Here is a 123,469-nt window from a genome sequence, read left to right on the forward strand (position 1 = left end):
CCATAAACTTATCCATAGCGCATATCGAAAACTCATAATAATATGTGTAATTTCCAACTTACATCACGAACTTACTTTAACGGCGCTTGAACACGAAGACTCCATTATATCACACATTGTGGTATTTCACATTAAAGCCGATATTAAATTATTTTTTACATATCAATATTCAAAGGCACGCATTCATGTATATATACATAAACAGGATGTCCATCTTAACTGTGCCAATACTGGTGTCTGAAAATCTCAAAAATGACTATATTGACAAAAAGGTTTTAATCGGAACTTCGCTTAAATATTTGTAAGAATTAAAATATATGGGTTTTGAGTTTTGGTCAGTCACCATTCTCAAATGACGATATCTTATTTTGCTTCATATCAGAGGAATTCGTATATCTTGTTTATTACTTTATACCACAAGGAGTCCGAATACAATTTTATATTAGAGTATAGGTATACTATATACAAAATGTGGCTTATACTTTTTCTCATTGTATCCAGTGTTGTTTTATGGGTTTTATTATGTTAACTAATTAAAATAATAGCAACAAAGCTGTTTTATTCGTAACAAGCTCACGTTTGAAGATTTAAACCGTTTTGATTTCTTTAATGCTGCTTTGGAAAACTGGTATAACAGCCAGCAGAATGCACTATCAAAATATTTCATGAATCAAACTAAGACTCCTTTTATCTAACTTTAAGTTTTAGTGAATATCATTGTGCTTGTAGTAATTTGGTAACGTGCACATTAAAAACTAAATAGATTAATAATAACAGCCGTTTTTAACTTACATAAAATATGGCTACCATATAAACGGTTTTTAAGGCCCTTTGGAAATTAAAAGCATGAAGGTTTATCATATCTTAATCATAACATACAGTATATTCCAAAAGTTGCCCTTATGTCGCTACATTCATTGTAGAATCTTTTTACTTTATACTGTTTTTCATACAGTCTATTTTCAATGTAGTGTCCAGCTCTAATTCTTCCAAATTGGTCGATTTATGCAAAGAACAATGTACTGTTATGATTTTGCAATTGAAAATCTGATTATTCATGAACAGTCTGTGCAGCCACCACGTCTAAGTATAAGAAAATGTTGCCAAAAGATTATTACAATTTCTACGGCAGCGTCACGCATACTCTAGCATTAATCATGTTGTTTTGTTCGTGTTTTATTCAATTATATCCCCCCACAGACTGCAAGAGAACTGATGGTAAAACAATGCAGTTTGTTAGCACGATTGGGCTACAAACAAAGGCAAACAAGTTTATCGCAAACACTCCGATATAATGACAAAGCACACGGCGCAACGCGCTCGCTCACAAAGCCAAGGCAACGCGTTTGTTTTAACAGAACAACCAATTACGATTTCCAACGTGTTTGCTTATTCGAGTTATTTTATAGAGAAACATCAACATATTTTATTACTGACTCTTTAGGGTTTCAATTTCCTGTTTTATTTTGTCGCTATTTCAGTGTGACTCCTGCCGTGAATATTTTATTTTCCAATTGCAAGTGAATAGTTAGGTTCCGTTTTGTAAATGTAACCCTCTCAATATTTAAAATAAAATAAGTCTACATCAAATATTTTCACACTACTAATATTCAATTTCCTTTATTTTTCCCCATTTTTTGGAAGTATATGGAGCATTTCATCTTTTTTTAAATGGCAATTCTTGGTAAAATTAGAAACCACATAAACTGAAACCAAAGCGTCCCATAATAAACATATTCCATGTTATTTATTTATAATACCCCATGCAGAAAAATTAATTTCTAAATGGCTTGCTAAGCACTAATCTCGAGGACGACTGTTAAGAATTCGGTAAAATAACTCAATAAAATTTACATTAAATTGAGATTAGTCAACTGTTGATACTTTAATATTATTTTTTCCAAAGAAGCTGTAACAGTTCATTATATTTAAATTTTAGAGAAGATGAAAAAATACACAGTGATTTATCACTTAGTGATTATCAGATAACAAATACAAATGTCCGATATAATTTTTAGTATAAATATGATATTTACGAGTTTAAACAATTTAACTAATTGGAAATACTTACGAAACACTGCTAAAAAATCCACTTTTATAAACAAAACAAAAATGTTTACACATTAGGTACTTCCTTGACATTGTGATATGAAATATATACACATTCTTAAGGAAAACATATCTCAACAAACCATAATACCATAATATATACCTCGATTTTCTGTCTTGCAACACACGTTTCTAATTCACTGCAGTTGTTGATTACTTAAGTGTTGGTGATTACAGTTGGTAATTACTTATACATCATCAAAATTCGCCTTAATACTTGTAATATTCACTAAGTAAAATGTAAACTTCCATCAGAAATAGGGAAAGGAATCGTGCTTATACCCAGTTCTCGTGGGAGAGAGGTATTGATAGTGAATCTCCAGGGACAAACTTCCTGAGCTCGCTTCAATTATTCCGGCCGCTTTCAATCCTCTGTTGGTTATCAACGCTTCAATCTCGTTCTTAATAATGTGTCAAAAAGTCTTGCTACATCTCCGTCCCAACTTTATCCAGCAGAAAAATATTTGCACTTACAATTCTGTGTTAAATATTGCTGTTTAAGGATACCGAGCTTCGTCCTTTCTCCTGCCAATAACAATTACTCCTCTTGAATGATTGTAAATTTCATATCGTTCTACTCAGAATATAAGGTTCTATTGTAGATAGCTTGATTACATAACATTAAATTAACAAAACCGCGGCTTTTTAGCGAATCGGTAAACATTTTATTTTAAATATTTATAGACTTTGTGTTGACGCCATTTCAGTTGATTCAGAAGAAGTTTTACTAAGGATTAAATATCCAAAGGTGTATCTTATCGGACGGCATCTTTTGTGTTCAAATAATTGTTAAACAATGTTGTTACATTTAAGATTAGTACAATATGAATATTTTTTACTGGCTTATACTAGGCCACAACGGAATTCCATCAAACGTGCCTAACAGTATAATAATTGACAAACAAATATGGGGAGGAGGAAGGCATTCTAAAATCTATGGTATATTCACAATAAATTAGATTACAGCATTTTGTAATTTTGGAGCCGAGAGCTCATTTGCAGTGTATGAGCACACAATGTGGTTTTTTTGTCAAATCTATAAACATTTCCACTAAAATAAAATAACTAAATTGGTTTTCAGCAGCGCAGTTATGGTGGATCGAAATAAGTTTGTCGAGAGATTATTATTATCAAACAATTATATATTTTCCAAAATCAAATATTTTAGCATGAAATTTGTTTACGTGAAATTACAGGCAGCCAAATATCAAGACTTTTTAGTTTGACACTTAAAACCATCCGTTAGGCACATAAATAACAGTACAGTAATATGATCGTTAGTCAACTATCGAGGTGTAATAAAACGTTCAGTCTCATTCTTTAATGACTGAAATTCCAACTAAACAATCTATCAACTCCCACAGATTTAACTTATATATTTATTAATCTTGCAATTCAAGCATTTTCATGAAAACTATTAACACCAGTTGTTGGAATACGTTTAAAATCTATTTTTAGTATCGACAAAAGTTTTAGTTTAGTACCGTAAAATTGTTTAACACCTGATAGCTTTTTGGATTAGAACAAATTCGAATAGACAAAAATAATTCGTGAATCACTATGAGTTACCATAACCTCAAAATCCGTTTTCACTAATCAGGTTTTGTCAGTTATCGAATTCAATAAATTTCATTCAAAAGAAAGGTCCTATACCAATTTAGAGAAAAGGATTACAAATGTATCGTGTAAAGTTCATACACCAATCATATCTACAGTTCATATACACACAGCCTCCAATAGAGAGCGTTGGAAAATAATCAACATGTATTCCAGAAACCAGCTTTGGTCCATATTTAATCCTGTTAGATTGGTGGGTTGCTACAGGAGTGACTCTCCAAACTCTGTAGGTAACATATGCACTACATATTGATCTAATCGTAAGTCCTTCATATCATGTTTTCTCATATCATTCATCAGCTCAGTCATATCAGCTCTCCCAACCTGAGGGGATATTTTATTTAGATTAAAGTGATACAATATTATTGTGCTCTACGTGGAGATTTTATCTGCAGGACATTTGATCCCATAAAATTATAAATATGTACTTATTGAAATACGACACCCAGTGATCAAACTAACCCTTACTCTCGGGATTATGTTTAAAGCTGCTGGTATAACACTGTATTGCATGTGTAAGCTACCTCACCCTCCAACCCTCCCCTACCCCAAAGCACCATCAATGTTGGTAGTTCAGGTCACGGGTCTTGCGTGACCCACGACCAAACTTTAATTTATTCTTGAGCTCGTTACAGCGAGGAAATTTGCAACGAATCGAGTATTCGGCTTTCTCCTTCTCTACATTACCATTTTGTTTCTTTCATTCAGATTGTTGCATCTGACTAATGTAATATTCTTTTAATTTGGGGTATTCTAAAATTCAATATTTTTAACAGCATCAATTCAATCTTAAAATTCTGCTCTACAAATGGCATCTTGTTAAATAAAATTAATACTCATATTGTATACCAAAATGTTGGATTCAATTCAAAGGGTAGGATACGATAAGCGGACGCGGTTTTTTATATCGAAAAATGTAACCATCGATACCTAATATTCGAATCTCAAATCCTAGACCATCAATCGATATAAAAGTATCCATAGTCCTCAATAAAAATCATATGTTTTAAATTAAAATATGAATTTAATATTTGCAGTGGTCAAACAAATTATTATAACCAAAATTAGGAAAACTGAAGACGACCATATTTGCTCCTCTCACAGTTACAGTTGTTTCTTTCCCACAAATTTCACATAATGGGTTTTTCGGTACGAATCCAACATGTTGAAGCCACGAAAAACATGTCTTACTTCAAAGCAATGTCGTGTAATTTTCTAAAATTGTCAACATTTTTAATAATCAAATGTTACTTATGTAAAATTGAAATATTACCTTACGTGTATTATTTGAAAGTGTTTACAGCTGTTGATATAGATTATTTAAGTTAATTATTCAAAATAATTAATCAGTATCGATTGATTATATCGATGTTTATGATTAAGTAATATCGTTTGCCAATTTCAATATAAAAAACCGGGTCCGCTAATTGTACCCTACATACTTCAAAAACACATGTATTGTGTTTTACACTTTATACTTCAATTATAGTCTCAGAAAAATTATGTAGGTAATTTGGACTTTCCTTTAAAAACAACAATCGAACTTAATAATTAGTGATGATACTGTACATTGTACTCCTTAACTCTAAAGTACTAGGAAGTCCCTCTGATTACCTTCATCGATGTATAACAAATCTCTCTTAGCCTGCCTGACACGTCGCAGTTGCTGCATGTCACCTCAGCGTATTTGCTATTACTTACATACGAGTGCAATACAACTACAATTACACGTGTTCACGGTTATTAAGTTTACCAGTTTTCAAAGCTGCATATACTAATCTTAAATTAATCTTTGTCCAGGACATATACAAGTTTTTCTCTGAAAGCAGGTTAGTTCTTATGATACTGAGATCCACGGCCAACATTCCTCAGGCTATACAAAAACCATAATTAGTTTTGCACCGCGTGCAAGTATTATAAAATCTATAACGGACAGAAGGAACACATTTTGTTGCAGAAAACATAAAGAGTGAGCTTTTAAGACGGAGGGTTTAAACGCTAAATCGATTTACAATTCTTAGAATATTAACACTTTTTTACTAATTATAACTAATGAAACTTTTGGAAGGTCAACCATTCACAGTTGTCTTTAAAAGTATTAGAAGGATAGTTTTTATTCATAATCTCCTCAATAAGAAGTAGTGGACAGAAATGTAAAACATCTGCTGCAATTTACCTACTTTCAATTTATGTTTATAATCGTTTGCTCATCCCTTATCTTTCAAGTTAACTTTGAAACATTGAACAACTTTATTTTATCTTGAAGAGAAGTATGTTAATAGTAGAGCAGGTAGAATTTTCAGCATATAATACACTTACCAGTATATGAACCCAGACGAGTAATTAGTAATTTCCAAAATCCATTACATAACAAATGAATATAATTGGTCACAGACATAACACTTAAGAAGCTCCTGTTAAAACAAATAACTTCTATCCGGAAGCTTAAATAAAAAACCAAGTCATTTACAACAATTTCATCAAGATACACAATTCAATTTTCCTACAAACAAATTTATATTAGGAAGAATTAAAATCTAAATCATTTTCACACTATTTCATCTACGACTCGCTGCACGTTATGAAATGAATTGAAGGTTAAAAATAAATATAAATATGAATTATAGCAAAATATCAATTACAGCTTATAAGTGTCACAGAATTACCAATCTCCAAAAAGTGATCATTACGAGTAAGATAAATACATTAATTGCTGTGGTGTATTGAAATTGAAGTTCTTTTTTCATGTTAGCAAAACATTTGAGACGAATAAAAGGGAGTCCTGCAATTTGGCAGTAAACTGATCTGTTTTTGCACCGACCTCCCGAGTATAATGTAGAGTGATTAGGCCTTAATCAGTTGCCTCTGTTAATCCCTTTCCTATACCTCCTCTCGATTGAGTTTCCGATTGAACTAAAAAAACATAATACATTTAAATGAGATGGTTTGTCGGTTGTGTTTGTGAAATGTAATTCTCTCTCCAAATGAATTGATATAACACTGTGCATCCTACTGTTTTAAATAAATGTTACAATTGTTTTATTGTAAATCTCTCACTTCTTTTAATAAAACAAAAAGTTAATCAGGTCTTTGAATTACTATTTTTACGCTCAAACTATTTCAGAAGGCAAATCTGGTGGATATGTGGGGTAATGCAGTGCAGTATGCTATAAGACTGATTTTTTACAATAAAATATATGATAGTTGGGAAGATATGCTCCTAATATTAATCCTAATACTAGTATTATTAACCATACAAAAAAAGGATTCATCGTCTTTTATATTTTAACCATTTTAATTTAATAAATTTGTACTAAACGCTAACCAATTTATATAATATTGTGATTATTTATTTGGCTAGTTTCACCAGTAAGTCCAAAAATATTGCATCGCTGGATTTAGGAGAGCCGGTGGACTGTATACCGCCAAATCATACTAAATTAACATTCTTACACTATCAAATATGAAGTGTTATAAAGCTAATTACTTGTTAGCTGTGAAATGCAAGTTTTAAAAAGAGATACAACTATTATACTACAAACATTTTGATAAGGAATTTTTTTTAATCATTATTATTAGGATTCATATTTTGTATCCTGAAATATTATGCCTGAGAGGATGCTAGAAACCCCACGTAAACTATATTACTTTGACTGAAGGCTCAGCATCAAATCCTTCTGTTTCCACTATTTTTTTCACAGCTAAAACTAGGAATGTTATTAGTTTATGCTTACTATTTGGAACACAGAATAGCAATGTCATAAACACAGTTATGCACCCAGGGTTTGGGACTTGATAAGATAAAAATAAATATTGAGAGATGAAAATGAAAGGGCTGACATTCCACTACAGTAGTTTCGTCTCGTACACTACCATCTCCAGCCAGAGATAAAGGTGTAACAAATCTTGTGTAATATCCAGAGAAAAGGTGCAATCAGGTAAATCTTATGTAATTCAGACTAGAACTGAAGGGTTTTAAATGTAACTACGAAATCTGCAGGTGTCTTGAGGTTAGGAACCGCCAAAACATGTGTATTGGAACATCTGTTTAATTTTTGTGTCACGAGAAATCCGCACTGGCCACTTCAATGACGTGAAGATTTGTATATTTGCCTTTATTACCCAAAGGATGATGAAGGGATATAATTTAGCATTGTAAACTCAGCCTGCGAATTATTTCAAGGCAGAATCCTCTTGTTTGGACCACGCCTATATACACGGAAGTATCACTGCATCATTGCAACACTTCAAAGTACGGTAAAATGGCTAGACCTAAGAACCATTACTCATTATAAGACTATTAATTAAAGACACTAGCAAAAACCAGTCACTCTTAGCCAGTAAAAGATCACAAGCCATCCACCAATCATTCTCCATTCATAAGTACGTACTTAGATCAACGTCTCCATTTAATAGATGTCTTATTCACATCTCACTTGGATGGCGGAAGAGTGATGAACATGTTACAGTCTCGTCATCACTATTAGTACGGTGTAATTAGACCTAAACCTCAACATCCAAAGTAAAAGTTTTCCTCCAACACCAAATTGCTCTACATAGTCCCCTTATTCTATGGTAAAAAAGTTACACCATTTTGAGCGTCGGGTTTGGGGGTGAGGGGGGGGGGGAATTTGAAAAAATCACTAGTTTTTTTAGTTTTTCGTAATTATTTCAAAACCTAAGCGGTTTATCCTAAAAATTGTTATATACAAAAATGTTCTACGTTAAATTTTAAATAAGAATGGTCCTTTTCATAATCACTCTAAATTGTACGGTTCAAGAGTTACAGACGGTGTAAATGTTAACTTTTTCGTAATTTTGATAATTTTAAAAAAAAAATAAGCTTTGTAAAAGAATGTTGCAATAACAGTGGCCGGTGGTATGTTAGTGATAAGCCCTTGAAGGAACGAAAACCCTCACAACCTTATCAAGGGGCACTCTTTTTTAAGGGAAAAGAGGCTTCCACAGGCCTAGGCCATATAAACCTGTGGTACGGAGAAACTCACCCTGAACTTTCCTACGAACATTGCAACATAAATTCACTCCTTAAGCATAAATATCTTTCAAATTTGGAATGTTCAATGTCTTTTATTAACGTCACTCATCCTCCAGCACATTATCCTCCTCCTCTAGCTCGTCGTCTAAGATGTTATTATTGTCCATGTTATCACATGCTTGGCCTGAGCAATTGCTGCATATGCTAGTGCATTTTTAGACCACTCCTTCTGCATTCACAATTACGAAACGCATTCATCTTTGCAAGTAGACATTATAAGGGACAGTAATTCCTGGGGGGCTGCAGGACGTGCTGTTGTAATTGGTGTCAGGTGGTCGCCAATCTTCTTCAACCCCACTCGATGTGGATCCTTATCTTCATTCAGCCACTGTTGTACCTGGTGGTAGGTCCTAAATGAATGCTGTCGTCTGGACGCGTCCTGAAGTGGGGGGTAGTGCATCCAACTTCAGTAATGCATGTATAGGCTGCTTTGCAATCGCTTACAAGTAGGACTGGTAGCGGAGACAATCTAGATCTTCAGTGTTCTTGGCTCCAAACATTGCAAGTAGGAAGTAATTTCCTGCATCACAGCCACTGCACTGGGGTCGGATTTGGGGTTTGTTGAAGACCAGGAAGATTTTCACGAAGAACGTTGTTGGCTTGAACTTTCCTATAAGGTGCAATTTTTTCCCTTCTTATAGACAGCAGGACACAGTGTCACATCCTGTGAAGGCGTATGTAACCAGAAGTACATCTTCATATCCCCAATGCCTTGCTGAATGTCTCAGAAATAATGTACACTTTTTCCTGGTGATTTTCCTTTTTTAGGTACGACCATTTTCAGTTTATTCCCTGAAGGTGCGTGGACAGTCAACAGTACTAATAAGTCCGTGTCATCACCAATAACACACGTTTGAACATCTTTCTTCGCTTCATCAATAGCTGTTAAGACCACTAATAGGTCAGCATCACCCGATGCTTGAAGAACTGTGCAACCACATTGTTGCAAGTGCGATGAAAGAAGGGTTATTAGACCCATCTTGTTTTTAGCACTAGCTAAAAATTCATTTTGATTTATGTTGACATGGATTGTGTCTTCTACTTTGACCACAATGTTGGAACGTGATCTTCGTAGGTGTTCTTGATCCTTTGTGTTACTTCGTTCGTAACCATCAAAAACAACAGTCGCTTTTCCATAATGAGTACATACGTAATCACTATATTGCTAGCAAATCTGTTCAAATGTAGCAGGCTGTTTGCCAGACAACACGATGTAGGAGGTGGCCTCCGTCAATTATATAGGACACTTTCACTGGGTCATCGATGTTTGATGATTCTTTGAATCTGAAACCAAAACCGTCACCATTGATGATTTTTTTCCCCTTCCTCATCAAGCCAGATTCGGCAAACAGTGATGGAGGATATGCACAGAGTTCAAACTGAAAAATTTCCTCTAATCTCTCATCACTCCTTACTGTACACACCATCCGATGTAAGAGAGTGTTAGGATTTACACATACCATGTCGTTGTTAATTTTCACCGAACTTCGTTATAGAGGCTAGAGACTTGACAGCAAACTTTCTTTTTCATGTGTATTTCTTTAAATGTTTTGTTTTCAATAGCTTTGATGGATATGGCTCCTATTTCAAATGCTTTAATCGGTGCAGAAGACAGAACCGCCATTGGTTGCGGCCCGCGGTCCAAGGTCACTATGATGGCGGCCTCGCCTGCTTGTACTACCACACGTTTCTCCTAACAATTATTTTTTACTTTTTCAACCTTCTATGGTGCTCTTAGCCTCTTTTTGACTATAATACTGTAGTATAATTATTACTCTTTAATTAAATCATTTACTTATTTCCTATACAGCTTTATTTGGAAAATAAACCTTAAAAATATATCATTTTTATTTTTACACACCGTCTCTGCAACTCATGAACCGTAAATTTTACAGGGAATATGCATAGGACATTTTTTGTTTAAAATTTCATGTGGAATATTTTTGTATATAACACTCTTTGTGCTAAACAGCTTAGTTTTTCAACCAATTTCCAAAAAACTAAAAAAAACTACTAAATTTCCTACTTTTTCTCCCCCCTCCCCCCCAAACCCGACGCTCAAAATGATGTAACTTTTTACCAAACAATAAGAGGGTTATATAGAACAATTTGGAGTTGGAAATAAAACTTTTACTTTGGATGTCAAGGTTAGGCCTTTTTTAGGTTAATAACACCGTACTATATATGTAAGACCTTTACCGCAGTATTTTACATGACTAGGTCCTTATAGAAAAAATATATTGTCTGAGGGTGTTATTTGGGCCCCATTGTTTGTTTCTATGGTATTAATGAACAAAATCTAAATACAACATATCTGAAACCGTAATTTCTAAACTTAAGGATGGTTTGAACGAAATTAAGGCAAAATTAGGAAAACTTGGCGTAAGCGAGGAGGAGATAGTTAATTTCGAAAGTAGCCTTTTAAATACAAGCCTGGAGGAGGAGGAAGTTGAAGAGATGAGTAAGCCCGTGGTTCAGACAAGAAATGAGGATATTTTAGGTTTGAGTCTTCCCCAGGGGAAATGTTGTGTAGAAGGGAGTTTTGCAAAATTGCCAAATCCCCTAGAGCGATTTTTAAAAATGTTTAAACCTACAGACGGACTAAATGTTTCAGAATTATTGAGTTACATTGAAATAATGTTAAAAATTAAGGGTGAAACCAGCTTAAGTGATAGTGAGATCATAAATATGAGTCTTGGATATGCCACTTGTCCACTCTACAATAAAATGCTTCAATTTAAGGTAAATGCTAGTAATTTTAGTGAAGTACACATAGGACTATTAGATTATTTTGTTCCATTTGGTCATAGAGAAGCCTTGAAGAGGGATTTAGTCACTAGATCACAAAAACCTGACGAAAAACTGAGCAGTTATATTTTAAATGTAAAACAAAATGCGAAATTGTTATTATGTGATTATTCTGAGGCCAAACTAACTGAATTGATAAAATTAGGTATCTCGCCTTTAGTAAGGGCCAGACTAGTATTTTGTACAAATCCCAAAAATTTTGCCGACCTTGACAATTTATGTATTTATGAGCAGAACGTAGCCTATGAAGAAGTGAAGGTATGCGAGGAACGTAAAATTTGCAAATCGGACTTTGTTCAGAACAGTAATATAAACTTAACCGCAAACTCGAATTTAAACAATCCAATGATGGTAAAAAAGCCAATAGTAAAATGTTTCATTTGTAATAAACCGGGACATATTGCTAGAGATTGTTTTAAATATATTCAGAGAGCACAGATACCTAGATTCGAAAAATCTGCGGTCTCAAAAAACTTGTAAATAGGGGAGAATTTCGTGAAGGTAGTCTGAGAGTGGAATTTCCCCGGACACGTCCTACTGAAATTAAAAATAATTATAGTTATAGTAGAGGTCAAGAACAAATGAGGGCAAGAGATAAGAATAATGTGAGAACCTCCTGTATGAATGTAAAAAGGGCCGGTCGTACCCAAGCCGCAACAACCCTGCCTGTTGTAAAAGTGTTTGTCGGTAAGGGTACATATCATAATGTATTATTAGACACGGGAAGCTGAGTGAACCTGATAAGTGAAACTGTTTATGAGTCATTAGTAAAGAAAGGACTGGCCAGTTTCCTTGACCATACTGATATTAAATGTTTATAGCATGTTTATGTTTATGGCAGATAATAACGAAATATCGATCCTGGGTAAATGTGTTTTAAAAATAAACATAACATATTTTTCTTGGAAGGTTCAATTTCTTTTACGAAAAATTTGTCTTGGCCAATAATTCTGGGTTCGAATTTTATAAAAAGAACTGGTATGGTTGTGGATTTAAATCAGGATTTGTGTTGGTTTAAGTTTAAACCTGAAGTTACAATTGAGTTATTTCAAAATAATACAAACCTTACAAATAATGTGAACCAGAGTATTGTTGTAGGGGGCAATAAGGCAAAGGAGGGTATTTTAAAAATTATTAATGAACTCCCAAAAGTTTTTACCAATAAAATAGGGCAAGCTATTGACTTCGAAATTGACCTAGAAGTCAACGATCCCGAGCCAGTAAGATTGAAGCCGTATCCGCTATCCCCCCCCCCCCAAGCTGCAAGAATTAAGAAAAATTTTGGATGAACTGTTGGCACAGAATATAATTAGACCAAGTGTGTCAAAATATGCTAGTCCCGCATTTTTAGTAACCAAACCCGGAAGTGATAAATCAAGGATGGTAATTAATTATTCAAAATTAAACAGTACGTTGAAGAGAGTGGAACTTCCAATTGGAGATGTATATGAATCATACCACTACCTACAGGGATGTACTTATTTTTCAAACTTGGATTTGAGTAATTCGTTTTATCAATTAAAACTTACGGAAAAAAGCAAGTATTTAACTGGTTTTGTTACACCTTTCGAATCATAAGAATTCAACCGTGTACCGTATGGGTTACACTTGGGAAGTGGAACAATGAGCCGATTATTAAATAAAGTGTTGCAAGATGTAAAATTTCAGTATGCTTTAAATTATGTAGATGATATAATAATATTTAGTAAAAGTTTACCAGAACATATAGAACATGTTAGAGATGTTGTGGAGAGGCTGGCCAAACATGGACTTACTGTTAACCCGAATAAGGTGAGCTTTGCATGTAAAGAGATCAAGTTTTTAGGTCACCTAATCTCTAAGGACCAGATAAGAGTTAACCTGGATAGAACTTCGGCCTTTAGAGATGCGAGAGAGCCAAAGGACCCAAAAGGCGTAAGTAGATTTATTGGAGCGGTGAGTTATTTCGCAAAGTTCATACCAAATTATGCAGACAAGGCAGCATGCTTGAACGAATTAAGAAAAAAGAATAGGAAATTTGAGTGGACTCAGGAGTGCCAGGAGAGCTTCAACAACTTAAAGGAAAGTGTAAGTACACCACCGGTATTAATAATACCAGATTATAATAAGCCATTTATCCTATGTACGGATGCCAGTGACAAGGCGGCAGGAAGTTGTTTAATGCCTGAAATAGAAGGTGAGAATAAACCAGTGGCTTATTATTAAAAAAAATTTAATGACTCAGAACAAAGAAACTTGACTGTGTACCAAAAGGAAGCACTGGCAGTGGTATGCGCAATAAACAAATTCCGCAGTTACCTAGAAGTAAGACCTTTTACGCTAATAACGGACAATAGTGCACTAGCGTGGGTACTAGGTAATTTCAGGAAACTGGGAAAGACCTACGAGAAGGGGATCCACGTTACTCTCAATTCATGTTCATCGATCGAACTTCTTCAGTAGGTCGTTCACTGTTCAGGCATGTCGCCTCTGGAACTCTCTTCCTGATGATATCCGTATTATAGAAGGTCGGGCTCGTTTTGGGGCGGGGGTCAGGGACTTGTTGCTGGGCGGTCTGTAGGGGTGACGGATGGCGGTGCTCGTGGCGTGCTTGTGGTCAGGCTGTGTGTTTGAGAGAATGAATGTAGCAATAACAAGAAATTATTTAAAAAGTAAATTGTTAATTTAAGTTTTCATTTCTCTTTGTTTGAAAATTTTCTACATATTCAGCTGATAAATTTGATTTTTAATTATTACATAATAGTATATATTTTGGTTAAATTTAAATTTAAAATGGAATTTGTTATAGTTTTAAGGTCATTAAATGTAAATATGTATATATATCTCTGTATATTATGTGAGGTTGAGTGGTAGAGAGGGCTAAATAGCCCTAACTCCGCCTCTTGAATAAAGGCATATTTCATTTCATTTCATTCATTTCAAAGTTAGGTAGGTGGGCAGCTACAATTTTGAGCCTACCGTTTAAAATTAAGCATGTTAAATCGAAAGACAATGCGGTGGCAGACTATTTATCTAGATTATTCGAATGTAGAGATAAAATGGAAAGTGTGGAGGAAATTGAAGAATATCAGTACGGTATACAAAATGATAGTGTAATAGACAACAGCATAAGAGTAGCAATTAAGGAAGAAAATGTAAATAATGTATTAGTAAATAGCATAGGTAATTTTCCACTAGCTTATACGGACTTTAAGGTTCATCAAACCCAGGACAATGTAATACTAAATATTTATAATAGTATAAAAGGTGGTACTAACTCGGAAAAATATTGCTTGTGTAAGGGAGTTGTAATGTATAAAAGTAAGCCTACTAGTAAGCCAAAGATATGTCTACCAGAACATTTAGTAGATATGGTGTTTAAATATTATCATGAATCGGAAATCGGGGGCCACTATGAAATATTAAAAACAACCAGAAAGATATGCGATTTATTTTATCATGCGGATCTAGCAAGGCTGATAAAAGACAAAGTAAAAATGTGTCAAGCTTGTGCGTTAGCGAAAACCGGTAAGGTTTATCGTGGCAAACTAATTTCTGGAGTATCAGCTAGGCCTATGTATAAATTGTATATAGACATTTTTGGCCCATTAACCAGGTCTGTTAATGGAAATAATAACATCCTGATTGTACTTGACGACCATTCAAAAATGGTATTTTTAAGCGCAATAAAGGACGCAAAAAGTAAATCCATTATAAAAGTGTTGGAAAGTGAAATTTTAAAAATTTTGCATATTGCAAAAATCTAGTGTCGGACAATGCACAGTGTTTTAGGAGTGTCGAACTAAAAAACTATTTATTCGCCCGAGGAATCAATCATCAATTTGCAACGCCATTTTTACCACAGGGAAACAAAAGTGAACGTCAGTTGAGGACTGTAAAACAAATGTTAAAAATTTACTTTAATTCGGATCAAACTAAGTGGGACACCAAATTAACTGAATTACAATTAGCAATAAATTGTGCGACATCGGAAGCTACTAAAAATTCACCATATCAAATTATGTTCGGAAATAGGCCTAACTTGGAACTGACCAATAGATGGAACACTAATGATTTATTGGACTGTGATGTGTCAAAGCCGGATAATTTGGATAGATTCCAAAGAACAGTGTTAAACTTAAAAAAGTCTATTTCAGCTAACAGGAAGAGGGCAGTCTATAGTGAAAAGGAATGTCAACACCCATTCAAAGTTGGAAGCTTAGTATATGTTAAGACACACTGGCTGAGTAATAAAGCGGAGAAATTTCAGGCAAAAATGGCAAACCGGTTTTGTGGACCCTATAGAATTATATACAAGTTAACAGAAGTGACCTTCATAGTTCAGGATGTAAAGGACGAAAGGTCAGTGAAAAAGGTGCATGTTTCTCAATTAAAATTGAAATACGAAATGTGAAATATGAGAACTTTATAAACATTAGCCCACCGCACAGGTCTGTATGTTTTATTTTCAGCAAAAGTTATATTGTCGAATAGGAATAGAAGATGGGTCTATAACAATAAAATTGACAATATAATTTATTTCTAAATTAACTTCAAGAGTACTGATTATATATATATGTGTGTGTGTGTGTGTGTGTGTGTGTGTGTGTGTGTGTGTGTGTGTGTGTGTGTGTGTGTGTGTGTGTGTGTGTGTGTGTGTGTGTGTGTGTGTGTGTGTGTGTGTGTGTGTGTGTGTGTGTGTGTGTGTGTGTGTGTGTGTGTGTGTGTGTGTGTGTGTGTGTGTGTGTGTGTGTGTGTGTGTGTGTGTGTGTGTGTGTGTGTGTGTGTGTGTGTGTATTAATTTGGCCCAAAACGTAAAACAAGTTAAGTATGAGCGTCAAGTACTTTATTATAATAGTAAAAACAAATAATGGAAAATAAAGAGTGATGCGACGACGTTTTTTTTATTACAGCAAAATTGTATGGCTAATCAATGAGAAGTCATGAAATAAAATGCCAGTGTAAGTGTGTTATAGGAGCGTTATAAACCATGTACTTTTCAGGGACAATGTATGGCATATATGGTGTAGGAACTTAATACGCTGATATATTATGATATTTTTTCCCTGTTCCTTCAAATAGAGAAGGACAGGGTAATTAATATTGTGGTATAAAATTAGATGTATTTATCAGTGATATTTCTTCCCTGTTCCTTCAAATATCGAAGGACAGGGTAATATTTATTCTGATCACTATTAGAGGATTTTTGTGTGTAAATAATTAATTGTGCCATTGTAATCCCTGTAAATTTATTGTGTTGTAAATAACAAAATCCTGTAATGGTTTGCAATTCGTGACACTGGCGCAGGCGTATAATTAAGAACACCGTGAAAGACTGACAGCCATACAATTATACGGCGAGAATAATATGTAAAATGAATGTCCTCCAAGAGCTAAATGCCTCGCGGGCTGAAATTGTTATTAGATCGTCTGAAGGGAGGAGCAGGTAGCAGATGTACTATTGAAACAGAGCCGGTCAACCACAAGGTCACCAAGGCCGCCGGACTTCACCGGCCACCTGGTCATTGGGGAAGCTGCACCTCAACCCCTCGCCCATCACATCCCTCCGCGATGGCTACCCAACTGAGAACGCGTACATCTGGACCCCTATTGGACATCGGGCAACCCTACCACATCACCCTTGGACTACGGACCACGACCTCCACGTAGTGCTAAGTACCAAACATTGTTATTTAAAAGTGTGAATGTGGAGGGAACCTATTGTATTTAGACTGGGATGAAAGTTTTAATGGTTTAGGTTCCTACCTTGATTTCAGCTTCGGGGTAGGGAAAGATATGTACCATAGTTATAATCATTCTGCTGAATCGCGGTAGGAAGTAGGCTCTATGCTAACTAGACGCGGTACGTGGACATTATTTTGTTGGTTTTACCTCTCCAGCTGTTAGAGATGTCAACGGTGATAGGTTCCCGAGCCGGTCGCGGTTGGTTTGAAGAGAGAGGGGTAGTCTTCAAGTCGAGTGCAGAGCGTCTACACGTGGAGTTCAGAAGCCATAGTACTTCCTCTATTCCTATACATTTGGGATATAGAGAGTTAATTTTTACCCGGTGTGTTTTAAGTCAAGTTTTAAATTTCTTTTTTTCCTTTAGTGCGTAATAGTTTTTTCAGCCTCCATAGTCTTCAAAGTAGTAAGTCCCGTACCAGCGTTTAGTTTAACATCTTTTATTTTATACTGTTGTGTTAAATTTTCTAAATTTTGCCATATAACAGAGTCTGATAATTAATTCAACTTTTGAAGTATTGTAAATTAGATTTTGATCCTAAAGTTTACATCAAGCATTGTGTAATTTTGATTTTGAATGTTTTGAGAAGAGAACTTTTTATTTTATTTTGTTAATTTAAACCTTTTTGGTGAAGTATACCTTTTTAGTTTCATTTTTAATTTTGATCAGACTCTAAATTAGATTTAACCGATTGAGAGAAATTTTGAAGAAAAGCAAATCAAGATTTTGTAAAACTTTGTTAAATTTTGAGTGAAATTTAAAATTCGGAATAAATTAAGTATTTCCAAAAATTTGTTCTGATTTATAGAAAATTAGCTCCAGACTTTATAAATAATATGTACTATAATAACGGTATACAGTATTAACTAAATTTTACCCATACTTATTTGTTAAATTTATTTCTCACGTAAAACAAGCATTGATATAACAAAATATATGGAATAAAATTAGAATTTAACGTTGCCAAAAGTTAGATTCAACAATTATTTGGCGAACACCACAAACAGATTTCGCTACCATTTCAGTGGTGATTTAACAGTACGCTGACGTTATAGCTGTGCTAAACTACTGTATTGCAATACTTACCCTACCACTGGTAAACCACTTTATTACCGCTACTATCGGTGATAAGCCATCATCCTTCCGTCATTGCCGTCATTGTTGTTAAACATATACCGGATTGAAGCTATCCATTAAAAGCAGTTTACTCGTCTATAAGTACTGAAAAAGAATATTTCCCAACTAAATCCGATTCCTTACCACTGCGTTTCTCGTCCTGCGAGGAAAGATTGGGACAGAGATGCAGTCAGACTTGGCGAACATTATTAAGGACGGGATTGAAACCGTTGATAACCAAGACGGGATTGAAAGGGCGGCCGGAATAATTGAAGCGAGCTGAGGAAGTTTGTCTCTCGAGATTCACTTTCACCATCTCTCCCTCCAGGACTGGATAGAACAGTATTCCTCAACTGGTGTTTTCTCTTACATGTATTTACAATATAAAATGTTACAAGTTTAAATCTTTGTCTATTCAGCAATATTTCTTCTTACGATTATGCATTAACAATAACCGGTTCTAATTTCTATGATATAACAAAGGCATTTAAGTGTAACCTCTTCACCACGGCTATCAGCTAATGCAACATTTGTATGTAATATACTCTTCACCACGGCTATCAGCTAATACATCATTTGTGTGAAATAATCTCTTCACCACGGCTATCAGATAATACATCATTTTTGTGCTATAATCTCTTCACCACGGCTATCAGCTAATGCAACATTTGTTTGTAATAATCTCTTCACCACGGCTATCAGCTAATGCAACATTTGTTTGTAATAATCTCTTCACCACGGCTATAAGCTAATGCAACATTTGTTTGTAATAATCTCTTCACCACGGCAATTAGCTAATAAATCATTTGTTTATTGTTTGGGCTTAGTATGTTACATGTTAGAATCGAATAATCCAAAAGTATCCATTTTTTATTCATGTCCATTTCCTGTTGAAAAAATATATATTTTTTTAGATATTGTTCTGGAAATAAATACAAATCTATTTAATAATAAACAGTTACAATAATTACGCCGAAGAACATTAAACTTTGTGTTACGTTATATTTAGAAACTTTATACTTATATATGCTGTTACATTTTTATTTTCGATATATTATACGGGATATATCAAAAGACTAACATTTTTCAATTATAACTTACTGCAATATATATATATATATATATATATATATATATATATATATATATATATATATATATATATATAATTGCACCAGTATATATATGATCACCAGTTATAAAACTGCAAGGTTATAGCCGATTGCATTTTTCAGTAAACTTATGGTTCTTAACGTTCTTAATTATACACCAATTATGTAAGCTGACACTTTTTTACGTTACGTTGTAAAACTGATAGACTATTACTTTAACATTTTACATCTTTACTACTAAGAAATAATGTATAAACAATGTTAATAAAGGGTTATTTTTTTTATTGGTGTGGTTTTTAAGTTGGCACCACTATTAAACACAACAATTAAATTTGAATAAAACAGCTGATCTTTGTTTATTATCTTATGTCATTTCGATATTTGTATTGTCTAGTGCGTATTATTGTATAGTAACCATGAACAGACTTACAAAAGAAGAGCGTTTGCGAATAGTGCAAATTTATTTTGAAAACCGCAGTTCAGTTCGGGCAACTTACCGAGCTCTTCGTCCGATTTACGGATCTCATAATCGTCCATCAGAGTCAGGTATTCGAGCTTTGGTTAATCGTTTTCGTAATACCCACACTCTTGTTGACAAGCATCGGCAGAGACGCCGCACAGTAAGGACCGAAGAGGCTGTTGATGCTGTTGCTCATAGTGTTGAAGAGGATCCAAGTGTGTCGATTCGTCATCGTGCGCAGCAATTAGCGATCTGCTACTCAACTCTATGGAATATTTTACGGAAGGATCTACGCCTATATCCATACAAGATTCAATTGGTGCAAGAACTGAAACGATTAGACTATCGCAAGCATCTTGATTTCGTTGAATGGGCTCAACATAAGATAACACGTGACCCAGCTTTCGCAGGCAAGATTGTTTTCAGTGATGAGGCTCATTTCTGGTTATGCGGCTTTGTCAACAAACAGAATTGTCGGATTTGGAGTGATGAAAACCCAAAAGAATTTGTTGGTATGCCCCTTCATCCACAAAAACTTACCGTTTGGTGCGCCATTTGGGCAGGTGGTGTTATTGGCCCTTATTTTTTTAAAGACAATGCTGGCCAGACTGTTACGGTCCTGGCTATCGGGCAATGTTACGGGACTTTTTCTTTCCTCAGCTAAACGAACTTGAAGTGGATTTAGAAAATGTCTGGTTCCAACAAGACGGCGCGACGTGCCACACGGCAAACGACACAATTGGCCTCTTGGCAGAAACATTTGGTGAAAGTATCATCTCATTTAGAGGTAGTGTCAACTGGCCCCCACGGTCGTGTGATATCACGCCAACAGACTACTTTCTGCGGGGATATGTTAAGTCTCAAGTATACTCTGACAAGCCACAAACTTTAAATGACTTGGAAGCTAACATTCGTCGAGTTATTGGCGGAATTCAACCACAGCTCCTGGAAAGAGTATTCGAAAATTGGACTTCTCGATTGGGCTTTCTACGCGAACGAAATGGAGCCCATATGCCAGAAATCATTTTTTAAAACGTTAATGTCATGACACTGTAGTTCAAATAAATGCATTTTTATGTCAATGAAGGTTGTTTTTCATTTTTTTAGTTAGTTTTAAAAACCACACCAATAAAAAAAAATCACCTTTTACATACAACACTATAGATTTATGTTTACTGTAACGAAACTCGCATCTTTCATTGAAAGATGAAATTTGACCACAATATTGCCATTAATAAATCTTTCAAAATAATGTTGAATTTCCCAAAGTTTTTATAAAGCAGACTTTGTTACAGTTATTACGGGTGATTAAGCAAGTTGCTGTTGTTATTGCCTGTGGTAAACCGCCGCGCCATGCTGCTGTTCTACCAGTAGTAAACTCCGTGCTGCCATTATTTATGGTGGTTAACTTCCTTTGCTGCCGTTATTACCGATGATAAACCACCACGGTGCCGTCATTGTCAGTGACACACCGTCATTTCGTTATTATTTTTGGGTACTAAAAACGACCGTATTGCCATTATTATGTTGGAAAAAATCAGCGTATTGATGTCATTACCGGATATAACATATCTTGCTATAGTCTTATATATGTTTACACATCGTGATACCAACGTATCAGTGATTAAACATCACAGTATAGTAAATACCGGTTGTAAAATGATACACTAGTGCTGTTATCAATGTTCAATCAACGTAACACCGTTTTAGACTATTGGTAAAGCATTTTGTTACATTAATTATATCGTTTACAACCTTCATTGATAGCGATGGTAAAGCACCATCGTAGCATTATTGCCAGCGGTAAACCACCATGATAACATCATTAGTAATGGTGCTACCATTCATTCAGAAATTTAATCATCACATTTTTGCATTATATTTGCTGTTTCTGACCCCAAATTTACCTCCCTTCGCATTGAAATTTAAGTTTAATCACGTAGTATAATTATTCATGTTTAATATCTAAAAAATTACATACTGATGTTACCTACTCCATTCTATTACAATACAATTATGCAAGTATTTTGTTTTCCATCCTAGAAACCATACTAAATAATGATTTTAAATTATATAAAAATCTGAATTTTTATAATGTTAAAATTTTTTATATTAATGAGATAGATTTGTCGTATTAGTTTCTATACAAAAGGTGAAGATATTCGTATTTGGTGTCTCTAAAATAATCACCATCACCAACGAATTTTATAATTTGCCGGTAATGAATAATATATTTAATTTCTTTGCTTTACTGAAGAATAGTTAGGAGAAGAAATCTCAAGCTTACAAGTCCTTTCTTTACATTAAAAAAGAGATAAATATCGTGTATTGAGATTCAAAGTAAGCATATCTAAAGACTTTCGTAAACTTATAGAAACAAATTAAAATTTTAGTTTTTACTCTCTTTTGTAAGAAAAAAGGCCTTACTTTTCCTAAGCAACATACGTAAATTAATGTTTTACTTGATGTGTGGGTAAAGTTGGCTGGAGCTCAAACTATTAAAAGTATAATATACGCTTTTATATATGTATTATGTAAATCTATTTACATGCCAAATTCATTTGGAAATAAATAGCATTTGGCATTTAGATTTGTATTGAGAAAAGTCGATTTGGTACAATATTGGTAAATAATAAATTTAATTTTCTACTTTTTTAAGGAGGGAAGATCAGAGATGTTACAAAAATGAATTTTTATTTTTACATAAGAGACAATAAAATGAGTTAATAGATACTTATACATTACCATTGAGAACTCTGTCCAACCCATTATTTTGATCAGATAATCCCGGTCAACGTAACACAGTAAAAACCCTTTACTCAGTAAAAATCCATTTTAATTTTTATAATTTTTTAATACTTCATAACATATGTGTTTTAAGCATTTGATATTTTAATTCCGTTAACAGATTAGACCTCCGGCATCGGCAGTGCTGTTTAACAGGTAAATAATATTAAGATTATAATCCGATCCTTTTCTCATTCCACGGAAATAAGTGAGTTAAAGAATAATATTTGTTGCTAAATAAAAGCGAGATTATTATTAAACACAATATTACAAACCATGAAAACTGCGAGATTTAATTACAATAGTATAGTACATTATTTGATGCGGAAATGACTGTATTAAACTACAACGACTCGGTCCATGTGTGGTAAACGCCCCACAATAATGAAATTTTCCGCGATATAAAACGCGAGGATGAATCTTTAAAGCAACAAATTGGCAGCGCTCCTGCAGCAAACGCTCCCAACCTAATTGTATTGTCTGTGAGTGTGTGCTTTGGTATTATTTCAAAGCGTTCGCACGTAAATTGCGTTTAACTTTGTTTGCGACTCAATCTAGCTACGTTTGTTAACAACATGACCGGGGCTTGTTTGTTTCGATTTTACAAACAAAATTTGTGAAATAACAAATGCAAATAGGATAGTTTTCTGTAACAAAGCCGATCATAAAATAGTGTTACCGAATTGAAGTTGTTATCCATGTAGGACCAGTAAGACCAGATTATTTATACACAGCTAATCTCTAGATACAAGCACATTTTCGACATGATGGTTACTACAAATTACACGAATGCAATATGTAGATGCTAAAAAACTCCAAAACTGTAAAAAAAACTTATTTTTTTGTGTTCTACTGTTACAGAATCCGAAATAAAATAAATCTGCTACACCGCGTTCACATCCAGGATGGGAGAAATGCCCATAATGCAGAAGATAATGGTTATACAATACACTTTAACCCATTATGTTGAACCGAACGTAAAAACCCGTTTTATCGTTAATCCATCAATAGAACCGTAAACTGTTCACAAATGACTGACAACTTTGTTTTGTGGGCTTAAAAATGTTCTGAGACAACATCTGTATTAGTATTAGTATTTAGACAACTTAGTTTTTTGTTCTCTTATGACAAGAAGCTAAGAAACCGCACTTAGGAAGGATCTTTGCGCTGCTTCCGGAGTGACAAGATATTCTGGGTGGGTAAGGTTGGGGGTAGGAGCCGCCTCCTGTCAAGATTCATCAGAAAGGATTTTCGGCATTAATCTCAGTCATATCTCTTCAGAAGAAGCGGGTGGGTTACCCTCATTTCTAGGCTAGCAACTTCCTTAGGGGGCCACACCAACTCTACCAGTCATCCCCCGCAGTAGACTAGACTTATCGATCGACCCTTGCTCCACAATATCTGGGCATTTGTGATTAGTGATTTGCCGCTTAGGTTTGCCCAGATTAAATCGACACATCGGCTTTTGCTGTACCCAGAGTAGGTTATAAACTACGGTAAGATATAAACTAGCCAGGAGTGAACCCTCTTGGTCAAGCAAACTAGTTATTTAGGCCCTAATCCGAGAAAGTAAAGGAAATTTTATTTCTTTTCTAAATCAAACTTGGATAAAAGTGTCTGCAATCACATTTTTATTCTTTGATGCCCTAAAAGTTGTAATTCTTCTGCGAAAATAAGATATGATTTGTTTGCATCGAAACTAACCTAAACGTGCTAAAATTGCAATTTGAGTTCCTAAATTTTTATAGATGAGAAAGGACCGTCGCGTCGGACTGTTATCTCAACTGAAGAAACACGCAGATCCCTGGCTAGTCTGTATTTCCTGGACAACTTTCCCCATATATTCAACCGATTGTACTGAATGTGTATGGATATTCTTAAGGTCACTGGTATTATTATAGGCCTATTCTTATTTCGAAAATCCCAGTTCTAAATGTTTTAAAATATAACTAATATTTTTCAGTTTATATAGAAAAAAAAAACAGAAAATATTCAATTTTTAATGTACAAATATGGAATAAAAACACTAAGATCGGAGTAAAATAAAATGGCCATAAATGATCACATTTTCACATACGAGTTTTTTTTATCGTGTTAATAAGCAAACTCAACATCAGCATCGAAAATATAATTCACTGGAACCAGACGTGCTCATACAAGTGCAAAGAGTAGGAAATCGCGTACGAAACCGTGGGTAACTGCTAGCGAATAAATAAAATACATTTAAGTCTATGAGTTGTATTATCATTCAATACATACCGTGAAATGCTAGTTTTTAGTAAACATTATATTATTTAACAGTCGACCATTTATTTCGTATTTGAACAAGTGTGGTAAGGGGTCAACAACTTTTTTCCGTGTTGCCTTTACATGCAGAACTATAGATTGTTGTTAAGGAAAAATCATTCCTCTGTCCTTCCTTTTCATTAGGAAAATGTAACACTAATCCGTGTTTAGATTGAACGATAAGTTGTGGCAGATGGGATGTTATTAACGACTTGAGCTATAATAATTGTTCTTAATTCCAATACTTTTTAACGGCAATAATAAAGACCTCCGAACAGTGTCTGAGCATGCGAGGATCTAGCTCTTTCATGGTGATTTGGAATACATTTAACATCTAAAGGAGCAAACATACATTGAACGTCAAATACGGTCGTTTCTTAATCTCCATCTTCCTTTACAGATAAAATGGTATAAATAACACACATTACATGATCTTAAAATATTCTTTATTATCATAATGATCTGCGTTTAGCTTTGCCTCGTATATAAGCTACACCGTATGGTACGATGTCTTGTGTAACTTATACATTCACACTGGTAATATACTGTGCAGTACACATATCAATCCACCATAGCATCTCACCTTAGTTCGCCATTTTACTTTTATTGCCTGAAGTCGCGCCACAGTAATTACAGGTCCATGATACTTTGACTAGTTCTATGTATACAAGATACGTTTATTTATGTAAGGTAATTCTATTTGTACGCCAGATCAACTGTCGATTAACAGAATCGCTGGTATAGATTAGTGTTCATTCGCATATCGTTCTCAGATATCGTCCAGAGTTATAGACGTTGCTAACATTTCCAATGAGGTACACTCGCCATCGTCAAGCTCTATTTTGTCTACATACGAATATATTTATACAACGGTCTACTGAAAAACCCCACAACACGTAACGAAAGTTTTTGTTTTTTTTTTTAAAAAAAAAAAAAAGATCAAAGGAATCCCATGTCTTTTATGTCACATAAATGTCAAATGAATTTACTCAAGTATTTTTACAAATTTGTTTATTCTAGAATTTTCCGTTGCCGTCTATTAATACTTCAGTTTCAAAACACGCACAAATCTTCTTTTGGCCTTACTTAATTTGAGCCCAAACTCCTGCTTAGGGATATCAGACACTAGCCAGTAGGATACACGGAGGACTAACTCTTGTCCTGTTAATCCTACCTATGAATGATCACGTATGCAACAAACCCATAGCAGTTTCTGTTATCCCCATGTAATCTATGAGGGATTAAGGCCAGTGACGCAGCAACTGTATGCTATCTGTATGGCAGGACACCTACGGTTGCATTTTATTGTATCGGGTTCGATGAGTAATGATATTGGTCGCTGAATTAAACTATAGGCGCTTATCTAGTATCGTGAAATACTAACCTGCCAATTTCAAGATTTTTTTAAAGATACTATTTTTGTTGTTAAAGGCATTTTACTCCGTTGATGAGTTTACGATAGGCCGCTGGGATGAAAATTTTCATTTTATTATTATTATTGTTTTTCTCCTTTTCTTCTGATATCCAAAATGCAATAAATTGTTAGGTTCGCACATTAATATGTGGAAGTGACTGTGCCTACAACTTAAAATAGGTTTATTTTATAGATTTTTTAATCGGTATTATGTAATGACGCTTGCTATAAAATTTTGATAACTATTATTTTACTGCAATAAAGAATTATTATTATTAGTCTTTTATTTTTTTTTATTATTATTATTATTATCATTATTATTATTATTATTATTACAATGTACCTGCTATCAGTCAGCGTAGCCCGGATGAACCAGTGCTCCACTGTGCTGAACCATTCAACCATGCAGAAATATATAAAGACTGAAAGTGGCTACCAGCAGTCAGTAGATGAGTTTATTGTGGAGGGTCTTACTACTCCATGTTTTGAATATCCTATTAAAATCGTCTCTTGCAGCCACTTCCTTAGCACAGGGATCTAAATAAGAGGAATGCTGAACCTTTTCCCTTACAAATTTCATCCAATTTCTACGTCAACCTTCTCACGAAATCTTCACCGTCAGAACGGCTAAAAATTAATTCTAATCTTTTCAATTTAGACAAATTTAGAGAACTGCGTTGGTTGCATGAAAATTGGATTAAAAACACGGTTTAATTAGCACACGAACTCATGGAGGAGATTGGTGTTATCTTAAACTATTATAACTGGAATCGGTCATCTCTTTTTATCATGAATATTTTAAAAAGGTTGTTTGTGTGGCCAGTTTTGAGGAAACCCCCTACAGTTTTGTTAAAATAAGATTTAACTTAGAATGGGTCTTCGCAGTTAAAGTAGCTAATTTTTCTGTGAAACGTTCTGAAAATCATAATCATTGATAGTGTACAGGTATCCAATAAAACGTATTCAAACATTATTGGAAATATTCTGTGTGGTTTCTGAATCACTTCAATCATATATTTTTGAGTAATAAATTTAAATGTTGATGTTATATCATACCGGCCAGTCGACGAGTGAGCGGCTCCGCAACGTTCATTCTCCATTCAATGTTAGAGTTGTCTGTCTGTAGACTCTCCTGATGTACCTATAGGGTAAAAGTTATATCTTTAACGACTGCTGACAACGAAATAGGGCTGCAGACCATCAAGTTTGTCGTGCCTCTGAGTTTGGTGGTCTACATCATAATGCGTGAAGCATGAAGTTTTATCCTAAAGGTGCACCTCGGATTATGAAAACGTACAAGTTATTACAGAATTAATTATTTTTCCCCTCATAAATACTAAATGGATTTAATAATTTTTACATCCGTTATTCCTGCTCGAGCCTTCAGAAGTCAGAGGCCTTGTGAATCATTGTACTTTTCATTTTTCCTTTTCCTCCGGCTTCACACTCATGAATTGAAAAGAGCAGTGAAGAGATGTTGCCATTATGTCTCTCCGCCGTGATACAACAACTGTTGTCAGGGGTATCCATGGGAATGACAAAAGTAGCAGACACAACTTGAGAATGCACCAACACTGAGCAAAATCTCTGAAGAATTATCTTATAAACTTGGTATTAGTCTCATCTAAGAATTTCTGAAAAATCTTTCAAAGCTCGGCTAAAACGGAACTAACCAGAAGATCTCTAGATAAAACATTTATTTTAGTTCATGGAAAAGTGCATGGTTAGCCGCTGAGAGTAATTATTAATTTACTGACTCTGATGTTTGGTGAACTTACTTTTTTGACTGATGTATGAATGGAAGAGGAGAAATTATTAGTTTTTTATAATATCTTACACTTGATTGTATTACGTTTGTTATTAAAATAGTGATGTGAGCTAGAAACTAGTATCTAACTTTTCCCATAAAATCAAAGCTTTTTCAATAAAGCATGATATATATGTTTTTCAAAATCTCATTTTTTTATGTCAAGACTTTCTCTGCGACTTTGTTAACGATGCCGTAAACTCATATTTTCTTGTTTTGAATCCGTATCATCGAATTTTTAAAATGTACTCATCATTCGAAACCTCTAAATGGCTGTCCTTTTTGCTGTAGTTGTTCAAATTATACTTTTATCAAAGGTACCGATGTTCTTACCATGTAGTAAACATTATGTGTGTGTGTGTGTGTGTGTGTGTGTGTGTGTGTGTGTGTGTGTGTGTGTGTGTGTGTGTGTGTGTGTGTGTGTGTGTGTGTGTGTGTGTGTGTGTGTGTGTGTGTGTGTTTTAACAAACAATTTTAACAAACATTGTATCACAAAAAGTACTTGCTCTGCCGGGACTTTCGGCTATTTCAATTTATACAAATTTTATCAATGTAAATAAAAGTCATTTGAGGTATTTGGTCATCTGATGTTAGTTTGCTTATTTATACGCATGTGTGACAGAAACGGACAAGTACAATACAACTGAATTGTAAAAAGTAAGAGCTCTGTGATGTAGTGGTAGCGCACTCACCCGGCAAGTGAGAGATCCGGGTTCTAGTCCCGGTGGTCAAGTACTTTTTGTAATTAAACGTTTATTATATATATATATATATATATATATATATATATATATATATATATATAATAATTTATATATAGTAATATAAAATTAATATATTTTATAATTTTGACGTTATCTGGAGAACCGCTTAAGCCAGTAAGTATGCGGCCAATGACTTGCAGCACTTATGTGCCTCAAGGATATAAATGCAATTAAATCTTAACTATATTTGTAGAAAGTGTTGAAAGTCAAAGTCATTGGCCGCATGTCCACTTACTGGCTTAAGCGATTCTCCAGATAACGTCAAAATTGGTAAACGTAGAAACAGATAGACATATTTATATTAACGGAGTGAGATTCTTTAGAGTGAGATCAGCCAACCTGTGGATGAAATTTCTAAACCATATTAGGAGTGTACAGTGAGTTACACCCATTCTTGTACTAGTTTAGATTTTAAATATAGGTACCTAATATTTTATGAAACAAAATATGTATACGAAACTGTAAAATAGTAAAAATACTTAAAAAGTGATAGTACAAGGATGGATCTGAATTTGCTATATGTCCAGGAAATTGAACCAAAATACAGACAAAGTAAAATCTGTAAATTCTGGACATTCTGTGTAAAAGGTAGAAAGATCTCAAGTCCTTCCGTATATTGAAGATAACAAATGATGACGTTTCTGGATAACTAATAATAATCGTATTCTATTAAATTATTTTGAGCTTTACTCAAAACATTCGTTTACAATCGACTGAAATGTAACCTTCGATGGACTAAATGTTGTATATTTCAGTCGTATATAGGTCTGAAAGAGATCTTGATCCATAGCACTTTGTAAATCTCATTTACACTGTTTAGATCAATATTATACTAACATATATGGCGAGGATAGCCAATTTTTTTCAATTTTCTTATAACATTTTAAGAAATCAATATGTTTTTAATAAGCGACATATGTACAATTTCCGGGATTATTTTGCAGTACTCCACCCCCACCACAACGAAAACTGACCCCATCAATCACACTGTTTAAATGTGTCTAATTATCTCCACTTCAATTTTAATTGTATTTAAAACTTGTTTTTTAAAAATTGTTGAATTAATCATTATTTGATCATTATTTTAAGTCGTTATTCATAACTGGAAATGACTATTTCACCAGTTCATTGTTTGAATACTTATAGCACCAATTTGTGTGATCAAAATTTAAATTGTCTTATTCTCCCTAACCTTACTGAAATCACAACCTCTCATTGTTTTCCTCGGATATCTTATGAAACGAATCATATATGCCCAGAGTTGCATGCGACCCTTTCTAATCAGCTAGTAACGTCAAAAAATACGCACTATAAGAGAAAGGTGGCTTGTACATCCATTGTCGCGTCGACTGCCATGTATTGGAGTCTGCTGCACATATAAAATAAAGTTGGCTCAGAGAAGATGGTGGCGACATGAAGCATCGTCTGGCTATATGTGTCAACGCGCAGGCGGCGGCGGCAGCTTTATCCGACGTTTCCACACACGAAATCTGATTGAATTTCAATTGGCCATGTTTGAGCTCGGTAAGAACCAACATTCTGTAATGATATATTGAGCACCGACTTAAGTTTACAGTGCTGTAAATAAATGGAAAATAAGAGGTCAAAGATTTTATTAAATGGAAGTGTAAACGATCCTTATTCAAGTTTAATATCTCACTGTTGGTCTGGATGTAATGCAATTTTCATAAGGAGAGAATTTCCTAATAGTGGCACATCAGTTAATAATTGTAAACGCATTTTTTAAACTCATGGTTGCTTAAACATCTCGAATTAAAAATATTATCAGCTTCAATGAACGTAAGCTGGACTAGATTTTAAAGTGTTGCTGAAAGACTCAAGGGTTTAAGAAGTTCAAAGGCGTTACAAAATTGAATATAAAACACAAATTCAAACAAGAGGAACAAATGCAAGAATTGTGAAAACGTTGTGTGAAAAGCGCACGATCGAACGAAAATGTAAACTAGACGTTGTGTCGGCGAAGAAATATTCAACATACATTATCACTGGAGAAAAATATAGACTTTAACCCGATCCACAAAAATATATTTCAAACAGTTCTTGTGTCAAAGCAATATTCAAAAAGTATAATGTTGGCATTTTAAAAACTAGTAACTGGAAATAATGTAAGTGTATTAAATTACATTACGTTTTGTAAATGGGTCAGAACAAATACGTACCAAATAAAATGTTAAATATTCATTTGAAACCACATAAGATAAAATTTATATGTGTATTTACTAGGCTAACACTAAGCCACACATAATATTGTACAGCATATACAATTAACTCTAGGCTTAACAGTTTGATGAGGTCCATCTACAAAAGTTAAGTTTTACAGAGGAATAGTTTTGAAAACAAATTTACAAACAATATTATTGTATACATAATAAGGTTGTCTCATGTGTATAATGTTTTCTTTGATCAAATATAACAGTTGTTCACTATACTAATTCTTATGTTCTATGTGTAAATATGATATGTGTGTGAATTATGAGTGCATAAAGCCGTGTGTAGACTACCCGTACTAATTTAAGTTTTGGTACAAAGATACAGGTTGAAACATTTTTTTCATTTAACAAAACAATATTAGTCTCTACAGAGATTTCATGATTCATTATTTAATTTTCGATTCCAGTCAAAAATTGTAAGTTAGTCTCTTTTCAAAATGCATTCTTAAAGGATAGCCTCCGGTATAAAAATCATTCTGAACTACTGACCAAAGCTGTTTCTGACCAACAAAACGTTGCATTTTTATAATAACCTTCCCTAGCGTGAGTTAGGGTTGGTGAGTAGATGGCATATACCCCATTGGCTTCACCAAGCATAAACTGATATATTTCGAGGCAAAGATAACTCACGAGCTCAGAAACTGCACATTAAAGCTGACAAAGATATTCTTTGCGTATTCTAATTTCGCAGCAATATTTTAAGTATAGTAATATATAAATATCCTTAAAATTAAATAATTTATCCATTTTGAACAATCAGTCTGCGATCAAAATTGATGTATCACACTATTTTACTTAACATGCAATATTCCAGACATTTAAACTATGAATTGTGTTTTAAATTTAAAAATCTTTCTGGTGTTTTACCAGTATTCAAAAATTCACGAATAAATAATTGAGCTAGGGTATGCAATTTGTCTGTAATTTCTTTCAATCAAATTGGTAATCGCTGGTGAACACTCGTTGTACTCAAGTACGCTAATTGTTTGTTAATGAGGTATATTTACTACAATATATGTGACTTTAACCCCAAAACATTTTTATTGTTGTCGATAACCTCTAACATAGTCCTAACTATAGCAATGAACACTCTCAAATACAGTAGTTAACTTTTCACCACGTTTTATTAGGTCGTATATTACGGTTTTACTTATATTTATAACTCACCACTGAAATATAGCACGAATATAATTTGTATCCAAGGCAGCATCGTCAGCACGGAGTCACATTGCCACCGAGCGGCCCCGAGACGCGCACCTCACTGACAACATACTGGAAAGTGCAGAGAGCGCTTCTGTGTGTTGCCACAACTTCGCCCTAGGGGCGCCACCGACCGGGCAGAGCTGCCGTTCTCGCGCGCGCTCGTCCTTCCCGCGTCGCGTCGCGTCATGATTACCGCGTTTTTCAAATCCTCATTAACCCTATGACATAATTAAAACAAACAACCGACCATATCGACCTGGTCAAAAATCCACTGCGGAGCCATTGTTTTGTTTTTCCACTAAGCGGATATGTGTTAATACTTACATTGTCATATGTTTGTTCATCGCTTACGCGTCTACTGGGTCCGTTCCCCGCGGCAATTGTTCTGGAAAGATTGGGTTTTCATTAATTACGACGCGCAAACTTTCAATGTTTGTTCATATAATTGAAGTATATAACAATGCATAATTGGATTTGTCTACATAACACAATATTCGATTTAATCGATTATTACGATACACGTTTGGTACTGTTAAAGCCTAGCATGTAAACGATAACATACTAATAAGGCAATCAATGCTTGTTAGTTATGTTAGCTAACACGTAAATATTATATGTATTTATTGAATGTCACTCCAGACTCGTCAGTAGACGGCGCCGGCGTATGGTTTATTTACTTCAGACACTTTTTGTTATGGTTGTAAGGTCATTGAGTCATTTAAATAATATGGTTTGCAATCTTTAACCCCACGATTTCTTCTGTTCAACAAACAATCATGGAGAAGACGAACTACAGGGACATGGCCACCACTCTAGCTTATCCACCCTTGTGGCGACTGAAGTCATTAGGCTATACGTCATTAAGTTGGTATATTAATATGTACAAAAACGTGTTTTTTTATTAATGAGCATTGAAATAGATATTGTGTACAGAATTGAGTCATATAATTAAAGGAAGGAGTAAAAAGACAGAGTTTTTAAATCAAACTGTGAATAAGTTTCAGAATTATATGTTGATTTTTACTATTGTTGTATGAGTAAGACTGTAAATATTATTTAATACATAACGTAAATATTAACATTTATATTATTCCATTTCTCATCCTCATCCAAAATTACTAATTACTTAATTTTTAATTGCCCTTACGAATAAGCTTTATTGGGGGAATAAAGATTTTGAAACTGTTTTGGAGAAGCTTGATTACTTTCACATTTTGCTCAATAATCCGTTTTTGCTCAAGTTAAAATACTTTTACTCAAATTGTAGAATTACTATCGTTATCAAGATATTTTATATAACACCTTTTTAACACTGTCACTATGAGTACTTGTGTGTTATACCATATTACTTTAACTTACAACGTGAAATAAAGATTTTTCATTTCATCTCAAAAAAAAGGTAGTACTAAGTACACAACTTTCTTAAGGTCCTAGCCTGAAAGTAATAGTGTAATGTTTCGTACGAGAATTTTTTAATTTACATTCTATTATTTAAATGTTAACCCTGTCAACAAGTGATTCTAGAAGGAAAATCAATAAGCAGAAAGACCAACAATGAATCGTTTTTAGGGTACCTGGTAGTATAATATACCATAAAAAGTCTTCAAGTCTATGACGAACGTCTGAAGCCCTATACCCCGTCCCTTCCACTCTCCGTGGGCTGAGCCAAACATAGTCATCGACGCTACTTTCAGGTATAACAATGGCTATGCAATACCAGCCTACACCCAGAGGAATGTGGGTGGGAGCGCCATGCAATGGACTGACTCATTTCTATTACATTTCAAGACACAGTAGCTCTGGATGAGATTTTAAATCTAATGTTTTGCAATTGCAGTGGCCGGAATGGTTGTTTTCTATCTGCAGCAACTGCAGTGGTTCCTACGCCAACGGCAGACCTCTTAAGGAAAAATGGATAACGTAAACTAGGAATAAGAACCTCTCTACTATCCTCTCTGAACACTGAAAATAAAAAAGGAATACCAACCAAACTAATGCCCAGGAGATTCGGAACCAAACTTCTTTTGCTCAAAATATGTACGACGATGAACATACGCAGTGATTACTCCCGACGTAAGAACTTCCAAACTTCGTTATCATGTTTTTACTTGATTTTATCTACACACACGTGTGGCTAATTATTAATTTAGAACAATGTATTTACTATTTCGAAATATACAGCAGTTTGGAGTAAATAGTTTGTATTAAATAAATACACTTCATTTCAATTTGTCTTTATTTCCACCCTTCCCCACCAATTGTAATCAACTCCCAACCTCTTCTGATCATAACTGAAGATTAAGTACTTTCATGTAAATTTTTTTGAAAATAGTTTTCTTTTTACCAAGTATGCTCTGATTTTTAACAAAATCAAATGCATATACATGATAAAGCAAAAGCTCATCTTGATATAAATGTTATTGTTTACACCTTCCTTTTTGACAATTTTTTGATATGAAGACGTAGTGTCTCAAGTAGGTGACAGGAGTTTGGCGAAAATGTGTGTTTTAAGGTTTTTAATACCAATTTACGAGAGCATATTTATCATTAAGGGTAACATATAACAAAATAGTTATAAAAACAAAAGTTTTAGAAAATTTAATCAGCTTTAGTTTTGTGTATGTGTAAATTTTCTATGGGACCAACCCCTACTTATATATAGGCGAAAACAGAAAATGGACCCCTCACCCCTCTTCCACTAACCATAGGGTTGAGAACTTTTAGTTTTATACAATAGTTTTATACCTGATTAACGTTGGTTTTCCACTGATTGACATTCCTTCTAGACTCCTCATTTGGCCATTCGTTGACTAGATTGTATAGAATGTTGACATTAGTCTGTATCAGGATGTATTTACGAGGTTTGTAATATATGGAAAGACAAAACAATACGTAAAAAGTCGTGTTTCTCATTATAAATTCAATTCTGTATCAAAATGTTTTCTTCATAACACTGACAGAAAGTTGTCTAAGACTGGATGGACTTATTATAACTTTTATCGTTCAGACACTGTTATTAAGCATACATGCAGCAGAATAATTCATTAAGAATTATTGTACTTCATTTAAAATAAATAACATAACGTAAGAAAATAAAACCTCGCGAATTAAAATGTATTGTGTTATGGCGTACTTTAAATATATTAAGATTCAATAGAAGCGAAAAAAATTCAAAGTGTACACGAGTATCTGCAATATTCTATGTAATGACCTTTGTGCTTTTGAGTACTTTTAGAAAATTATTCTACTTTTCTTCCATCTTTTGCAATCTTTATTAAAACCACTTAAATTCAAAAGTAGAATTCTTCGGTTTTACTCGTCGTTCCAGTTCTTTCACATAGACATAGTTTTATAAACTAACGGCAAGTAAAGTTTTAAGGGTCGATAAGAGAAATAGGGCAGTTCTTTGTGTAAAGTTTGAAAAGAAACCTCTCGTGGATCACCAACGTTGGCTCTTCTTTGTAAACTTGGACATGTGAGATCTGTGTTAAACCTTTTTCAGAACAATTCTCTCCATATAACACAAGTTAGGGATACTAAATAGATTTGAAAATGTGTCTATAACTATTTGCCTAATTTTACACTCTATTTCAAGCCACCGCGTCATGAAACAAATAAATAAAATTTGAAAATCCAGTAACATTTTACAATAATTAAAAAGTGTTCAGTTGTGAAGGATCTGCGAAGCTATTCCAATTATAACAAAGTAGGTTGCATTAAGAATATGAGTTTAAAACCCGTTGTATAAACGACTTATAAGTTCTATTTCGCTTCTTTCACAAATCAACTTTCGCTTATACCTTCAATTAATTGTGCAAATGTAATTGCTTCTCACGTAATATTATTGTATGTTTTCAAACAGCTTATTTGGGAATTGTGTTATCACACTGCATTAAAACCGCTGTTTTTTTATGAGTACAGCTTCGTATAAAACTCATTTTGTAAGTAATTCAATATTTAGCAATGCACCGCTTGATCTAAAGTCGACTAACGCCGAGATTCAAAATAATTAATGATCAGGGAGTATGGTACATGCATCCAATAGCGCTCAATTTATTAGACTATAAATATCATTCATAAAATTGTTCTATAAATGTCATTATAAGAAGCTCCAACAAAAGTATATAAAAATTACATTTGAGAATGTAAGTAAATGAATGTAAGAGAGTATACATCGTACAATAGACACGCACGAAACTTAAAATCTTTTAAAAAAAATCCCACTGACCCGTGTGTGTATATACCAAAAAAACAAATATAAATGAATTTAATTGATTAATTTAAATTATTTATTTAATTTATTTACCTATGTAACTCAAATAATTATTCATTTAATTTATTTACCTATGTAACACAAATAATTAATTTAATTTATTTTATTTTATTCATTTACTCATTCTATTCTTTTAATTATATGTAATTTTTTATGCAGATTGTGTATTTAAACAATTGTTTGACGGTCTTATTAATTTAATTGCAGTGTATTGCAAGAGTGGCAAATTTTAAACATACGATATACAAATATTTGACCTTCACTGTAGCGTATTAATATCGTTCGGCTCTCTAATCGAGAGGTCACGGATTCGATTCACTAAGAAGATCTGCCGCTTCTTATTAGCGCTTTTTAATGGTGTAGTATATCTTAATATTTTATCCATACCCAATCATTATTGATATTATAGTCAAATTGTTATCCAAATACAATTGCAAATTACTGCTTTTTATGATTCTATTACTGATTTAAATTCCAAGACTCAACAATCTTGGAATTATCTTGCCCATCAAGTGAGAGACCCGGCGGAACAAGTACTTTTTGTGACTTAATCTTTCTTAAAAATTATATATAATATAACAAAATATTAACGTACACGGATTATCATAACTTGGTGCAAGCGTAAAATTGTATCATTCCTAAATTTTAACAAGTTTAAAAAAATATTTCTTCGGTACATAAAAATTGAAGGTTTTAACCACACAGTACCACTTACTACAGTGGTTGTAAGTAATTGCAGTTCATACGTTGAAAATAATTAATTAAGTAAAAAAGAACAGATTCTCTGAAATAAATAATTATATAGCACAAAATGTATTATAGTTATATTTTAAGGCGTGTTTCACTCAATCACGCTTACCCAATAACTATAAATCGTATAATGAAGATAAATTAATTCAATTATAAAAACAGATACTATTGTACTATTGAAGGAGAACTAGGTTCATATATTTCTCCCTTACCTCTAACAAGATACCTACATCAGATGCGATAAGACAGTAATATTTCGCATAAACAATATTCCCCAGTATTTGATATTATACGGCGATAAGAACTAAGCTGAACTAGAAATTCATATATAAACTCTCATCTATGACATAAGTCCCCGGGTAACAATGGCGAATGTAATTACCTCAGTATTGACCTGTACAGATTAATTTTGGAGAGTAATTATGAAAACAAATACAACAAACCTATTCCACCAGAATGATTACCAAACAAGATTCAAACTAATGAAATAAATCTTTAATTCGACATTGTTTTAATTATGGTTTCCAGGATTGGTTTCATAACGCGAATGCTGTTTCAATCGCTCTTTGATGTGATATCGCTGGAGCAGACCCAATTACTGTACTTTGAACATTGAATTGTGCTTTCTCTGCTGGATCGACAATATACCAACGTTATTGAGTTAAAATCGTGATGGCTTGTATAAGGACTGTCTTTTGCATCCGCATTCACAGTAAATAGTGAATTAATTATTTGTTAAATAAAACTTTATTATAACCATTCTTAACTCTTAACCGTAATCTTTATTATCAAGGATTCAATATACATTTTATAAGCACACAACCTGGTTGTTTTTGAACTCGATAGAACATTTTCTCCCGAGAAAGAAATCGATCATGTTAGCTGTGTCAGTTTCGGTGAAAGTCTAAATGGGGAAAAAATCAAAAGGGTTAATAATATTACCCAATACTTTTTTCTTAAATTAAATTTTTAATTTGTTTACACTTTAAACCAACTATAAGACACGTCAATAAAATTTGAATCGGTTTCATATAACAATTTACAGACCCTGAAAGTTGCGGCTTTCAGTCTTTATGTAGTTGTCTGACGGTGATGTGTTTGCTTTTTATTGACGGTAAGTTTTCAGTGCATCAAACTAGGACAAATATGACCACAAAGGAAGTTATCTGTCATATCTTTAACTCTTTTGATACCCTCTCATTTAAACATCCCCAAAAGAAGTGCGGCTGACGTTAAATTTCTTTCTTGAGGAAAATCTCTCTATCGATTTGAAGAAAAACCAGTTGTGTGCTTATACAGTGCATATTGGCTCCTCGGCTCATAGACTATTTTAGTGATAGGACAACTTTTATTAAGGCTTTATGCGTGCTCTACGGGACAGGGACTCATTGAAATTACATCAGTAATTGTGTAACAATTGTAAAATACTTTGTATAAAGTTTATTTATGGCGATAGAGGGATTGAAAAGGAAATACATTTTTTCTGAGATTTGCCATTATTTAGAGATACAAGAAATCAGTAACACAACGAGCTTTTCTAAATGTGCAATCTGATCTCTTTCTCAGATGGATAACTAACCTACAGGTACTACAATATAGGATTAAATAAATAAATCATGACAGTGCGTTGTGATACGCATAAGTAAAAAATCACAACACTCTTTGCACACTATCTCTAATAGTTACACTTAATAAAAAACACTAATTACTAAAACTAAACATTCCAATAGTACATTGCTATTGTCACACCAGCAACAATTACAGTAAAAAAGAAGCGGGATTGGGCCTTATTGGTTCATTCTAGATTAACTTCACAAAAGCACACTGTGACTCCACATTGGTTTGTTACAAATCTCTAATATTTTTTATACTTCCGGTTTTTTGTCAGTTAATTTTCCAGAATTGGCTACCAAAGTGGCCTAATTTCGATTGATGGTTGACTAATCGGTTGATCTGATATTTTAATGTATGCAGCATTGATTAGCCTAATTTCTATTTAAAGAAATGTGGTTCCTAATGTATTATGTTGGCTTCATTCGAATTCATACGATTGTCTTCAGACCAACAATGGCGTGCAATTTTTGACCTTCTTTAAGCCCATTTCTCGTTTTCACTTTATGTTCTTTTATCGTTTAATGGTATTTTTGTTCCGCCTATGTATACTTTATTACAACTATATACTATACTGTAAACACATGTTTAGGAATTCTGGCTGCCATTTGTTTTTGTTTTGTTTCTGTGAGATTTTATAGTATTTTGTCAGGCCAAGCCAAGACTAATACTGGCTGGAGCCCTGGTACTGTGACGTCACAGGACCCGTCCTGCCTTTCCACTTCATTTAACTGGAATAACCGCGCGCTTGGCCGCATAATTGTTAATATTTTAAGTTTTCATAGTTAAAGATAATTAAATGCCATAATTGGTAGAGAACATTATGCCTTTTTTTAAGTTTCTTGTTTATTAAAAAAAAAAAGGTTATATTTTCTTTTAACATTACATTTTGAAGTGCCATACATACTAAGGTACGTAAATATTTATACAACAAAAGAGTTCGTAGCAAAAAATACTTCAAATAAACTTATATTTTCCTAATATGCTATGGTAATCTAGCTTTTTTCTTCAGCCAAAAGGTTTGTAGTATATAAAATCTGCTTAATTACACTTAATTTTTAAAATAAATTTCATAACTACTTTCCTCAGTGTTTTACATAAAGCTAATAAAATGTAATCGCGTGTTTTCTTTTATTTAAAATACAACAATTGCATTTATAATGTAAGTTGGCTATAGCTAAATCATTTCGCCTCTACTTTGTTGATGGTAATGTCGTTGCTCTTTATTAAGACATTTTTTTATATCTGACAATAATTAATAGTAGGTAATTGAGAGTATACGCCTATAACATTAAAAATCCAAATAGGTACTTTAATCCTTATTTTGATTTTTGTAACACGTTTTATTGCAGCCTAAATATTTTGGTATTTGAAACGTTTTTTTTTTTAATTACACCTTATCGCACATTTATTACCATATTATGTTGTGGTTAATTAAACTTTTCTGTTTACAATATACAAAGGTTCAATTTCTTATCACTTACCAAATGATTGTTTAGCTTAATATCAATTTGATTTAATATCGTAAAATTCAAACAGCTGTACCTCATCCATCACACAATGTCGGCCGTAGATATAGGTATTTTTTTTATTTTCAGGAATCACCTCTGTACTCTGTACAAAATATAATAGATAGCCTAAAATTCCATTTACAACTACAACCTTCAATTAACTCCCATCTCATTTACCTTCAATTAGTATTCAAACCAATTGGTTGTCGAGTAGGCTATTTAATTACTACACATTACATGTTATTATTTAAGCAATATGATACTTACATCGGCAGTTTAGCAATGTGCATAATACATACATTATTATTTGCAGTATTTCAGAATATATTGCAAATAATAATGCATTATTGGTTACGCTAATGTTCCTTTTATAGAGATAAATTCGTCAAGCAAGTTCAAATATTAAATTATTTTTGTAATTTCAGTCAAAATAGTATACAATATTTTGTGTCTTTTGGGGACTATTGCTATAATAATTGTAATTTACTTACACTTATAATACTTCTCATAAACTTTTATATTAGTTTTAATTATGCCGGTATTTAGAATCTTGTAAAATTATTTTTATTAACTTAGGTCTCGTTAAGACTAACATTACAACGTTACAGCTCATAGTTCATTAACTAAATCATCTTCTTTCGAAAAGATTATAAAAGAAACTAAACCGGAGATTCCAGGTTATGGACGATGGAACGTTTGTAATTTTAACAATAGTTAAAAACTCCAGAAAAGTTTGTTATGTTCATGATATACAATACACTTTTCTTTCAAGTTTTCAATTACGTTTTCAGACATCACTGCAAGTATTTAAATATTTTTTAAATACTTTGAAAAAGTTGGTGTATTTAGTCAGTACCTACTGTAAATGCACTACAGATGTTTATAAATAATTTATAACAATCGAGAATATTGTGTAAGTGCAATGTTGAGTTTAAATCAATCAGATATACAAATTTATTAAGGAATAATTGTGCGAAGATTTAAATTTATTCTAGTACGGTCTGTATTTTTGAGTAGGGTATAGTATATTATTGAGTAATTCTATAAAAATAAACATTATAAAAATATACAGTCTTTGTATGCTTAAACAAAGAACCATATGTATCAAAGAGTACAATATTACTTAAATATTGTTTTATAATAATAAATATGAGCCTAGCATATTAAAGAACATTGGGATCCACTTAGTTTGTTGTAATAACATGAACAATAAATTACAAGTTTTTAACACAACCATAATATATAATATTGGTACAAACCAACAGTACATCAAAGTAATTAGTCGTTGTTAGGATCAATACCGTGTTAGATCATTTGAAGTTGGGACATCGCTCCATTAGAGCACATAAAAAATGTTTATACTTTTCCTAACACAGGTTAGTATCATATAGTGAATCAATATAGCGAATCAATAAAAAAATTAAACATTTCTTTGAAAACTGTTTGATACATATATATATATATATATATATATATATATATATATATATATATATATATATATATATATATATGTATGTATTTGACACACACATTTACTATGTGTAAGTTTTATATATTTTATAAATATCTAGCAAAATGCACATGCCAAAACTTCAATCGGTTCTTTGGTATTAATTAAAAGACAACTTGAAATGGACATTTATCAAATTTTCAAGTGATTAAAACTTGATTCATTCCTGAGATATTGGTATCTAAAGATTAAAAACACGACTGTCAGAAATGGTTAAAAAAACAAACAAAAAGAGAATACAAAGCCATCACTAAAACTATATCTAGACCCCTCCAGGACAGTATTTACCACTCCGATTGTCATTTTCAGGTAGTCTCTCCCTTCTTCTTTCAATTCTGGCTTCTTTTGTTACTGCTTTGACTGCACGTTTAGCTTTCCATAGCAACGAAAGCGTTTTTCAGAGCTGCAATGGTGAATTCTCCTAAATCTTCCAAATACCATCATTAGAAGTTAAAACTGCATCCTTTACACTATCTTCTATCTTTGTAGGAAGTGTTCCTTCCTACAAAGGTGGTCTTTGGAATCCTTGACCAAAAAACGTTATAGAAGGATTCGTTTAAATTTTGGCTTTTCCCTTGCAAAAATGTTTTTAATAAGTCTGGATGGCCTAGAGCCCGAAAGACTAATTTAACTGCCACCAAAACTGCTCTTAGAATGTTAGAATAGTTTGCCTGTGAGTATAAGGGGAATTCTCAGCTTGAGCAACTTTGTACCGACACCATGTGTTAGATGGAGGGAGCCTAAACCGAATGTTGGCGAGAAATAGGCCACTCTGTCCCTTTCTACTTTTTGCTATTACACGATATATAAGTAGGTTTTGATTAAGTTAACGTAAATATATTACAAATATCATCAAACGTGAAGATATCCTTTACCGAGCGCTCACGTAATCTGAGCTTGAATTTGGGTACTATTTCGAGGCCTGTTCTTCTTTTTTCGCCCCAACTGCAGGGTGCCCACACTGGTGGTCAGGGGCATTTCTGATCTTTGCTTTCCCGACCTCAGATAACGTCCCATATCGTCCAACATTTCCGACGTCAGATCAAGTTGGGTGATCTGGCACGTGATATAAGTTCGAGAAAGTACCGATCTGAAAGCCCCTGTCCATCAATGCGGGTTTCGGCGCCACCCCGCACTTCTAGCGAATAAACCATCCTTCGAGTTAGTAAGTAAATTCAAACTCAGATCATGTGATCGCTCGGTATTTTGTCTTTAACTTTTCATATTTATAATAAGTAAATTTCTTTTCTTTTCAGGAGGCAGAAAATAAGAACCAATCTAACAGTATCGTGTCGCTACTGAAAATGACGAGCAGCGAGAGCGACGTCTGCAAGATTTGCGGCAGTGTGCGGCACAACGTGTAGCTACTGAAAATAACGAACAACGACGGCAATGTCTGCAAGATATGCGGCAGCGTGCGGTATAACGTGTAGCTACTGAAAATAACAAACAACGAGAGTGACGTCTGCAATATTTGCGGCAGCGTGTGGCACAACATGTGGGAAAGAACTTCCCAACCGAGTTAAGCCCTGCACTGACCAAGAACTATTTCAGATTACTTTAAATCTTACTTCCATGGGTTTCTTTCCTATATTTCGGGCTAAACTAGAGAAGAACCTCGCTCTAACATTGTGCGGTAAATGTCCACCTAAAGCTGAACTATGAGGGGTCTGACGTAAATTAATACCAGATCTAGTGCTGTGCTCATGGATTGCATTACCTGTTAATTTTTCTTTTTTATTTGGGAAAAGCAATGGATAAATGTACAAAGAAGGAAATGTCATTATATGTAAATCTGCAAATACGTCTGTATATGCTGATATCAGACCGTATCTCATCCGGAACTCGATCGGTGCGTGGTATATAGGTTTTATCAGATATTGATTCCTATATATTGCATACTGCAAGAGCAAACTATTGAAGAAGCCAACGAGTTACAGACAACATATACATAAGCCTCCCATCTTAAACACTCATCAGTTTGAATTCCAGGATACTTTACAATAGGAGCCTAACCTACCATTTCCTTATGAATATGTATGCATTGGATAATCTTAACATGGGAGAACTCAATAAAACAAGTTTTGTTTAAGTTAAGATGTAAATTTATGTTATTTAAACACCGAAATATGTCTACCTAAATTACTGTTCACTTCGATATTTTCGAATGTTTCTCCTGAAAAGACTATAGCAATGTCATCTGGGTTCATTTTAATTTTTTCGTAATTGAGTAATTTCGACACATTGTTAATGTAAAAGTTATAGAGAATAGGTCCAATCACTGAGCTTTGTGGTATTCCATGTAAGATTTGTTGCCGGTCTGATCGTTGGGTCATGGCCTCCACGCACTGTTCTCGCCGAGACAGATATGATCCAGCTATCTTACAGCTCCGTCCCTTAGCTCTAGACTCCCCATAACTTTCAGCAACTTTCCATGACTGACGCAGTCGAAGGTCAGAACCTTCTAGGGTCCTCCAGGGGGATGTCCATTATCACACCAACCACTCTCTCACGCCTGTACAGACTGCTAAGTCTGTTGCTAACTTAGTAACTGCTTTAGTTTTAGATTTTCCTTTTAAACTCCTGAACTGCTTATTAGGCATTATATCGTTTTCATTTAGAAATGGTATCAAGCTATATAAAAAAAAATTCAAATAATTTACTGGAAGATGATATATTGGACATTTCACAATAATTATCAAAAGAATCCCCTCAAAGTCATAGGAGGTAATAAGATTCCACATTTAGTCTCCACGTCTCCATTTCATTGACACCAATCCATATTCATTTCCCCGACAATCAAAATATTTGTATTATTAAGCGTGTACTTATGCAATATACGAGTATTTGCAACTGAATAAAAAAACCACTTCTTTATTGCAATTCGGTGAACGATAAATTCTAAATAGAGAAATTTAAAATAATGTTTCTATTTTAACTATTATACCAATTACTTTTAAATTCAATTTCTCTGAAACCTGAGATATTTTTTATCTTACAGCACATGGCTACCCTCCATATTTGTGATGTAATCGGTTAAAGTTGCATGTTAAACGATAGCCCTTAATGTAGATGATCCATATTATATTTGCCAATACCGTGCTCTGAGATAATTAAAACATTTGTATTCTCTATCTAAAGTAGCATGCGTCGTGTAAATTGTCTCCTTATGTATAGAATATTTAAGTGCCTAACCTAAATGGAACTGCGGATTCTCTCTTTGGCCAAAGACATTCCGATGATCCTTTGTGCTACCAAGTACATAAGTCAAAAATTACTTTCTACCTTGGAACTTACATTTTTAAAACATTCCGTCATAAGTATAGCAATGGGCTGGCCACCCTCAACTCTCTCACTTATACCATTCACTAGTGATCTATTTAATTGAGGGCCATCTCTTAATTCAGGCAATGATGCAGTTGACTGTACCTTCACCTCAGTTGATACTTCCACAAGGATGGTTGACTGCTTCTCCAGGCCCATTGACACATCCTCAATAACGGTTGATTCCTCCCCAGGGACACTTAACTGCTCCTTCAGGCTCAGGTCCGTTTAGCCCTTTTCAGGAACGGTTGACTGCTCCTCAGTAATGGTTGACTGATACTTCAGGTCCACTGACTACTTCTCCCCAGGGACGGTTGGCCGCTCTTCAATTCTAGCAACTTGTTGTTTTGGACAAGTATGCTGCCGTACACTTTGGATAGTTGTTCAGGAATCGGTGTTGACAATACCGGTGGAATTTGGCAGTGAAGGGAGGATAGCAAAGGAATGCAGATTCGAGACTGCAAAACAGGATTAAGTACTGGACTCCAGCTGCTAGTGTTGCTGGCACATCTTTATACAGTGGTTTGCAGAAGGCGTAGTTGGATCTCCCTTTCTTTCAACAATGACTGTCTTTCCCAGTTGTTCATTTATTTCCCAATCAAGTTACACAGCATCTCCTTACCGTTTAGATTGAGGTAGAGTCCATGCAATTAAACCATTGCCTGTGTAGATAGATCTCAAAGTGGTCCCAGGGGATGTCTGTGTGGTAATGTTTGATACCAACCAGTTGGTATGGTCGTTCTCTCCAACGGATCTCTTCTGCATGCCCACCAGGCCGATCGCAGGCCTTTTTTGCGTGGATTACATCTTGACAGGTCTTTAATACCTACTCATAACACAGTAGTGTCTTTTTGGTTATAAGTGACGTCATGCTTTTAGTACATTTTAACACCACATTACTATCACCGTTAGGGCAGAAATAAATGAAAATGTCCATTTCTGCTGCTGATTTTTTTTTAGTAATGAGAAGGAACAGGTTTTTGGTATGACTGTCACCAAATATGAATAGTCTTGATTCTGAGTCAGACAGTTCATTTACTGTTCTATCCGGTTGACTCACTTTAGGTTTCTTATTTATTCCCCCCTTTATTTATCAGGGGAATAGATATATTCCCTTATCCGGTGTAAAATTTTAATAGGTTGAAATTATAAATGTCGAACATGCCCATTGGTTACTTCTAAAATCTAAATACCCAAATGGTTTAATCTATATATATAAAAATGAATGTTTGTATGTTTGTCCTTTATGGAATCGTGAACTATTGGACCGATCATGATGAAAATTTGTACGTATATGTATTTTTCCACGGAGAAGGTTTATAAGCTATGCCCATCCCTTTCCCGATTCAGGATTCCGCCCCACTGGTTACAGAAATACCCATAAGAAATGCATTGCAGCAAACATATGTTAACGTCTTTTCAAATTTTTAATCAGCTGTTCTTTGTAAACATATATTACACTTATAGTTTTAAAGCATAGAGTAAGCTTAAGAGAAACGACAAATTTTGTTTAAACTGTTTTTGCAATCACTGTTAAACATAGACTTTACTATCCAGATAATACAATTCAAATTTGACGTAAAAATTCACCTTTAACTGCAATATTTATTTAATATAAACCATGCTCATGCTTGATCAGAAGAGTAATGCAGATATCATAATTACTATCTTACGTTGGCTACAAATATAAAGAATGTTATAAAATCAACCTTAGTTGTTTTTTTGACAGAAGTATGGTTCTCAAAACTCCGTGTACATATTCTCTCGATCGAGACAACAAAGCAAGCTCAATCGTGGCATCGGAGATATAACTAATTTAATCTAAAATTTATTATAGTAAAAAAAAATTTACTAAGTAATATAAGGACTTCGGTTCTTAAGATTTGCGTGCGAAGCCGTGGGTAACAGCTAGATAGAGGCAGGAATATGGTACATACCTTCATAATACGCCCAAGAGGCTCACGATGGAACGACTATCAATTATCTCAGCAATGTTTAGAATGTGATAGAAAAAGAATAAGTGAATATAGTGTACTGTTTTCAACGGGAAATTGCGTGCGAAGCCGCGGGCAACTTTTGCGAAAAATTATTGAAATGCGCAGCAAAGCGCGCCGGGCCCGCTAGTTTAAGATAAAATTAACTTTTCCAAATTTCATTCTGTGCCATTAATGATATAACAGCTGGGTCTTTGAATGTTTTAGTTGTGTATTTACATTATTTTTTCTTCTTATTTGTTGTATTTCTTGTTCTTTTGATATTTTTATTTTGCTTCCTGAAGATGTGGGTATAAAATCCTACGAAATATAGAAGCGTTATATCTTTTATACATATACATACAATACATACAAATACAATTACAATCTATGATATCCAAGAATACAAATTTAAAGAACCTGTTTATTTCAATGTCAATTTTTCTTAGATTAAAAGTTTATGAAAGTCGGTGTACTAAGCACGCAAAAGCATTAACATTTCTACATTTTGGCAAGAGATAAGGTAAAGGTATTTATTGTTTGAATCTTGTTCAAACTACGTTAATTTCCATCTGGACATTACGTATTATGTCTGAATCAGCATAGAATTTACAATTTGAAATTACTTATGTTTAAAAGGATGGTTTTATATTTGTTTTTAACAGAGCCAAAGTTTTGAAGCAAAAACCTCTTAAAGGCGACACTCATTTATTTCTGATGTCTCTGCAAACGAAACAACTCTGGTACTGAGTGACTTTTTGCCGTTATTTCACATTTATTTAGGAAGCGATGTATTCATAATTATAACTGTACAATTTTTAAAGAATAACAACTTTAATCGTTGTTATTTTGTTACTTACTGTATACTTTATTCTGTTTCAAGTTAATTATACTCTCAGTTATGGTTCACTAAAAGCTTTAATGTACAGATCTCCCGTCCTGTACATTTTACATAGTAATACATGACTATCGTAAAACGTATCTTCGTTATAAGGTTAGCACTGGCCACTTCTAACTGGACGATTAATCAGCAAATCATGGAAATGATATTCTTTGGTTAGGAAAGAGACTGTATATTTCTGGAAACTTTTGTGTTCTATATTGAAAGTCGTTTGAAATTTAAAAGGTGCATGAGATGTGTTTCTAAAATTGGTGAAATAATTGTGTCATAGTGAGAAAGTTTGATTTCGCTGATATGTCAGAAAATAGAGAAGAAATTTTAGCAGATTTTCAGGTAAATTAAGTACAAAAGAAAATAACTTGCATGTCTGCAAAAGTACATAATTTTTATTGTCTTTGCAAATAGGAATGTTACTTCTGTAGTATATCTTTGGTTTTATTAATAATATTTTATAATTATTTGGTTATGTAATCAATATGTAGATCTTACGAACAAATTGTCCTTGTAGGATTCTAACTGTACATTTTTTAGTAGGCCATAATTTGAATTATTCTTTTACACATAGACAAAGACCAACAGGGACATTTTTCATAGTACTAAATAAGGAGATGAAACGGAAACACTGATTATGAGATAGAATTATCCTAGATGATATTTTCATAGTTTACACTTGGGCCTTGCAATGTTAGATAACATATTTTCTAACTGCTCAAGGTTTGATAGTGTCAAGCAATAATAATAGGATTACTTTCAAATTGCATTTTCAATCAAATTATTACCATATTTTAAAATTGTGTGTATTGAATGTCTAGAGTTAATATATAAGCAAGGATCTTACTGCTATGGTTAAGTGTTCTACTATAAACATATTGACAAATGGGAATGAAAAATTGTTGGCTGCAGTATAATAAGAGGCCACCACCACAATAGAATATAGTATATTCTTAAAAACAGTTAAAAGTAACTAAATGTTGAACTGTTTTGTTTGTTAAATTCTATGGATACACAACATAGATAGTTTTTATATAACGTAAATCGTGTGAACATTTTTGTTTCTATAGTTAGATAATCATAAACATGATTATATTGTGGTGGTTGGTCTCTTATTATACTGTAGCCAAATTGTTAAATCAGTATTGCTCATAGTGTTCCCACAATGAAATTTGTATATAGTTTACAAGGAATTTCTGTTGCATTCAAATCTTTTACCACAGAAAACTAATGATGTGTACATCACATATTGAGTGAGGCCTATTAAAGTGATATTGGTAATTGAAACACTAGGTCCGGGAATACAATGGATAAACAACCTTGGTGAAATACAGCCAGGCACTGAATATCCTATATACAAGGTGTGTCCAAAAAGTATCCGACCTTGACGTCTGGCATGAACTGACGTTACTCGGTGGCAACGGCAATCTGGTCCCCTTTAAAGTACTCCCCTCCACAAGCCACTACCTTATTCCAACGCTCCTCCCACTTCCGGAAACACTCCTTAAATTCATTTTGCGGAATGGCTAACAGGTCCTTCATCGCATTTTGTTTTATTTGTTCAATATTGTAAAATCTTTTTCCTTTCAAAGGGATTTTTAATTTCGGAAATAGCCAGAAGTCACAAGGAGCTATGTCAGGACTGTAGGGAGGCTGTCGTAGTTGGTTGATGTCGTGTTTGACCAAAAAACGCTGAATAAGATTTGAGGAATGAGCTGGCGCGTTGTCGTGGTGCAGGATCCAGTCATGGCTTGTCCACAGTTCGGGTCATTTCCTTTGCATTGCATCTCGTGACCTCAAGATAATACTCCTTATTCACTGTCTGGCCTCTTGGAGCATATTCGTGATGAACAACGCCGTCCTGGTCAAAAAAAAAAACTGTCAGCATTGTCTTGACATTGCTTCGACTTTGTCTTGCTTTTTTCGGCCGTTGGTCTTCGCGAGTTTTCCACTGTGAAGATTGAGCCTTTGTTTCAGGGTCGTAGCCATAAACCCATGACTAATCACCACTAATAACTTTTTTAAATAGCCCTGGGTCACTTTTTATCAAATCCAGATTGTCCTGTGCGATTTCAAGTCGACAGTTCTTTTGGTCTTCTGTCTGCAGCCAAGGAACAAATTTTGCTGGTTCATTTTTAAATCTTCCTGTAAAATGTTACAAACTGAGGATTTTGGTATTCCTAAATCTTCTTCCAGCTCTCGGACAGTCAATCGACGGTTTTCATTAATTGCTGCACGAACACGTTCAACATTTCCAGCGTTTCTGGCCGTTGAAGGCCTGCCAGATCTGTCATCACTATCCACTGATATGCGGCCATTTTTAAACCGCCTAAACCACTCTTTTATTTGTGTATCGCCCATAGACACGTCACCATAAACTTTCTGTATCATAGTAATCGTCTCTGATGCTGAATGGCCAAGTTTTTGGCAAAATTTAATGCAAATGAGCTGCTTAACACGTTCAGTCATATTGAAATGCGACGCACACACACGGCAGTACTGAACGGGACAGAGCGCTGTGACTCACTGAGTGACCGGACCGTATTCAATGCCTAATATGGGAAGGAGTAGGCTTCTCTATTTGAAATACTAATGAAACAGGGGGCTATGTCTAATTGCAAATGTTGTTTTTCATATTTTGATTATGACCTACTATTTAACCCATTGCGGATCACTGACGAGCTGTTCTCATCACGCAGCGGCCGGGCCTAACTGATGACGAGCTCAGGTGGCAAAAGCAATCTGCTTTTTAAATTCCCCTCCTAATAGTTCTATTAATGTCTGATGGATTGAGCTATCGTCTTCACTTGTCAACTAAGAGTGTTCAACGGTCTACGTTCAGAGTTTTCAAAAGTTTCATAAATATCCTACAGATTGCAGAGTTGTATGTCAAAGTTGAAAAATCATTCATATGAGTTTACTCTCTGCTTTTTAGCACTTCTGATTGGTTGTTTCCTTCAGCTGTTATTATAATAGTAACTAGTATCGCATTATATGGTATAATTTGTGTGTCATAATATGAGCAGGATCTAAATGAAAAACTTATGCTCGTCTGAACTTGATCGGTATTTATTAGAGATATTTATTACAATAGTTCATAAACTATATATTGAATTTAATTATTTTGTTTTTAAGAATATAGATGGAGATATTTTTATGAACTGGAATCCAGTTCAACGTAGATATGAAGTGAGTATACAATAGCTATCGATACGATGTGGTGCACCATTGCTGTTCTTTCGGCCGCTGACCGTAAATTAATTTGTGCCCGCGCGCCAAAACAATACGATCTGCAGTGGGTTAAGCCTAACTTAGTTAATTTTTTTTTCAAACTTATGCTTTGTTACATTTTTTTAATAGACTAATGGTAGGTTATCATAAATTTAACACTACAGCATTAGTACTCGCAACATTGACATAAGCATCTAGGATGTTAGTAGTCACAATAGCAACAAGACAGCTGTCATAGTCATTGTAGTTCAAGTAGCATTTTCTATTTCGAAATATGACATAATTATTATATATCATTTAAACAAACAAAACCGTGTAACATTTAGTTACTTTTTACCATTTTGAAGGATTTAAATGTCTGAAAACTTATGACACCTAACACATGTACATAGTCATTGTTCTTGTGGCCTTTACTCAAATACCATACAAATGATTTTACTCTGTTTGAAATAATTTGGAACATTATTGTTATTTAATCAATTAAAAAGGGCTTGCTATAATTAATTATAAATAACTATAATTCAAATTTGTTCGTATTCAATAGTTTAGGTATTTAAATTATAATCAACAATTTTGTGCCCTGATTCGATTGCAGTGGTGGCAGCTTACTACACTGCAGCCTAATAAATTGTAATAAATATAACTTTAATTTATTATGCAGCAAGTTACTTTTCTACTAAATTTTCTCACTGTTGTAGTACGATTAGATTTCATGCTTATTTAACAATAGAAAAAATTAAAAACTATTGTTAAAGATGTTACAAGAAATAGACCTCTGGGTTCTGAGAGAGTATGAAATGGCCAAAATTCTGAGAACTGACCTATGTTTAAACCTTGTTAATTTTACTATTTGTAATTAAGATATTATACTAAAATATAATATATTAATTATGTTACATTATTAAACACTTTTCTTATATAAAAAAGAATTGTACTGTTACGGATGTTACAGGAGATGTTACACGAGTTTCATAATTCAGCTGAATTTCGTATACTGAGGCATATAATAATAGCAATTTCTTTTGTTTTAAATTCCCTTCATTCACTAACACCATTTAGATCACTTAAAAATGATTTGGATCTAAAAAATATATACAATATGACCACACTTTGTTGTATGAACGTTTATTTCTTATGAGTACATATACTTATATGTGCAAATAATTTTACATTTTTACAACAATGCAGCGTCGTAAAATAAAGAATTATAATGTCAATTTTTAAACTTTGTCTAGAAATTTAATTTATATCAAAACTTGCTTATAAAAAAAAAATTTTATTTGAACAACATTTTATAATAATTTAATAAAACTTGACTCATTACAGGTGTTACTAATTTGTAACACCCATAACAGCATCTCTAATACTAAATTAAGACAAAAATAATTACAAAGCTCTAAAATAATATAATGATGCTAAATAGCATGTTCAAATCCTTATTATTGCCAAAGGGTTGGGTTATACAAAATTTGGCATTGCCATAACATCTTTCTTGTTACAGGTGTTATAAGTTGCAAGTTTTTTTAATGCAAACTTGCTATCATGTGAATTATGCAGAATCTGTTAGAGCCACCATTTTTTTTATCTTCCAAACTATACAATACTTAATTGTTTATAAACTAGAGAAAATATTACGCTGGAAATTTTAAAAAACCTCATACTTCATCATCACATATCATTGTCTTAAGGTTTTAAAACACATGAAAACATTTTTCTGAGAAAGAAATCTTTCTAATCAACAAAGAAATGTACTTTAACTTAAATTTATGAGATTATTGTTGTAAAATAAATATTTAAAATAATATGCTAATGCTCATTCTGGATAGAGTGGTTCTAATGAGTAGTATAGTTATTAAGTGACAATATGATTTAGTAACATATTACACAACTTTATGCCAAATTCACCAAAACTTAAGGATAGACTTCATTATGAGTTTTCCCAATAAAATCAATTATTTAGAAGCACCTCATACTGAAAATTTGAAATTATATTGATTTAATTTAAGGAAACTATTGTGTAAATTTTAAAATTTCTATGGACAGAATTATTTGCAGGAAAAGCATCTAAATTACGAGGGGTGTTCAATAAAGACTGACAGTGGCGTACATGTAAACAAACAAAGTACAATAATTATTTTTTTCAAGTTGGTATGAAACATTGAAGTATTAGCAACAACCAAATCAGCTGTTAACATTATTGCATATTGTCATGGCAACCGATTAATAAACAGTTGCAAATTTTTGCCTCTAAAGTTTACTATGGCTGATTTTCATGAGCAAAGATATGCAATAAAGTTTTGTGTAAAACTGGGTAAAAGTGCTATGGATTCTTACAGCGACTTGAAAAAAGCTTTTGGTATTGAAAAAGCTTTTGGTATTGATGCAATGAGTGAAAGAACCTGTTTTAGGTGGCATAAAGACTTTAAAAATGGATGGAAATCGTGTGAGTTGGAGGGTGGGCCTGGCACCTGTTCCTACTCTTACCGAAGAAACACACACACTGGGGGTGTTATGATTCACACTGACCCACATTTGACTATTAGACAGCTTACTATAATGCTTGATATATCAATTGGCAGTGTCCATACACTCATGCATGATCATTTGAATATGTCACGTGTCTGTGCTCTTTGGATACCACGTCTGTTAACACCAGTTCAGAAACAAAATCGCGTTGAAATTTGCCAACTTTGGTTACATTGTGTGCATCGAGAAGATGATGCATGGTGGAAAAATATTGTTACTACTGATGAAAGTTGGATTTACTGTTATGAGTCTGCAACAAAACAATAAGTACAGAGTGGGTGGGAAAAGGTGGACCGACGCCAAGCAACTAATCAAAGATCACATCCCAAAAAAGCGACCAGACCTCATCGGATGCTTGAAACTACATTATGACAATGCTCACCCCTATGTCGCCAATACTGTGTTTCAGTTTCTAGCCAAAATAGGAATAGAAACCGTACAACATCCACCCTACAGCCCTGACTTGGCTCCAAATAACTTTTCTGTATCGTCAGGCCAAAAAGGAGCTCAAAGGCTGGTGTTTTCCAACTGCTACTGCCGCTATTAAGAATTTGAGGTGATTTTGAAGGTTCTATATACGGAGGGCTTTGAACACGTCTTCAAGGAGTGGTAGAGGCGGTGGAACAAGTGTGTGGCTTTAAATGGCGACTACTCAGAAGGAGATACAAGTGTTAAAGTCTAAATTTTTATATTAAAGGTTATTGAAAGAGTACTGTCAGTCTTTATTGAACACCCCTCGTAGTTTTAATTTATTGTCATAAGTGAAAGATGTCATAAATAAAATCTACAATACCATTGAATTATTTGATTTAACATTATTAAATACTAACCAAATTGTAACTTGTTGACTGCAGCAGACATCCAAGTGTGCTTGCTGTCTTATTAAAACACTTATCATCACTCAAAATAAAGCCACAGTAAAGGTGTTAACTTTTGTTAACATAATAATGCAATGATAAAATGAACATAAAATTAAATTCTATATATTGAAATAATTACAAGGAAAACGTAATGATGCAAAATAAGAATAAATTCAACAACCATAACACACATTGGAAGGTGAACATACTGGAAGTGGTTACATTTGTTTATTATTGAACAATTTGCCTGCTAAGTTCTCTAAAATCTAGACTAATGAGAATCCTGACTATAGACATAGGGATTTCAATGGGAATGCTCTAAAAGACCCCAATCTGCCCCAGTATTAAATTTTGTTTTATTTTTAATTGCGGGTATATGATTGTGTTTTGTAATTGAGGATTTTAATATTACCAACAAGTTCAGGCATTTTAAGTTAAATAAAACTAACAATTAAAATTATGCTTCTCAAAGCATGAATTGAAAACATGTTTAGCTTTTAGTGAAAAGGTTCTATTAAACCAGTATCACAATTACTAATTTAGCATTGGGCTAAGAACCCATCTGCTATTTTTACACATAGCTGACTGACTACACAGCCAAAAACATTGACCTTTGGCAATTTTAACATATGCCATAAAGTTATGAATATTGTGTTGTACATTAAATTTATATTGTATATTTTAATTAGAGTAGTCTACATCAAATCTTTATATTCATTATGACTTTTTAATTTTGTTCTTTAATAGATTAAAATCACTACAGTCTGCCCTAAATAAAATTTGTCCATTCTCTTTTCTTGGATTATAAGTTCTTGAATAGTGTTAAGCCCACCATAAACACAACTGTTTAAATATCAGCCATTGTTTCATAATAGTTATTGAGCTCAAACTGTTTTAATTAAGTAACTCAATTCATCTGGTTATCGTTACATAAATCATGGTATTTTCTCAGAACTTGTATAAATAGGTATTTAAATATTTTTGTCTGTTGACTATTTTAATTCCAAGAATTTGGAAATTATTCTTGGATATAAATAATAATCCAATAAAATCACTAGAAATTTAACAATTAACTGGAAAAATCATATATATGTATTCATGAGATACCTTAATTCTTACTTTTACTGCTCCTATTTGTGTTCTATTTCATGTTCAGTGTGTTACTGAATGCGTATGTTGTATGTTATACGAGGTGTATTCAAAAAGTAACGGAAATTTTTAAGTTTCGTGTGTTTGGAGTGTCTAATTTATGTTGGTACTCATGCTCCTGAAGTATAATAAAATTTCAAGCTCTATTCATTGTTTACTTTTTTAGTGGAAGCTGCTAAGGTTAGACGTATTTTATAAACTCATTTGTAAAAATAATAATCATAGAATTTGCATCATATATTCTGTGAAAAATAAATGATATAAGTGCAACAATGTGTGGAAAATGATGATTAAGGCCTATGTTAAATGAGTTGTTTAAAAGTTTCAAAGATGACTGTGAAGAACTCAGAAATGACATTAGAGATAACGAACGTTCAGGACACCCCAGCACATCAACAACGGATAAAAACATGGAAGATGCTCTGGGTATGAAACATATGTTACTGAATTACTGAAACTTGTTATAACAGGTAACAAAACATGGGTGTACAGATATGATGACAGAACTAAGACTCAATCATACTAGTGGAGGCATTCTTGATCGCCAAGACAAAAATAGGCTCGACAAGTACAGTCGAATGCGAGGTTATACTCTCTGTTTTCTTTGATTGTAATAGCATAATGCATCATGAATTCGTACCACAAGGTCAGACGATCAATAAAGAGTATTACCTGCAATGCTGTTTGTGTGAAGCAATCCAAAAAACATCTGAAATCGTGGGTTTTGCACCATAATAATGCACCTGCTTACACTTCATTGCTTTTTTGTATTATTAGAAAAAAAACAGACTTTATTTTACTTAATGTGAAAATAATATGTCATTATGATGATTGGTCCTTGTTTCTGCCTCCCAAAAGGAAACGATGCTACGAGGAGGCCACTCTTTTTCTATCTACTATTTGTTATTAGGCTATATTAGTAGGTAAATACAAAGCTTTAATGAGCACTCACGTGATCTGAGCTTGAATTTGGATAATATAACAAGGAGTGTTTTTCTTTTTCCGCCAAAAGTGTGTGGTTCACCAAAGCCTTTACTGATGACAAGGGCTATTTTCAATCAGTACTTTCCTGACCTTATACCACATGCCAGATTGTCCAACGTGATCTGACGTCAGAAAAGTTAGACATCTGCAACGTAATCTGAGATCAGGAAAGTACTGATCGGAATGGAAAGGCCCTTGGCAATCAGTGTGGCACCCGCACTTTTGGTGGAAAAAGAAAGACATCCCTTGAGATAGTACCCAAATTCAAGCTCGGATCACGTGTGCACTCATTTTTAACTTTGGTAGTGTTCTAGTAACATATTTATGATAACTTATCTAAACCTATTTATATTGCACAATAACAAGAAGTAGATAAGGACATAGTGGACTACTTCTTGCCGATGTCGCTTCCTGTTGAGAGGCAGAAAACAAAAACAGACCATCTTAATGTAATTTTCACAGTAAGCCATATAAAGTCTGTTCTTTTTAATAATGTTGTTTTAGGTCCCCAGTAAGAAAAACTCTTTCAAAAGTAGTGGCCTCCGAATAATACCAAAGTACTTAAAGTCCCGTCATTTTACATAGGTTACGTTAGAAGTGTATCACTGAAAGAGTTAAAGGCTATCCCAAAGATCAAGTTTGGATGAATCGCTGGCACAAGTGCATAATGTCTAATGGGGACTAGTTTGAAAGTGACAACATTGATGTAGACAAAATAATTTTTTTTTTTTTTTTTTTTTTTTTTTTTCAAAAAATTAAAATTCCTGTTACTTTTTACACATACTTTGTTTAACTAAAATAATTTTTTATAGATCACATTAAAAAAACTTCCTGTTATAGTTTAAATAAGAAATTAAATCCTCCTCAATTTCATTATTTGTTTTAACCTTTAAAGTGCTGAAGAAATTTTAGCCTCGGTTCACATGCATTTAGAGTTTATAAAGATGTTCTGTTTATGCCAAAGTAACTTTATTTTCTATTTTTTTAAAAGAAGAAGTAAGAGACAAATGTTTTTAAATAATACAAATATAAGTAAGTGTTTTATACTGTATACAAGGGCGCGCCATACAGTTATATCGGCATTTTACGACAACGTAATACGAAATGTCAATGAAAGAATAGCACTAGTTTTTATTGATTTTTCACCTGACACGCAAACCAATTCGATTCCTGATGGTCATATAAATCAATACATTTACGGATTCCTACACGTGCAGCATTTTTGTGAGTAATGTACACAATAAACTAAAAAAAGACAGTACTAATATTCCTGTATGCTGCAATGTATGTAAATTCCAACTGTACGGACATATCTATATTCAGCACTTTAAGGGTTAATTCTCTTGAAAAAGTATATCAATAATATATGTATTGATGGCTAGTATTTTATGTTTCAGGCCTGCACTGGTATCGAAGACATTGGCGCGGCCTTCACACTTTTAGATGAGGCCAAGTGGGATTTACTGGTAAATCATATTAATACAAGAATATTAAATTAATTATACACTAAAAATAAATAGTAAATATATTTTTAATTTCCTTTAGAAATAAAGTCAGTATTGTAATGGTAAATTACCTTAAACTGTTAATACATTGTTGTTACATCACTGGTAATTAATGTAATAATATTTCATTATAAGTAGTTTTAGCAAATATTAAATATGCATTGCTTGGTCAGTACTGTAATGGAGATTTCCAAGACAAAGTTACTATCTAACTTTTACTATAAATTTAAAGGTTGTTATATTTAATGTTATAAAACCCATCTAAGTTAGCTTTAGACAGAAGTAGGTTTCTCAGACCTTTGTATGTTTATATAGGTGTGTGCGTGCGTGTGTGTGTGTACACTCTTGATTGGAAAACAAGATAAAATCAACTATGTCACAAAAAATACTAAGACTGGAGTAAATTAAATATATGTTTTTTTGTGTATTTTTTCGATTGTCGCAACAAGGCAGATCAACAGTAGCATATGAAATATAATTCACTTGAACCAGAAGACCTCCTACACTTGCAAAGCCTAAGAAATTGTATGCGAAACTGTGGGTAACAGCTAGTCTAAAATAGTCTAAAAATATAAATATTTGTTAATATACGTATGTTATTATTTCCAAATACGATTTGCTTATTGGCTTTTAATCTCAAGAATACTCTTCAATAACATAATCCACATATAGAACATAAACTCTCCTCAGGGAATTTTGACAAACATATGGTAATTTTGCAGTTCAGAAATCGCAAGAAAAATCGTGATCAGAAATGTAAACATCCAAGTTTATAATTTGATAATTAAAAGTATAACATATCTATAGAATGTTTATGATATAATATGACACTTTGGATCTTTATCTTTCAATTAACATAAGTTTAATCCAAACAAAACAAATTAGAGTTACTGTGAGATTTAATATTGTAGCATAGTTAATGCGTAAAAAATAACTAAAAGTCAGTTGCAGGATTAATTTGATTGATATACATTTTGTATTTAGTATTGTAGGATTAATATAATGTCCGATGTCATCCCTTGCAGTCATTTCTCATAAAACATAACTTGTTTTTACTCTTTGCCAGCTATACGGAACAAGTGGATCACTTGTTTCTGTAACTGTTCACCTGTTTCTTGGTTGACATACACTGTTATTCTTGTAGTGAGATACGATGCTGTAGAGTTTGTATAATGTTATGTATCTGGAGAATGCTCAATTTTTCTGTAATAGTACTTTTAACTGTGAATGGAAATTAGAGTTTTATTCTACCGAATTTGATGGTAATTTGATTATATGGAAATTCAAATAATATGGTATGCTCGCATATCAATGACACTATATTGGAGGTACATTATACTTTAGCTTTTACATTTATGGTAAGGCAGTTATTTATGTAGGAAAACAAAAAATTATTTTCTTTTTGTTTAGAATTAATTTGTTTGACAGGGAAATTCAGGTAATAAGGTTTCAGTTTAGTGATTCTAGTATATGTAGAATAAAGTACCATGCTTTATGAGTATTTAAGGAATAAAGTAATATCAACTGTTTGATATTGTAGTATGTACTACTACTAATTTATTAATTATTTTGTCAAACACAAGCGATATAACCTTTAAATACATGTATGAACTCATTGACAAAATCCAGTTATGGAAAAAATAAAGAGATTAAAATAAGTAAAATACAAGTAAATAGTGTATAGCGCAAACTAATATATTTTCCTTACAAAATCTATTAACTCATAATATAGACCAACATAGCTGTTCGATTCATTTCACTACCACATGTTTAGGTTTATTCGGCCAAGTAAAATTATGTTAGTTGCTGCAATCCGCACTAATGTCCAGTGATATTCACGATCAAACCCTGGAAATTTTGATCTGTTACCTGTTAGGTATCTCAAGGAATGTTTTTCACTTGCCAACAGTGCAGAACAGCAAATATAGGTGCTGTCACAGACTGACTGATAGTTAAAGTCTGAAGGCATTCCTGATCAGACCGTCTGGAATTTTAATTAGTTACCTGATAGGTACTGTCGGGAGGGATATTGTTTGTTCACCACCAGCAGATTTGTTAAAGTCAAACATAATCGAATGGTTAATATCTTGGAATTGCATGACAATAATTTTTCCTATATTTAAACAACAACAAAAAAGTCAAAAATATATTTTTGCTGAGAACAGAATCTTGCCTCTTAAAACTATCCATTACAAAAAATGTATTTTTGAAATAGACAGTAATCGGTTAAGTCAATATTTACGTGAAGCATCAGTGGGCAATCAAAAGGATGAGGAATATACAAAATTAATTTGATGTCTTTGTATAATGTAATATAGTTTATGGTATTTGATATGTGTGAATAATGCAACGATTATAAATTTAATAAAAATATTATATACGTTGATAGAACCATTCCTCCCATATTTCAACAATTATTCTTCCCATATCTATACAGTGAAAAAATATGTTTATGCTGAAATCAAAACCATTTACATCTTAAAGTTATCAATAAAATGTGTTAAAAAAGAATTTTTGAAATTGGGAAGTAATCAGTATGGTCAGTATTTACTAAGAAAACAAATTAGTAACTGTTCACATCCACCCACCTTCTGATGAAATCAGTGTGGGTATATTAAAATTAAAGGGGGATATTTTACTAATAAATTTAAATTATCAAAAGTTATCCTAATTTTCAAAAATGATCAGTCAGTTATTTTTATTGTACAATCAATATCTTTAATTCCCACTTTTGCAAAAAATTATTAAATATGTCAATTTGGTTTCCAATGTAGTAATTCTACTATAAAACCCATGTCGACTCAATTGTAAACCAGATTTTATCAGATAGCAATTATTGTGTTTGGAGCACATTTTGCAACCTGATCAAGGTGTTTGACTATATTTTTTTTTAATTAATTGAATGTGAATACTGTAGAATCTGTATAGCCAGTTATATTTATTCAGTTACTAAGAGTTACTTCATTACTAAACAATCTATGTATATTAGAGATAAATAGTCTAAAGTTACTGATGTTACTTTTTAGGTCAAAGGTCAATCCTTGGCTCTCTTCTGTCAATTATTTTCATTATTGACCTGGGCTAATTTCATGTCTGTTTTAATCACTTATTAGCTGAAAGTACCCATGCTTCACTACAGAAAAAATAGTCCACAATTATGTTTATGACAATAATACTTGTTCGGTTTGAGGAGATAAAATAGTTTTACTTACCCAAACAGGAACGTAAGATTTCTAATAATAAACTACTAGACAAAAACACAAGACTTTATAAAACATTACATTTATGTTCCTCCTCAGGCTGCAATATTAACATATAGTCAGGTGAGATTACATGTAAACTGGAAAAAACAATTGGCCATGGGAGAAACAATCATTACTTAACTACACTTTTACTATTTTTAAATATGGATCTTGTTATTTGTTTATTGTCATGGAGAAACATAACTTCACAGGAAACTGCAGCCAACTTAGTCCACAGATTTATCAATCAATCCAGAATCTTTATTCATTTTTTGTGCATCACATACAAAACAATTGCATCACTAGCCTAATTTAAAATTAAAGAATTTAAAAGTCAGTATATGTTATTTAGCTTATTTAGGTTACAACACATTAAAACCAATAATAGGTAGTAACCATATAAGAAATCAGAAAAATTATAAAGAGCCATTTCAATCAAAACATTTGATCTAAAGCGTATTAATAAAGGTTTATATTTAATTTCTGATTGTAGGTGATTAAAAACATTTTAGCCCTGATATTAAGTGTTTTACAAAAGAACTGAAGACTATGCGGAGCTGCTGCAAGATCATCGCAATGTCTGTCTGTTGTTATAGTTATGATTATGACCATTTAATTGCTTGGTATTGTAATTTAGTTTAATTAATAATATTGTTTCATAAATGTACACACCAGACTGTTAAAATTTTCTGAGAACTGAAATGAGTCTTAACGAAGTCCAAGTTGTCATCACCTAAAATTATTCTGATACATTTTTTGAATCTTTAAAATAGTTTACAAATTTTTCATGTGTGGTTGAACCATACAGAACAATGTCGAAATATATAACAAAATAAACATAGGCAAAACATACCATACAGAAAGCTTTTGAATCACGTAAGATTTTTAATCTAGTTAGTGCATACATCCCAGACGCAATTTTTGAGAGAATTTTATGAATGTGAGAGTTCCAGTTAAAATATTATCACTTGTAAACCAAGAAAATTTGTTTAATTTACCTGGTTTATAGTTTTTTTGGTATGTTTATACAGTGTCTTTGTGTAACTTTGTTTGATGTGTCTGTAAAGTTATGAAATTGGTTTTATCTGGATTTATTAGCAATTGGTTTTGAATGGGATAGTTTGAAAAAGACAGTAAATTAGTTAGACTAGTGATTTTATTATCTCAGTAGTAAGTTGCCTAATAAAGATGGACCTTGCTATTTGTTGTTTGTCATGACGAATCATAACTTGACAGGAAAATGCAGCTAACTTCCACAGATGTCACTATCTCAGTAGAAAGTTGTCATGTTAATTTTTTATGTAAGAATGGGTCTTTCCTTCAGCCGTTCAAGATTATTTGCATCTAATGTGCTTAAATTGGGATTTTTTCATCTAAACTGTTTAAATATACTTGGTATTCAGGTTTATAACCACTCGTTGATCCTTTTAGGCGGCGATAAATCGTGTAATGCCGCAAGACACTCAGACATTGCCATCGGAGGTCGGTCCAGACATCGAAATGATAGAGGAGATTCGAAGGCCCACCTTAGTGAATGGACAGGCATCTGTTGTCATCAGTCCAGACTTCATAGAGGTACCATCAACATCCCACGGTTCTGTATCCCGGCGGCTTACCTTTCACGTGAACTATAATGATGGGGTGGTTGAGCTTACACTGCCCGAGACCTCCACAGTCAGTAAGTCACAGCATACACTATTAGTAGTTTTAGGCCTAAGATAACAAAAAATGTATGATTATAAAAATATATCATTATACAATGTGAGATAAGTCAGAACTATAATGTGGAGCCGGGATGATGTCATTATGTGTCAACTTAAAACTAAATTTTAAGACCAATTCAAATTATTAAAAGTTGTTTTTTTCATTAGAGTCAGAGTATTTCTAAAAGCCTTTTTTGATTTAGTTTAATCCTTTGAGTATCAGATTAAGATTTGTCTTTGTATCTTAGAAATACCAGTAACTTTTACCCAGGGAAGAATACAGAGCTCCCTTTTATATAAAAATTAGTTGTGTACATAAATAAATTTAGTGACAGTAAACGGACTATATTTTTATAAAATAAATGTAAAATTACAAGTAATAATAAAAAACGTTCTTATAAAAAAATATATTTTCCTTCTTTGAGTAGGATTCTTCACAAAAAATCCAGATACAAAACGTTTTATGTCACTAACCACCACAGTTAAAACTAGACAACCACAAATTTGTATTGATTGTACAATCAAAATACGATTTTTATGACATTGTAAAAATTATTTGATTTTTTATATATATTTTAAGTTGATAATTTTTTAACAATCACAAATGTCAGTTGAAACTCATATTTCAAAGATATGTTGTGTGTGTGTGTGTGTGTGTGTGCGCGCGCGCACGTGTGCGTGCATGCGCATTTGTAGTAAATACAATTTATTTAAATGAAAAGAGAAAAAATAATTGAGTAGTCCTGACATTTGAACTTCAGTATTTTTCAACAGTTATAGGTAACATATAACTTTAGTATGCAAAGGGTTAAAGATGCCTAAAAATTAAATTTAAAATTACTCGTATATTCTAAAATTTTAGTTTTTTTTTTAATTAATAAAGGTAGCGTTGGCAATAATTGTGGTTGGTTAAGTTATAGTATTGTTTATAATAATATCTAAACTTGTATACCCATTTTGTTATTGCTAATGATTTTTCTCCTTTAATAGTGTAAAATTATGATTTCCTGGAATACTGAAAGAATGTTCAGTGATGGGGAACTTCAATACATTATAAAACATTTTTATTTTCATCACTTTTACTTTATTCAAACATCATTAGACTTAAACCATCCCTTCATTATTACCAATATTTGTATTATTGAATAAAAGTTATAAACGTTTTATTTATAGAGTCACATTTTTTATGTTAAATTTCTTGTCGTAAGTAATCTTTGATATCCTGGGCTCCAATTTTAACTGTTTCCACAACACTTCTTGTTTTTTGTAGAGCACAATTGCATTGCAAGATGCATGTGATAAGTTAACTGACGTGATATTTAATTTCTTGTTTACTCTTTACTGTATAAATATTTAAAGTATTTTTAGAGTCACAGAATCAGATGACAATTTTGTAACAATTAATTGATGACGTGTTTGATGGCAGGAGACCTAAAGACAATGGTGTTCAGCAAATTTGGAGTGCCTGGGTGTAGTCAGACACTGACTGGATGGTATAAGACTCCAAATAGTGATCAAACCAAACTGAGCTCACTCAAGTTGCCCCGAGAGAACCTCCTGTTTCTTACTGTCCTGGACACAGAAAACAATGGGATGGACAGTGTCAGGTAACTTGATTATTCACTAGATTTGACAGGTCAATATCCTAACTTGACCTTAGAAAACCTTTCAAGATCATTTGAATTTCAGATTGGTCTGTATGTTATGAAATGTAAATATCAGTAACATCTTCAGAGATCTCAGGCTAGACTATTGTGAAATGATTCTTCCAGTATTTGAATCATTGTCAGTTGTAATTATAGTTCTATGTCCACTTCTATGTGTTTATATTTATGTCATACCATTGACTTTGGAGTATGTATTACTTTATAATTAAAATACAACAGTAATATCTTTCTTCCGAAGGAATCTCTTTGTTATTGACTAACGACATTTTTCAGTACATTGTTTTTATGACATTTTTCTTGTTATACAATAACATTTTACCATGGAGAAAACATTATGTAAATAATAGCTCAAAATTACATTAGTTTCTTATAGAAATAAACATGACTAATTAATTTTAAAGGGGGGTTATGAATTGTTTTTTTTTTTTTTTGTTTATCAGACATTGCTAGTACTTTTGAAGTACATTTAAAGTATTAAAAACACAAAAGAGGATACAAAATGTTAGAGATGTAATTAACTATATGTTTTCAGAATCAGTTAAACATAAAAATAGCAGTGTCATTTAATTTAGCTGTAAAAGTTAATAGAATATGAATCTTGCTGCACAGGGCAGAGGACCTGCTGACTCGCACATACACATTGAATGTGTTCGATGAGACCAAGTGCAAGGATTACAGCCTCAAGTATCCCGGATCTAAAACAGTAGAGGAGGTGAAGGCAGACGTATACAACCTGACCGACATCGCAGTCCGCCACCAGGTGTGGTCAGGCTGGCCCACCACACTGCGAGACGACACCACCACTCTGGCTGCAGCTAGGCTCAACCACCCCCACCACAGTCTTAGTGTCAAACGAAACCCGACCAAGGAGTATAAGAGAGTAAGTGACTTCCTGAGGGTCTCTTGGTCAGCTATTTGGGAAGTCTGAGTGATTATATTCTCAAATTGGCAAAATGCTTGTATGTGTAATCAATATGAACATAATCCATCAAAGTTAGGTTGATACTTCTTTAAAGACTTTGATTTATTTTTCTGTTTGACTGTGTAGTTAGTTTCTGTTTATTACTGTAAGTTCATAGGAAAATTTTGCTCTAGTTAAATATATCTACAATAAAACCGTGACATATCCAGCCTAATAATGTGACATGGTAGGCTAAATATTACAAAAGCTGGATGTGGAATTTCAATATGATAAAATTTATTAGAACATGCACTACCAATCTTGCTGTTTACTTTTTCAAGGACCTACATAATTATAAAATCATTGTATGTTGCGTTGGAACTGTTTCACGTGAAATGTTATAGATTTATGATATAAAAATGTTTACTCTATTTAAACATTTATTTGAGGCCGTCATAGAGGGAACTAAACCCCCTCTCTCTCCCAGTTCCCCCACATCGGCCATGTATGGGAGACAGTAATCGAGCTTGTCTGTGTGACATTGCTTGCTTGCAAAGCTTACAATTACAAAATGTTTTATTACTTGTCACCAGGCCTGAAATGATGTGTTTTAATGTGTTTAAAAATGTTTCAAGAATGCATTAATGGAATTTAATTTTTGTGGAATCTTTAAAGAACTGTTATAATTTCTTAAGACTAAAATATCACTATCTTTACTGTTATATTTATTTGATTTGTTGAAGTATTCTTACAAATTTAGGTCAAGTTCTCTTTGGGGTAGAAGATTTTTGCTTTAATTTTCTACGTAGAGGTTGTCCCTGAAACTACTAAAGTAGAAATACATCATGACTGAGAGCTGTTAGTAGTTACTGGAAGAATAGCTAATTGTTTTAAAAGTATTTTGCAAACATAGCTGAAGAAACGCTTAAAATAAATAACATAAACAATATTTCAGCCCCAGGTACTCAACATGTCCAAGCAGATTGCAGATCTCGAAACGTAGTGTTACTGATTTTATGTTTCACTGAACAATGTCCAGAAAAATCCTGTTTCCTTCACAATCCTTCCATCGTCAAAAATAAACTTCAAACAAAGGATGTCCAAGCAGTTCTAAGAGAAACTCTAAAAGCTTTAGAACCAACTACAGCTGATGAAATCTACAAAATTGTAAGGTCTCTAATTAGCTCTTCTTCTTCTGGAGTAGATTAAATATCAACAAAGATCTTTAAATGTTGTGGACATTAACTCATATTGACTAAACTTCAAAACGTTGGTATCCGACAAACAGCACTCAGTTGGTTCGAAAGCTGTAGTGGAATTAAAGGAAACAGCCAATCAATCAATCAATCAATCTTTATTTACATATACATAGAGTATAGTATTGCGTCAAAAACATTACATTGTAAGAAAAAACACAGGTTTACATTTACATACATACAAAAATTTTACTGTACATAGGTAAAAAAGTGTTAAATCCAAGGGACACAATCAGTACAATCATACCCCCTACTAGCAAGAAGAGGAGTTCCTCAATGCTTTATCTTTGGATCAGTTTTGTTTATTTTATTTATAAATGACTGCAGAATACGAGACAATATTGTCAAATGATCAAATACGCAGGCGACACAGTTCTGCTTGCAGCAAATAGAAATACCAACAGATACATAGCTTTTAACATGGCTCAAGAATACACAAGGAAAAACGACCTCGTTCTCAACAAGAAAAAAACGAAACAAATGACTCTAGACTGTAAAAAGGTGCTTTTAACCAAATATTTTGTAACCGCATTATTTGAAAGCCACCTCCGTTAGGGAATAGATTTGAGGTTATGGTTATTTCTCGCAGAGGTGATGTGAATTGGCCACCAAGATAGTGCAATTTGATGCCCCTAGACTTTTGTATGGGGTTTTCTGAAGTCGTAGGTCTATGCCAATAGGCCTCAATCAATAAATGAACTTAAGATCAACATAACCCAGATCATCGCTCAATTCTTTGTTTGAAGGTTATTTTTGATGATGGAAGGATTGTGAAGGAAACAGGATTTTTCCAGACATTTGCCATCGTTCAGTGAAACAAGAAATCAGTAACACTATGTTTCAAGATCTGCAATCTGATCTCTTCTTCAGGTATAACTAATAGTTGACCAGGTAGCGATGCATCTACAAAAAGTTACTGTTTGGTGCGGATTTTGGGCTGGCGGTGTGATTGGTCCGTATTTTTTTTAAAACAACATTGGTGAGGCCATAACTTGTTATACCTGAAGAAGAGATCAGATTGCAGATCTCGAAACGTAGTGTTACTGATTTCTTGTTTCACTGAACGATGGCAAATGTCCGGAAAAATCCTGTTTCTATAAAAAAAATAGTGTTTTCTCCTCTTTCTAAAAGTAACCAAAATATACGTTTTGTAGGAAATTCGTTTAATTAATCAAATTAATTAATTATTTTATAACATAAATTTAATAAATTAAAAGCTAACAGTACATTTCTTTGTTACGTTAAAACAAATTTTTTATCAGTAGTTTTCTTGTGAGTTTTCATATCTTCTAAGAATCATTAAGAATCCTGTGACAATGTCTTATGAGGACTTTTATCATTACTGACAATAAATTCTGATGATTTTAAAGCTCAACTGAAAAGACTCCTAGTCTTGGTTGACGAGTTCATGCTCACTCACTGGGACAATTAAAGAGGTTTGGGTACTTTTGTTTGCTAAGTTATTTTAAACAATTTCTGTTACATATATATTGAAACAACTTGCTATTCATAGAAGACCACTGATCAGCATTATGCAAACTACAGATTGATAAAACATCTTTCTGTTGTACTTTGTGTATTAAAACCCTTAGATAGGTATCTGAATTAATACATTATTCCAGTTTAGTAAATGTTTGTGCATCACCGTGAGTATGCTGCGTCTCTATTCGTTGGATGTCAAAAGGAAGCAGATAGATTGTTAAAAACTTGTATGTTAATTCTCGGTATCAATAAAATTTAGACATTAAAAGTATATTATTATCTGCTGATAACAGCATGGCAGATGTTAAAAATGGAATGATACTGAAATTGATGTCAATTATCAAAATATGTGATGCTTTTCAGATAGTTGTTGACTTGGCTGACAGTGACAGTTCGGTGGAAGAGTTTGAAGATGCATCTGAATCTTTTACCGGAGAAGATGAAATGTTTGTTGAAGACATGGGCTCAAAAAAACTACAACCATTAAGTAAGTATTGTTTAACACATTGAATACGAAGCCTAAGTATAGGTCGGACTAGCACGCACGCCGTTGTATACGGACTCCGGTACTTAATTCAATACGTTTAGGTTTTTGGTAAAAAAAAAATCGGGTTTAGTTGTTTCAGACTATTTCCTGTGTTATATTGTTTATATTTATTATTTCTTTTTATAACAAGTAACGGTTGTGCAGCTGTAAAAATTGTATTTTTAGCTATTGCGGTTACGTAACCAACTGACGACGCAGTGATGCGAGCATTGTTATTTATAAACAAAGTTCCACTGTTACTGAATAAAGTGATAAATGTTAGTTTAGTGATGGTTTAGTTTATTTTGATTGGTTTCTTAGTAATACAAGTTTTATTTTTCTTGATCATTGTGTAAAATGAGTAATCATTTAGACAAAATAACGGTGTGCATGATACATGATACGTCAGATTCTGAGCATGATTTGGAGGAGGATGATCGTATTTTTAATGAAAATAAAAGTTCATCTGCGATTCAGTTTAAAAGAATCTTGGGTCAAATTTATGATTCTGGATCGTAGGGTGAGTTTCTCAACGACAATGATCCTGATCCAGATTTTGAGGTTAGGCCTAACAATCAAGACGTGAATGACGCTGAGTATGATTATGATAGGCCTTCCATTAGTACTAACATGAATACTTTCATTCTTATATGTTAATTTTATATCACAAAAACACATTTATAGAACATTAGGTGGTTAAAAAATAGTTTATACAACATTAGGTGGTTGAAAAATAAAACGTATACAAAGTTACAATTCTTCAAATTTTATTTTTCTCCATAATTTTGTTTACTTTATAATTTTGCTAAAATAATTATTTTATCATAAAAAGGCACTCTTTCTAAAACTGTGTGTTCTCCTCTTTAATTTGATATATAATAATATTAGGTTAAAACAATGTCTTCATAATTTAAAAAATTTAAATCACAAAAAACTGCCAGTATACTAAGTAAATGTGATGTTATAGACTTAGGGTTCAATGTGTTAAGCCACATTAGCTATTAGAAGATTGTTGCTATTTTGCAACTAAGATGGTATCTTGGAAACAATTACTACCTAATTTTTATAGCAAGTCTTCATCAAGTTTTTTAATTCTATAAAATATGTTGTTTTTAAAGTATAGTAAGAGAGGAAATGGATTCACAAGAGTTTTTATTTTAACTACTCAGCTTTCCTTAACACCTAAGTGTTGCCCAATCTGTAACTTTCATTAATTTTTGGCATGGACAGATTTATTGCAGTTCTCTGAAACCACTTATGTTTAGTTCATTAATTATGAGGTAAGTTTGAAAATAATTTCACCAGACACAATATACAGGAAGTTTCTTTATGCTAATGATACTGCTATAGCTTTCCAACACAGGAACTTAAAACAATTGAAATCACACTCACAAACTATCTTGCCATCCTCAACAATTACTTTAAAACTGGAAGCTAAAGCCCAACCTTTAAAGGCGGAGATTGCCTGTTTCAGTATCAGAAACTAATTAGCTATAATTCAATGTAGTCAAATTTAACAAAGTTACCACCCACAGTACCTGGAAGCCGTGTAAAGGCACACACATAAAATCCCCTTGAAAAACAGCAGCAAAAGTAAGAACCAGACCAGTTCTCAAGAGTCAAGAAGCTTTATTGTCATTAAATACAAAATTGTATAATAGACATAGTCATAAACATAATAAGCATGTACTATAATACTAATATAAACTAGATTACACTAAAATGTTTTCCTTTAAATAATTATTAACAAATTTGTGGTTTGAAGAAAAACATTAATCTAGTGGTAGAAATTAAAATTTTATCAAATAAAATACATAATTTATTAAATAAAATGCACAAAAGAGGAAGATAAAACAATTTAGTGTTATCAGTATGGCTAGAAAGCTTCAATGTTAAGACTTAAAATTTAAACAATTAAAATGATCACTTAAACAATACTAATAAATAATAAAACAAAGTTACAGACAGATAATAAAAGAAATTTAAAAACAACAAAGTTTACAGTTAAAATATACAGGCAAAGAATTCATCAACCGTGTATAAGGGAGTTATCTTAAACCAATTCTTAAGAACAATTTTAAATTTATTGATAGTTGTTGTCCATGCACTATCAGGTAACTTATTGAAAATCTGAACTTCCATAAAGCAATGACTTTTTTTAAATTTCTCAAGTCTTACAGTATGTTTGGCCCTTGTGTTGTAGTTATGAATGTCATGACGCATCTCGTACTCATTCAGATTTTCTTTAACTTTAACTAAACAATAATATATATATATATATATACAGGGTGATTCGGTTAGTGTTACCGGCACTTTCTGAGCTGATTGTACTATAAAAAATAAAGAAAAAAGTTCATATAAACATGGGTCCGGAAATGCTTCCTTACTGGGTTATGGCCAATTGAAGATTTCACCAAAAATTGTGTGCAGGAGGTCAAATGATGATTTGCCGCGTGTTTATGAAGAGATATTTATAGGCGAATGCAACTTTTTCTAACGGATTTTTAGATGAGAAATTGAATAAAGTTCATCTCATAGCTGTATCTCATTTAGTTTTTTTGTTATACTACAAAAAACAGAAATAAAATAATTTTGAAAACACTTTTTTAAGGTTTAACGGACAATTATTTTGTTAAATAGGCATTGAAGACCCACATTTTTACAAAGAAACTTGCAGAAAATTTAATTCTGAATAAAATTATGTGCCACACGGCTATTAACAGCGAAGTATTAGTTTCTGGAATTTAATTTTACAACAAACATTCTACCAAGCAAGAAATTCCAAAGCAAAGGAAAACCGCATTTTAATGACATAGAGTAGCCTACACATAAGATTTATTAGGATGCAATTTAAATTAAGTTTTAAATAAATTATTGTTTTTCATCTAAAGCTTATAATACTACGTACCACTTTCATAACAGGTGTTCAAAAATCAGTCCTTGTACTTCAATACACTTAGCAGCTCGCTTTCTGATTGATCGAGTTATCCTCCGCAACGCTGCACGATTGTTTTTGATTTGTGCGGCGGCATCTTCAATTCGATTTATTAACTCTTCACGTGTATTTACTTTTTCCTGGTACACCAGGTTCTTCATCCAACCCCATATACAGAAATCTAATGGAGTTAGATCTGGTGATCTTGGTGGCCAAGTGTGTGGTCCACCGCGACCAATTCATCGCCCGGGAAACTGCTCGTTTAAGTGCATTGTTACATTATGGGAAAAGTGGGCAGGGGCACCATCATGTTGATAAATAATATTGCACCTTGCTGCTAATGGAACATCTTCTAATAATAGTGGTAGTTGTTCTGTAAGGAATTCTAGGTACATGCGGGAATTTAGATGTCCTCGGAGAATGAATGGTCCTATTAATCGATCATGAATGAGTCCACACCATACATTTACACTAAATCTGTGTTGAAAGTTGCGCACGATTGTACTATGTGGATTTCCCTCTGCCCAAGTGTGTTCATTGTGAAGGTTGTTGACGCCATCTCGGGTAAATTGAGCTTCATCAGTGAATAAAATGGTTCTATGATGTTGACGGTTTCTAATTAACCAGTTGCAAAATTCCAATCGAAGAGGAGGATCTGTTGGTTGAATACTTTGAACTTGTTGTTTATGGTAAGGGAACATGCTATTTTTGCGCAAAGTTCTCCATACTTCAGACTGAGACACTGCGAATCGCCTAGAAAGACGCCGTGTACTGACACCAGGACTGCGTTCAGTAGCCATGATTATAGCCTCTTCCATATCTACATTATTCTGGGCAGGGCGATCCCGATAATTATTAATACTAGGAGGTTTACCTGTTACTCTTAGGGTACGAAATGATCCACTGATCGTTTTTGGGTTTGGAACTCTGCGATTAGGAAATCGTCTTCGGTATTCTGCAGTAGCAGCGGTTGCATTTCCGTCACAAACGCCTAAGACAAATACCATGTCGGCATATTCTTCCGTTGTAAATAACAAAGGCATTGCAATTGTGATAGTAAGTTACTTTAAAATACACTTCACTAACAAACGAGTAGTAAATTAATTGTATTAAATTGCACTCATTAAACTAGTACAGAATTGGTAACAAATAATTTGGATTCCTCAATAAATTGCAGTGTATTGTTGAACAGCTGATTTGTGATACCAACTTATAAAGACATAATTTACCTTCTGTAAAGCTAACGTGACAAAGATATGTAGGTACATGATGTAACCATTTGGATAGTCCTAAAAAGTAATAGTATTATTGTTTTTTAGTTGAGCATTAATCTATTAAAATCGTATTTACAATTGTATGCTAATCAATTATTTGTGTACCTTATATCATTACATTACGGTGTTTATTTACTAAATACGTATTTCTTGCTTGGTAGAATGTTTGTTGTAAAATTAAATTCCAGAAACTAATACTTCGCTGTTAATAGCCGTGTGGCACATAATTTTATTCAGAATTAACTTTCTGCAAGTTTCTTTGTAAAAATGTGGGTCTTCAATGCCTATTTAACAAAATAATTGTCCGTTAAACCTTAAAAAAGTGTTTTCAAAATTATTTTATTTCTATTTTTTGTAGTATAACAAAAAAACTAAATGAGATACAGCTATGAGATGAACTTTATTCAATTTCTCATCTAAAAATCCGTTAGAAAAAGTTGCATTCGCCTATAAATATCTCTTCATAAACACGCGGCAAATCATCATTTGACCTCCTGCACACAATTTTTGGTGAAATCTTCAATTGGCCATAACCCAGTAAGGAAGCATTTCCGGACCCATGTTTATATGAACTTTTTTCTTTATTTTTTATAGTACAATCAGCTCAGAAAGTGCCGGTAACACTAACCGAATCACCCTGTATATAGATGGTACAGTCATTATTAAAAACTCTTTAAACATTGGTCTAGAAGATTCTCTACCCTTCACATTCTTGATCAACCGTAAATCTTGCTTCTGCCACAGGAAAACTCTTTGGGCTCCACTACTGTTGCTCCACAGAATTATTCCATATGACAGAAGTGAGTGGAAAAAGGCAAAATATGATGTTAATAACATATATCTATTTACACATAAACTTAACCTACGCAATAAATAAGAAGAATTGAATTTATTTCCAACAGCAAATATGTACAGTCATTAACAAAATACAATCTTTGGAAAGACTGACCACTTTTACAAGTAGTGTGGCCAGTGCGAGTACTTAAATTACAAGTATCTTATCTGCGTCCAGATATAAGTTCAATTGTATCAGCCGGGCTGCTCTCTGTGGCGTCCACATAAGTCTTATCACTACTATTTATCTAAAACACTACGAACTTAAACTCAGAACCAAATCTAAAACCGAACTAAAATCTTTCTGAAGTACAACTTGTACCTTTTACTCTAAAATAGTTTTATTTATTTACACACAACTACTTTTCCTTTATATATCATAAAAATAAGTTTCTATGTTGAGAATGAACTACATTAAATAAAAATAAAACTTGGTTAGCAATTTAAATGAAATTAAAATAAACTTTGTACACAAAAATAATTAAAATTCAATAATAAAATAATAATGATATAATAGATTACATAACATTTCAAACAAACTTAAAATTAATCCTCGTTTATTTACATGGTTTTTATTATTTTTATTTATTCAGTCTTTATTTGTACAAGTAATTTTATTTGAAAAATAACAAACAATCCTCTATTGTCAGTAAAAACTCTTTTAATTTCCTATAAAAAAACTTATCGTTAACGGCAATTTTCAACTCATATGGTAATTTATTGAATAGTTTCGGCCCATTGTACATAAAAGACTGCTTTACGATTGATTTATTGACTTTTGGTAGTCGAAACATTCTCTGGTCTATGCTTCTAGTACCGTAATTTAAGTCCGTAGTTCCCAAATTACCACTTTTAATGTAAAATAGCCTAAGTACCTTAAATACAAATAGATGTTGCAAAGGTAGTATTTTAAGTTTAGCAAAAATTGGGAAAGAACTATCACGTCTTTTCTTATGAGAAATAATTCTTATAAAATGGTTTTGCACAACTCTTAATTTCTCTATTAGATATTTAAAAGTACTTCCAAAGCAAACTAACCCATATTGTAGTCTTGATTCGACCAAAGCAAAATACAGAGTTTGTAACAAATGTTCGTCACAAAAATTTCGTAGAAAGTAAAATTTTCTAATTGAAGATTTTAATTTTCTTTGCAAAACTGTTACGTGCTTATCCCATGTTAGCTTCCGATCAAAAATGACTCCTAAATATTCAAAATTATCCTGTTTTTCAATTCGCTTACAATTACATAGATTTACATCGCCTCTGCAAGTAAATTCGTGAAATACAAATTCAGAATGAAAGTTGAAATCATTAAAACCAAAATTTACATATTTTGTTTTCTCAACGTTTACAAGCATTTTGTTTGTAAGACACCAATTTTTTAAAATAAACAAATCATCATTAATTTGGTTATATAATAATTCCGTATTCTTCTGGGAATAAAAGAAGGCAATATCGTCGGCGAAGGCACTAGCCTTGCCATTAAAACCGAGTTCTAATAAATCATTTATAAATATCAGAAATAGAGTGGCAGATATGACACTTCCCTGCGGCACCCCTGTAGTGACCGGCAGTGGCGCGCTGACAGCGTGACCAACCCGCACACGCTGCTCCCGCCCCGTGAGGAAGCTGCGGAACCAGCTCAAGGCCACACCCCGCCATCTCCATTTTTAACAACAATATGTCATGATCAACCAAGTCAAATGCTTTTTGGAAATCAATGAATAATCCCGTCGATTTACTGCCCTCGTTTAAACTAGAATAAATCATATCCGTTACATTAACAAGTGCATCCTCGGTAGACGACCCCTTTCTAAAACCATATTGATTGCCACTAAAAAAATGTATTTTATTCAAATAACTAACTAATCTCATTTTCATTAATTTCTCGAAGATCTTTGAAAAAATAGAAAGCAAACTAATAGGACGTAGGTTGTCTAATTTAATGGAAGTGTTCTTCTTATAAATAGGGACAATAATACTAGACTTTAATTTCTGAGGAAATAAACCTGTAGAAAAACTTAAATTAATTATTTTAGCGAGAACAGGAGACAATACGCGAGCAACATGTTTCACCAATGCAACACTTATATTGTCGAAACCAGAAGATTTTTTACTTTTTAAGCTTTTAATAACTTCAAACACTTCATTTTCGTTTGTTGGAAGAATAAAAAAAGAAGACATCCTAGGTAATAAGTTTAGCTCTATAGCATCGTTATTGTAGTATTGTATATTATTTTGTACAGCGATAAAATAGTTGTTTATTGTATCAGCTACAATGATTGGATCAGATAAAATTTCTCCGCTATCTAATGCTACCTTTTCAACAGACTTTTTATTAACTGCCCCACTCAAATTATTAACTATTTTCCATTGAAGGGCTGTATCTCCCTTCGCTTCATTAATTTTCTTAGAATAATATTGATTTTTTGTAAGATTTATTTCAAGTTTTAATTTATTACAAAACCCACTATAATAGCATGAAAAATTTCTATCATATGGCCTGGATTTATAAAGATGACATAACTTATTTTTTCTTTTCAGTTTTTCTAATAGCTTATTATTTATCCAAGGACTGATTAATTTAGCTTTGTTTAATTTATCATTTTTCAAACGTTGACTTTTCTTACATTTGTCTATAGTATTTAGTAAAGTTTTTAAAAAACAATTAAAACTATCATCAATATTATTATTTATAAAACATTCATTCCACTGTATCAAATCCAAATCTAATAATAGCTTATCGTAATCTATTTGGCCTTGAAAGTTATTATGATTATTTACAACCTGATTTTTACAACTAGGAAGCGTCATTTTTAAGCCTAGCATACAATGATCAGTTAAGTCAACATCAAATATTGCACTCTTAAACATGGAAACATCACGGTGTCTGACAAAAATGTGATCAATACACGACTGTGAGTTGGCAGTGATTCTAGTTGGACGATCAATTAACTGAACAAAACCATTACTACTTAATAAACTTAGATAACTATTTGCATTTCGTGTGTTCTCTGTTATGTTTAAATTTATGTCCCCAATTAATACTGTGTTATTATAAATTGATGTTAATTCATTGCCTAGCTCCACAATAAAATCATTTTCACTAAAACTGTGTAGCCTATAAATGCAAAAAAGATTAAAAAAGAAGTCTTTAAAGATAATTTTTAAAAGTAAGGTATCAGCTGTTGTTAAGCTCAAATTTAGGTTCGACACACAAATTTCGTTCGATATGTAGCATAAAATTCCCCCCGATCTTAAATCATTGTTACAGCAATGGAATGTGTTGTAACCAGGAATATTATAGACTTCAACTTCGTCACCACCAATCCAAATTTCGCTAAGAACAATAACACTTATTTTATGTACAATTTGATTTAAAACTAATAAAAAACTGTCAAAGTTTTTTCTGATGCTTCTTATATTTGCATAAATAATTATGTTCTGATTTAGGCCTAATTGATCTTGAGAAATATAAAAATTATTAAAACAGTTAGTATTTACGTTTGTATTTTGATGCATATTTTAAAATATGTTTACTTAGTAAGGTTTCCATGTTTGGGTACTTTGAAGTGCAACTTACATGCTTATTTGAGTGAGTCCATATCTGCATAAGAGTTTATTTTCTTCACCGGTTCTCCCTCACTTTTCCGAATAAAAAACTTGCCGTCGCGGCACCATACGAACTTGTAGCTGAGCTCCCGTCCCTTCTGTTTGAGTTTCGCGAGGAACTGTTTGTTCTCCGGCGAGAGATGGTCGTTGATGAAGATTCGCTGAACAGGGAAGTGCTGATTGACATCTCTAGCCGTCAAATTCTTCTTTTGCCTTGACTTTTCGATCCACTGCTCCTTAGTGCCTCTCGTCTTGAACTGTACGATAAGTAACCCTAGATAACTTTGTACATAAACTACTTGTGTGAGTATCCCAACTAAGCCTGTCATCCAAATGAACCCCCAACAACTTAACTGAGCTATTTATATTTGTTACAGCAGAGCTTAAACTAAAATAAATATTTTCAGTTTTATTAGTGTTTATATTTAGATAATTTGCCCTAAACCACTCAAAAGCAACCCTCATAGCATTACTCTGTACAATGTCTAGGTTAGTTAAATCTTTTCCAAAATTGAGTAAGGTTGTTTCATCTGCATATAAGACAGACATACAGGGTACATTAAATGCAAAATCATTTACGGCTACAATAAACAAAAAAGGCCCAAGGACAGAGCCTTGAGGGACACCTATTTTAACAGTTTTAAACTCAGATACATGAGAGTCTTGAGCTACCGTTTGCCTTCTATTATTTAGATAGGACGTCATTAATTTTAATTCTCTACCTTGTATACCATAACATTGGAGTTTTCTTAAAAGCAAATCATGAGATATACTGTCAAATGCTTTAGACAGGTCAATTAAAGTGGCAGATAATGTTTCCTTATTTTTGAAGCTTCTCAAGATTTTTTTAACAACCAATTCAACTGCTTTTATAGTGTTTTTACCAGGCAAAAACCAAACTGCTCTTTACAAAGAAGTTTGCTCTCCAAAAAAGTAATTATATAATTGATCTTTCATACAATATTCAAGAATCTTACTAAATATAGGTATTAGTGAAATCGGGCGGTAACTAGAGGGACATGATTTATCTCCTTTTTGTAGACCGGTATAATTTTGACCACTTTAAGAATATCTGGAAAAATACTCTTCTCAAGTATCAAATTAAAAAGTAAAGTTAAGGGCTCAAGTATAATATTTATTATTTCTTTAACTATTTTGTTGGAGAAACCATAAACATCTTCACTTTGTGATGAGCTCAATCTAGAGACACACTCAAGCACATCATTTGAATATATCTGTCTCCAGTGGAAAATATTATTTCTAATATTTAAATTAGAAGTGTATGTACTCAAAAATGTTATAGCAGAGTTATTACAATTACTCACATTAGTTACTCCTTGAGTGATTGCGGAATTAATAAAAAAGTCATTAAAAATGTTAGAATGAACTATTATTTCTTTATTTACTGAATTTAAATTACCTTCTACCTTAATTACATTCCAAGCAGCTTTACACTTGTTTTTTGAACTAAGAATGTAATTTTCATGAGATTTTATCTTTGCCTGTTTTATTTTTGCCCTATAATGTCTTTTAGCTTTTAAATATACATCCTTGTGTACATTTTTTTCTACAAGACCTTTATCATTCTTGTAACGGTCATATGAATACATAACAAAATCTCTATATGACCTCAACTCTGATGTAAACCACTTATTCTTAAACCTATTTTTTCCTAAATCTATTTTTATTCTCTTTAAAACACAGCATTCTTCAAAAGAAGTTGTCAAGAAATTGATAAACTCGTTAAAAATAAAATCAACACTATTATATGTTTTTAAGTATGTCCAGTCAACCTCACTTAACACATCTCTGAAACGTCTAATTGCTTTGGGAGTTAAGTCCCTGACTAACTTCAAATTTGTTTGTTTATTAACGTTACTGTTAAAAATATCATGAAAGACTGCCCAAACACCAGAGTGGTCAGAGATATATGGCTCGATGACTTTACATTCTATATTATTTTTTAACATATTAGTAACAATATAAGCTTCATTTCTTGTGAATTCACTATTCAAACAATATAAATTAAAAGAGCGTAATAGATTTAAGAAGCTTTTAGTATTTAAATCATCTTTTAAAATATCAATATTGAAATCCCCTGAAATAATAAAATGGCTGGAAGGATACTTTTTATGCAAGAAAATAACAAAAGTGTCTAGTGATAATAGAAAACAATCAATGTTAGAAGCTGGTGTACGATATGTAGTAGCTATAATTATATTAGTCTTAGTCATTAAAACAGCAGTTACTTCAAATACAGTGTCAATACAAAATTTGTTGACATCAATGGGTTGGTAATCAATTCCATATTTTACAAAAATGCTACATCCTCCTCTGGTTAAAGGTGGTTTTCTACAGTAAATATTTGCTAGACTATATCCTTGAAGAACGTAGAGCTGACCTTCCTCAAAAACTAACCAATGTTCATTTATTGTTAAAATACTACAACTAATTGAATCTAAAAAAAAAGCTCTAACACGTCAATGTTTTTCCTAATTGATTGAACATTTAAATGAAAAACATTGAAAGACTTAAATTGATCATCATTATATGCTACTTTAGCGGATCTAGAAATATTAGTGACGAGTTTCTTGACGCCGTGGCTGCTTCTCCTTTACTTGATGCTGTCTCCTTCTCCTGTTGCTCATTCCCCGGGTTCTGTGTACCATCCAGGTTTAGCATGAAATCTAGTGTTGGACTATAATTTTGGGAATAGTCAATGGTGTTGGAGAAGGTCTTCACTGCCTCACTAAGTTTATCTGCAAGCCACAGTTTCCCCTTATAATTGAGATGCCAGGTATGGAGCTTTCTTTCAGCATCATATACATTCACTAACTTGACATTAGCATATTGCTCACTAAAGTCATTCAAAACACCATTAGTCTTTTTGATTTCCTCATTGACACATGACCACTGTGCTAGATCATATCGATGTGGAATATTTACTAAAATTATATTTTGGTTTGAATGTTCTTCAAGCGTACTTCTGATCGTACTTATTGCTTCTTCTGATTCATTTCTTGAGACATCATTAGTACCACAGATGAACAGCAAAATGTCATTACCCTCCAATTTCTCACCATGTATATTTACTGGGTTCAGAATTTGTTTAGCTCTACCTCCAGAGGTCACAAAACCCACTGTCTGATGAGTCCTAATCAAATTATTTAGATTCCAAGTCAAACCATGTCCATGACTCTCAGCACACAACAAAATCTTATTGTGAGTTTTATCAGGGTTATTTACTGTTGCATTGGAGGACTGTTTAAGAATTGAGCACTCAGGAAATTTTGATTCAGTCTCTGAAGTTTTTCTTGCGTTCTTAGGTCTATTTTTATTACTATTTTCATTGAGGCTAGATTTAGTAGTATTTTCTTCATTATTTAAATTATCATCAGAGGATAAAATTCCAAATTGATTACCGCACTGTATTTGAAAAACTGTATTTCCTAATTGGGTAGGAGTTTTTAGACAATCCTCTTTTGTTATGTTGGATACCTTGAAAGATGGGAAAACAGTGCATACATCTTGAATTTTGGGTTTTAAATTCAGAAAAATTATTTTCTAATGTTTTTTGTCTTGTTCTAAAACTGTGATAATAGTATTTAAATTTTGTATTTCTTGCTTACAATAAATCAGTTCCTGCAGAATAATTTGTGTTTGGAAGTCTTTACATGAAGATTTCATTACAGTAGTATCTTGGGGATTAAGAATTAGGTGATTAGTATCTTTACTGTTCAAGGTAAAAGTTGTTCCTTCCTGTTGCACCTGTGTTATCATTTCCTCCCTCAGCTGTTTTTCGAGTTTTAGTTTTCTTTCTAAAGATTCTATTTTTATATTAAATTCATGTTCCTTTTCACTATGGGTTTTTAACATTAGTTTCATTTCTTCTTCCCTTTGTTGCATTTTATCTTCCAATTCTATTTCATAAGTAGATTTTTTATTTTTCACTTCATGCAACTCCTGCTTTAAATTTTCATTTTCTTGGAGAATGGCACTCCCTAATTGTGTAGCCAGTGAAAGGGAAAGATTAAAGTCACTGTTTTCATTTTCATTGCTGATATTTAATTTACTTAATTCACTGCATGATGAGTATAGCCAAAGTTCAATCTCTTGATCTGTCATATTTTTAACTGTTGAGTATTTCAAACCAATACATTTAAAATGGATCCATTTTTACAAGAACTTGTGCAAAATATGGCTGCACTCTTGGCATACTTACCACACACTCTACAATCATTCACTCCAGTTTGGTTCATTATAAGCACATCTTCTGCGTACTTCTGCCTTGGCTCTGGTATATCTCATTGATGAATATTGTGCTCCTGTGTAGCTGAATAGTGCTCATGTATGAGAGATCGGCGTACAGTTGAATAAAGCATGAGGACAAGTAGTGGCATCCTCATGGCAGGCAATTCCTCTTCCATGATAATCAACTGTGTAATTTACATTAATAAGGTGGCACTACGCAGTGAGTACATTAAAATTGTATCTGTAGTTTCAGACCCAACAAACACTGTAGATGGGATGAACCTTCCTTGGAAAGAGTGGATGTTAAGGAATCGATTTCATACAGTAATGGGCATATGTACAGGGCTATCCAGAAAGTAGATTACCTTTCATATAAACAAAATACATTTCATTATATTCATTTGAAAGTGACACTTCAAAGTGGCTTCAGATAGTCGCACCCTTCCGCAGTTCCACATCGTCATCATAGCGCTGCATCACAAGCTATGTCTTCAATGCGGGAAACAGATGGTAGTCGCTGAGTGTAGGATCCGATTGCTGGGTGCAAGTCCAAACTGTAAGGCGGATGTAGAAACACCTCCCACTTAACACTTAAACATCCAGGACTTCTAGAATCCGGTTTTCCGTGTGGGTTTGGGCATTGTCTTGCAAAAACAAAACTTTTCAACTTAACTTTCCTCTGCACTAGATTTTTATTGTTCTTCTTAACTTTTGCAAGGTTTCACAATACCTCGCAGAATTGATGGTTGTGTTAATTCTAAGAAATCAACTAGAATTCTTGTCCCAAAAATCAGTTCCCATAATCTTCCGTGCCGACAATGTTTGCATGCATTTCCCTTGGTGTTTTGGAGGAGTGTGTGCACCCCGATTCCATAGACTGTAATTTGGTTTCATAATTCACATATTGTACTCAAGTCTCGTCGCGCAGCGAGTCTCCACCATCTCTTTCGTAAGTGTCCAAAAATGTCAATGAAGCAACGATACGCTGATTTTTATAGGTTTCTGTTAATATTCTCGGTACCCATCTTGCACAAAATTTATGGTAACCTTACTTATCAGTAACAACTTTATGTAATAAACTTCTTGAAATTTGAGGGAAACTAAGTGAGAGTTCTGTTATTTTGAATTGGCGGTCTTCTTTAATCTTCTCATCGAGTTTATAGACAATTTCATCGGTCACAATGCTTGACCGTCCACTTCGTTCATCATCATGCACATTAGTTTAGTTATTTTTAAATCTAATGCACCACTGAAGCATTCTACCTCCAGTAATCACATCATAACCATTAATTTCACAGAGTTGGCGATAAATCTCATCATGTTGCTTAGCCAACAAAAACTGTATTACCGACCACACTCCACAACTCATGGGATTTTCAATTGAGTCACACATTTTAAACTGCTATTGTAAAACAACAAGGAGCAACAGTAACCTCTCTCTAGAAACGCCCTGACATCAAAATGGCCGTGGTCCCGCCCCTAGCGGCTACAGATCAAAATGTAATCTACTTTCTGTATTACCCTTATAACTTGTGGAAATATAAATGGGTAATGTCAGAAGATATGACATGTGATTGTGGTAGCACAACTCAAACTATGGAACACATAGTTAATCTACTCAGCCCCAAGGACACTAGAGAACAGGAGCCCTCAAATCTGATCGGCTTCTGCAAAAGCCACGGACTTTAAGGACATAAATTTAAGTAAGGGAGGCACAAAGGTCCTTTTAGGACTAAACACAGGGACAAACCGTCCTTTTCCTTTAGGACGAAAAAAAATGTGTGTGTAATGTCAGAGACATTGAGCATTTTCATTCTTAAAAACAAGGTGGTGTCGTCTGCATACAAAACCCAACCAATCTTGTAATGGCACTAACAATTGACGTCCCCTTGAAAAATCCATGCTTGTTCTTAGGGGATTTTTAACTTTAAGGTATGGTAGCATTTTCTCAAATGTATTGCTTCTAGGACTTCTTTCTCACCAGTAGGGGTAAAATTGAATGTTATATAATGATATGCTGAAATATTGTTTAGATGAGCCAGAATTACGTTTTGCAGCTGGTTTCTGTTTTCCTGATAAGTTGTCTCTGCTATTTGTGAAAAATAAATGTTGAGATGATCAGCAATGAGCTCTGGGTCAACCTTTTTCTTGCCATTCATTTCCAAGCAAAAAGAAGTATCTTGTGTTTGCTCACTGTTCCTTTCTAAATTTATAATTTTCCAGAGAGCTCTTGATTTGTTACTCGAGTTGATAACATAGCAGTTCTTCAAAACATGCACGGTCAGAATTCTGAGCTATGCTACTGATGTTAACATCGCCTATTATCACCAACGATTTTGATTCAGCTTGCACAAAGTTGAGTATATTTAACATTATTTCAATGGCTTGTTTTAATGATCCACCAGGTGGTCGATAGGTACGAATGCACATAGAAAGAATTATTCTTCGTACTAAATCTTTCCAATGCAGCTTTACACACAAATTCTACACAGTGGTCAGACACATTAACTGTTCTGTTTTTAAATCTAATGAGGATTCTATATACATTGCAAATCCTCCCAGTCAATGGTCAGCTACCAGTGTGTAGCCATCAATTTTTATCAGTGCTAAGTTATTAGGGTTTAAGCCATTTTCTGTTTAACCCATTAGCCTACTTCGACGAGACCATCTCGCCGCTAGCGCTATGCACGGTAAAATACTTTGACGAAACCATCTCGCCACCAAGTAGTTCGCCTATTTCTTACAAGATGTCAGCACCATTCAGTCCTAACTTCGTTTCTGTGTTCTATGCAATAATGGGAATTGAATAATTTAACTTTACAGTTTGGCAACACTGCAGTTGAGGAAGGGGAACATAAATAGACGATCGGAACAAGTAAACAGCTGACTCGAGTAAAAAAACTAAGCGTGTGTACAATGGCACGACATGGAGCTTTACGTAGTAGTGAAATTGATCGTTATATTGACGATGACGGATTTATTTTAAGTGAATCTGATGGTGAAATCGGTTCTAATCATGTGGAAGAAGAGTGGAGGATTGATGGTGATGAAGAATTTAGCGACGGTGAGTCTGACAATGCCCTCTCAGATATTGATTTTGAAGAGATGGACGTAGGCCTAAACAATGCCGATGATCCTATGAATGATTTACATTTACGGAATGTTGAAGACGTTATTAGCAGTGTGGCTTCTGGTGTAACTGGATTATGGAATTTTCCAATATGGAATGACGAGCCAAACGAACCTAAAAATATTGTGTTTTTAGGCAGTCAGGTAGGAGTAAATATTCGAAATCTTGACCAAATAAAAACTGAACTAGATTGTTTTGAAAAATTTTTTACTATTGAGATTTTGGAGCATATTGTTCAGCAAACAAATGTGTATGCTACCCAATGCTTAGCTGATGAAACAAAGAAAAAAAAAGGTTGATAATAAATGGGTTGAATGCACAGTAAACGAGATGAAAGCATTTTTTGCTCTGATCATACTTATGGCTGTAGTGCAAAAACCAACACTCCAAAGTTATTGGACGAAAAGGAAAGTAATTGAAACATGTATCTTTACAGAAGTTATGTCATTCAAAAGGTTTCAGCTTCTAATGAGGTTCCTTCACTTAGCAAATAATAATGATGAGACTGAAACTATTGAAGACGATCAGTTGAAAAAAATTAGACCTATAATAACTTTTTTCAATCAAATTTTCAAAGAAAACTACACCCCCGATAGAGACGTATCAGTTGATGAAAGTTTGATGAAATTTCGTGGGAGGCTATCTTATGTCCAATTCAATCGAACCAAAAGGGCACGATTTGGTATAAAGTTTTTTAAAATTTGTGATTTTTAAAATCAAAAAGTGGGTACTGTTCTGGTTTCCAAATATACACTGGTAAAAAGGTTGTTCCTGAAGGAATGATGGTAAGTGAGGAAGTTGTAATGGAACTCTTACAACCATATTTGGAAAAAGGTTACTGCTGCCACATCGACAATTGGTATTCGTCACCGAATTTATTTCTTAGGCTTTTAGAACACAATACCTATGCAGTAGGCACTGTCCGACCTAGTAGAAAAAACATGCCTAATGAGCTCAAAACAGGAAAGCTAGAAGTTGGCGAGGCACAACGCAGAAGCCTTGGTGGGTTACTAGTAGTGAAATGGATGGACAAGAAAATGGTCTACTGCATCAGCACATGTCATACTAACATCGACTACCAACCAACTGGCAGGTTTACCATCCCAACTAGGAAACGTCCAGAACGGTTGGAAATAATGAAGCCTAAGATGATCATGGACTATAACAATGGTATGTTGGCTGTGGACCGTCAAGATCAAGTACTGGCCTATGACCCGGTCATTAGACGGTACAGTAAGGGCTATAAGAAACTGTTTTTTTATATGTTTGACATGTGCCTCTTCAATGCGTATGTAGCATATTACCAAATAAAAGGAGGGAAAAAGCCACACTTTGTAGATTTTAAAATTGCTGTCGCAGAACAGATGCTTGCATCATTGGAACAGAGAGCTAGGCCATCACCTGGGAGACCTACAAGCAATCCTATGAGACTACAGGGCCGGCATTTTCCACAGTCCATTCCTCCAACACCGCAGAAGGAATTCCCTACAAAAAGGTGTGCAGTGTGCAAAGAGCATGGACTGAGATAGGAAAGCAGGATCCAGTGCAAACAGTGTGTAGTAGGACTCCACATTGAGTGCTTTGAAGTGTACCATACACTTCAAAAGTTCTAGGCCCAAAAGTCATACAATTTTGTGTGTGTGTATAATGTATATAGTGTATAGTAAAATGTTTTGAGCTGAAGATAATTTGGACAATTATTCTATGAAAGTAAAAGGTATGTTTTTTCATTTATTCTAGTAACTATGGCAATGTAACAATAAGTATACTGTAATAAGTAATTTTGCACAAAAAATGCAATTTATGTAGAAATTAACTCAAAATTAACCCAAAATTAAAAATTTACAAATACTGAAATTAAAAATCATATGATATTTTCTTGGAATAAGCTATAAAATATTTAAAACAATAAAACAAAATAAATTTGTCTACGAAATTTTCAAAAAAAGATTTTTATTTTTTAATTAACTTAAAATTAACCAAAATTAACATTAACTTACTATTTTTAAGTCGACAGTATTTGTATACTTAAAAGATTGTAATAATAAATAATTGTCAGTAAAAAATAAAAAGTGTTTATTTTGTAATTAACATAAATTAACACTAACTTTTTAATTTTTTTTTTTTTTTTGTGAAAAATATAGTTTAGGATGCTTTTATTAAATATCCTAAGTTTTATTAAAATCTAAACAGTACAACTAGAGTAATGGAATTTTAAGTAAAATTCTCCATTTTGGGCCAAATTAATTGGATTTACTGTGGAGTTGAGAGGCTGGAAATACTAGTAGGCCAATGGGTTAAATTATCATGGTAGGCTTTAGGGAACTGAAGTGGTTTAACCTTTTTTGCTTTTTTATTTTAAAAAAAGGTGTTGAATGTTCTGGTGAAATATTCTGACATTTTTTGTAATATCTGTCTGATGGAATTTTATATTGGCCAGGAGTTTTAAGTTTTTTTCTGTAGAATGTGCTGGTGTTAGAACTGTGAATAGAGGATGATCCTGGCTTTGTATCAAGTTTTTTTTTTTTAATTAGTGTGTGCTCTTAAAAAGATGCTCATTTATTGGAAGGGACTTTGTACAGCTGTTCAGTTTTTTATCAAAGGAAGTTTTACTGGCTCCTCTATGTCATAATTGGATGATGTTTCATTCTGAGGTCCTGTAGTAAAATACACAGTCGAGCTCAGTTTTTTAAAGGAGGTTTGTCTGGCTCCTCCTGTGTCATCTTTGGATGATGTGTTTTGTCCTGGGGTTCTGTAGTAAGATTCAGATTTTTTATTATGCAATGGGATGGGAAGTTAGGCTGGCTAGACTTGTGTAGTCTTTTGAAAGACTAATTTCATCATTGGCTATATTTCTTAAATTTGTTTATTTACTTAAATAAAAAATATTGGCAAGAACACACTGTGGTTAAGACACACTGAAAAGGATAGAGGCAATGTTTCTACAAAACTTTTATCATTAACAACCAAACTAAAATGTCACATTTTTGCTTCAGAATAACTTATTTGCAGTGTTGCTACTCAACATAAAGTATTTCAATAACTGTGATGTAATTTTTTAATTATTGTTTGGATTAAACAGACCATTATTAGCATGTTCAAACCACACTATTTTTTTATCACATCAGCTGTCAGAAGATAATATAGTCATAATTCACAGTGACGAAATAGAAGGAAATGTATTCAAAACTCGGTTGTTCAAAATGCAATATAGTTTGGAACCTATTGAATACAACTTTATGGTGAAATGATCGAAATAATGTATACAATATTAAATATTACTCAAATACAGTCGTTGATCTGCATGATACTATCACTATATGCACTTTTTATACTGTCAATGTACGCAACAATATGGCTCTTGATGGGTTAATTAAGTCTGTAATGATAAATTAAAAGGTCATTTATGAAATGTCACAACATCAAATAAATATGATGTGTTTATCTCAGTTCCAGACAACGTAGAAGATGAGACTGCAGGCTGTATACATTTCGCAGATGAGTTTACGAATCGTTACGGTGCAATGCATCCTGATTTCTTCCCCGGCACCCTTGAAGATGCTATCAAAGAAGCCTGTCACAAGCCTGCCAGTGAAGTATGTTAATTGATAGTAAAATTGTATTTAATTGAATTTTTGATTAACTTTAATATTTCTTAACTTGATCTTCTGGGATGGATAACTGCTAATATCTAAGATTTACTTAAAATTGTCCAAATATATATGTTGGAACATTGGATATCCAGTCAGATGACAAACAAGAAAATATTTTATATATATAAGTTTCTTGAGCATAGAAAGCTACACCGGCAAGCACAATTACTTTCACCCACATGTAAGCTGAAGGAGAAACAATAACCTTGGTGAAATGGTGAGATTCGTGCTGTTATTATATTCTTTTTTACTTTTTAAATCGATCAAGATATGAATTTTTAATACTATATATATATATATATATATATATATATATATCACTGAATGTTTAATGTTTTATCTAAAACATAATTTTATTTGCAAGCTTAAGAATAAATTGAGTTTTATTGTAAAACCATGACTTACCTAAAAATATTCAGCATAGTAGTTTAGCCTTGAAGTTTCAAATAGGATCAATGTTTGCTTTATCATAAATGTATCAAATTCCAAGGGTATCAGTTCCTACGTAGTATTAACCATTTCATAGTGACTTTAAAAAAATAAGCGGCAGAATTGGTAATATATTTACTATAAATAACTTAATCCTTCACATTATATCTCCATGTCCACATGTAACATTATTCCCCAGCACCACATTAAGTTTAATATAACAAACTTTAATGTATTTGGAGTATTTTTCTTTAGCTATAAATAGTCTATGAATATAATCTCACGCTGAAGCTATAAAAGTGTAGTAAAATGGTATTTAATGTAAAATAAAGCTAATTTTTTTATACATTTCTAATTTTTCATCTGCTACATCTTGATGTGGCACTGATAATGTAGCTAGAAATTCACAAGGTCATTTGTGATATTATGAATGAGTAAAAACTTTCTTTTTTGTGTGTTTGAGCTATATTTTGCTTAGATATGGCTTATCCATTGTTTGAAAAGCTTAATCTGTTACAAAAGATTGTGTGGTCTTGATATCAAATTAAAACAAATTTATTCATGCTAATTACAGAATATGTTATCACATAATTAATTTAACTAACTACCTATACTATCCAAATAAACCTAGATCTGTATGTAAAGACAAGAATGCAAATAACCAAATTGATTTACCTGCTTGAAAATATTTTATATAATAATATATATATATATATATATATATATATATATATATATATATATATATATATATATATTTATAATATATGTATTTGATATAATAATAATGGTAACCAACACAATATCAGAAGAGGTCCCATTTTCAGATGACTAAATGACGTCCTGTCTTGTCATGACTGTTGTATCTCATGTAATCTGTGCCTCTGCCACATGTCATCTGGCATTGTACTCACTCTGTGCTTGTGCTCTTTGCGCCATGATACTACTGTCATCCTCATCAACTAGAACTGTATCCACTGTACATTAATTTGTGATGATAACAGTTCTCCTTTATAATAATTATTATTATACAGTTCTCCACTTTATAACACATTTACTGTAGTTATAAAGAATACAAAATAGATTTGTACATTTTAGCTATTAATATTGATAAAAGATATATATTTATATGTGAGGAAGCTAGATATTAAATTGCAAAATAACACATTGTAAGCTAATCTATAAATTTCCAACAACTATGGTAATTAGGGTGAGAAATGGTATAAAAAAATTTTATTTTACAGAAATCTGTTAAATAATTAAAAATAAAGAAAGTAATAAAATGAAATCTCATTTTCTATATAGACATTTAAATTGTTGTCCTTTATAAAATGGATAATACAAATAAGATACACTGTTTGAAAATACTAGATTAAAAATAATCTCTTGCTTTAAAACCTAGAGAAAAAAAGTATACAAGGTATACTTACATAACTATTTGCCTAGTAATATTGGCAACCTTAAATATGTGAGTGTATGCAAGTTATTTAGTAGTAAAAATATATACTCAGGTATTAAAATAGCCTAAAAATTAAACCATTGTTAAATTATTTAACAATCTCTGGAATTTTCAGTTTATCAGCTGTCTGTTGGTCAGGATAGCTAAAAACTAACTTTCTCTGTTGTATTTGGTTTTCAATATTCTAGTGGGAACAACGAAAACTACTCGAAACTTTCTTATTTATTCCGCTAGATTGCATTCATATTCAAGCGAGAGATTATTCATCACGAAACATTATGAAAACTGTTTAGTGTCATAGCGTTTCCCACACGGCTATCAGGATTATTGCAGGCACATAGGGCGCTCCCGAATCTGTTGCGGGATTATTACTAGTCAAAGGGTTAACTTTGCAACCCAAAGTGAATAGGCAACTAGAATGTTCTCTACTGATTGAACTATGTGTAAAATATTTGTACTTTTATGTGATCTTTCAATCAGTGGACCCTAGAAAATAGTTTTCAAAGTAAGTCTGTTGATCTCCCTATTAACTAGTAACAACCCCTGGCTATCAGCCCTATTAATTCAAATCCAACACAAGTTGTTGATCGTTATGGATATATCAATAATCTAATTTGCTTATTCAAAGTAAATACAATATAATAGATATCTTTAAAAAGTACTTAGAGTATGTACTACTTTTTTTGGCAGTACACATCAATATTGGGGTTTGATGAATTCTTTGGGTAAGAGGAATATCAGATAAGTAGAAATTGTTGTCACTGTCACTTTGTTCACAATCCAACTCACATTCCACTGGTTCATAATCATCCAGACTACATGACAACAAATCTGACAAAGAATTATCATCAGGCACTTAATTTGCTGATATGCCACTTTCATCATCAGAACTAATATTTTCATCATCCAATAGTATATCATTTGTAGAACTATGTAGAATTAGTTTTATCAGCTGTCTTCATTGAATATACTAGCAACAGAAAAAAGAAAACAAGTTTATGTATCTCAAAGAAAAATTCCCTGTAATATATAAACTTATTATGTCAAAAAGTGTTTTAAACTGAGAATTCCTATCAATGTGATATCCTTTAGTGGTCTTTATGAAATTTATAGACTATTTTTCCTTTAAAATATCTAATTAAAGAGATTTCAACAATAATTCATAGTACTAATGAAAATATATTTTCACAGAACTGAATAAACTCCTCTTACCTAAATTAACACTGAACATTTATAAATTTACCTTTTTTTTTAAACTAACCCATTTAATGCCGTAGCAATATTAGACTGCTTGTTTTAATGTTTTTGCACATCTAACCATTAAAATCCTTCGAAATATATGAAACAATTGACTATTAAAACTTTGTACCCTGGGCCTTTAATACATGTCTTGGCATGACTCCCTGGAGCTTATTTCATATTAAAAAAGTAAGTGTTATTTCAGCAAGTACATATCAGCTATGTACCATATTAACCCTCCAACATAAGAAACTCCCAGAATGATAAACTGGTTTTGTCTTTGCACAGCATATGTTTCAGATTTGAAAAAATATGCTAAATGCTAAGTAATAGGTTCATCAACAACAAGAACACAAACACAGATTACACCAACATAGCCCAGCTCGCGTGTAAACTATGTAGTCACAAATTGCAGACAGCCGATGCCACAGTCATCAGATGACTGTTGAGAGAACAGCTGGTAAAAGCAACACTTCTGTTACTAGTTTTATTTTTTATGCATGAATATGAAATAAACATGTATTATTATGTTTTAACTAGCTGTTACCCTTGGCTTCGCACGCAATCTTAGAACCAAAGTCCTTATATTACTTAGTAAAAGCAATTATGATATAATATGATGGAAGTTCTATAAAATTTTTAAAACATAAGTAGGCATACATCAGGTAGATATTATTTAAGTTCATGGTAAATAGTATCAGAGTTTAACTTAATCATTATATCGTGTTTGGCACGTGTAGGAGCATGGTTCTAATTAATTATATACATAACGTCACAGCTGAATCTGCCTTCTCATCCCGATCAAGAAAACACAAATCTCAGATCACACAGGTCTCGGAAACTTATTTCGGTCTAAAAGTGTATATTTCCATTGCTTGTCATATATTTCAGGTTTAAGATATTTCCAGTACTATAGTAGAGTTTGCCTTGTTGTTCTGACGAAGAAGAAATATATATATACATACTTACGTAGGACCGAGATGCCTACTTCGGTTAAATAGTGCCTACTTAAGACCATTTAAATTCACTTACCTACTATAACACAGTATAGCTTGCCATATTGCCCTCGATCAAATTTTATATACGTTCAATTATCTAGTTCTCGGAAATCTATTTTGGTCAAAATCGTGTTGACATAGTTGAGTTTACCTTGTCCTGATGAAGAAAATACACACATAAGTAGGACTGAAAAGCCTATTACGACCTAGGGGAGAGTACTACCTACTTACTATGCTAAGCACATGCTGCTTTTTACTCTATAGAAGAGTTTATTTCTCACAACAATTAAAATGTCAGCAATAAAATATGTTAGTTTGGTGGTTATAAAAAATTTTAATTAAGTATAAATGAGTGTGTAATGGCATTGTTCTGTCTTTAGATTGTTTACAATTCTGTATTGTAATGATAGTGTACTACTAAGAAAAAAAATATATATATATAGAAATAAGATAAAATATGACACTATTCTTGTACTTACTGTGCAAATATGAATAAAGATGATTGATTGATTGATTGATTGATTGATATGTACTTTCGGTATAAGAGGGAAATTCTTATTAAGGTTTTACAACTTTCCAAAATAGTCGTTATTAAAGTTTTGCGTTACACTTGTTTTTTGGACTGTAGCCAGGGAAAGAATGAATCGTTGAGGCATGTTAGTATTCATTTCTCTGTTTTTCCATTAGCCATTGTTAAAATGTAATATATTTACTATCTGCATTACACTACCGATCAAGCACTGTTTACTTATTATTGATCAAATTCAAATGTAAACAGATGTTTCAGAAAGTTTGTCGAACTATAGCTGTCAACAGCTGTCAAAATACGTTTCGTTCTTATCATAACATTCGAATGTAAACAAACTAATTTTTCAATTTGAATTCGACTTTATTTGGTGAAATGAATGTGTTATGGTTGGTAAAAAGCACTCTAAATGTTAATTCAGACCAAAAGCTATACCTGTTCCAAATTTCAGCACAATCCATATAGCAGTTTCAGCGTGATTCGAGGACAAACCTCCAAATATCCAAACTTTTGCATTTATAATATTAGTGGGATACTTATAATTTGTTTTGGACAAAATTAATTAAATTAACATATGATATAAACCTTAGTTAACTCGTATTTCAGTGTGAATGGGTTAAAGGGTTCAATCTAAATATGTTAAATTTATGTGTCTATGGTTTTGTTATCTAGCGAAGACTTCTTGCCGTGTACCTACATCACGATGCCAGCGTATTGACCAACGTCTTCTGTACACAACTCTTGTGTTTTGATTCAGTTCTACAGCTTTTAGCCACCAACTTTGTCGTCTGGGGCTGGGATCTTACATACGAATCAAACAGACAAAAGTAAGTGTTTTGTATATTCTTTAACCCTCTTCCGAGTGCTTCAAAACACCCCTAAGGAAGCTTGATGCTAATACTTTATTGTACTTTAACAACACCCTTCATTTTGTGTTACCACTTACTGTCAGTATGTCATTCTTGTACAATTTGATTTATTGGTAGTAATGTTTCCTTGTGAATCAATCATTACTCTTCTCATAATATTTGTATTGAATAATTTACAGAAATTTATTTGTATTGTAGAAATGTGTTGTCTTGTGCTATGATATTATGTAATAATTTTCAGTTTTTGCAACTTGCTGTGGCTTGTGTTTTGACTTACCAAAGTGTGGGATGTGTTTTTTTTTTTTTTTTTTTTTTTTTTTTTTTTTTTTTTTTTTTTTTTTGTCTTACCGCTATTGTCTTTCTTCTGTAATTTTATGACAAAACTAAATTGCACTTTTATTGCAAAATTTTTATTTACATTGCTTTGCATAAATCTCATTGGCCTACTATACTCCATTAGGAGGTTCCTATATAAGTAACATTTTTAGTCACTAATTACACATAGCTATAGTCTGAGCTTTCCAGGTATTGCGTTGCATGGTTAAGTTATTTTTAGTACTTTCAGTTGGCAGACTGTAGTCAGTACAGACACCTAATTTTATCTAGAAGGACTTGAAGGTTATTTATTATTTGTGTGTTGTCTTTTACATAACAAGAGTGTACATGTATGTACAGGTTCCTAGCCTCCCTGACACGTAGTCTGGGGACCATGGCAGCCGTTACAGTCAGGAATGTGGAAGTGGAGAGGTTGCCAGCCCTGCTGCTCATCATGCGGATGCGTTCCAGCACAGAGATATTCACAGCTGTACATGGTAAGCTAAATCTTAAATTGTTATCAGCTACGAAACATTTTTTTAGTGCAATTTTAAAATTCAGCTGCTGTAAGTACTGTAATTGGCACACTCAAGCTGTATACTTACATTTGTTAGGAAGCCGACTATAGGTCGACCGCGGCAGTTTCGCTGAACGCTTGCATGTCGACAATAGGTCGACCGCATAATGTCACTGCTTGTTTGGCCATTTCTAACCTATTGCTGTTTGGTATTTGAGTTATTCAGTACTTTTGACTTCTATTTTGGTTACGTGAATGCTACGTCGATCTTTATTCACGATATAGGAGGCATTGGAAGTGATAATAGAAGACCAATACAACTGACGTCTGCACTTGCGCCGTGTTTACAAATATGGCTGGTCCAAGTACAAGTTTTACTGACGATGACGAAATTTTTGATGAATTAGATGATTGTGATAGTATTTTCAGTGAAATTAGTATCCAAAATGAAAAACAGATTATTGAAGAAGACCGTGATAGTGATTGTGAGTTGAATCATATTAAAAATTCTTCTGAAAACATTGTGGTAAATGACGGTAACCTAGACGACGAAAGTGATGTGTTTGGATTGGAAACTTTAGGTAATGATGGGGAAGAATTTGATCAATTCGTGGATAATGTGATAAAAGTAGGCCAAGGAGATGCAAATAATAGAGGTAGGCCTAGGCTACAAACTAGTAGAAAAAGAGGAAGAGCTAGATATGTTACCCAAAGTAGGCCTAGGGCTGGAACAAGGCAAAATTATAATATATATAATATTATATAATATAATGAATAACATGTATCTGATGAGATCCTAGTGCCTTTTCACCTGTATTCATGTAATTTTGGTTTATTACATATGTATAAAAAAATAAAAATTATGTTTTTATATTTTTTACTTCTTTTTTATATTTTTTTAATGTTACTTAAAGTTATAAAAAAATACTATAAAATAATGTAAATATTCTTTTTAGGTTATTTACATTGATATATAAAGAGAAAAAATAAAAAAGTTGCAGAAAAAGGGATTTAAAAATTGCATTTGTGTATTGTCAAAGAACTGTAAACTAACAGAAATTAAATACGACCTGAGGACAGTCGAAGCAATTTTTATTGAGACCTCAAAGGGTTAATTTGTTTTCTGCCAATGATTTTTCAAGTGCCATTGTGATAGTTTGTTTTTTTTGTCCGATAAAGAAAATATGTAACTTAGGTACGACTGAAAAGTTACTGCGGTCAAACTTAGCACGCCGTAGACAGAATAATCCGCGATGTTGTTAGGTCTTATAACGCCAAAGACAAAATAATCTGATGACGATATTATCCGCCATTACCGACTGGCAGTGGAGCACCCATTGTGCCCTTTGGGAAGTATTCTTGTGTTGTCATTCCTTATACAAACAGTTGTAAAAAGTTATTGTTATCATGTTTTAGGTGTTACAATCAAGTTTTTATTGTTTCTTTTCTGTTGTCTAATTATGGCTGCAAGTCATATCCTGAAACCCCATGGCTTCATCCCGATTTTTGTTTTGAAGTTTACCATACAACTACCTAAATCTATCATCAGAACTTATAAACTAATCAAGATCGCATACTAGACTAAATTTGTTTTCTTATCCTTGTACATAGTTTTCATATTTTCATCACATGTATTTGATTACTCTGTAACCTGAATTTGATTTTTATTAAAATATTCCATTATTATGAAAACATGTAATTTTAATGCAAGTATTACATTTTTTTTAATGTGATTATTTTAATGCAAGTATTACATTATTTAAAATGTATTTTTTATGTGTTATTAGTCATTAGGAATGAATAAAAAAAAAATAGCTTGCAGGAATTTTCATTTTCACCTTAACTCTGCGTACGCTGAAAGCAAGTTGTATAAAATTGCTCTAATGCTCAATTTAAAAAAAAAAATTTTTAATTTTTTCAAAGTTATATATTTTTTTAGGTTTATTGGTCTTGCAACTGATGAAAACACATGATAGTTTTTGTATTGCTTTTATTTTATTTAACCCTTTCCATCCCAGACACTTTTTTTAAATTTGTTCCAAAAATCCTAAGTATTTTTACTAATGACATACCCAAAAATCCCAGGCTCTTTTAGTTAATTTTGTCGTGTTTTACTAGAAAACCCATAAAAAATTTATTTATGAAGCAAATTTATTAGTTTAAGTGTTATTAGCTTCCTAAACATGTTATATATACTATAAAATAAAATATAAAAGAACATGCAAATATTTACAATAACTTTTTTTTAATAATATGTACTTACCAAAAAATATTTTGAGGATTTTTTTACTTTGTTGCGTTGTGGATGGGCATCAAAAAATTATTTAACCAAGATTGATAACACTTGACAAAACCATATTTAACAGTCTTCAAAAAAATCATACTTCACACTGATATGTTGAGAAATAAAAAAGTTCTGGATTTTTTTTAAATCACTGTAGTTTAGAGTTTTCCCCAGTTATAACAACAATATGGCATATCATGTTCCACTTCTACATAACATATAGTTCTAACCAAATATATTGAATGTCAATAGGCAAACAATGAACTATTTCATATTTTTAACTAAAAAAACTCCTAATCCTAACAAAATAAAAACTAAAAATACCATCCGTCAATAAAATTTTGTTTTTGTTTACAAACATCTATGGAAAGGATAACATTTAGTGTGCAGGCCCTTTTTGCGGTTAACACACATAAAAGTAGACTTTTGACTTCTTGTACTTTCTGCACTGCACACACAGCAGTTTTTGTCTTTATTTTCTGGTATTTTTTCAAAAAATGATTTTGTACCACCGTTGTTTGCATTACTGGCTTCATTTTGATGAGTACCTAGGCCTACTCCTCTCACATGTGCCCATTCATCAACCAAGTTTGATATGTATTGAAGCCTACTTACAGGATTATCTGTGTTGTTTTTGTACAATGTATATAAATTTAAGACCATTCTAGAAATTATATTAAATGTAAGTTTCTTCCAAAATTTGATGGTTTTCCTTTCATTGAAATAATGATATAGCATCTGATCATTTCTATCAATCCCTCCCATAAAGTCATTGTACTCCCTTATCATTTTGGGTTTACTTGTAATACTTATGTTATTACCCCTCTCAACAACAAGCTGGAATGAAACCCAACAAATACTGCTGATAAAATTCAACACAGTTGATGACGCAACACAAAGAGAAAGAAGTAAATAAGTTGTTGTGCAGTAATAAAACATTATAGCGTAATAAATCGATGTTTTTATAACGGTATATGTTATTCCGAACATTTATATATAATTTATATAAATATTCCGAGTTAATAAACATCAAAAAAAAAATTTTTTCTTAACGTCCGGAAAACCGGACGCCGGGATTTTCGCGATGTTTTTCGAACGTCCGGAAAACCGGACGCGGGGGATTTTTGTGATGTTTTTCGAACGTCCGGAAAACCGGACGCTGGGACGGAAAGGGTTAAATATGAGTACATATACATGTAAATGTACACTCAGTATATAAAGTCCAATAAACTTTTCTGAAAGTAGCAAAAGTTAGCACAACAGTAATTCATATTATTTATACAAAATTAGAAGATAATGAAGGGAACAAATCCATGACAAATATAGAATATATAAAGAACACAAAATGGTACAAAAATAAAAAAGGCACACTAATATTGGACTTGTGTGTGGTAAATCTCAAAACACTCATCTGGGTGGAGGGCAGGCTTGGCCTCACATGTTTTACATAGATATATAGTTTATCACATTATCGATATGGATAACCTCGCATAATAGACAGCTAAAGCAGATTAGCAGGTTATAAACAATAAACAACAGTATATAGCGGCCGTCGGCAGCTAACTGTCACGCGCGAGTATTTCCGCTTAGAGCGTACAGCTTGCTCACTAGCGATGGCGCGGACTGACAAAGCAAACGAAAGCTTCCGTTGTGATTGGTACCAGCTGTTTTGATGAGTCACGCTTCACATTGCGTCATATTAGAACACCAAACATTCACTCTCAAGCATTCTGGCGGCAATTTGTAGAACTAACGTAAATATATTGCGTTGTCAGGGGATTCCGCAATCTATTCCGCTTAGAACGTTTCGAGTTAAATTTACTCGGCGGAATATTCCGCTTACAGCGTACGAAGGGTTAAATGAGCGTATTCTAAAAAAATACTAAATTTATATCAGCGTTCAAAGGGTTAAGGGTCAGATAAAACAGATTACATTCACTTCCACTCTAATTTATTTACAGTTCCACAATTGAGTTTATGTTGTTGCACTGACCAAGAAAATAAACACATATGTGGATTTTGGAATCCAACTTACACGTAAAAGTGTTTATTTGCGATCTGCGAAGTTTGCAGTGCTATAAGTAATATTGATTTTTAACCCGATCAAGAAAATATGTGCATTCATAAGCTTAAAAAGACTACTTTAGTCAAAATGCATCTACTTCCATCGCTTGTATTCTGTTTCTGGTATAAGGGGAAGTGTGTCATCCTTTTACTTTTCATTTTATTACAGTAAAATTGTTAAGAGAGACGATTAGTTTCAATAACCTTATGTGCAAAACATTCACAGTTTTGTTCACAAGGTGGGTTTTAGAACAACGTTGAAATAATATGTTCATTGCATTAGATGGTTTTATTCATCACTGGTGGAATCTAAAATACAAATTTTGATAACTTTATCTTTGCAATCTGCATAACACTGCTGATCAAGCACTGTATAATTGTTCTTTTTTTTAATGTAAACAAATGTTTCTGTCACTTTGGTGTACTACAGCTAAAAGTGTCAACAGCTGTTTTGGGTCATAAATTTTTGATTATGTGTCGTAAATATAATAATTTTTTCCCGAATTATTAAATATTCTGAGAAACATTTTCAATGTTTGTCCACCTTAAACCTTCTTTGGACTTCGACAAATATTTCAAAACCAAAATTAGCCAAATCGGTCCCTCAAGTTTAGTGAGACTAACAAACATCATTTCACTTGCATATATAAACATACATATCTACAGTAAAACGCTGATTATGGGAACTTAAATTATCGAAAACCTGGGTTATTGGAAATGACTTGAGTAGTGAAAACAGTTAGCCTTGAGTTGAGATGATACAGAAAGAACAAATAATTTGGGCAAGCAACACCAGTATTATTTTTGACAACACTCAAAATATTTATTGCAGCAGCTGTCAATGGAGGACAACACCCTCTACTGCCTCATTGCTGAGCCGATGTTTACAATAAAGAGCAATAAAAAACCCTTCCTGATTAAAAATGATTAATATTAAAGATAGAAATTGTATTGTAAAACCGAAAAGTATTAATAATTTGACAAAACAAGTTGGATTCATGTTTCTAAACATTTCCTGTAAAATATTGTCCAACATTCCAAATATATCACTTCCAGACAGTTATAGTACAATTCAATAGAGACAAAATAAAAGTAAAATTTCTTTATCCTATAACTTTGTACTCTAACTGTACAGACATCAAAGAACTTGTCAGCAAATGTTATTTATAAGCTACTTGTTTTCACAGGAAATGTTGGAGTAAACGATCTGTTGACAAGTCTGATTCAAACCGTGGACATGTTTACTGAGCAACAGAAACAGGAGGTCAGAGAGGAGCAAGAGAGGAACGCCAGGGAGATGATAAAGTTTGAACAGGACAAAGCTTATCAGGCTTCACTAGAAATAGACAGGTAATACAGGCTGTAAATAATCAAAATTTTTGTTTTTTAGCCAAATCCATAATTTCTTGTAGTTTTTTAACCAAAAATATTTTTCAACATCAATTTATTTCTACAGCTAAACTCAACATACACATCTATATGTTTTACCTTCTCCTTATAAGATTAGTTTAGGAAAGAATTCAAGAGACATTTTTATAATGTAAAATAATACTTTGTACAGAATCTCACAAAAATAAAAAAGTATATTATTGGAGTGTTTGTTTTTAAATGCATATATACATAATGACAATACTTTTATTCATTTTGGATTTTTCACAGCTTGCTGACAGCTATCATCATAACAAAATTATTTCTTACTGTGGATTCGTAATCCCCTAACATGTTTACAAAATTGTAATTTATTTATTTATTAGGATTTGTGACTACTGCTGTAATATTAATTTGACTCTTAACATCTAACTTGTGGTTAGTGATGTCGGAAATATCTGTAGCCTATAAATTACACAAAATTTAATAAACTTACTTTTTATATTATCAACCCATTGAGAATACAGAAGTGTCCCTAAGAAATTGTGCAGTAAATCATTAAATTTTAAACTTTGAATTATGGCCATATTAAAACTGTTTTGTTCCCTGTAATTATTCTTTACCTAATTTCTAATTGTAATTTGTGTGTATTCTAATATTATTCTTTGACAGTGTATTCTACTTTTAATGTTTTTCTGAAGGATTATGGCAGGAATTGGCAAACTATCTTAAAGCAACTTTTGTTCACTGTCTATTGTTTTAGTTTAAACTAATGATAATGAAAGTAATATTTTTGGATCTTCAGTATTCTCCTTAAACTAAAAACATGAAATTCTCCAAACAAAAATGTCAAAAAATTATTTTCTGTTATATTGTGAAACGTTTTAATACTGTTTTTAATATGAAAGTTCGTTGGGAAAACAACAAAGCAAATTCTAGCTTTATTTATTAATAACAATTTTATGTTTAATGCTACAAAATGTTTACAACTGGGCTCGCAGTTTTAAGACATAGTTTACCAGTTTTAATTGTGAGAAAATGTCTTGCAGTAAAAGGGTTAAAACATTATTTAAACTAGTATTCATCATTAAAAATACAGGAAGTGACCAATTTTATATGTTTTAAGGGCAAAGGAGGAAGCAAAGAAGCACCAAGAAATGATAGAAACACAAGAAAAACTAAGAATAGAAACTGAAAAACAAGAGGAAGAAGCCAAAAAAGAAGTGAGTTATTTGATTCAGGAGTTCATACATGCTTTTTATACTAGTGACTATTTTTTATAGCTTGACTAAAATATTTTCTAATACATTACACAGTTTTGTTAGTAAAAGCATATTTATTTGGGTTTTAAAGATTTATACAGGATTTAAACAAATATATAGTCTAAAAGAAAAAGGTTCACTTTATAAACACTAACAGCAATCATTTATAGCATTTTGCTGCAGTTTTTTACACAATTATCTAATGTGATGTCTAAATAAATGTGGTAAATTAAGACTTGCAAACAATACAAACAAAAGTTTGCATTTTGTCGTTTTATTACTTCTCCTGGTACATGTATCTGATATACTCTTACAATTAATAATCTATTGTAATATGTAATATGTATAATTGTGATATTACAATCAAGTGTAATGATTGAATCCAGCCATTTTGAATCCGATTCCGAATCTTGAAAAATCTATTCTTGATTCTCAAATTCTATTTTTTTAGCCTAAGTATGATTTAGACAAAATTATCCCCAATCCAAATTTCTACTATTCTTAAACCCTGGGTTATTAAATAGAGACCATTTAATAATACAAAAACGATTCTAAGAATAGCACTCTATTTTGAAGAGATTTGCAGAGGTTCAGACAAATAATTATATTTTAAGAACTAAGTCATATCCCTAACTTTTATTTTGACGTTATAGATTATTATAATGTGGGCTTCCAGAATATGTATATATTCCAAGCAGCTGCTATCTGCACATAACACAGCAGACGCGCGGCTTAGCACGAATAAACATAAAAAATACAAACATAAGAGAAAAATTGTATTGACAAAAGCAAAATGATCTGTAAATTTGGTTATCTACCAATGCTCTTTCATCTAAAAAAATACGGCTAAAACATAATTTGGGGGTCGAAATTTGCATTTGCCGATCAGTTAGCTACGAATAAACACAACAAATTCGCGATGATATGTGAACATAATTTTAAAAAATATAAATTGCAAATAATTATTTGTTAATAAGGTAATCTATTTACAATTTTTCAAATGGAAAGTACAACTAAAATAAGTTTTAGTGATCGGTAATTTGCGTACTGCTGAACAGTTGTCGGCCACGAATATGCGCAGCAGACTTGCGGTGATGCATGTCATAAATACTGAACTGAAAGTAAAATATAATTTAGAAAACTATATTATTTACATTAACTATATTTACAGGATCATTTGTTAATTAGATTATCTGTTAAAAAGTTTTCATTTACGAAGTACAACAAAATTACGTTTTAGCGATGACAGGTAAATTGTATTTCCGACCAGCTGCCATCAGAGATTATATGCAGCAGACTTGTGGTAATTCACAAGTCTGCAAGGAAAATGTTATTTGCAAAAGTAAGATAATTGTATAATTAATTGTTCATAGGATAAAATCATGTATTAGCAATCAGTACTTTATGAACTGTCAATGAGCCAATAATTAATGACATGGTTATTACCATAGATTCAATTGTTGAATCCTTCCAGTAGACTATCATATCCAAATCTTTGCTGAAGCTTCAGTGGATTGGGGATTCAACTTCGACACATCACTAATAGAGTATAAGTTATTACTTGAAATTAAACAGTTTAAATTTTTGTTTTAAAAAGGTTTATATTCACATAGAATATTAAATTTCACTCTTTCTTGTATTACGCTTAAACTCTGCAACTTACCATTAACTAATATTTCTCTAATTGTTTATAGAAAGTTGGTTGTAACCAGGTAAAGTAACTTAACTGATCAAATTTGAATGACATAATGACTGCAACTTTCTGTCTATCTGTCCACTGTCCCTCTAATCATGATCATGTGTGTGGTATTTTTTTAACTAAAGTGTTTTTTTTTATTTATAGAATGATGATTCACTATATTGAGACATAACCCAACATATGTAATAATTACAGGCTGTACTATACATATTGGTAATGACTAATTCATGATGCTAAGGTAATTAATATTGGATGAGCTCCATTAGACTGTAGTTGTACTTAATTAACTAGAATTTTTTATGGTGGTTTTTAATTACATATTTTTATTTACTTAAAGTTAATATTTTGTTAGTGGAAGAAGACAAATTTCATATCCACTGGTTAAGCGAATCATACACATATACGAGGGGGTACCCAAAAAAAACCGGAATTATTTTATAAAAATTATATATTATCAAATTTTTTACAATACGACCTTATCTCCTTCAAAATAATCTCCATTACAACTAATACACTTGTCCCAACGGTATTTCCATTGATCAAAACATTTTTTGTAGTCATCTTTAGAAATGGCTGCAAGCTCGAGCTTCGTTTTTTTCTTAACCTCTTCAACTCTGTCAAATCGTTGACCTTTCAAGCCTCTTTTCATGTGTGGAAATAAAAAAAAGTCACATAGAGCGAGGTCAGGCGAGTAGTAGGGTGCGTGGGGCAGCGGAACCATGCCGTTTTTGGCTAAAAACTGCCTAACTGATATGGCTGTGTGTGCCGGTGCGTTGTCGTGGTGGAAGAACCAGTCTCCAGTCTGCCACAATAGGGTCTTTTCTGGCGAACACTGTTGCGCAATCTTCTTAAAATCTCCAAATAAAATGTTTGGTTGACAGTCTGACCTGGAGGAACAAACTCAGAATGAACAATGCCTTTAGCATCAAAAAAAGCAAATCAACATGGTTTTGATGTTTGATTTGACTTGCCGACATTTTTTTGGACGAGGTGAAGATGGCGACTTCCATTGGCTTGACTGTTGCTTCGTTTCTGGGTCATAACCATAGCACCATGACTCATCACCAGTAATTACCTTTTCCAGAAAATCGGGATCATTTTCGAGATGTTCTTTCAGAAGGCGGCAAGTTTCAACTCGATGTGCCTTTTGATGGTCAGTCAGAAGTCGAGGAACAAATTTGGCAGCAACCCTTTTCAGTCCTAAATCTCCTGTTAAAATTCGCTGAACCGAGCTCCAAGTTAACCCACTACTCTCTGATAGTTCCTCAATTGTCTGTTGACGGTCGGTGAGCGCAAGTTCACGAATTTTCTCAACATTTTCGTCCGTTCGAGAGGTTGATGGACGTCCAGAACGAGGTTTGTCTTCAATCGACATGTCGCCATTTTTAAATCGAGCGAACCACTCGTAGACCTGAGTTTTCCCCATAGCATCATCTTTGTAAGCTGTATTCAACATTTAAATAGTTTCTGCAGCATTTTTACCAAGTAAAAAACAAAATTTCACAGCTGCACGTTGTTCACTTAAATTTGCCATGACAAAAAACGAAACAAGAACAAAACAGGGTTAGCGAAAACAGTCACTACGAACGAACAAAATGCACTAGGACAACGGAACTGGGGTCACTGAGCTCGCAATGGGTTGCGCGACACACGCCTAGTGGCAGGAATGTGTACTACACGCTGCCGGCTGCCAGCAATACAATTCCGGTTTTTTTTGGGTACCCCCTCGTATATCCTATATTATTCATGCCGTATATAAAAAAACCTCACAGATGCTTCAGTTTGTCTCTTTATGGATGACATAAGTTTGATGTAGACAAGCCTGCAGGGCCTGAGCTATTCACTGTTTCAAGCGAAAGTTAGACAGTGGATAGGTTGTTTCGATCTTGGCTGATGTTGAACCAATCATAAACCCAATTAATAACCAATAAAAATCATTACAACAAATTCAAACGTAATACAACCAATTCAAAACATGAACTCATTGCCATTTTTAAAGTTTCTCAAGCTTGTGTAGACAAGGATTGGAAATGAAGAGATCACATTCCATTCTTTTCAGACAAATTGAATCCTGCATATTGTGCTATGATTTTCTTGTGATAAGTTGAAGTTCTAATTAGTTAAAGGGATAAGTTCTCTTGTAAAACAATTAAATATGTTGACATGTACTATAATGGATAATTATGGATCTTTTTGAAATATTTTTGGAAGTTATAAGAGATAAGTTAGAAGAGGATATTGAGAGTCATTTTCCAGCTGGACTGCAAACAATCCTGTAAATTATGTTTTTTTTTAACTTGAAATTTGGACTCTCCTCTATTTTTGAGCTACTGTATTTGAACCACCTTTGCACAGTCTTATTCATCGAATGGCCAACTATGAGAAGGGAGCGTACTACTCTCCTTTGAGAATATACAAGCATCCTCTCAATCTCAAATAAGTCAAACTTAAAGGTCTTCAGAATTCACCATTATCTGATTGATAGGGCCTACTATATGTAGCGCTGCATATCCCAAATGCACTTATATCAAACCCCAGTCTATCTCAGTTCTAGCCTAAATGAGAGCTTGTTATCCAACTCTTTTTAAACTTAAGTTTTCATAGGCCATGTCAGAAATTTAGACTGAGCATATCTGAGCTTTCACTTAAACATGAGCTTATCAACAATTTTTTTAAGCTACAGCCTAAAAACCTTTTTTTAGACTAGGACATCAATAAACCCAAACTCAACATAAAACATTATAGAAAGTAAACCGTATAAAAACAAACAATACACTGGTAACACAAATTCTATAAGGATGTAAGTTACATATGTATATGATTTCAGGAATTCTGATGAAAAATTATTTGCTATGTTCCAGGCTGAAAGGATTGCCTTAGAATCAGAACTACCAGATGAGCCAAGTGAGAACTCGAGTTTGAGTATAACGAAGATACGTTTCCGACAGCCCAATGGCGAGTTTTTAGAGAGGAGATTTCTAGCCACTAGTAGACTTCAGGTAATTTTTGGCAAATATTTCAAATTTATCTTTGTATGTAATTTAAAAATTAGTTTCATATTATACTTTAACATTAACATAACTTTAACATACAATCTTCTTAATTATAAGATGTACTTTACTATTTTGTTGAAATCTCAATGATTTGTCAACATTAGCAACAGGCCATACACCATACATAATAATAATATTCATTTATAATTGATAATAGAATTCATTTACTATAATATAAATTTTTGTTCGTGTTCATTGAAACTACAAATTAACATTGTAATTCCCATGCTGGTCCAGATTTGAGTTTATTTAAAAAAATCACTTTGATAACAATACTTCTTAACTCTGAAGTACAACATCCATGCACATATGTTTGTATATTATTGAGAAAAAGGTTATTTAATCAACTTCTCTTCCATTGACGTCATTTTACCTCACATATGCTAAGGATGTAGTAACTAGTGGACCCGTGCTGCTCCGCAGTATTACTCTATATAGTAATTAGTGGTGGAGGGCTTTGATAGTAATTGTTTACCTCGTCAAAGTATAAAGTTATAATTAATTGACATGTTCCAACCTCATTCACAAAAAAATACTATATAATTTCACAATACTTCCTTCCAAACCACATTGGCTGTGTGAGCCAACCCTAAGGTTTAATATCTAACTTAACATTTTTGAACGATTTCCTGCGCCACATACAACTAACTATGACTGAACATTGGTTCAGGTAAGTATACTCTGCATTGATAATCGCCTGAGTCTGTATTGTCAAAGGCTTCTTCAATGTTCAGAAAGACACCTATGACTACCTCTTTTGCTGCCAGCGTCTTCTCAATCTTGCATACCAATTGATGCAGAGCCGAGTCGCATAACCTTCCTGGAGTGTAGGCATGCTGATTTGGATGTAGAGGTCGCTGCAAAAGGAAAACATTTTTGAGTAAAATGTGAAAAATACCAAAGTGACCTTTAATACTTGATGTCTGATCTGTAAACAAATACCTTTCATTTAAAACTTAAATGAAGGAAATCAGCCAGATAGAACTGCTGTACTGACTGTCATTAGATTGTAATAAATCTTTTTAACATATAGATGGTCTAAGTGGTGTTTCTATTAGAACCAATGTGGAATCCATCCTGGAGTAATGAGGCAGGATTGAGAGCAGATATTAAAATGTTTTTGAATTACCATACGTTTTTTGTCAGTTACCATAATTTACTTCAAGAATGCTACGGAGTATATTGTTCACTATAATGATACGTTCTCCCGATTAAATGAATGATCCACTTAGAATGTGGTAGATTCTCGTACAAAATAATAAATCTACTGATTAGAATCACTAAACATAATTTACTAGTCACTGAACATCTTTATGTATATTTCTGATATAATGTAAAAGTTACAAAACATTAGTCAGTATAAAGACAAATAAAAACATGAGAAATGAAGTGGTTCAAGCACCGAATGTTACCTAGAAAGGGGAACTATCATTAAAAGTACCCTACAAAAGTAGTTTTGTAAATAGTATTTTGCTTGCAATGTATATTTCCTATATTTAGGTTTGTGCACCACCAAAAGTCTACTGCATCTATTCACGGGTGACAAATGACAGCACGCAAATTACCGATCCCTAAAATGTGATTTTGTCGTATTGTGCGTTTGTCAAACTGTATGTACTTAGATATGTTACTCAACTACTTGGTGGTCCAATTGTACTTCATTATGTGTTACAGGTGTTACTCAACTATTTGGTGGTCCAAGGCTACCACACAGAAGACTACAAAGTGATCTCCAGTTGGCCAAGGAGGGATGTGAGTCAATAATTCTAGTAGTATTAGAATGTGTGATACACACACACAAACAAACAAACAACTACTACTACTACTACTAGAAAGTCCTGTGAAATCAAGTAGTGCCAGAGAGGCATGAATTCTCCCCACTTTATATTGATTGGTCTTACTAACCCAAACACCTAGAGTAGGCTCACGAAAATAGTCTGATGCTGGCTGGTTCATCTGAATCCCTCTCTTCATACTCGTACAAAACACTGTTGTCAATTTTACATGTATGGAAAATAACTAATCTTACTCAATATCTGTTCCAATAAACATACATTGAGTAGCTGTAAATCAATAAATTTAGTGAACAAATTAATTAGATATACTTACCTCTGCCAAATCAAAAATCAACAGTTGAGGTTTTACATTTGTTACATGTTTCAGAGATAACACTCCATCACAGACTATAGTATTCCAAAAGTAAGGTCCGGTTAAGAAAAAAAAAATGTTAATCCAAATTTTTTTCCAAAACAATTGTTTTATTTACATTCCTTACATCTTTTTCTACTTTTCTACACCATTTCCATACTTAATTGTGTCTGAAAATTAGAATTTTCGAAAATTGAGTGACCGCTGGGTTTCCAGACTGCTTACAAATGAATGAATAGAATGGCTTCAGCTTTTGCTTTATTGAAGCGATATAAGGAAGGTGACAGTCTTTTAGACCATTTGGTCATAGAGGATGAGACATGGGTTTCTCACATACCCCCCAAATCTAAACGTCAATCAAGGGGATTGCGTCACACACCATTGTCAGTCAAGGTCAAGACAAAGCAGACAATCTGAACACGCAAGGTTATGGCGACCGTATTTTGTAATAGAAATGGAGTATTGTATTTGACTTTATGGAAAGAGGGACTACGATCAATAAAGCCGCCTACTGCACTACCCTGATTAATCTTCGACTTGCAATCAAGAATAAGCGATGGTGTCTTTGTTGTCTGAAGTGTTGGTGTTACATGACAATGCCAGACCTCGTATTGGCAAGAGAAATGCAAACTCTAATCAAGAAATTTGGGTGGGAATAGATGGACCACCTACCATACAGTCTAGACTTAGCGCCAAGTAAGTTTTACATGTTCCGCTACCTAAAAGAGTTTGTTAGCGGCAAACGCTTTGACATAGATGATGAAGTGAAAGAAGCAGTTAAAGACTGGTTATCATCGCAGGTGTCCGATTTCTACAACTTATGCATTCAAAAGCTTGTTGAACAATGTGACATGTTTAAATAAGTATGGAAATGAAGAATCTTGGAATCCTAGCATTGGAAAAAGGTTTAGTTTACAATCACTGGTAAATGAAAAAAAATTGTCCAATATAAAGTTGATTATTGCACAAGGCCTTTCGGAATCAATGATTCCATCATCAGGCACCTCACAAATGAACAAATGTTTACATTTTTCTAAATAATAGATATTATAATAACATAATGGTAAAATATTTGGATATATGATTAGTCAATATAAAATATTTAAACAGAATTACATTGTAATCTTCTTATAAATTGAGATGAGAAGAGAATCAAATTTTGAGTAGGTCCGCCTTTATTATTGATAAGTTTTTCTTGATTTGTGTTAATGTGAAATGTTTCCCAAGCATTTAAGTGTATTGTGTTAGTAACTTCTTGCAACAATCGTACATTTGTATTAGAGATGATAAATATTGTATACTGGCTAATTATATATCCAAATCTTCTACTAGCATTCAGGAAATCCATTTATAAATCTGAAATAGTAAATTGTTGATCTTCACAAATGTTTTTGTCAACCGCATTGACCAAATCGTTTGAAATTACTTATGGTCAACCAGAGCGTAGTTCATCATGCATATTTTTCCCATCTTTCATTCAAAACTCACACCCACTTGCACACTTGACTGTCACTCATTAATTTAGGACCGTAAACTTCAGTAATCTGCAGATTAATTTCCGCTGCAGAAATGTTTCTTGCAGATAAAAACCGTATCAATCGGCAGGCTGATCAATTGTATTAAACATTGTGAACTGACACTTTATACAGCACACAGCAATGGTAACAACGCTAATGTCAGTGCTTGACGTGCAGGGCATGCCAGAGTAAGCGCACATGCGTTTTTTTGTCCTTGGCGCCAAATTCAAATTCACATAGTTACTGCAAGTCAGACCTTACTTTTGGAATAACCCTCGTAGTTACAATTCCACAACACTGCATTAAATCTTAATACTTGTAGCATACATTTAAATGACACAACTGTAAAACGCAACTTGTGCAATTTAAATAAACAGAATAAAGTACCATCAGTAAGTAAACCATCAGTGTTTACATTTTTCAAAATGTTGGCACACAACCCTGAATATAAGAAATCATAAACCTTCAAGATTCAAGATGTCTTTATTAGTCAATAAGCAACATAATAAGTTACAATAGACTTTGTCAAACTATTGGGCAGTAATACTCAAAAAAATAACAATTTTAGAATTGGAGACTTATTTTAAAATTAACAGGAACGTTGCAAAAGACATAAGAACTTACAAAACTAATAACTGGTATAAATAGAGAGTGGTTGTATAAAATTATTTAAGAAATACAGAAAGCATTGTAGGGTAAAATAAATAAAAAAATACAAATTGAACAAGAAACAAATAACATATACAATTAAAACTCAATGAGAAATGTAACAATATAAATATTTAAAATATTTAAATCAGGTGGTTAAAACTTGCCTAGCTAAAATTGCAAACTTAAGGAACTAATATAACAGGTCAAATATTCATTCACAGAGTAAAATTCTTATTCTTTAAGCCATTAGCTTACAACTCTTTTAAACCTAATTATATTTACAATCCATCCTCCTTTTGGTAATTTATTAAATAATTTTATTTTCATATAGATTTGACTACCTTTTGTTTTTTCAAGCCTGGTCCTTGGACACTCTAACATGTACTTTTTTCTAGTTTTATAAGTATGTATGGTTTCTCTAACAGTATAATTTTGCAGATTTGCTCTCACATCCAGTAAACAATAATATATATGTATTATGACCTTTTTTGTATTATGACTATCCAACAAATTATTGACTAAATTGCAGCATAAAACAAACTACACCATATCTGAAGAATCTTTAATTAGAATATTGAAATCACTTGGTTTCAGATTGAATGCCAAATGGTAGCTGTAAATTGTACTGCTGCAGATAAAGTGACGTGAAAAAATGAAATTGTTTATTGGTTAACATAAAATAATACACCACATGATCTAATAGAAATAAAATCCTAACTTCTCTCATTTAAAGTAATAAAAAAAAATCAATTCTCTTATTACTTTGATTGGATAACAAAGTTGTTCTACCACTGTCAATCAAATTCCATTGAATTTATATGGGTTCAAGAGAGAAGTTGTTGGCTGACATGAAGATAATGCAATAAATAATATGACGCTCATCTCCAGGCCACTCACGCACATTATTAATTCATCATTAATTTCTGGTTTTTTCCCATGTCAATTAAAAATTGCTAAGGTAATACCTCTTCATAAAAAAGGAAACACAAATGACCCATCAAGTTTCAGACCTATATCATTGTTACCCGTATTCTCAAAGGTTTTTGAAAAAGTAGTTTATAATCAGCTTATGAAATATTTGGAACTAAATCAGTTACTTGATAACGAGCAACATGGTTTTCGACCAGGCAGATCCACAGCTACAGCAGGTGTTAAATTTATTAAATCGATTTTAGACTCAATTGACAGAAATGAAAAAGTTATTGGAATTTTTTTTGATCTTACCAAAGCATTCGACAGTGTGTCACATGATGGGTTGCTTAATGTCCTTAGTGATTTGAATATAAAAGGTAAGGAATACAATTGGTTTAGGTCATATTTGAAGAATAGACAGCAGTGTACTCAAATTCAACACATTTTAAACTATGCTGGAAGTCAATATAAATATAATTGCAGTAGAACCTATTTTTCAAAATTTTAAATCGTAAAACATGGCATTCCTCAAGGTTCTATCCTGGGCCCTCTTTTATTTCTCTGTTATTTAAAGGGGCTCCCTGGGACGGTTCCAGGTGGAGGCTCAATATGCCTTTATGCTGACGATGCAAGTATTACGGTTTCAGGTAATAAACAGGAAGACATTGAGCTTTTATCTTTTTTAAACCTTCTAACTGTTAAAGATTTCTTGAGTTCCAAAAATCTCTTGCTAAACCCAAATAAATCAAATTTTGTATTGTTCAGTACCAAACAATCAAGATTACAATTTGAGCCTAACATATATTTAGAAAATTCAAAATTAAATCAAGTAGACAATATAAAGTTTCTTGGAATAATATTAGATCGGAATTTAGGTTGGGAGAAACATGTTGATTATGTGGTAAAAAAAAATGTCCTCCGGTCTATTTGCTTTACGCCAAATGTCAAGGGTGTGTAGCATTGAGACATTGAAAGCCATCTACTTTGCTATAGTAAATTCCTATATGTCTTACAATATAGGTATATACGGAGCCACAACTAAAAGAAATCTGGACAGAATCTTATTACAACAAAAAAAGCTCTAAGAATAATTTTTAACCTAAAACAAAGAGATACAGTGAAACCATACTTTTCTCAACTTCAAATTTTGATTGTATATGATCTATACATTTATGAAACTGTTTTATACGTAAAAAAATACAACAACCCAATTAGTATTTTTAAATCATCATGATCATAATTTAAGACGTAGCAGATATGGGGAACAACATAGGCTGAAGTTTTATGAAAAGAAAACTGGTTTCATCGGCACAAAATTTTTGTTTAACCTTCCTCTCAATATTCAAAATGAGCAAAATTATGAAAAATTCAAAAAACTACTTAAAGATTATTTATTAACATTATCTTTTGAACGTATTCTTTTGAAGACTTTTTTGTTTCAATATGTAAGTAACTTTTAAGTATTGTTGGGTATGTTTAGAAATATATAAAATCCTCTTAAATTAACTAATATCCCCTTATCTTAACTAATAACTGCCTTGATTTAAAAATTGTTTTAACTTACTCTGTAGAAGGCTACATAGCCAAATCTTACTTTTTCAGTGAGTGTCAAACTGATTTTTATGTTTTAATATATAAATGATAAATTTATATTGATATTTATTATAACGCTATTCTTGTAATCTGTTACATGTCTGAATAAAGAAATTTTGAATTTGAAGATAATTAGGTAAAATGTGGAAGACATGCAGAAATTTTCAAGAAGCTGACTTTCATCAGTATTGATGAAAGTGGTGATGAATTTGATGATTAAATATCTGACTATGAATGATGTAGCCTTCATTCACCTATCTGCAGTATGGTTAGAGCTATTTTTTTTATACAATATAAAATGAACTTTTCTTTTATTATGTAAATTTATGTATCGTATAGTAATACCAATGAAAATAATTTCAGTGATGTAAATTGCAGTTTTGTTTAGTTCAATCAGTAATATAATGTATTAGATATTTTTATTTTACTTCAGAAATGTAGGCTGCCAAAAGCTGCTCTGTTGTCAGGGATATTTGTGATTGGAACTGATATCATCCTATTTGTTAGCAACATGGTGTAACAATCCCATATGCTTTTGGCCATCAGTGTGAGTTGTTAGAACCTATAGATTTTTGCCGTTACTTTCTTGAGGTATCTGTTGAATTTCATTAACTGTTCTGCAATCAATGTGTAAATGAAGCAGACCTTATGTATTGAGCAATGTCATTTTCATACTTATATCCTGGGTCAGATGCAGGAGGGAACGGTCCGTTGTGCCGGTCTGCGGAGCACTGGCTACTTTTTTAGCCGACTATTTCACTTACTGGTTCGTTATTTTCGGTCAGGACGACTAGACCTATAACGACTGCGACCTGTAAGTCAATATGTGTTATTCGGTGTGGAAAAATCCTGTACCAGTTCATTTGACACGTCCTAATTAACATCAACCCTAGCCTGCAGACCGGCTCATTACACTTTGTTGACTTGGTGTTTCACCCGTTTCATGTTTCACAGTCCTCCCAATCAGAATAAACTGTCACTGACCACTGTCCGTCTGCTATTATAGAGGAAATCTCTTGCCGAAAAATATCCACGGCCTTCTATATAACGTCTACATAAAGTATACAATTACTATATGAAAATCAACTTCCTCGCTAGGAACAAAGTCTGGTCAATATGGAAACAAGACGAAGAACAAAAACAGAAAACCGGTTTTCGACCCTCAACATAATAGCGTAGCAGCTCTATTAAAACGAACCTCTGACGCACTGCCTAATGAAACATTGCAATGCCCTCTTTGCGACAACTCGGTAAATAACGATGATGATGCTGTTTTCTGCGATGGCGAATGCTCATCCTGGTACCACAGACAGTGCATGGGAATGTCACATGAGCACTATAATGATATTTCAAAGTGCCCCAGTGAACCCTGGCTTTGCTCCACTTGCAACTTGATGGAACAAACTCAGGGCCACAACTCAAATATGTCTAACAATCTCCTGGAGAGTATTAATTCGGAGGGGAAATCTCTGGAAGAACTACAGCATGAGGTGTCCTCTTACCATGGCAGAGACATCGCAAATGAAGAGCTCCTTCACATGTCTGCGGAGATCGGCTCCAAGTTACTGGCAGAAAATGAAGAACTAAAGAAAGAAAATAGCAAGCTGTCATTCGCAATAAAATCTAAAGAAGCCGAACTAGAAGATCATATCATAAAGTACAACACACTAGTCAACAATCAAGAAGAGATGTTTTCTAAACTCTACGCCTCTTTTAAGCAACTGGAGAAAGAGAAATCATTAAGACTCAAACAGCAAGATATTTTAACGAACACGACAATGAACAACTCCGCATCAATTGAATCATATGAACAAAAAATTGTTACCCTTGAGTCTAAACTTTCCACGCTCACTGAACGGTAATACCACCGAAGACAGTAGAAACCTCCTAGTAAGTGGTAAATTCATCGACGCACCTCCAATTACAGCGATCAATCTCGAAGTCGAATTAACCTCAATCAAGTGTAGATTGGTGGCTCTGGAATCTCAATTAAAAAACTTTCAACAAACCTTCTCCTCAAGAAATCAATCCTCAGAAGCTATATCTCAATGGAAGCGGTTATCACGGGCCCGGTAATGGACCATTTCTACAGATACAACCAACCAAGCTAGAAAACCCGCCAGCCAATTCAAGAATACGTCACCCCAACGAGACTGTGGAGGAATTTTATAACAAGCACATTCAATTCTACTCTGACCTCTCCACAACGATGAGAAGAGATCAATCAGCTGGCATCCATGAGATTGACCACTCTTCAGCGCAGGGAAGCTTTGATCTCACTTTTGCCTGGCATGGCTAATAATGTCACTGTAACCTCAAACCCTGGCTACTCAAAACCTGAATCGTCTAAGTATCGTTTTTTAGAATGCAGTCCACCAGCAGAGCACAACTGGAAGAGTCAGAGTACGGCCAAAACAACACAATAACCATTTTCCATCAGAATACAGACAGGATGAATAACAAATTGGATAGGATATAAATCACCTTCTTGACTTACTCGAACCGGACTTGGCGATCTTTACAGAACATGGTAACACACCTGACACTATACAAAACACGAGACTCGTTAACTACACTTTGATATCTGCATATAGTAGAGAACAACATATTAAGGGTGGAGTAGCTATCTTTAAAACAACAAATTCACAAACAATACAGTGAACTTAGAAATTGAAACTCATAGCATCTCCCTTGTATGTGAGATGGCGGCTGTAAAGATAAGTCTCAGTAACAATAAACATGTGTACGTACTTGGAATATATCGTCCTCCCTCAAACTGTTTGGATAATATGAAATTAGCTATGGAACGAATTGCTGAATTTCTAGAGTGTATCCCCAAAGCCAAGACTTCTACCATCATTATCGGTGAGATGAACATTGACAACCTAGTTCCATCAGTCGGCAAAAGTCTTCTTAATGAACTAATCACCTCGCACAATATCAGAAGAGTTCCCATGCCCCCCACCAGAATAACACCGCATTCTGCCACCTCTATCGACGCAGTGTGCACCACCTTAAACGAAAGTCAGATTTCAGTGCATGTCTTTCACACGGGCATCTCCGATCACACTGGACAGCTATGCCGTTTGAATCTTCCGAATACTCTGGAAAAACTAACTGTCTCAACTAGACGCCATCTCAACACTAACAGCCTCAACGACTTGAAATTGCACTTATCTCTGGAATCCTGGGATAACGTGTTGGAAACCGTCGCCATTGATCAGGCCTACGGCAATTTGCTAAACTCTGTCACTATCGCTCTTGACCATGCATGTCCTGAAAAAAAATCAAGAAAAAGAAGAAAAAAGAGAATGATACCGTATGATGAAGAAACGATCGAGTTAAAGGAGAAATTTATACAAGCCAACAACTTGTTCCTAACAAATGGTAGCTCGGAAGACAAAGCAAGAGCTAATGGCCTGAAGAAAGCTTATGACTTTAAGCTCCGGTTACTTAGGCGCAAGGGAAATGCTGATTACATTGCATCCGCCGATAATAAAAGCAAAGCCATATGGAACGTCATCAAACCAAGAACATAAATCCAAACTCACATTCAACCCAGAAATAAAATCCCTGATACTTGATGATAGGGCCGTCGTAGATCCCATGTTAATTGCCCAGAGCTTTAACGAGTACTTTACCACAGTTGCAGCAAAGACTCTAGAGCAAAACCAGGTTACTCCATCCTCTTCAACCAATCCAAAATAACAACTTACAACCAAAGTTATCGGAGTTTTCAGCTGCGTCCATGGCCGAAATATCTAAAAATAATAGACAATCTGAAGATAAAGGATTCTGCAGGGCTTGACGAGATATCTTCGAGAATAGTTAAGCATTGCAAGGAGGAGCTCTTACTACCGCTTCTACACATAAACAAATCTATCCGTCCAACTAGGAAGTTTCCCGTCAAGGATGGAAAACTTCGAAGGTGTTTCCTCTTCACAAACGTGGCAAAAAAGACATCATGGACAACTTACAGCCAATATCACTGGTACCAACCTTCTCGAAAATTATCGAGAGAGTCGTCCTTAAGAGGCTGCTCCAATTCTTGAATGCTAATAAGCTACTAACAGAGTATCAGCACGGGTTCAAAAAAGGCAAGTCGACCATCACAGCTCTTGTAGACCTAATCGAAGATATTATCAATAACCTTGAAAATGGTCACAATGCCACCGGAATCTTCATTGACATGAGTAAAGCATTCGACTGCTTAAGCCACGACTTCATCCTTAATAAACTCGGCTCGCTGGGCGGAAAAAGCCCTGCAGTGGTTCACAAGTTATTTGGGTGATAGGACTCAGATTGTGGAGCTGGGTTACCTCAGCAACAATGAAATCTTCAAAGTAAGATCCACCTCTCTACCTGTCTCTAGAGGTGTGCCACAAGGGTCAGTCATGGGACCGGTTATTTTTACCCTCTTTTACTAATGACTTCCCGGCCCATGTCAGCCCTACGGGCGATGCTACATGTACGCCGACGACTCTGTGATACTCTCGTCCAACAAGTCCATTGAAAACTTGGAAATCGAATCGTATGTAGCAATGAACCTTGCAATCGACTACTGCTCAAATAACGACTTAGTATTCAATAAAAAAAAAAACAAAGCAGTTGATGTTTGGAGCCCACAAAAAATGAAATTTCGGGATTGCCAGATCTGCAAAACTGAAAATTCCATTAAACATCTTGGAGTTTCAATAGATGACAATCTATCTTGGTCCACCCACATTGAAGAACTCTGCTTAAAATTAAGTTCTGCTCTCTTCGCCATAAGAAGATCAATGGCTATTGGAACTTAAAGAAACAGCATTAACCGCTTACCATGCGCTTTTTGACAGCAGATGAGATATGCCATAGTATTGTGGGGTGGCTCATCTCGTACTAGTCTGGATCGAGTTTTGGTGCTCCAGAAAAGAGCCGTGAGAATAATGGCAGATCTGGGGGCGAGAGATAGTTGTAGAGGGGCTTTTGTTGAATGGGGAATAATGACAGTGTGGCTGCTTACATTCTCGAGGTGATCATCTCTTCTTGCTCAAGGGGGATCACTCGAAACGCCCAGATACATGACCACAACACCAGATTCGCCAAAAATTTCAACCTTCCATCCCATAGAAAAAACACTTTTCGAGAAGAAACCATCCTACGCCGGTGCGAGATACTTCAACATCCTTCCAGTCGAGCTCAAAATGTTGCCCTCTCATAGGGCTGAAGCCTCACCTGAAGCAGTGGCTATCGTTGCGGCCCCCTTCTTCACAGTCGATGGATGAATTCCTGACCTGGAGAGACTTTGGAATATAGAACTCTCAAACACGACTTTTAATATCAAAAATAGCATGTGATTGTAACTCAATACTTGTAAAAAATTACGCCTGTCAGATCTTAATGATTTCGATTAAAGCTTGCTCTCTCTCTCTCTCTCTCTCTCTCAGAAGTATCGTCATGATCGGTTGGTGAACCTGAATATAGTGTTGCTGCAGAACAGCTAATCTGACCTCCTGAACCTGCGATATATCCTGTGGAGCAATATGCTCATCTTACTTGGGATATGCATTTGAAAAGAATGTATAACATAATGATCCTGAATCTTAATTAATAAAGTAACAAAACTAATTCCAAAATAAATGGCATCAGGTAATTGGGACTTTACCCTTGCTGCAACGTGTAAATAAATCATTTAGGGTCTTCATCGAGTTTTATCTCAAGACTGCTTTTTTTATAATTTTGTGTACATTTATCCTTCTGTAGGCTTGATCCGCACTAGAGACACATTCCTTACCATTAACACGCATAATATGATTTGGATGGTGAGTTTAGCCCAATCGTATTTCCAATAGACTTATCTGCACAAACAGAATACCATTCTTGCAGTGTTCTCAAAAAGCAAACGGTATTATGTCTTAACAGTGCTCATAATCATCCAACTGCTTGTGGATCCTTGTGAGTCATATGTGAAGTTAACATCCATGACTGGTACGTCTAGAACCTGAGTGATGCCACTTAAAAACATTTCTCTATACTTGTACTTGTCTTTTAAAAATATAAGATTTATGACAGGGATATTGGATATATAAGATATATCAAAATATAAGTTACATTTCATATGATGTACAACTTTTGACCAGTGCTTTTCCATTAACTTCTGTTCAATATCATACTAGGTAGAATCACCGGTGGTTTACAACAATAGTAATTTTATTCTATGTTAGCATTCATAGTATTACAGTTTTGTTTTGAAAAGTTAATAGTTCATATCTTTCAAAATTCAAACCTATTTTTGTATAAATTCAAACCTAACATGCACCAAAACATTTTATATGTTGGATATAGTTTTTTTAATGTGCCCATAGCAGTATAATTCACGAAACCCTGTATCATATATGTGACAAATAAACTCAATAATAATTGTAAATCAAACGTTTATTTATTTATATCAATAGCTAGTTAAGTAAGGGCAAAGAACGGGTTAATAAATAAATAAAGAAAAATACAAATTAATAATAGTTTCACTCTTATAAGTTTAATCATTAAAAAATTATCTAACCTTCCCTGGACTTTTTAACTTTCTATAACACACCTTGCACATTAATCTTTTTTGTTCCAATTTTATGATCATCTTGATAACAATGTAAGTCATCTATGTTTGTCAAAATATTCCACAAATTTTTTTAATTTACGAAAACTTAGTTGAGGATTTTTATTTCAACATATTTTGTGTTACAGTTAACCACATTAAATGTGAACTCAACCCTGCAACAGCTCAACCTTTGTCCTCAAGAGACTCTCATTCTGGAGGAGCGGTAAGACTGTTGACCTCAGCGACAGAACCAATGGATTCACAATGGCTGTGTTACATTTACTAAACCACTTCTAAAGCGACATTTTCTATTTTTTCTGATCAGTGTTAATGACCCTGGACTTGAACATTATACCAGTTATGATTTCATTACAAATGGTTTGTATTTATTTGTAATCTCTTTTTAATTTAATTTCATGAAAGTGAATCAGTGTAAAATAGATGCTGTATTGCTTCGTCACCTCACCTTTTGTACTAAGATAATACTGAGCTGATGTCTTAATGTACATAAATTATTTACAAATAAAGGTTTTCAATAATTCTAGTTTATGGTTCAATTAAATTTTTACCTATGTGGGTGTGTACCTTTTTTAACAATCTGTGTAAGGTAGCTGTTCTTGTTAACCCTTTAAGGAGTGCATGTAAACTCTACATAATGAGTAAGGATGTCATATGGCGTTTAGCCTCTGTATTTTTGTATTATCCTAAATGCATTGCTATTACTGATTGCCTTTAAGTAGATTTGTCTGTAAAGTGGTTCCATCTATCGGCAACATACTTAACTTCCATATTTGTGCTCGCATTCACTTGTAATCTGATTTTTACCACCAGATCGCAGTAGCCCACGCCGATAGAAGCCCCCTGGTTGCGTCATGTGCGCATCACTTTGTTTTACTGTTAGAATATGCCGCCACATTATACTAGCCATTCCTTGTATATCTGCTTTAACTGTGGCTATATTTATCGTGTGAGTGACATATTTTGTTGAGTAACTATCTAGTTTGTTACTGTTGTCCAAATGGCAGGCAATATTGATTGAGTCTGCCGTAGTGAGGGAAATAAGACATTTGATTTTTGAAAAGTACTTGTAGAACACGTGAGTCCTTTTTTATTAAGCTTTCAAGATGCAAATAAACATTTTTTAAGAGATTTCAATTTTTTACTCCTTTTGGTATTATTTTTTGGATTTTATCCATTACTCATTGTAGCCTATCATTATGACGTCCATACTCCTTAAAGGGTTAAACCGTTTAATTAGCCTTCTGAAGGAAATAAATGTGAAAAACATACATTAGACAACAGTGACTCCTGCATGTTGTGGATTAGAAAAGAACATTTATATGATCTAATGATGTGTACCACTACTCTTAAGTTTCTTTGTATACATTTACAGAAAGGAAACCTGGTCTAAAGCACTCTTTCTTCCATTGCTCATAGAATGTTCTTCTACACATTAAAAAATGTGAATTAGTACATCATTCTTTGAGTTAAAAGACAAGATTACCAGAAATTGAAGATCTTTAAATTAATGTAATATGAAACCATAATGTACAAGAGCCAAAGAACAATAAACAACCGTGTATATCTTTGGAAACCCAGGGACTTGGAGGAATCAAAAGACTTTTTGTTTCCTGTTGATAGGCTCAGCTGAGAGATTCTTGCAACTAAGAACATTTATCTCACATAAGTTATAGGACTCAGAATTGCAAGACAACTATGTATTGAAAACAATTTAAACGATTAGCCCTTCAGAAACCAATGTATTAAAAAGTTTATAGCTTTTACTTATATGTGAACCTTCTAATAAACCAGGAATTACACAATAAATTGTGTAATGACAATTTATGGCAAATGTCCGGAAAAAATCCTTTTTCCTTCACAAGCCTTCCATCGTCAAAAATAAATTTCTAACAAAGGACGCAATAAATGAATGAATATTTATTTATTTCCTCTCATAGATACAAAGATCTCAACATACATGCAAAAACAGGAAATGATCTCCACATGGGCATAGCTGTGTGTGGAGATCGAGACGCGATCTCCAGCAGCATGAATATGTACTCATCAACATAAAAAGTAATGTAAATCTTCGTATGGTAAAAAGAAGTGTAATGACAACATGAAATGCAACTTTTTGTATGCTCGTAATATAAGAAGAAACAAAATACTTCATAGCTACGACAAAGCAAGTGTTTGACATTAAGATTACAACCAGATAACAACCGCACAATTTATCCAAAATTAAAAACATGATATCGGTTTTAATTAGGAGGCTTGGAACCATTCCACACACTTATACACTCATGCCACACATAACCCATTCATAATCTCTCTCTCTCTCTCTCTCTCTCTCTCTCTCTCTCTCTCTCTCACTCTCTGCCCTCCCTCCCTCTCCCTCCCTACCCACCCCCCTCTCTCTCTTCCCCCCCCCTCTCTCTCTCCCTCCCTCCCTCTCTATCCCCCTTGCTCCCCTTTACCATCAAAAGACACTCTATCAACACTAAATCCTACACAGTTTTACAACATCATGACACCAACACCACTGCCAATGCTACTGATGATGACGAACATAGGTTCAACAATTATGCTCATGTGCATACAAAAGAAGTTATAAAATATTTCTAACTCAACTTTATCTACAGGGTGTACATAAAGTCCTGCACGGGTATAATATTTTCTGAACGATACCAGATAAATAAATAAGATTTGGTACATCAATATACACCTAAAAATCTACTTTTTTGAAGGAAACTATCAGTTTTCTGTAATATATATGGGGACGTCCCGCAAGAAGTCAGAAGGAAATCTTAAATAGGTGCATAGGTCAATATGGACATCATTTTAAAGGGCTTGTCTAGCAGAGTTTAATGCCGCAGACCGCACTCAAAAAGATTGATCCAGTACAAAATGGCGGCTGTTCAAAGATTTTTACTTG

At 33.2% G+C, this 123,469-nt stretch overlaps 1 protein-coding gene across 1 annotated transcript; it reads left to right on the forward strand.

The window, feature by feature from the left end:
• Positions 1 to 48,471: 48,471 nt before the first annotated feature.
• On the forward strand, positions 48,472 to 121,078 carry LOC124354685 (FAS-associated factor 1). Its single transcript, XM_046805322.1, has 14 exons — positions 48,472 to 48,681; positions 58,487 to 58,555; positions 63,268 to 63,514; positions 64,966 to 65,146; positions 65,816 to 66,086; positions 69,209 to 69,332; positions 88,858 to 89,003; positions 94,384 to 94,538; positions 95,256 to 95,392; positions 100,948 to 101,110; positions 102,255 to 102,351; positions 106,951 to 107,088; positions 108,817 to 108,894; positions 120,681 to 121,078. The coding sequence occupies exons 1-14, from the start codon at positions 48,643 to 48,645 to the stop codon at positions 120,759 to 120,761; spliced, it is 1,926 nt and encodes a 641-aa protein (XP_046661278.1). The 5' UTR covers positions 48,472 to 48,642; the 3' UTR covers positions 120,762 to 121,078.
• The last annotated feature ends 2,391 nt before the right edge of the window (positions 121,079 to 123,469 follow it).

This window comes from Homalodisca vitripennis, chromosome 2 (genome assembly GCF_021130785.1).
Source record: "Homalodisca vitripennis isolate AUS2020 chromosome 2, UT_GWSS_2.1, whole genome shotgun sequence".
NCBI classification, from domain to species: Eukaryota; Metazoa; Arthropoda; class Insecta; order Hemiptera; family Cicadellidae; genus Homalodisca; species Homalodisca vitripennis.

What these genes read in the sequence shown, in the direction of transcription:
- LOC124354685 (XM_046805322.1), top strand. Translation starts at nt 48,643, where the DNA reads ATGTCAGAAAATAGAGAAGAAATTTTAGCAGATTTTCAG. An exon ending in AGGCCAAGTGGGATTTACTG is followed by an intron (nt 58,556 to 63,267) that starts GTAAATCATATT and finishes TGATCCTTTTAG; the next exon opens with GCGGCGATAAATCGTGTAAT. An exon ending in GCCCGAGACCTCCACAGTCA is followed by an intron (nt 63,515 to 64,965) that starts GTAAGTCACAGC and finishes GTTTGATGGCAG; the next exon opens with GAGACCTAAAGACAATGGTG.